General features: G+C 50.2%; 2 protein-coding genes across 5 annotated transcripts; one reads left to right on the plus strand and one right to left on the minus strand.

Annotated features, from left to right (window-relative positions):
• Nucleotides 1–1,801: 1,801 nt before the first annotated feature.
• Nucleotides 1,802–48,095, minus strand: RNFT2 (ring finger protein, transmembrane 2). 2 transcript variants are annotated; one of them, XM_079762816.1, is made up of 11 exons: nt 47,976–48,095; nt 45,985–46,163; nt 45,421–45,479; nt 40,995–41,473; nt 38,384–38,460; nt 35,134–35,234; nt 33,645–33,798; nt 10,808–10,957; nt 9,180–9,245; nt 8,953–9,054; nt 1,802–4,053 (listed from the first exon to the last, which is right to left on the minus strand). In XM_079762816.1, exons 2-11 carry the CDS (start codon nt 46,006–46,008, stop codon nt 3,760–3,762), a joined length of 1,506 nt encoding a protein of 501 aa, XP_079618942.1. In that variant the 5' UTR covers nt 46,009–46,163; nt 47,976–48,095; the 3' UTR covers nt 1,802–3,759. The 2 variants fall into 2 exon arrangements, with proteins under 2 accessions (XP_079618942.1, XP_079618943.1); XM_079762817.1 differs by lacking the exon at nt 47,976–48,095 and adding an exon at nt 47,756–47,964 and having other exon boundaries at nt 1,802–3,894.
• A 184-nt stretch (nt 48,096–48,279) lies between these two features.
• Nucleotides 48,280–62,971, plus strand: SPRING1 (SREBF pathway regulator in golgi 1). Of its 3 annotated transcripts, none has more exons than XM_079762238.1 (5): nt 48,280–48,491; nt 56,264–56,420; nt 59,965–60,116; nt 60,504–60,617; nt 62,458–62,971. In XM_079762238.1, the coding sequence occupies exons 1-5, from the start codon at nt 48,378–48,380 to the stop codon at nt 62,539–62,541; spliced, it is 621 nt and encodes a 206-aa protein (XP_079618364.1). In that variant the 5' UTR covers nt 48,280–48,377; the 3' UTR covers nt 62,542–62,971. The 3 variants fall into 3 exon arrangements, with proteins under 3 accessions (XP_079618364.1, XP_079618366.1, XP_079618365.1); XM_079762239.1 differs by having other exon boundaries at nt 48,298–48,555; XM_079762240.1 differs by lacking the exon at nt 56,264–56,420 and having other exon boundaries at nt 48,280–48,555.
• The last annotated feature ends 79,448 nt before the right edge of the window (nt 62,972–142,419 follow it).

Here is a 142,419-nt window from a genome sequence, read left to right on the forward strand (position 1 = left end):
GTGTTCCGTCCTGTACCTTTGTGGCACCTGGCACCTTCAGAGGGTTGGGGCCTCCTCAGTGAAGATGGAAAGGTTCCCCCTGCCCCCTGCCCCTAATCAACCCATTGCCAAGGATGGAGTGGGATCCCAAAGACCTCAGGGTGGGACGACTCTGAGATGCACCTGGTACTCTAAAGGCCCCGCCCCAAACCGGGAGCCGTGCCTTCTTGGAAAGGCGCCTTCTTGCTGGGCCTCTCCCCGTTCCCTCTCCTGTTCCCCTCATTCCCTTACTGCTTTCTCCGGAAGCGCTTCCTTAATAAACCATGTGTCACTCAATGGGGCTGCTCTGCAAAAACCAACGTCAGATGCTACCCACGGCACGAAGTGCTTCTTTGCATTTCTCCCAAAACAGTTAGTTCCACCTGGCTCAAGAGGCGACCGGAGACTCAAGACCAGGAAGGTAAGTGTGGTCGACAGATGTTGTTTATTGGCAGAAGGGAACGTAGGAGGACATTAAAAACACCAAAGGTGGCTCTGTTTGGCCCAGAGCAAAAGCACTGAAAGATTCCAGCATCGCTTTACATGTCCTGCTCCGACCGCGGCTCAGCAGCCTGGAGGTCTCCCGGTGCCTCCCACTCTCCTCTGCGGAAGGTGAGGAGTCTGGGACACCCGGCCCGAAGCGTGCCTTTTCGTCCCCTCATTCATTATGCCCCTCATTCATTATGCCCGAGAGAGTCTACCTCAAGAGGGCCGTCTCCAAGGACTTCCTGGGACTCCAGTCAGTAAGTCATCAAATATGAAGAGCACTCCGATCTGACTCGGGTGAATTCCGCTCAAAGGAGTAGCAGAGCCAAGACGGGGAAGGCAGAGAGGCACTGTCCTTCTCTTCCAAGAGCGACGCGTGGCCGCGTTTACTCCGGTGCTGGGGAACACACCTGGCCTGACATTGGGAAAACCCTGCACTGGCCACTCTTTCTCCCGAGAGCTGGAGTTAAATCCGCCCGCCCGAAAGGAAACCTCCAGACAGGATTTTCCCTGGAGGGTAGGGGATGAATAAATAAAATCCTACGTTCCATCATCCCACCTGCCCCTGAATGTCCCCCACATGTGTCTGACACTTAAAAATTTTTTTTTTTTAGTCAAAACCGGTTTGGCTCAGTGGATAGAGCGTCGGCCTGCGGACTGAAGGGTCCCAGGTTCGATTCCGGTCAAGGGCATGTACCTTGGTTGCGGGCACATCTGTGCAGGAGGCAGCTGATCGATGTTTCTCTCACATCGATGTATCTGACTCTCTATCTCTCTCCCTTCCTCTCTGTAAAAAATCAATAAAATATATATAAAAATATTTTTTAAATTGATTTTTAGAGAGAGAGGAAGGGAGAATGAAAAACACGGATGTGAGAGAGAAACATCGATCGGCTGCCTCTTACATGCCCACCCACCGGGGATCAAGCCTACAATCCCGGGCATGTGCCTTGGCTGGGAATCGAACCTCTCAGTGCACGGGTCGATGCCCAACCAACTGAGCCACACCGGCCAGGGCCACAGGTGACACTCTTTATAGCGTCAGGGGTATGGCTTGTTATTTGCAGACTGTCAGAGAAGTTTTGTGTGTGCGTGGCACGAGTGTAACTGACAAACCAGTGTTGTCTTCACCAGTTACCAGCATCATCAGTTTCCCTGGTTCCGGTAGATGATACACAAGGCTTCCTCACTCTGGAGACGGCTACAGGGAGATGAAGTGATTTCCCAAAGTCATGCAGAGCTTAGAAAGTAAACTAGCAAACAAAATAGAAACAGGCTCCAAAATAGAGAACAGACTGACAGCTGTTAGAGGGGAGGGGCTGGGGGGCTGGGTGAAAAAGGTGAAGGGATTAAGCAGACACAAAAACTTCAGCTCATAAACACAGACAACAGTATGGCGATTACCAGCGAGAAAGGGGGCAGGGAAGGTAGAAGAGGGTTCAGGGGAGCTAAACGGTGAAGGGAGGAGACGTGCCTTGGGGTGGTGAACACACAATACGATATACAGGTGATGTATTATAGGATGGTACACATGAAACCCATATCATTTTATTAACCAATTCGCCCAATAAATTAAAAATAAAATACAATAAAATAAAATGAATAGACAGCTCAGTCTGCTCTGTCACATGCTACCACTTTAACACCTTCTCCAGCTCCCGTTTCTCGAGCCTCTGTGATGGCACCTGCAGACAGGGACCTCTTTCCGATAAAAACCAGTTGCAGAAGATTGTGTTCCTTCCCCTTGGTTCCTCCTCAAGGCGGAGGGAACAGAGGAGCCGCCTCCACTGGGCTCTGCTTCCCTCCGCTTCCCTTTCTGACTTGATTATCCAGGCAAGTGGGACTGTAACAGCGCGGCCATCGCCATAGTAACAGAGCTTGAAAGATGCCATGCAGCCCTGGAAGGGATGTCTTGCTGGGTATCGGGAAAGAGCCAGGGACGTCAGGGAGCGCCCAGGGCCACGTGTCCGGAATCTGCTGGGGACGGGGTGGGCATGCTCACACTGGCCGAGGGCAGGGGGCAGCAAGGTTCCCACCATCTCCCCTCCGGCTTTCTTGCTAGCCGGCTCCCTAGCCACCCAGATGGCTTTCTCCGAAATGCCGCTGGCACCAGCCCGCTGTGCTGGGGTTGCCAGTGAGAGGATAGGGGTGGGAGAAGGGTGGGACAGGCAGGGTTCCAGTGGCATCTACATGACCTCCCATGCCACCTCCTCCCAGACCGCAAAGCAGGGAGGGAAGTGGCGCTGCTACACAGATTAGCAGCTCTCATCTAGAGATTACGGGAGCCCGGACGCCGCTGTGCTCTCCGCCACCACCCTGGCTGTGGACAAATCCATAACGTGGACTGTCCCTTTTGCTCTGAAGGCTACCAGGGGAGAGGGAATGTCCACAGGGGCTGTTGACAGGTCTGAGGCGTGAGGGAGGGAGGGGACAAGAATTGGAGGGAGAGGAGAGAAATACAGATGGGTGCAGAGACCCAGCTCGGGAAGAAAGCAATTTCAGGACCAAGTCTTTCCTTCTCAGTGCAGTCCAAGTTAAATGTGCTACGCACCTGGGCCACCCATGCGCATCAAAATCACCTGTGGTTTTAAGAAACCTTGTCTGCCGGGCCCCACGCCGCAGTGTCTGAGCAGCGGGTCACATGATGGGTAAGCGCAGGCTCTGACGCCAGGCGGGCCTGGGCTGGAAACTCAGTGCACACGGCTGGCTGGGTGAGCCGGTCCGGTGACCACACCGAGCTCGGTGCCACGGTTTCCTCCGCGGTACCATGGAAGTCATCCCGGCAGGATGCTTGATGCCGTGCCTGGCTCACTCGAGGCGGGGCCGGGCATTTGAGTTTGGAAAAGACGTCACAGTGACCCTAATCTAGGCCTGGGCCATTGTGGGCAGGCGGGGACCTCTAGGTCCCTCCCCAGTGTGCAGCATCAGGTATTGGTTCTCTTGAGAAAAATAACCCACAGGCGGGGCCTTGTCTAGTCCTGGTTCCTTGACGAGGAGGGGATGGGAGACCTACCTGGGCAGAGACCGAGTCTGAGTTAGGAGGCTTCCCCGTGTGCAGGGAAGGATGCACGCACTAAGCCAGGGGACAAAAGATGACGGTGAGGGTGGGGAGAACGGAAAGCTTCAGGGGAAGAGGTGGAGAAAGGCAGGAGGCAGGACACTAAGAGCTTGCGGCCTGTTTTCCAGGAAGTCCCAGAGCCGGACCCGACAACACGGACCCTCCGTCCTCTCCCTGGGCGTGCCGGAGCTTCGGGGCTAGTACACCTGGAAGTGTGCCGAAGTGGCCCCGTCCTTCCAGCAGCGCACGGTGTCCACGGCAACGGAGCGGCAGAGCGGGCAGGTGCGCTCGCGGTCCAGCCAGAGGCAGAGGCACTCCTCACAGAACACGTGCTGCGGGAACAGCAATCGGTGCCACCAGGACGCTTTCCTGGGCGCCCCCTCCGTGCCCACCTCGGTCCGAGGAGCTGGGGACTCAGCAGCCGACAAAACAGACAGTTCTGCCCTCCTGGAGTTTGCGCTCCAGTTGAGGAGACAACTGGCAAAATGAATCTTTAAAACGTAGAGGATGTCAGTTTCAAGTGCTGGGAGGGAAATGCAGGGAAGGGGGCACAGGGTATGCTTGTGGGGTGGGGGTGGCGGTGCCATGTTAAACAGGGTCGCCTGGGAGGACTGCACTGAGATACTGACATTTGGGTAAAACCTGAAGGAGGGTGAGGCGTCAGCCCTGATGGCATCTGGGGAAAGAGTGCACCAGGCAGAGGAAACAGCTCGTGCAAAGGCCCTGAGGCAGGAGGGCCCAGTGTGCTGGAGGACCAGCGAGGACAGTGTGGCTGAGCTTGGCGTGTGGGCAGTGGGAGGGGGAGACGAGATCAGAGAGTTGATGGGGGTGGTGCAGATTATATAGGGCCTTGTGAGCCATTTCGAGGACTTTGGCTTTTACTCTGAGAGAATTAGGGAGCCATGGCAGGGCTCTGAGCAGAGGAGTGACTTGATATGATTTGAATTTTTAAAAGATCCTTTTGGAAGCCAGTCGGAGGAAGATAAATATCACATGATGTCACTCATATGTGGGATATAATGATCAACATAATTTGATGAACAAAAATAGATCCAGAGACAAATGGCGGGGGGGGGGGGGGGGCAGGTTAGAGAGCAACCAAAGGACTTGCATGCATGCGTATTAACATTACCAATGGATACAGACACTGGGGCAGTGGGGGCTTGCCCGGGGTAGGAATGGTTAGGGGGGAGGGGTGGGTGTCAATTGGGGAAAAAAGAGACATATGTAAAACTTAAGATAATAAAAAATATAAAAAATAAAATAAAAGATCCTTTTGGCAGCTGGGTGGAGAACAGACCACAGGAGTGAAGAGAAACACAGGGATACTGGAAACATTAACAAGTTCCGCCACTTTCTGGCTTTAACTTGGACCAGTAATTTAACCTCCCTGTGCCTCAGTTTCCTCATCTGTAAGATGGGGATAATAGTGCTCCCACCTTAGGAAGATTGAAAGCACTTAGACGTGAGAATCAAATGCAGTATATGATTCTTGATTGGATCCTGGATGTGGGAAGGGGAACCCTAACTATGAAGGATGTTTTGAAGACAAATGGAGAAATTTGAATATTGGGATTTTATATCAATTTAAAATTTCTGGGATGTATGCTAGTGGAATTGTGGTTATGGGACAGAATGTCCTTGTTCTTAGGAGATGTATGCTGAAATATTTAGGGATGAAGAATCAAGATGTCAGCAACTTATTCTCAACAGGTTTAGGGGGATAAATTTATATCAAGAAAAGCAAACACAGTAAAATGTTAATGGTTAGTAAATCTAGGTGAAGGATAAAAGGGTGTTCATTGCACTAGCCTTCAACTTTTCTGGAGGTTTAAAATGTTCAAAATAAAGAGTGTAGGGGCAATAATATAAAAGTCTTAACAAAATGTTCTTTAAAAAAGAAAAAAAAAAACAAATAAAAAATAAGGCACTTAGAACAGTGCCTGGCCAATAATAAGTGTTTTGTAAGTGCTGGTGATTATTCAGTAATCGTTATGATTACGTCCAATTGTTTATTCTCTGTCACGCGATGCCAGACTGGAAGGGGAGACAGGATCTTCCTTTAGCCTAGTGTGCTCTTCATCCATCTGTCCCTTGATCCATCCATCCATCTATTCAACTATCCATCCTGCCACCCATCTAGTTCCCCATCTACCTACCTATTCCCCCATCTGTCTATCCATTTCCCCAACCACCCAGCTACCCACACACTTTTAACTCTATCCACCCATCTTTGCACACTCACTCACCCCCCTGCACCTGGCCACCATCCATCTGCATCCCAATCATCCATCCCATTTCATCTATCCCATCCATCCATCCATCCATCCATCCATCCATCCATCCACCCACCCATCCATCCATCCATCCATCCATCCATCCATCCATCCATCCAATATTATTAAGTCAGTACTGTGACTGCATTTACACAAGATAGGTATGGTCGCCACTCTCAAGTTGCTTATAATTTGACAAAGAGGAGACAGACCCTGCACAACCAGTAGCCTAATTAGCTATCTAGCTGACAACTGGGATAAGTGCCACGAAGGAAAAACATAGGGATCTATGAAGCCACAGATCCAGAGCACGAACTAGTCTAGGGAAGGGACGTCAGGGAAGCGTTTATTAAGAAAGAAACATTTCACTCAGACAGTCAATGCATTTGGGACTTAACAAGGCCCTTTCACCAGCAAAGCAAGCCTGAACCACGTGCTCAACCTGGCCGGCCATGCTGGTGGGCTCCAACCACCACTGGCTGTGGTGTGGCTCCCAGATCCGTGGCAATGGTGTCTTGTCCAACCCCTCCCGGGAATTCTCACCCAGCGCTGCCGGGAATTCTCACCCAGCTATGGGGAGACAGCAGGGTACCAGGAGAAGAATGGGAGGTTTGTACAGCCTAGGGCCTGGAGAGATTGCCAGAGCGGAAGAAGGAAGCCTTTCACCTTGACATCAGGCCCAAATACCCATCGCGGCTGCTGCGAAGGAAATGCAGATGGCTCAGCAGCATATGAAAAGATGCTCATAATTAGGGAAATGCAAATTAAACCTGCACCAGAGACAGTGTTTGTCACCTGTCAGATTGGCAAAGCTCAAAAAAGGCTTGATAACGCAGCGCATTGGCTGGGAGGGGAGTGAGAGGTCGAGTCACACTCGGCACTGGTATACACTCTTATGGAGGGCAATGCAGCAATAACCTCTGCCCTAGTGAGGCCACCACCAGGAACTTATCCCGCGAAGAGCTCGCACATGTGGGAAATGGAAGGCGTGCCAATAAGAGCTGATATATATTTTTCCCCATTGATTATTAGAGAGTGGAAGGGAGAGGGAGAGACACACAGAGAGAAACATGGATGTGAGAGAGACACATAAATTGGCTGCCTCCTGCACACACTCCAACCGGGGCCGGGGATTGAGTCTGCAACCAAGGTATGTGCCCTTGACCGGAATCGAACCCGGGACCCTTCAGTGTGGGCCGATGCTCTAACCACTGAGCAAACTGGCTAGGGCAGAGCTAATATTTATTGAACCCTGAGCACGTCCCCGGTGTGATTCTACATGCTTCACTTGAATTAATTCATTTAGCCAACACAATGGAAGGTGCTACAAGTCTCCCCATTTCTGAACTCCCACGGCAGCCACATTTGTAATAACAAAAGATTATCAGCTACTCAGTGCCCACCCAGAGGAGAACGGTTAAACAAATTGGGGTCTATCTGAAAAGCAGGGTGATAGGCAAATGAGTGGCAATTTCTTAAGACAGAGTATCAAGTCAAAAAGGGGAGATGCAGGATGCAGCTTGGGTAGAATATGCTGCAATTTAGGTCATTTTGAAAAAGACGTGTTCAGTGTGTCTATATGCACTTACAAAGCATCTCTGGAAAGACAGAAAGGAAACTGGTAACAATAATTGCCTGTGGGGTGTTCAGCGGACTGGGGAGCTGGGGACAAGGGCAGGAGCCTGCAACCACTTTCCTTTTTCCATCTTTAAAACATTTTTTAGGGCGGTTTTTGATTTGGGGATAATTTTACGCTAACAGACAAGTTGCAGCGAGTACAGAAAGTCCTCACGTACCCCTCACCCAGTTTCCGTTTCCCGTAATGTTACCCTGCATCTCCACCGTGCACTTGTCGAAGCTTAAGAAACCCATACGGATGCGTGACCATTGCCTACACGCCAGACCTGACCCGGAGTCCGTCAGACTGCCGTTCCCACCCATGCCCTTGCTCCGTGCCAGGATCCAGCCCGGGTCCCACATGGCATGCAGTTGTCAGGACTCCTCACTCATGCATTCCGTAGTCAGAATTTTGGATCATGCAAATATATTCTCAACTTTAAAATAAATACAATGAAAAAAACAAACAAAAACAAATCAGCTATAATCCCCAAAAATCAAAAGCAAAAACAATAAAAATTTCTGCTGATGCCAAAAAAGACACCTCCCCCCCCTCCTGTCTTCTCACCCCGGAAGGTGGTGGTGGGAGGAGCCATATGCTCTCGATTCCTTCTCGTCTGCAGACGATGCCTCCTCCCCAAGGCCTTTCCAACCTCGAGCTCATCGCTATCTGTCCTGGTCCCCGGGGACGCTGCATGAATCTCTCTTACACAGCACTTATCACCGCCTGCCTTGTTTCATAGTTATTTATGTATGTGTCTGTCTCCCCGAGGAGACCGCGAGCTTCCAGAGCAGGGGACAGGGTCTGTGTGCCCTCTGCCTCCCCTCCCTGGTGTCTGATAGGATGCTTGACTCATACACATTTGCTGAATTGACATCTTAGCCCCTGATGTCAGGGGGAGGAGAATGGAGGAGAAAGAGGAGGAGAGGGGATACATGTAGGAAATTAAAGGGACTAACCAGTACTTACTGCTATAGGTTGGTGACCCACAACTAATCATAATAAAAACAAATGGTAAATATAATTATATATATGAACAGCTTTTATGACTAAATAATTCAAATTTAGTTCTTTCCAGAGATGATGTCATTTAATCATAATATTAGCTCTACAAGGTAGGTATTGGTGTGATACCCATTTTGTAAATGAGAAAAATCAAGGTTCAGGGAGATGGAATGACCCATCGAGGGTCCAGAGTGCTGCTGGGTTTCACAATCACGATATTCTGACACTATGCCTTAGTGAATTTTTCATTTTCGACATTGAAACTGAGGTTCAGAGAGGTGAAGTAACCTGCTCCAGGTCCCCCAGCTAATGAGAGACAGAGCTGAGATCGGAACCCAGATCTGACTCCAGTCTGGACCACACTGTTCTCAAAGACCCATCCCAGAGCCTCAAGGTTTGGTCAAGGGAAAAGCACTTCAGACTTGTGCATGGGGCAGGGCCTGCCGGTCCCCCAGCCTCAGTCTCCGATGCCCCTGCCCGGCCCTGCTCACCTGGCACATAAGGATCAGAGGCTCCCGGAACTCGGCCTGGCAGATGGCGCAGATGTCACCAGCCTCTGTGCACTGCTGCCCAGTGGCCCGGACTCCGTAATTCTGTTTGTGGGAGGGAGGGAGAGAGAAACACAGCTGTGGACCCTGAGAAGCACACTGAGACCTGTTTCTGGCCCTTGGCTCCTAGTTCCTGTGACTTTGGCCAGGACCACATGAAGCCGACTCACCTGAGAGGTACAAAGAAGCTTCAGGGCTTTCCTGACTCCACCCACGCGGCCACAGATGTCGAAGGACTGAAAGGAGAGCAGGGTGATGGTTGAAAAGCATCCAAGGATTGTACAGGATCTCGCTTACCACTCCCGAGCCACCCCTGCTCCTCCACCCCTCGTCTTTGCCTCTGAGCATTTTCATGGCACTTCCTCCCATTTGAAACTCCCTCTTCCCACCAGTTCTGTTTGGCTTGCACTTCCTGCCTTCCATCAACAGCCTCCCCTGTACCTGGGCCAGGAGAGCAAATACATGGCATGCACACTGCCTTTTCCTCTCCCAAGCCCAGGGCAGGCATTGCTAATCGATCACAACACTCTGCATCTGAGCCCAGCCAGAGCCGATAATCCTTCTCCATCTAGCAGTCCAGTCAGCCACTTCCAGTCGATCAGGATCAGTAGGCTAGATAAGCCCCATTGGCTGACACTGCCTGCATTGCCTGACTAGACCTGCTGGGAAGAAGGACCGAGAAGAACACAAGCATTTCCCCAGGATCCTCTCAGGTCAAGGAGGATGTACTTATTGTGAGGGGGGAAAGTGATTTGCACTAACGATGGGAAGGAAGGACTGCACACTGACTGCAGAGCTGACGGTGTGCAATTCAGCAGGAACAGAAAGCGCGTGCAGAGGCAGTGAGGGCTGTGGGGTAAGAGTGGCATGGTTTGGAAGCAGGCTGCCTGGGTTGGACGCTCACGCTGTTATCTCTAGCTGAGTGACCCTGGCAAGTGACTTCTCTCTGAGCCCCAGCTTCCTCGCCCATCAAATGAGAGCAATGATGGTATGTGCTCTGAAGAGTTGTGAAGATTCTGTGTAAGGCTAGCATGTGGGGAGCTTTATGGACAAGAAATTAGGGTGGCGCTGGCCGGTTTGGCTCAGTGGTTGGAGCGCTGGCCCTTGGACTAAAGTGTCGCAGGTTCGATTCCCGGGCAGGGGCACATGCCTCGGTTTCAGGCTCAATCCTCAGCCCCAGTTGGAGCGTGAACAGGAGGCAACCAATCGATGTTTCTCAGGTTGATGTTTCTCTCTCTCTCTCTCTCTTTTTCTCCCTCCCTCCTTTCTCCCTTCCACTCTAAAATCAATGGAAAAAATACCCTTGGGTGAGGATTACAAAAGAGAAGAAAATAAACTAGGGTGGATGTAACCATGAAAAGAATGAAGTCCTGACAGGCCGCAGTGAGGAGGAACCATGGAAACATGCTGCTCAGTGAGAGAAGCCAGACACACAAGGTCGCACATTGTGTGACTCGCTTTATGTAAAGTGTCCGGAATAGGCAAATCCACACAGATAGAGAGACTGGTGATTTCCAGGGGCTGGGTCTGGGGGTGGGGAGGGTAGAGGAATGGGGAGCGACTGCTTCATGGGTACAGGGTTCCTTTTTGGGGATGAAAATGTCTTGGAACCAGACAGAGGTGGTGGTTGCACAACACTGCGAATCTGCTACATGTCACTGAATTCTGTGTTGTGTGAATTTTACCTCAATTTAAAGAGATTAGGGTATCATTCCAAGCTCCCCCTGGCCCTCAGGGGCAGCGAGTGAACGGGGCCTCCGTAGGCCCGCCCTCCAGCCCGCCAACCCTGCCACCTCACCTTGCAGAGACTGTAGAGGATCATCAGGACCCCTCCCAGAAAGTGGCTGTTGGAGGAGTCGTCACTCATGATGTATTTGTACCACAGCTGGATGGGGACCAGCGATCGGAACAGCTGGCTCAACTCCTCGATGACCAGATAGAACTTTCCCTGCAACCACACGAAAAGCATCAATTATTATTAGCAGTAAAGACCCAAAGGACCCAGTGGGGGCCCCCAGCCTGGGCAGTAATGACATTCCAGGTCACAGGCAGGCCATTAATCAGCTTTGGAAAGCACTCAGGCCCGCTCCTAATGGGCCTGAGATATGGCCGGGGAGACGTGGCCCCTGCCCGCTGCCCTCACCCGCTGCCCACCAGCCCAGAAGATCAGGGCTCCACGGATCACGTTTCAGGGAGGGAGAAACCAGACACCTCGGTAGAGAGCTGGAGTGTGGGTCCCTCCCTGGTGTCTGCTGTGGCTTGGAGGGCTCAAAGCCACACGTGGGGGCACAGTCCCTGCCCCGCACACAGATCACCCTCACCTCTCGAGGGCTGACCCAGGCATCACGGGACAGCCCTCAGAGGCATGGGCAGGATGGACCACAGGAGGCAGGTAAGGGCAGGCTAAGAGGTGGACGGGGGTAAGATATGTGCTCGCCTTCCCAGCTCATCAGCTGCTGTCACCAGGGTAATATCTGGGGAAAGAACATAGACTTGGGGACTCAGACAGGGCCAGGTTTGAATCTTATCCTGCTGAACGTTTGTGAGCCTCAGTTTCCACATCTACAGGATGGGAGTCCCATTCCCACCTTCTAAGGTTGCTCTGAGGATTAAAGGGGACACACACGGAATGCATGTAGCATTGTGCCGGGCACAGAGCGGTGCTCAACCATTCTATTTCCCTTCCGCCCTTTGCTCTTGGACAAGGCCCCCAAGCTTGCGGTGGCCTGTGCTCTAAAATGGAACTGAAAATAACCCCGCCCTGTCCTGTCTACTAAAGTTAAACTTACATCTACGTATGACCCAGCAATTCCACTCCTAGGTGTGCACCCGAGGGAAATGAAAACGTATGTCCATTTGTATGCTAATGGTCATAGCAGCTTTATTCATAATATCCCCAACCTGGAGACAGCCCAAATGTCCATCAGTGGGCGAGCAGATAAACAGATTGTGGCGCATTTATACAATAGGGTGCTACTCAGCAAGAAACATGAACAAATGGCTGATACATACAACATGGATGAATGTCACAGACATTAGGTTGAATCAAAGGAGACAGTTATAAAAGAGGACATACTGTATAATTCCGATTTATCGACCATCCTAGACTAGGTAACACTAACCTGCAGTGATAGAAATCAGGTCAGAGGTTGCCTGGGGTGCGTGGGGGGGGGGGAGGACTGACTGCAAGGGGCATCCAGGAACTTGGGGGAGTGACAGAAATCTTATATCTCGTGACTGGGGTGGTGGTTTCACGGGTGTATATATTTGTCAGAACTCATTGAAATACAGCTTCAAATCTGTGCACTTCACTGTATTTAAATTATACCTCAATAAAACGGATTGAAACAGAGGAACAAACAAATAGCCCTGCCCCAGGCATGCCTAGCCTTTACAAAAATGTCAATAATCTTTGCTCTAACAATTCTACTTCTAGGAATTTATCCTAAGGATAATTACAGATGTGTGCTAAGATGTACCAATAGGAATGGCCAGCGTATCATTCTTTGTAACGGTACAAACCAAAACCAGTTACACTCCAAATGAGGGCCTGATTACAGTAGAGAGCTACGATGCAAAGCCAACAGCCATTCAAATATTATCCTAAAAAACAGGTCTTTCACAGTGAAGAAACCCAGCACACAGCACATTCACCAAGTGATCAAGGTTAATGCCCCCAGTCATAAATCAAATGGACAACCTAAACCCCCTGATAGGATGCACTGGGAAGGAAACAGCATCACTTCTGGTAAAAAACAAATTCATAACCTCAACAGAATCAAGGAAACAAGGGAAACAAGGGACAAATCCAAATTGAGGGACATTCTACAGGGTAACTGTCCAGCCTCTTCAAAAGGGTCAAGGTCACAAAAGACAAAGAAAAGACCAAGGAGCTGTCAGATCGAAGAGGATGAAGGAGACATGACAAAATAAATGCAACGTGGGATCTTGGATTTGATCCTGGAGTTAGGAAAACGAGTGAGACCGTTGGTGAAATCCGAGTCAGGTCTGCAGTTTAGTTAACAGTAACGGTATCCATGTAAATTTCCTGGCGTTGCTAACTGTAACATGGATCTATTACATGTTACTGTTAGGGGAAGCTGGGTGAAGGATATAACAACTCTACTATTTCTGCAACTTTCAAGTCTAAAAGTATTTCAAAATAAAAAAGAGATCATCCTGGCCACAAATACCTGTTGACTCAGGGAAATGCTCATATAGTTCTAAGTAGAAAAAATACGGTATGCAGAAACACTCATTTTCCTTGTGTGTTTCTGTCTTCTCAATTTTTTTTTTTTTGTACCGAGCATGTGATATATAAATGAGACGGGGGAGAAAAGGTTATAAAAATACGTTGTGTATCCAACTAGTGGATGGTGTGCAGGATGTGAACAGAGACTTGATAGCCACCCTGTTATATTCTGTCTTGATGGGCCGGGCACTGGGCACACGCGGAAGGGGACCCCTTGAGATGGATGTGCCCCCCCCCCCGTCCGCTAAGGACCAAGGAAGGGCATCCCGTGGTCCACTCACCCCCAAGTCTGACCTCTGTGACCGCTTGGCTGCCCCCCCATAGTGAGGTCATTTCCTTGGGGGCCTTCTTTCCCCCTCTGGACTCCCACCAGCCCGGGACTCCCAGAAACACCCCCTGGAGGGGAATGCTGGCTTCCTTCTGGAGCCTGTGGGAGGGTGGTGGTGACCACGGAGCAGAGATGTGGGGCAGGGCCATCATGTTTGACACCCAAAGGTGCGATGGATGTTGGAGCAAAGGGACGCCTCGGGCTGCCCACACCCTGACAGCAGGCTCCAGGCTCTGCAGAATACCCAGGCTGTGAGCTCTATTTTCCTGCACCACCAACCTCAGCTGCCCCATGCCTCCCTCTGCTCTCAACTTCCGCATGTTCCATCTCATTCTGGACCAACAGCCCGGTCTCTCCCAACTTTCAACCCTAACTTGCTTTTATCACTCCTCCTTGAACCTCCGAAGAACTCTCCTTTCTTCCTACTTCTCTGCCTTCCATCCATTCATGCGTCCCTCCCTCCCTCCCTCTTTCCCTCCCTCTCCCCCTCCCTCCTTCCCTCCCTCTGTTCCTTCCATTACCAATGATGGGGACTCCAATACATGCCCAGAATTTCAGAGCAGGCTCAGGTACCAGCATCCTGGCTCTTCTGTCAGTGACTTCTCTATATAGACCCAGCTCTTCCTCTCCAGATGGCATACTGGTCCTCTGTTCTTTGCCGAGCCAACACCTGTTCCTCTTTTGGGTCTCAGCTATGAGAAAGCTTTCCCAACTCTTTAATTAAATTAGGTTCTCTTATGACACCCTTAAATCACTCCTTTAGAGTACTTTTCACAATATTTAAACATTTATTTTCCTATCTGCCTTTCCCACTGGGCCATGAGCCCCATCAGGGTAAAGATAACCTGGCTCCTGGTTGTGTACCCCCGGCATCTAACACATAGTAGGTGCTCATTTAGTAACTGGGGACCTCTGAAGCTGAAGATCCTACCCTCCTTACTCGCACCAGCCTCCGAGAGTTTGCTGATGAAGAAGGAGAGTTGGAACATCAAAGAGGGAATGTCTCCTTATACGCCAGCACCCACCAATGTCACGGGAAATAAAGGGAGTGACTGCCTGAGCAGCATCATGCTAAAGGTAGCAATTAGCTGCCGGGGGCGGGCCACTTGGAGAAGGAGCTAAAACCACCGGGGAAAACTGGGCATACCCCAGTGAAACCACCTCTCTCTAATTAAGCAGTTTTATAATTCCAGGTTTCTTAAGAATGTTATTTCTGATGACCACCAAATGGAATGTGTGGTTCTCCGGGGTGTCAGAGAGCAGGAAAGCAATCAGATTAGGAGCTGTCTGGCCTCCCAGCCACCCGTGAAGGGGGAGTGGGACTGGGGTACCCAGAGTTCTCTATATGCTGGGGCTCCGATGAAGGGGGCGGGAGCAGTCAAGGCAGAAGGCAGATCCTATTCTGACTTCCTCACTGCTAGCTTGGCGGGTGGGACAAAAAGTGAAATGGGAAACAGGGAAATAACAGAGGGCTGACTCGAAGGGGGTGGTAAATGAACCAGAGTGTGATGCTGAGAAATAGACAAAATGAACAGAGAAGGAGAACTTTCGAGGATGCACCTACATGGGAAAGATGATTTTTGAAGTATGGGGTGAGGAGCCAGGGAGGGGAGACATAATCAGATCGTTGTTAGCCATGTGAATGGATAAAGAATGGGAAGACCGGGATGGAATATTATTTCCGCATCAAGATTAACAATGAATATTTATATAGCTTTGCCTGCATCTAGATGCCATTTTAGTCTCTCTCTCTCTCTCCTCCTTGGCCCCATCTCTCAGCTCAGGTGGTCTCTGCTCCTTTTCCTGTCTAAGCTTCATTCGCTCCTGCCAAGGGCAGGCTCTCTCCCGGTCACAATCATGATGATGATACACTTTGAGGAAGTGGTATTAATGCTTCCATTTTACAGATGAGGAAACCGAGGCACACAGATGACAGGTAACCTGTCCCAGGTTAGAAAGTGCTGGATCCACCTATATGTGGTAGGAAAGATGACCACTGGCAAGTCTCAGGCCAACACCCTTATGGCTTGAACTCCAACCTAACAAGTTTGGTTAAAGGGCCCTGTTTCTCCTTGGGCCCTTTAACCAAACTAAATGGCAAGACAGGACTCGGATGGCCCTACTGGAGTCAAGCCTCCACGCCTGTAATCAAATTAAGAGGCCAAACGCAGCCATGGAGTTCTGTGGTTGGTCGGGCCTGGTCACATGGCCAAAGGGGTGGGCGGGGCACCGTGACTGACAGCCTCATCAGAATCCCTGGGAGAGGGTGAGGCAGTTCCCCCAAGAAAAGGAGGCCGGGAAGTTTCCTTGACCCAAAGTACCGCAACAAAGGGAGTTGTCATTGCAAAGCCCTAGGCTGAATGCGCAGGAACTGCCCCCCCCCCCCCCCGGGTGCGTTTTCCTCATTTGCTTTTCTCCCACCGCCACAGGGGTCAGGGCCACACTCCCAGCTCCGAAATGGCGGGCTGGGCTGGAGCGAGGGGCCGAAAACAAAGACTTGTTTTCCCGGGAAGGCGGCCTGCTGGTCTGTTATGATTGGAGCCTGCGGGGGGGGGGGGGGGGGGGGGGGCCTGCAGCTGACAGAGCCCTTCAGAACCAAACAGCTGGGCAGCGGCTCGCTAGTGCTGCGCCCATCCGCTGAGGGGCAGGCGGGCCAGGCTCGGGCTCCGAGTCGGGCAGGCTGGGGTTGGGGAGCTGGGTAACCGACTTCACCGCAGTGTGGCCAGGAGTGGTGGGAGGAAGTGTGGAGGGGTCTGGAAATAGGAGGCTAGAGGAGTTCAGGCAGGGAGGGAAAGAGCGAGACACAAGAAAGGGAAACAGGAAATGTAGGCAGAAGAGAGGAGAGAGATGACAGAGGTAAAAGCCAGAAGAAAAAGGGCACCCAGGAGTGAGACACCTGGCAAAGCGGGGGACCAGGAGGAGAGGAAAGAAGAAAGGCATCCCTTTATGGTCACTCACTAGGGCCAGGGACTGCATATCAAATGCTCCCCTGGTGGGGTAGGTGTGATCATTCCCATATTTCAGATGAGAAAGCTCAACAGAAGCATGGGAGAGAGGAACGGAGTGTGGGAGACGCGGGGAAAGAGAACTAGGGTGGGCTCACAGTTTGCTGATGAAAGTTCTCTGTGTAACACCTGCCTGCTGCCCCCCAGCTCCGACAGCCCTGGGAGATGGACAATGTTATGAGCTCCAGTGTACAGGCGAGAATAAGAGGCTCAAAGAGGCAAGGCAGGTGGTACAGGATTTAAGTCCAGGCTGACTTCCCATCTCGTGCTTTGAGCACGGTGGCAGATAAAGGGAGACTAGGAGATTAAGTGAGATGTGGGGAGAAAGAAAGTCAAGATACAGGCGTGTGTTGGGGGAGAGAAGTGAAGAGAGGTGAGAAAATTCAGAACAATGGGTACCCTTGGCAGAGGTACTGACCAGAATGGTACTGATCTTCTAGATATTAGAAGGTTCTATATCTGCACTGCCCAATACAATAGTCATTCATCACATGGCTACTGAACACTCGAAATGTGACTAAATCTCAATCGAGATGTACTGAAAGTATAAAATACACAGGGAATTTAAAAGTCTTAGAAAAACAATAACAAAAAGGTAAAACATCTCATTAAAATGCTTAATCTTGATTACATGTTGAAATGATAATACTTTGGACATACTGGGATAAATAAAACATATTCTTAAAATTAATGCCACCTGTTCCCTGTTACTTGTTTAATGTGGCTACTAGAACATTTTAAACTGCCTATGTGGCTCGCATTATATTTTATTGGAGGACACTTTTATCTTGGAACATATGGACATACATTGGTAAATATTCATCGATCTTATATATTTATAATTAGAACACTGTACAATATGCAATGTATACCTCAATATTAAAAAAAAAAAAAAAGCAAAGAGAAGAGCGAGCCAGGAAGGATAGCGGCTGACAGTACAGCAGGTGGGAGGCGGGGCAGGCGGGGGCGGGGCCAGAGGCAGGCGGCCGCTTGTTACCTGGCAACGGGCGCTGCCGGTGACGTCACCGATAGGCGGGGGCCATTAATCTCCCTCCGGGAGGTGCGGGCGGGCCGGGCTGCCTACCTCCTCCTCCCCCGGGCCTGGATGAGATCACCGTGGCGGGCGGCCGGCTGTCCCCGCGCTCCCAACAAATCGACTCCTCGGCGAGCGCCGGCATCTCATGATCTCATGGCCCCGCGGGACGGCGCCTGCCGATGAGGTCACAGTCCCGTCCCCCCGGCCGCTGGGGCTGCGGGCTGCGGGCTGCGGGCGGCCAGCTCCGGGCCAGGGCCTCCGGGAGACCCCCGTGCTGGTACCCAGCATAGGTCCCGCGGCCATTCGGCCTCCACGGACAAAGGAGGCCGCTGATTGTAAATGGCAAAGCTGCCTCTTCCATTCTTTGGACCCATCTTCATTCGCCCTCTTGTTTGAACATGTCCCCCTAAGGCCACGTGTCCAGCAGAGTGACCGCATCAGTTCCCCTGGACCCGAGGTCAGGAGCCGCGCGAGGTGACTTGCCTGCATGATTCCACAGGCGCGGTGGGGCAGTTCTCTTCTTAGCTGTGCTACAGACCAGGGAACTGAGGCTCAGAGGGACCTGCCCGGGCTGCCCAGGTAGGAAAGAACGGAGCAAGGACTTGAACCCAGATGGTGTGAATTGGCCCTGTGACCCCTTTCTTCGTCCCCCTAGCTGTACCCCACATCTTTGCACCTTTCTCCCAGTCTCCCCTGTTCTGATGGGAGCAGTGGGAGTGGCCCATGCTTGTTGGGTGCCCATGATGTGCTGAGCAATTTACATTAAAAGTTACTGTTCCACAAGACAAACCCACCGGAGAGGTATGACATGGATTCGTTTACAGGAGGTGCGGAGAGGGGAAATGATTTACTGGGATTTGATTGTATAGCACAGCCTTTCTAACCGCCTCCCTCCCCCCCCCCCCCCCTTCTCCAGAAAACTATGAAGGCTTCCTGTTGGCAGTAGACAATATACTGTCTCCCCTCTCCCTCCCTTAGGGTCAGCCATCAAAAGCCGTCAACGAGGGCCAGTGAGACCCTCTTAGAGGGCTTCACAGCCCACTTGCCAGCAGCAGGTTCTCCATCACTTACTAACTGCTCATTAACACAGCTCCTCCAGCAACACGCACGTCCAGGGTGGAGAGGGAGGAAGGGAAATGACATTACTGAGCGGCTGTGATGAGCCAGGCACTGAGTCAGGGCCTATTACCAAGGGCAAAGGGGTAATTTCCAGTTCCATGCTGTGGACTAGAAACCTGAATTTATTTTAACCAAAGTCAGGTGGCAAGGAAGCACACGTGTCAACTCAACTATTCCCACAGAGAAAGCCCTTCCCAATCCCTCAAATGAGCCCTCCATGAATTGTTTTACTTTCTTGCCTAGTGCTTACCACAGTTTGAAGTGGTATGTATGCTTATTTATTTAATGTGATCTACCCAACAACATGAAAGCAGGGACCCCGGCCGTTTCATTCACCACTGCGTCCCCACACCTATGCAGTGCTGGTCACATGCAGTAGACAATGAAATATTTTTGGAGTAAATGCAGAGAATTAGTGGCTTAGGCTGGTGGGCAGTGCTGATATTCAAACCCAAGTTTGTTTGAGCACGAAGCTTCGGCTTAGTCCATACTCTCTAGGAAGTCTAAGCCTGTTGGTACCTGTACCTTTCAGTAACATCCCTCTCGTGCTCACTCGCAGCCTACTAATTTATAAATAAATGTTTTTATAGACTTTAGAGAGAGAAGAAGGGAGAGGGAGAGAGAGAAACATTAATGAGAGAGAATCATTGACCGTCTGCCTCCTGCACACCCCCATGGGGGATTGAGCCTGCAACCCAGGCCTGTGCCTTGATCAGGGATCGAACCAGGAACCTCCTGGTGCATGGGATGACTCTCAACCAACTGAGCCATACTGGCCGGGCAGAGCCTGTTAATCTTAAGTTTACTGTAGTACTGACCAGCTTAATGTACTGGTTTCCCAAGCGGCAGTGTCTTTGCTTGGTAACCGAGAGGAGAGGGCAGAAGGAGGAACTAGGAAGTTAGGTGTGGAAGGGAGGAGGTTATACATGCTTATGCCTGCTCTGGTTTTTAATAACAGCTCAGCAAGGAAGGAAATGTAAAAACTACAAAAAGCAGACTCAAGGAAAATGAGGGACTGGAAACCACAAAAACTCCGTGGTTTCTTAGGAGCAAAGAGAGGAAGGGAGATGGCTGGAACTCAGACACTATTAATTTTCTACTTTTCAAGCTGGGTATATGAGTATTTGTTATTATAATTTTTTAAATACATCACTTGTGTTTTTTATTTTTGTGTGTGTGTGTGTTGTTTTAATCCTCACCCGAGGATATTTTCCCATTGATTTCTAGAGAGAGTGAAAGAGGGAAAGACAGAGAGAAACATCGATGTGAGAGAAACACATCAGTTGGTTGCCTCCTGCATGAGCCCTGACCAGGGTCTGGGCTGGGGAGGAGCCTGCAACCGAGGAATGTACCCTTGACCGGAATCGAACTCAGGACCCTTTGGTCTGCAGGCCGACACTTTATCCACTGAGCCAAACCAGCTAGGGCCATCACTTGTTACTAAAAAATAAACACAAGTTGAAAATTTGCTTGCCCACTTTTTCGTTGTTGCTGTTAATCCTCGCTCGAGGGTATTTTTTCCATTGATTTTTAGAGAGAGTGGAAGGGAGGAATAGAGACAGGCAGAAACATCATCAATTGGTTGCCTCCCATATATACCCCGACCTAGGCTGGGGATCGAGCCTGCAAATGAGGTACGTGCCCTTCACCAGAAACAACCCTGCAACCCTTCAGTCCTCGGGCCGTTGCTCTAACCACTGAGCAACTGGCTAGGGTTGCTTGCCCACTTTTAAAAAATATATATATTTTATTGATTTTTTTACAGAGAGGAAGGGAGAGGGATAGAGAGTTAGAAACTTCGATGAGAGAGGAACATTGATCAGCTGCCTCCTGCACACCTCCCACTGGGGATGTGCCCGCAACCAAGGCACATGCCCTTGACCGGAATCAAACCTGGGATCCTTCAGTCTGCAGGCCGACGCTCTATCCACTGAGCAAAACAGGCCAGGGTGCTTGCCCACTTTTAAAAATGATTATAACAACTCCAAGAGCCAGGGGCCAATTAGTACCCCCAATTTGTCTATGAGGTTCAGTTTCAGAGAATTTCATCATTCCATCGAGCCCATGACATGGGCATGTGGCCTGATTGGGAATTGAAACGTGATCTCCTGGTTCATAGACTGACGCTCAACCACTGACCCACCACAGCTGGGCTGGATACTCAATTTTAAAGACCAGAGTCAGTGAAAAACCTGCCATCCTCTCCCTCCCACCCCCAATTTCCTGTAAAGGTCCTCTCTCTGCTCTTCTAGCTTCCATGCCCAGGATCAGGAGGGGACCAGAGCGCACGCCATTAGCTGGGATTGGCCTCTGGTGCTGAGGTCCCAGGGACCTGCTGACCGAGTTCTTGGGGCCAGGTGGGGCCCCACAGGAGTCATCACCTGTGAGAAATCTGCCCCTCAACAGCAGCAGTCTGGCGCCCAGTTTCAATGGCTGTGGTTCCCTGGATTTAAGGGCCTCGGCCCGATGCACGAGAGGGCCCAGGCCACGTGTCCCAGCAACAGGTACATCAGGAGCTTCCTTACAAACAGGGCCCTGCTCCCCCGGACCCAGGAGAGGCCTAATTATTAGGTGTTGATGATTAAGCCCGAAGTGGCCTGGGACCCTGTTAGCTGCAGGAAGGTGGCCTCCTCCCTCTGTCCCAGTCCCAGGTGAATAGACGTGCTTATCTGTCCCCATGCCAGCTCCAACCTTAGGCACAAATGCTCGGCCACAACCGTCCAATCCTGTCTGTCTCCTCAAGCACTGGGGCTTGGGTGCCAGGGAGAGGGGCAGAAGGCGCCTCCTTTCCTAGCGGTCTAAGAGCTAGACAGCCAGGGCCCCCACTTACAAGTCTGCCCTTTTCCTGCGAGGAGGACTTTGCCCAAGGATATGACTTTTTGGGCCTCAGTTTCCTCATCTGTGAAGTGGGCAATGTGGTAGGCTGAATAATGACCTCCCAAAGATGTCTACATCCTCATCCCCAGAACCTGTGAATATGTTACGTGGCACAAGTTGAATCTTGTGCTCGTGCAGGTGTGAGTGTGACAAGGACTTTGAGGAGACTATCTTGGATTATGTGGGTGGGGCTAAGGTCATCACAAGGATCCTGGGCAGAGGGAGGCAGGAGGGCTGGAGTGAAGGGAGCAGAGGTCGGGGACATGTGCTTTTGTGTGTCTCTCCCCCACCTCTCTGTCAGTCGCTTGAAGGCAGGAAAGGGCTTATCCTTACAGCAAAGATTTAGCTGGCGCCGAACACCCTGTGCTAGCCTTCTACATCCATGACCTCGTTCCCTCTCACTGGCCTCCTCCTCGACACGGTAATGTGACCTATAGTTCCACACACAGACGTGGCAATGGAAGCTCGGTGCTTTGAACTCACTTACCTGAGGACACACAGCTATGGCAAAGCCGGATTCAAACCTAGACCGCTCGGGACCCAGCCCAGGGCCGGGCACATGCAGGTAATTAGGTCTGACCTTGGCACTTCGGGGCCCCGAAAAGAAGAGCCAGAAGTCTGCCGAGCCTTAATGAGTTCTCAGCCGCTGAGCAACATGGCTGGTTTTATCGCCGACACCCAATCTGCAACCTCCAGCAGAGTCCTGACCCGTGAGGGTCATGAGAAGGCACAAAAAGAAAAACACCTACGGTAGTTTCCCACCCCTCGGATGGGGCATCCGTTCCCAGACCCCCAGCAGATGCCTGAAACAGTGGACAGCACCAAACCCTCTGTACACGATGTCTTCTCCTAACATGTATACGTATGATGAAGTTTAATTTAAAAACGAATCACCGTTTCTTACTGCGAATGGGGTCTCTCTCTGTCTGGATCTGATAACCAAGACAACTACTGACTAACGGAGGGGAGTGTCTACAACATGGACACGCTGGACAGGGACGATTCACGTCCCAGTTGGTCAGAGCAGGATGGCTTAAGATTTCATCATGCTACTCAGAACAGCACACGATTTAAAACTTATGAATGGTTTATTTCTGGAATTTTCCATTTAATATTTTTGGGCCACACCAACTGCGAAAAGGGAAACCGTGGATAAGGGGGGCTACTGTATGCACACATCACGCCTCTGCTGCGTGTCGGGAATTGCTGAAAGCACCTCCATCTGCACTGTCCGAATTTATTTTTTAGCTCACCTCAAATCTCCCCTACAACCCTGAGAGGCAGACAACATCACCGCCTTTACAGACGAGGAAACCGAGGCACAGAGCGGGGAGGTGACTGGCCAGAGACAATCCCGATGGAAAGAGCAGAACGAGGGTTCAAACTGGGATGGGCCTGCCTCCGGAGCCCACACTCTTTCTAATCCACTCCGGAACCCTATGGACCAGCGGAGAGTTTGGAAATGTGAGCGGTGGGCTCCCTGGGGCCTAACCTCAGTTCCAAGGCCCTTCCTTCCCCCCAGGGACAGAGGAACACCTGGGGGAAAGGTGAGCCGGGACAGCCCCACCCACAGCAGTGAAAGAGGAAACCTGCAGAGTGGCCACCCCAGCACAACTCCAGCCGCCTCCGCCTCCGAGGCCGCCTCAGGGAGCCTGGCTGCCTCCCTAATCATTCAGCTGGAGAAGAGCAAACAATCACCGCTTAGCTGGCTAATGACTCCCCACAGCACCCAGGGGAGGGGTGGCCACCGCGCTCCCCCAATGTGGTGGGAACGGTCCAGCTGGGTGGGTCTGAGAGCCTGGAACTGGGTCTGCCTGCCTTGCCCCGTATGCAAATTCGCACCAATCATCTGTTCATTTGAGAATAACCACACACCTACCAGGTGCCACGGTGCCTAAGCATGAGCATAGCAGATGTTGGAGATGTTCAACAGTTGTCTGGAAAAACGCACACGCCGAACTGTTTCCCACTTCTGTGCTCTGGGCCCGACTGTCCTCTCTCCCTGGTATGCCCGTTTGGCTTCGTTTTGCCTGACTAACTCCCACCCATCCTTTAAAACTCAGTCTCGAGGTTGCCCTATCTAGGAAGACTTTGCTGGGGGCTGGGTTACGTGCTCCTTCTGTTTTCCAAGAGGGCCCTGGAGTGCCTGCTTCTCTACTGCAGCCCCACTGGACTTGAGCTCTGAGCTGGGAAGCCCTGGGTCTGGGTAGCTCCCATGCCTGGCAGGATGCCTGGCACTCTATTGTTGCCCAATAAATATTTGTAGAATGAACACATGACTGGATTCAATCATGAGACCCGAAACCAGTAACTCTGGGGCTTGACTCTTCATCGGTAGACTAGGAAGGTCTTGCCGGGTCTAACAGTCTGTGAACAAGAGGGCAGGGGTGTAGCCCCGCCTCTGAGGGATGGAGAGGCCTCTAGAATGTCCAAAGTGGGCATTAATCACCATGGTTCGGCCCCCATCAAAGCCAGGCCAAAGCCTTGCGAATTTCTCCAGCCTCTGCCCAGGGGGCCGGTGTACACATTCAAGTTCTCTTGACCTGCAGGGAACGTGAGCTGACTCTGGCCGCCCCGAGCCCAAAGTGGACTTTGGAAGAATGCTGGCCTATTTGAGGCGTCCAAGGCGCTCTGGACCGCCAGGCACCTCAGCCCGAGTGGGAGACCTCTCCTCTTGTTGGAGCTTCTCCAGCTTTCACATGCACTTGAGCCTGGTTACAATGCAGACTGACCCGGATGCTGCTCCCAGGTGCCGAATGAATGAATGAACGAATGAATGAATGCTCTCAACCTCCGTGTTCCTGGGAGAGGTTCCAGGTGTCTTCCCAGGATTTTCAATGATGGGCAGGGAAGTAGGGGCACCGAGAACAACTATGGATCCCTGCGCCTGGTGGGTCCTGGTCCTTCCTTCCTATCCATTTATTCCCAGAGAAGGGCGGGTCTTGGGATGGGCGGCCACCCTAAGAGGGGTTGAGGGGGCTGGGTGGGGGGGCAGCTCTCTCCACTGTGACCATCTGAGCTGGTGAAAGGTATCATCTTTCAACCTGGAAAGTGATTTGCAAAGGCCCAGTGCTGGGGAGAGGGGGGTGGCCGGAGAGTCTAAATAGCAGCTGTGTTCCTAATTTCCCCAGGAGGAGGCCTGGCCGCCCCTCCTCCGTGCTGAGTGTTTGCCATTAAAAACAAACAGTATCATTTGGTTCAATATAAAATGAATTAAAGGAAATTAAACTGAGGGGGCCATGTGGCAAACCTTGTCTTCCATTGTCTGAAGCCGTTTTTCATCTTCCCCAGTGGGGAGCAACAGCTTGGGGGGTGTGGAACTGAGCAGAACTCGATAAATAAATAAATAAATAATGCAAAGTCTCCCCGACCCCCAACCAGGCAGAAGCTGGGGTTTGGGAAATCCCAGGTGCCCGCTCAGGCCCTGTCCCTTCTGTATCCCTGGAGGCAGAATGTAGCCTTTGAGAGTCTCCCAGGGAACGCAGTGAAAGGAAAAACAAAACAAAACAAAACAAAACAAGATCAACAACAAAAAATGATGTACGGCTCTGCGACAGACAGGGGCAGAGTAGCGAAGATTCTGGACCAGAGGGCCTGGGAGGTGAGGGCATGTGGCGCCTGGATTGGTGAGGAGTGATTCTGACCACACAGGGAGTAGTGCTGCTGCTATCTGAGTTGGTATAAATGAGCCAGAGGACAGGGGTGGGCAGACAGGACTGCATAGCAGTCCAGAGTAAGGGTTCTGGAACTAGACCGCTGGAGTTCAAATCCCAGCCCAGCCACTTCCCTGATGTGTGTCCTTGGCAAGTCACTTACCCTCTCTGTTCCTCATCTGAAAACTGAAGATAATGAGAATATCTACTTCATAGGGCTCTTGTGAGGATTAAATTAGTTCACGTCTATGAAGCACTTAGAATGGTACTAGGCACATTAGCTATTTGTTATTCTATTACTAGTGACCCGGTGCACAAATTCGTGCACATTGAAAGGAAATTAACTAAAAGAAATATTTTAATATCGCTATTTGCTCTTTCTCTATAATAGAAGTGTCAACTAAATTCACTATCAACAATGACAGATGGAAACACACGAGTGCGATTGGTGCCAGTGAGAGCTTTATATGATCACGCATGCACGAGTCAACTTAGCCTTTTATGTATATAGAATAAACTTGCTTAATTAGACCTGCTTTCTGATTTAGCTAAACCTTTTCCAGCCCAGTGAAACACCCCAACTTCTCTTTCAGGTAATTGTCAGCAACACAGCAGTAAATATCAACACAAAGCAGATTATTATTGTAGATCACACAGGGAGAACAAAGGGTAAAATATTTAACTGCAGCAGTGTTTGACTATGTTCTGTGCAGTGAGAAAACCTGAAGTCATTTTCAAGGTCCACCATTTCTTACTTCTTTTCAGTCGGGTCAAGTTTCTAAGTTTTCTAAATCTCCGTTTTCTGGCTAATGAAAAGAAAATAGAATTCCACCGAGTGTCCTATCTACCTACTCCAGAACTTCTGTCAGGATCAAATGAGATGAGGCATGGGAAAATGCTTCACAGACATTTGGTTACAGTGTAAAATGTTTCCATCTGGATATAAAGCAAGTCGTGTTCCCGGACTGAAGAAACTCCAAGGAGGCTAGTCGCTAGGGAAAAAAAGCCGGGAGTTGCTATGTGACGTCATTACCCGGCACCCACAGCCACCATTTCCTGGCTGGGCTGGGCTGTGGGCCGCATTTTGCGCCATGGGGTCTGGGCATCGTTGGCTGCGATTTGGTGGGGTGTTGCTCTGGGGTGGTGGTGGGGCCTGTATCCCACCTGGGGGAAGCCGAGTGTTGCTTTGTGGGCGCCAAATCTGCGGTGCCGTTTCTCTGTAAATGGCCAGTGCGTGTCACGGCAGCTCCTGTGTTGAGCGTCTGCCCCCTGGTGGTCAGTGCATGTCATAGCGACCAGTCAAACAGACACTTAGCATATTGGCCTTTTATATGTATAGATATTATCATAGAATATTTTTTATATTATTACTATGGGTCCCTCGGCAATCTGGAAGACCTAACTTAAGTGAGAGCTCTGGCACAGACTTGCTGTGTGACCCTGAGTGAGTGAATGAACCTTCCTGGGTCTCCGGTCCCTCATCTACAATCGTCCCGGGATAGAAACTCTTGGTGCTTCCCAACGTCCATTCTCCCCTTCCTCCTCCAAAAGAAGCATCCTGATTTTTGCTCAGGTCCCCTGGCACCCAGCTATAAGAAGCTGCTCCCCACCTCTCCATGCAGCAACTGTGACTAAGTGGTGGCCAATGAGATGTAAGTGAAAGTGATGGGAAGCCACGTACCAAGGGAGAGGAGCACTTATAACAGCTGATGCAAAAGTCCTCAGTAAAATCGTAGCTCAGAATCCAGAAGCATATCAAAAGGATAATACACCATGATCAAGTGGGGTTTGTTCCAAGAATGCCAAGCTTAATAGGAAATCTAATAATGCAGGTCTTCATATGAACAGCTCTAAGGAGGGGAAAAATCAAATGATTTTTGTCAAATTCAACAACCAGTTTTTTCTTTTAAAATTTTCAATAAATTGGACTAAATGAGTATTTCCTTGGTCTAGATCCTCAAATCGGCATCTTGTTTAATGGGGGATTGTGATGGTTAGTTTCTATGTTTCAGTTTAGGCCGTGGTATCCAGTTTTGCAATTTAGGTGTTGCTTCAAAGTTATTTTGTGAATGTGATTAACATCTATAATCTATTGACTTGAAGGAGATTATCCTTGATAATCTGGGTGAGCTTCATCCAATCCACTGAGAGGCCACAGAGCTCTGCAGACGCCAGAACAGTCCCTTTTCTCCACAAGGAAGAACTGAAGTTAAGGCTTAGGCTTCATCTTACACTCTGACACTGACTGGTAGAGGCTGCCTGGATTGCTGCACCGAGAGAGGTGAATTTGGGAGAAGCAGGGCCATGATAGACTAGTGATGCCTGACACAGGCACAGGCTGATAAATGGCAGCTCCTAGACTGTTTGCCATTTCAGACTTCAGCACTTCTCTAGGGATCAGTTTATATCACCTGGCTACAAACTTCAAACTACAAACAGAAAACAGAAAAAAAAATCCTAGGGATGAATGTGATCAAAAGAGGCCTTGCAGGCTGCCTTGTTACTTTAGGGCAGGGTGGGGAACCTTTTTTCTGCCAAGGGCAATCCATTTGGACATATAAGATCATTCACGAGCCACTCAAAATTATCAACTTAAAAATTAGTCTACATTTGGTCAAACATTTAATTAACTTACCCCTAATGCCTTGGCAGGGCCAGACCAAATGATTTCCCTGGCCTAATATGGCCCACCGGACGGATGTTCCCCATACCTGCCTTAAGGGGACCTGAAGGAGGAAACATCTAAGCTGAGCGCTCCAAAGAGGGAGGTCACTTGTCCAAGGTGACACAGGAAATAAGGCCAGGAGCCAGGATTTGAACCTAGTTTTGCTGACTCAAGGTGAGGATTTTTCTACTCTGCAGTGCCGTCTCCATTTACTAGGGATCCACCCGAAAGTTCTTAGAGAAGTGCCTGCTTTTATTTTTCTCTGTCGGAGAAATGCACAGAATGACAGATGCCTGCTACCCACACTCTGGGAGGCTGAAACAACCTTGCCCTGAGAATGTTCTAGAACAGTGCTGTCCAATGGAATGTTCTATGATGATGTTAATGTTCTCTCTCTGTGTTGCCCAGCAGGGTAGCCACTAGCCATGTGTGGCTGTTGAGCATGTGAAATGTGGCTGATATAACTGAGGAACTGAAAAAAAAATTTTTTTTTTGGTTAATCCTCACCTGAGGATATTTTCCCATTGATCTTTTAGAGAGAGTGGAAGAGAGAGAAACATAGAGAGAAACAATCGATGTGAGAGAAACATGGTTGCCTCCTGCACGCGCCCCGACCAGGGCCAGGAGCCTACAACCAAGGTACGTGCCCTTGAGTGGAATCAAGCCCAGGACCCTTTGGTCCACAGGCCGATGCTCTATCCAGAGCCAAACAGGCTAGGGCCTGAGGAACTGAATTTTTAATTTAATTAATTTAGATTTAAACAGCCACATGTGACTGGTGGCTGTTGTATTGAACAGTGCAGCTCTAGAACCCTGCTCCAAGAGTAATTTTAACAAAGGAAGGAGCAATGTGGACAAGTTAAATTTTTAATTACTACTACCATTTAAAGTAGGAGTTGGAATATATGATTCTGGGACAAGAGATTTACCTTCTTAACTAGGTTTGGGATAGGTCAGTGGTTGGCAAACTGCGGCTCGCGAGCCACCTGAGGCTCTTTGGCCCCTTGAGTGTGGCTCTTCCACAAAATACCACGTGCGGGCGCGCACGTACAGTGCGACTGAATCTTTGTGGCCCATGCGCAGAAGTTGGTTTTCGGCTCTCAAAAGAAATTTCAACCGTTGTACTGTTGATATTTGGCTCTGTTGACTAGTGAGTTTGCCGACCACTGGGTTAGGTTAATATAAAAACAAGCTTTACTCGCAAAGAGTAAAGGGAGAGGATGAAAATTAGGATGGCATCTTTCTCATTTTTACACTCTCAGGGTCTAGCATTGCCCCGTAAGCAAACAGGTCCTCAGTAACATCAGTGGCATTGGTGAGCGAGAGGAGGCCAAGGAGAACTCTACATGGTGGGAAGCAGCAGGCCTGGTTTTTACCCATTGATCACTTAACACGAGGCTCTCCATTCAGCCCATCATAACTATTGTGCATTTCCTGGGAGTCCAGACAGACCTAATGGTCCTTATTCTCAGGAGTCCACATCCTAGCTGGGAGACAGAAAATAAACACAAAACGATCTGATCATTTCAGATACTGGTACATGCTAATCAAATGGCAGTGTGACAATGCAGCTTGGCAACAACCACTTTCCACAGGGTGGTCTGGGAAGGGACAGGGTCGCAGAGGACATGACACTGGAATGAGGCTTGACTGATGGGCAGGAGATGGCCATGGAGCACAGGGAAGACCTCCCCAGGCAGAGGGAGCAGTAAGTGCAAAGGGTCTGAGAAGGAAGGCGATCTGGGGGGACCAGAAAGCCACCAGTGGCTGGTCCAGAGTAAGCCAGGGAGAGAGTCACGGGTTGATGAGGTCGGAGAAGTGGGTAGAAGCCAGATCAGGCAGGGCCAAGACGTATGGGTTATATAAGTTTTCTGGATTTATAATGACAAGTGGCTGTCCTAGATACCTAGCCAGTGTGATGGTTTGGGGCTGAGGTTGAAGATGAGTGGTCACCATCGTTAACCCCATCCCCATTTTGGCTGGCCAATGGCCATGGCTCTCCTGGGAGGCCCAGGTGTGAGAGGACTCGGTGTCACAAGGCACGTGGGAATTGGGGGCTCGCTCAGCCTTACACATCAGGGACCCTGGGACCATCAAGCAAACCCAAATACCAGAAGCCCTTCCAGTATAATAATTATGTTAAAAACCAACCCACCCTCTCAGTGGATGGCGTGGAGGCGCAGCAAAGAGCATCTGTGCTGTGAGCCATTAGGCGTCCCTGACAGATGTGTTCTTCTCCCCCTCGCCCCCCAGCTGCAAATGAAGACCCGTCCTTTTCTTCTGCCCAGACAAGGATTGATGAGGATTCGGGAGAGCACTCAGACAGGCAAGGAGAGGCTGTGAACCTTTTCCAAGCCTGCAATTTATCTTGAGAAGACTATTCACATCACTTTCTACAGGCTGGATTATGCTCTGACCTGGCACATTAATCTCGCCGAATAAAATAATAATAATCAGAAAAAGGGAGCTGGACAGTTGCCAAGGGGACATTAATAACTGTCGCCTACACCTCGGTGGAGCAGGGAAAAGGTGTCAGGCCCCATCCCCGCCCCTCGCCCCCAGAAGTATCCATTCGAAGGAGAAGGAAGTGAGGTAGCCACGGCGTGAACTCTGCGGAACTCCCCTAACAAATCCAGGCAACTGAGATGGGAGGGAGTACTGCCTAGTAACTCAGAGCAGGGGTTCTGGAGTCGGACCGCCTGAGTTCAAATCCTCGCTTGGCCACTTACAAGCTGTGTGGCCTTGGGCTGCCTTCTTAATCTCTCACTGTGTTTGTTGTCTCCTCTGAAAAATGGGCATAAAAACAGCATTTGCCAGGAAAGCAAAATGGCGCAGATGCTGTGGAAAGCAGATGGGTGGTTCCTAAAAAAAAAATGAAACCCTGCATTTCCACAACCCAGAACCATCTTGTTCCAACAGATACTTGTCCACAAATGTTCAAAGTGGCATTATTCACAACAGCCCCAGAATGGAAACAATGTAAAAGTTGATTGAGAGATCAATGAATGAACAATGAAAAGTTGATTGAGAGATCAATGAATGAACAAGTGGTGGTCTAGCCACATAATGGAATATTATTCAGCCCCAAAAAGCTACATGCGAGTGAACCTTGAAAACATGATGTTAAGGGGAGGAAGCCAGATACAGAAGATCATATAATATCTGATTCCATTTATATAAAACTAGAGGCCCGGTGCACGAAATTAGTGCACGGTGGCAGGGGAAGGGGGGGGTCCCCTCAGCCCAGCCTGCACCCTCTCCAATCCAGGACCCCTTGGGGGATGTCCGACTGCTGGTTTAGGCCTGATCCAGGACTGCTGGCTCCTAATCACTCACCTGCCTGCCTGCCTGGTTGCCCCTAACTGCCCCTCCCCCTGCCAGCCTGATTGCCCCCAACTGCCCCCCTCTGCCAGGGTGGTCGCCCCCAACTGCCCCCCTCTGCCGGCCTGGTTGCCCCCAACTGCCCCCCCTGTCGGCCTGGTTGTAGGCAGCCATCTTGTGAGGGTGTGAGGGTTAATTTGCATATTACCTCTTTATTATATAGGATGTCCAGAGCAGGTATATCCATAGAGTCAGGAAGGAGATTGAGGGTTTCCAGGGGTCGTGGGGAGGGCGAGTGACTGTTAATGGGTGCAGGGTTTCCTTTTGGGGTGATGAAAATGCCTTGGAACCAGACAGTGGTGATGGCTCCACGACACTGTGAGTTCGTGAATGCCACTGCATGGTAACTTTAAAATGATTGCTGGTCCATTTTATGAGAATTTTGCCTCAATAAAGAAACCCACAAAATGGCAGCACTTGCCTTGTGAGACAGCTGTCAGGAGGAAATGAGTTCGAGCCTTTCTGGCCCATACTCAGGGCTGACTCCATGTTAGCGGCTCCCAGTGCTCTCAATATTGTTACTATGAGGTTTGCAATCTTTGGCAAGTTATTTAACTCAGTTTCTGCTCTCTCAAAAGCAATATTCCCAGCATCTTCTCTCCCAGGTGTGTGAAGATTAAACAACAAATTCCATGAGTACATGGATTTTTGTCTACCTGGTTCGCTGATGCATCCCCAGTTCCCAGAACACTGCCTGGCATATAGATGGCATCCAGCAAATATTTCTCAAACAAATGGCATTGCCTAACACTGCCTGGCTCAGGTCATTGCTCAGCAATGTTTAGCTGTATTTATTATTATTAGTTTGGCTGCCAGATTTCTTTGGTCCTTTCTAGCACAGAGAAATTAGTACTAGTTTGCCTTGTGGATTTCTGCATCTTTGTGACAGAGGCGTTTGAACACCTACCAAATACAAGAGATTTGAGCTGAGCTGAGAGTAGATATAAGCTTTCCCTGCTACTAAAAGAGGCAATGGTAAGAGTTAGTATAGCTGACTAGACGATCAATGCATCCATCCATCCATCCATCCATCCATCCATCCATCCATCCATCCCTCCATCCATCCAATCACTTGCCCACCCATCTATCTTATCCACCAACCTTCCTATTCAGCCACCTACTTCATCCATCCACCCACCCACCCAACTATAATGCATACATACAATGAACACTTCCGAGTACATACCAGATACTGGTGATCCATCAACAAACAAGCTAGATGCATTCATTTCCTGCTGTCACAGAGGTTACACTCAAGCAGAGAAGGCAGACAACTAAACAAGCAATTACAGTCAGGGTGGTGAGTACCGGAATAGGGGGAGGATAGGGTGCCGAGTGTCCTCAGTAGGGGCACCATTCCTAGCCTGAAGGGAAGATTTCTAAGGGGCTGTGATCTGCAGGAGCAGGAGTTAGTCAAGACACGTGTAAGGAAAAGGGTCTTTAAGGCAGAAGGATCAGAGGTGTAGTGGGTAGGAGACAGGGCAGCATGCAGCCCACTATGGAAGCTGTACAGAGTGTGGTTTCCCTATACACCTGGCCAATGGGTTTGGTCAGATGTCACTCAAGATGGACGGCCAATTCCAAACCTCCTCTTCCACCAACCAAATTCTAAGCTTTCTGAAGTTGAAAAGATGGCATGAAAAGCAGGAGTCTTCAGGGATTGTTGAGTCCCATCTGCCTCCGCTTGGGGTCTTCTTGCAGAGGCATTGACAATAATTATATCCTAAAGGTGCTGCTTTGTCCTAGTCCTGCTCAGTCCTCTGAATTATGATGGTGATGCCTGTGTAAGACCTCTTCCACCCAACATTCATCTACAGGCCTTCCCCAACAGTACTCTGCAAAATATCACTGCCATCATTTCCCATCCTATGTCCACAGCAGACATCGCTAATCAATCACAGAGTTCTTTCCTCATGAGCCTTGGTTCCCCCTTTACAAATCATGCTCCTGACGCCAGAGAGCGTCAAAACTTCTGTGAGCCATCCTTTCCCGGGAGAAACACAACCAGGGCATGCCAACATGCTGTCTTTCCTTTCTCGGGTGACGCTCAGATGAAAACTGCACCAAGGGCAGCTTTGAACAATGAAACTTAGGAAATGCACTTGGAGTAGAGGCGGCACAGGCAGGTGCTGACACCAAAGCACCATGCTCAGCTTCAAGGAGCTGTGAGAGCTGAGTGACAGGACCTACTAGCTCAGGCTCTGTCCATCTGATATGACGACATCAGCTCTGCCCATGGCCATTCTTTCCTCCTCCAAATGGCGCCGAGTCCCCTGCATGTGTGATTGGGGCTGCCTGGTGGCCGCAGCCAGTGCCTACCTTGGACTTGACAGCCAGGATGATCTTGGGCAGGGCCACGATGAGGCACTTGAGGGCGATAGTGATGTACTTCAGTACAAAGTCTGCGATCCCCACGATCCACAGCAGGTCGAAGAAGTCCAGGGTCTCCAGGTTGGGCTTCAGAAATATGAGGCTGTGGGGAGGATTCAGAGTCAGGATGCTCACGTATGCTCACGGGCCCTCAGCGGCTCCTTCTACTCACTCTGGGACCTTATAAACATGACCAGTAGGAAGGGCACTGAACTGGGAATCAGACATCTGTGTCCTGTTCCTGCATCTGCTAGTAACTTGCTGTGTGACCTTAGGTGGGTAACTTAACCTCTCTGAGCCTCAGTTCCTTTTGAGGGTTAAAAGATGATATTGGCCCAGAGTATCATTAGTTAAAGTCTCCTCCAGTTTTATGAGTCCATAACAGGCTTCACAGAGGAAGCAGAAGAAAGGAAGGAACAAAGGCCAACACTATAAAGGAGGGAGGAAGAGAAGGAAGAGGAAAACGGATGTGCCAGACACTGGGCTAAGCTCTTTACTCCCTGCATCTCATTGTCCTGTGCAGTGAGCATGGCTCATCCCCACCTTATAAATGAGGCACTGATGTTTGGAGAGGTAAGATGCCCAAGGTCACACTGCATGCTAACGGGCATTAGTATCAGACAGACTTGAATTTGAATCCAGGCTTCTTCATTTATTGAACCCTGGGCAAATCATGTTCTCTTTGTAAGGCTCAGTGTTCTCATCAATACAATGGGAATTGTACCCTCCCTCATCATGTTATTGGTGGGATTCAATGAGATTATGGACATACTACAGATGTGTCCTGCAACTGTGACGATGATAACAACAGCAACTCTATGGGGCAGGCACTATTCCCTACACCATTTTGCAGACGAGGAAACTGAGGCACAGAAGGGCCTCAGCTCTGTTGCTCTTCTGCTAAGCCTCTCTCTGTCTTTCTCTTTCTCTCTGTGCTGCAGGTCTGACTCAGCCCTGGTCTGATGGGGGCACAGAGGACTGGGCCTATGCCTGTGATCATGCCCAGAGAAAGACATGAGCTGGAAATTCACCCATGTTTCTGGGAAACTCCACCTCCTAGAGCCTCCACCAGGATCTTGATATTCCGGGCCAGACAACTAATGCAGTGTGTGAGATGTGAGCTGATGCCTTGGCACTAACTCTCCAAAATGCTTTTATGGGGTGGCCCCAGAATGTGGCAAAACGACTCACTCCTCACAGTCAATGTTCAAAAGAAATGGACATGAATGATCGGAAAGCTTGGCTCAAGTTTCAATCTCATCCTAGAAGCCCTCACTGCCAGCCCTCCCGGACTATGTGGCTACTAGAAAATTACACATGGGGCTTGCATTCTATTTCTACTAGAGGGCTCTGCTCCAGGCATGCGTGTTTATAACAATGCGACACAGAAGGGTTGTGCATCCTAACCCCAACAAAGTCCCCCATGTCCCCTGCTCACCTGTTGTACAGCTGCTGGGAACTGAACGTATAGAGCACATATAGGGTGTTCCCCGCCAGAAAGGCCAAGATCCACAAGATGACCAGCACTGACCTCTTCTCCTGCAGATAAAAAGCAAATCTATGAGGATGCTGCAATGCCCAAGGTGCACCTGGCAGAACATTCCAGAACATTTGATGACAAGTGACAACTTTTCCCTTTCTCAAGGGTTTGGAGGAGCAGGGCAATGGTGAAAGAAGGGCACTGGCCTCTTTCCTTCCCACTGGGATCCAAGGGACAGTTACAGAGAAGGTGACAGAAATGTGGAACCTGCTCGGAGAACTACCTGGAAAGGCAGGATAGCAAAGTGTTTAGCAGCAGATTCAGGAGCTAGAAGCCGGAGTTCAAGTCCCAGATCCGCTACCTGGCGACTATCCAACCCGGGGAAAGCTACTTAAACTCTTCGTTTCCCTTTCCTCATCTGAATATGGGTCTATATTGTAACTGTCTTGTAGGGTTGTGAGAATTAATGTACATAAATGCTTAGAACAGTGCCTGGCATGTAGTAAATGTTAGTTCACATTTACTGTTAGGCACTAAGGTAAAGAGAGGTTAAGTAACTCTTTAAATGTTTTTTTAATTGATTTTTTTTTAATAGAGAGAGGAAGGGAGGAGAAACATCGATGAGAGAGAACCATCAATCAGCTGCCTCCTGCACGCCCCCTACTGGGGATTGAGCCCTCAACCCGGGCTTGTGCCCTGACCAGGAATTGAACCTTCAACCTAGTTAAGTAACTCTTACTCATTTAAAAATGGGGGTTTTGTTAAGGATGAAGTAAAATTCACAAATGTCAACGTTCAGTCTGGTACGGGCTCAGATTTCAGGCTGGCTGAATGGCGGACCGAGTATTCAGACTTTACAACCAGTAGGCAATTAACAGCTATAAACTGGAATCTCCTGTTCTCACTTCTGCTCGCACGGCCCTCAGGGCTACTGCCCAGACTGACCGACTGTTCAATGTAGGGCCACATTTAGAGGACTAAATTCAAACCCGTACCCTTGGCCGTCAAGCCCGTCACCGTCCATCCCGCTTCCCTTTCTGCAGCCTCATTTCTGTTTAGTCCCCAGGAAGACAAGCTGGAAGGCGCTCTCGGTTTGCGGTTTCCCAGCAGCTTCTCGGCCTGAGAACAATCCCAGGAAATTTCTGGAGGAGGCGCCGGGCTGGCGTGTCTCCGCCTGTGTACCCCGGGAGACAAACGTAGACCCCGGTGCTGCTGATTCTCAAAAGCTCGTCTTTTCCTGGACCAGGGAGGCTGCCTTGCTGGAACAGGATGAGGTCATAGCTTTCCCAGTGTAACCTTCCCTGCGGTTTCGGTAAATGCTCCACTGTCTCCAGACACAGCTCAGCGCCCCACACACCCTTACGAGGCATATTTCCAGAGGAGACAAAATAAATGCATCTCCATCCACCCATTATTCCAGGAGCGGTCAAGGTTAACGACCCTAGAAACCGCCTCCAACCAACCAACGGCTCTTATCAATGTGATTAACCCACTCGGCAGCCCTTTTACCCCAATAAATAATGGATTCCAGTTGAGTCCTCTGTAAATCTAAACCGAAGGTGGAAGAGAAAGAGGGAATTAGCAATGCCCCGAGAAGCCACACTCGGAAGGACAAAGCAGGTAGTTCTCTAATAGTTAAGCTGAGATTCCTAAACTTACGAAGGGTTATGGAGCTTCTCTTTCACAGAAAATATGTCACCTGTGTCTTCACCTCATAGGTTTCAGGGCCCCTAGAAGCGTGTCCACGGATACAGGTGTTCTTTTACCCCCTAAAAGTCAGGCCAAGACACCCTTTGGAGGTTAACGCCTTTGAAAGACAGCAAGCCCCCAAAGCCTGCCATTATGGTGTCAGTCAACCTGTTGTTCTAATAGCAGCAGAAAGGGGTCTGCCTGAAGAAGATGAGACTCAGGGTCAGAAAGACCCTCTGGCTCCATGCCCAACTCTGGACCTCAACGACTCGTGTCCAATGGAGACTGACTGCCCTTCATGCCTCATGGCGGCCCAGGAGCTTTTTGAGAAAGCAGATGGCCCCAAAGAAGGACCAGAGAGGACGGTGGCTGTCATGGGGTCACATGCCCAGGACAGAGCACGGGCTTGTTAAAATAGCTCGGTTTAACGTTACCTGTATGCCAGGCCCCGCGCCAAACACCTTCTCGGCGCTATCTCACTCAATCCTCTCTCTGGGTGTAAGAAGTTCCTTTTCCAGAGGTGGCACCTGAGGCTGAGGTTACCACGGTAACCTATCTAAGGGCTTCTTGTGGGTGAAGCTGGAATTTGAACCAAGGGTGAGCACAGCCTGTGGGCCCAATGCCTGGGCTCCTGTCTTGATGCCACCAGTGGCACTGGCTATGTGACCTCAGGCAAGGAACTTAGTGTCTCTGAGCCGCTGTTTCCTATTGGAAAAATGAGATACGAATGACTCTGTGTGCCCTCCTCCCGCTGGGACAGATTTGCAAGATGAGCTGTGCAATGGGCCTAGTTGTGCTGGGCATGGTGAGTGCTCAGCAAATCTTAGAGGGCATTTAGGATGGTGGTGGTGAAGCTGTATGGCACCCGGCAGAGCCAGTGGAATGGCCTTAACCATAAGAGTGGGTTGGAAGTGAGCTAACTGGTTGAATGCCAGGAAGGTAAAGAGACTGGGCTGGGAAGGCACTGCAGATGGATGGGCTTGGGAGAAGGATGGCACATCAAGGGCTCTCCCCCAAAGATGCCCCCATCCTAATCCCTGCAGGCTGTGAATATGTCAGGTCACATGGCAAAGGGGAATTAAGCCTGCAGGTGGAATTATGGTTGCATATCAGTTGATCTTGAGATAGGGAGAGACTGGATTATCCAGGTGGACCCGATGTCATCACGAGGGTCCCCAAAAGTGGAAGGGGAGACAGAAGAGGAGAGTCAGAGGGGACGTGACTATGGGAAGATGGTCACAGAGATGCAATGGTGCCTGCCGGCTCAAAGAGGAGGAAGGGGCCCGGAGCCAAAGAATGTGGGTGACCCCCAGAAGCTGGAAAAGGCAAGGAAACCTTCTCCCCCAGACCCGCCAGCAGGAACACAGCCCTGTTACGCCTGGATCTTAGCGAAGAGAGACTCACTTCAGACTTCTGATCGACAGAACTGTAAAATAATCAATGGATGTTGTTTTAAGCCACTAAGTTAGTGGTCATTTGTTACAGCTGCCATAGAAGACTAATTCACCAGGGGACTCACCTTCAGAGAGACCTGTTCTCGGAGGGTGGAGTTGGCGTAGGCGAAGGTGGTGGCCATCCCGATGCACACAGCAATGCCTGCGGGACAGAGGAGGACCCAACACCGCCACTTAGACTCATCAGGCCTGGCACTGGCTCACTGGGGACGGTGAGCAACATTAAAAAGACACATCCCTGGCCCTTTGAGTTTACAGACTAACCTTAGAAGAGAGAAAATCCCACTTCTGGGGGATTTGGGTCTAGTCCCACTTTAGAGGCCCTTGAGCCACTCTCAGTCGAGGCCTCTGCCATAGGAATGTGATGGATGCCTCTCTGGGGCATTTCATAGAACAGGGTTAGGAGCACGGGCTGTGCAGCCTGGTAAGACCTGGGTTCAAATCCTGGCTCCACTACCTCCTCTCTGTGTGAGCTATGGCTAGTCACTGGACCTCTCTGAGCCCCCTTTCCTCATCTACAAAATGGGCAGAATAATAACAGCACTTACCCCAGGGAGGCATAATGCTTATAGAGCACCATCTCTAGCAGTCAGGCAATGGTACCTATTATTATTTCTACTTCCAAAAAGAATCTGAGGTGTGTTACTTGTAATAAAAGCATACATAGAAAAAGACCGTGACACCATCTATAATAATAAAAGCATAATATGCTAATTAGACCAGATGTCCTTCTAGATGACCTTCCGGACGAAGCAGGGGCTGCAGCCGTGGAATCGAGGCAGCTGCCGGCTGCGAAGGCCTACTCTTGCATGAATTTCGCGCATCGGGCCTCTAGTAAGGAATAAAAGTTTAATGTTAAGCCCAGCCAGTGTGGCTCAGTAGTTGAGTGTCGACCCATGAACCAAAAGGTTACCAGTTCAATTCCCAGTCAGGGCACATGCCCGGGATGTGTGCTGGATCCCCAGTAGGGGGTCGTGCAGGAGGCAGCCGATCAATGTTTCTATCTCTCTATCCCTCTCCCTTCCTCTCTCTCTAGAATCAATAAAAACATATTTTTCAAAAAGTTTAATGTTAAAGGGGAAAAAACTCCTGCTGACAGATAAACAAGACCCTGGCAGATGGGGGAATAGAACTGAATTTTACTCCACTTCATTCAATTGCCACTGTTTGCCAAGCTGCCATCTTGGAGTTCTCCCGGAACAGGGATTTGCAAATCCTACTTTTCCTAACCTGTAGACAGGTTTCTGCTTTCACACCAAGTGCACAGCTTCTCCGGCTCCGAGTTCACTTTCACTTTTTTAATAGTTCGTGCAATCCAGGTCCTTTTCTGGCTCTACTTTGTCAAAGATGTATTTCTTTTCTTTTTTTCTTTTTAAATATATTTTATTGATTTTTTACAAAGAGGAAGAGAGAGGGATAGAGAGCCAGAAACATCGATGAGAGAGAAACATAGATCAGCCGCCTCCTGCACACTCCCCACTGGGTATGTGCCCGCAACCAAGGCACATGCCCTTGACCGGAATTGAACCTGGGATCCTTCAGTCTGCAGGCCGACGCTCTATCCACTGAGCAAAACCGGCCAGGGCTCAAAGATGTATTTCTTCACTGGAAATATATAAAATAAAAACTAGTAATCCTACAGTCCCTTCTGTTTTCCTCTTTGAGTAATAAACAAACCTGCCAAATGAAAAAGACATTGGCCATACTTGAGAATAAAATTTATCCATACTCAGGATAAAAGGGAAACATACTGGCTTTCATTTCCAGGAATGAAAAGGGAGGCAGCCATGATAGCACCCCAACAAGGAAGGTGGGGTGATGTGAGTCAGCTAGAGCCTCCAGAAAGGGGCAAATAGGACACATAGAATGGTCTAATCTCCTCCAGATATTGTCTATGGGACGCAGCAGGGCATGAGATCATTGGTACCATCATTCCTGCTATAGGACTAAAACAAGAGCCCAAAACTCTCCCGGGCACAGCAACACCATGATGTAGTAACAATAAGTAATAATAATAATGATGATGACAGTGTACTAGAGACCACTTATTGAATGTGAAGTACGTGTCTGGTTCAAGGCTAATCACTTTACGAATCATTATCTTACTTCCTAATACTACTAACAATAGGGAGAATTTATTGAGCACTTGCTCTGTGTCAGATTCTATGTGAAGTATCTTACGTATATTAATAAGAAACATAATGAAAATAATAACCTATCCTTGCATAGTGCTGTCCTAAGTGCTTTAAACATATTAATTCATTTAACCTCACCACAATCTCATGAAGTAAGTTGTACTGTACCCCTCATTTTATGGATGAGGCACAGAGAAGTTAACTAACGAATCCAGCGTCACACAGCTAGGAAGGGGCAGAGCCTGAGTTCGGACCCAAGTAGTCTGAACTCTTTATTACTACACTCTATTCCTTCACACCAACCAACCAGCGAGGGAGCTCCTATCACAACCCCCCACTGGACAGATGAGGAAGCAGAGGCTCAGAGAAGGTGAGTGACTTGCCTGAAGACACACAGCGAGTCTGCCAGGATTCGAACCCAGGTCTGACTCAGAATCCCATACTCTTACTGCATGGTGAGGGCCTCCGCCGCCCTTCCCTGGCATTTGGGATGGAGAGCCCCCTACCCGCAGCTGAAATCCCCCGTGTCCCGGGGACTCACCGAGCTTATGCTGGAAGCACAGTTTGGTCAGGAGGATCAGGATGAAGGGCAGGCCCTTCTGGAGCCAGCAGACCACGGCCTTCAGCTCGGACAGGGCAGGGGCGGGAGTGCCCGGGTGCTCATCCCCCGCTTCATCGGCGTGCGCGCGGTGGTCCCCGCCCACGTGCTGCAGCAGCGAGCTCCCGCGGTGTCCTCCGTGGTGAAAGTGGTGGTGGGGCGGGCGGTGGTGGTAGGTGCCCCCCTCGCCCCGGCCTCCACCCTCCTCTCTGGATGCTGGCATCTGGATGAACACGTCCCCGCCACTGGCCGAGGCCCCCAGCACCAGGCTGGATGGGAACGGGGCGGCCGGAAGGCTGCCTGCCGGGAGGCCGGAGAGGCCGGAGAAGAGCGCGGGCGGGGAGGCGGCTTCTGCCTTCAGGCTCTCAAAGACGCCCCCTTCATCCACGCTCACCTCGGGGCTGAGTGCTTGGCTGCGATTTCTAGGCCGGAAGGGAAGAGAAAGCCCCACCAAGTCAGACAGTCACCCAGGGGGACTGGGGGACTAATAACAGTACCAATAATGTCCTAAGCTGAATTATGTCTCCCCCAAACTCCTATGGTGAAGCCCTGACCCCCAGGACCGCAGAGTGTGACTGTCCTTTGGAGGCAGGACCTTTGCAGAAGTGAGGAAATGAAAATGAGGTCATTAGGGCAGGCCCTCATCCAATATGAATGGTGTCCTTGCACGGACACACACAGGAGGGAAAATGATGTGAGGACATCTACAGGCGAAGGAGAGAGGCCTCAGAAGAAACCAACACTGACAATGTCTTCATCTCCTGATCTCGAACTTCCAGCCTCCAGAACCAGGAGAAAATACATTGCTGTTGTTTAAGGCCCCCAGTGTGCGGTACCTTGCCACGGCAGGCCTAGCAAACTCATCCACATAATAACAGCAACAGGGCCATAATCTTCACTGAAAATTTACTATGTACCAGACAGTTTTCTAAGTGCTTTCCACTGATTAACTCACTAAATCTTCTTACCAACCCTGAGAATTAAGGTCCTAATAATACCCCCAGTTGACAGATCAAGAAACTGAGACACAGAGAGAGAAAGAGAGAGAGAGAGAATAACTTGTCCAAAGTTGCACAGATGGTCAGATAAAGAAAACGAGGCTCAGAGAGATGAGCATGTCAGACACCCTGGATCCATGGTCGGCAAACTGCGGCTCGCGAGCCACATGCGGCTCTTTGGCCCCTTGAGTGTGGCTCTTCCACAAAATACCACGGCCTGGGCGAGTCTATTTTGAAGAAGTGGCGTTAGAAGTTGTTTAAGTTTAAAAAATTTGGCTCTCAAAAGAAATTTCAATCGTTGTACTGTTGATATTTGGCTCTGCTGACTAATGAGTTGGCCGACCACTGCCCTGGATTATCTCGCTCCAAACTCCAATCTCACCGTGTGCCCTTCCCTCCCTACCCAAGGCTTCCTACTCTAGGGCCTTTGCACAGGCTGTCCCCTGCACTAGATGTCACCCTCGCCCTGACCCACCTTGGTACCTATGCTCATCTTCCTTGGTGGAGCCTGCCCTACCTACTCCCAGAAAATGGCATCTCCTTACTCCTAGTTCTCACTGCATCCTGACCTCAGCTGCACGGGGCTGATCACAAATCATCATTCACTGCTTACCTGTGGCTCTCAACCCTAGCTGCACGTTATAGTCACTCAGGGGAGCTTTTGAAAAATACCTGGTACAGGTGCCTGGGACCCAGTGTTGACCTACTGAACCAAAATCTTTGAGGATGGGGCCTGGCCTCTCCTAGGTCTTCAGAGCCCCCTGGTGACTCTCATGTGTAGTAAGCACTGAGAGGAGCACTTTACACTGGGCCCTGTGCCGTGAAGTCAAAGATCATGATTGTTTGCCCCCATTGTACATCTCTCCTACCCAGCACAATGCACCTGGTACATAAATCATGCTCAAGAAATAGTGTTTGAAAGAATGAATGAATGAGCACACTAAAGGCTCTAACAAGGCCTGCAATTGGAAAAATTAATTATGACTAAACTTAGTGTTTTCCAAACTTATTTCACTGTGGAATGTGTGTGTGTGTGTGTGTGTGTGTGTGTGTGTGTGTGTGTGTGTGTAAAACCTATGAATGTCTTAGAGCAGCGGTCACCAACCTTTCGGACCTCATGGACCATCAGTGGTCCACGGACCACCGGTTGGCAACCGCTGCTCACAAGTTTCCTTAAACCAGCGGTCGCCAACCTTTCGGACCTCACGGACCACCAGTTGGCGACTGCTGTTTTAGAGAACACCTTGGAAACCCAGCAGGGGTGATGCTGGTCTGGAGAAATCTCAGGGTTGATTACGCTGGCTTCACAAACTTGACCCGGGGGTACGTTATCACAAACCTGGTGCAAGGGAGGGGAGCTTAAAGATGGCTACTCACTCCCCCACCACCTGGCGCATCCCTGCTGCCTCCAAAATCCCAGGAAATGTGTGGTCCCACCCCCTTGGGTCTGGCATGACAATAAAGATAATATTAATAATGACAACAACAACGGACACCATGGCTATGATCCTCAAGGGGCCTCGAGCTTTTTCTGCACTTTAAGAAGCTAAGAAAGACCGAGTCCTGGCAGGTGCCCACAGTGGCCCACATGGGGGCCACTCTCTCTCCCCCGCCGCCCCATGGGGACCTGGAAAGTCTTCCTGGCCTCCTTAAGCTCACCAACACTCTGAGTTCACTGGGCTCATGGGACCTCCAGTACAACCAGTGAAGACTCAATCCACCAAGCGGCTTTTTATAGCTGGGCCCTAGCATCCAGCCGAGATTTCAGCCTAAATGGGAAAGAATATTCCTTGGGGAGGCAGAGCCTGTACTTCTAGCTTAACCACTTAAGGGCTAGCGTGGGAAGCAACCCAGGAGAGGAGTGGATCTGCCCAGAGAGGAGACGCCAAAATGTGCTGGCTCGATGCACAGACTCAGGGTGGGGGTGGGGGAGACAGCTGGCAAGTGGACTGGGATCCCAATCTCAGCCCTGCCGCTTCCTGGCCGTGTGACTTTAGGTAACTCACTTCGACTCTCTGAGCCTCAGTTTCCTCATCTGTAAGAATGGTGATAAAAACAGTCCTGACCTCACCAATGGCACAGAGTGAGTGCAATACAGGGGGGCCATTCTCCTTCTGCCCCCAAAGATCTCTTGGTTCACTAGAGAGCAGACAGCCATTCTGTCTTCAGAGGCTGGAAAAGCTCCAACGGGCACGCTTATTATTTGGATGCTGTGTTTGTGCCTTGTCCTATCCATTCACTCCTTCACAAGAAACCTGAGTGTCACTATCTGCCATTTATGGGTGGAGACACTTTCCAAAGGCATCATAGGGGGGAGGTGGCTGAGCTGGGATTTAGCCAAGAGTCGTCTGATTTAAGGCCAGAGCTCTTCCCTGCAGAACAGGCAGGCTTGATGCAAAACTCAGTCCCAGTGCTGGGACTGGTGGGTACTCTGATCTTGCAGCCAATCTCCGAATTGCAAGGGAACTGGAATGTGATCCGAGGGAGGAAAAGCTTAGTTTGCCTGCTCATTGCATGCATGTACTAGCATGTTGGGGGTAGAGGGGGCAGAGGGGCAGGAGTCTGGGGCTGAGATACTGTCACAACCTGAGAGCAGGTCCCATGGTGTGTTCTCTCTTGGGCTTAACTAGAGAAACCCTAGCTCAGCATGTTTTAACTGTGTTTTATTAGATTCTGTGTTTGTCTATCTGGCATCCACTCATTACAGGGGCAAACTAATAGCCAAAGCTGTTGACAACTTCCTTGCAATCCAGAGCCCATATCCCCAGCCATATCCAGCCAATATTTCTCCTGCCCTGAATCACCCAGGACCAGGTACCAGACAACCAGAGACCACCCTAGAGACCAGAGCCCGCTGACATTGCTCAAAGCAGGCAACGCTAAGCTGTTTCCTCTGCCCTGGCCTGATTTGTGTGGAAAACACAACCAAAGCTGTGGCCTAAGCTTTCCCTTTGCTCCTTTCTGCCTCCTGAGTGACCCTGGTGCCTCCCCATGTGGCCCTACGTGGTGTAACATGTCCCCTTCTCTCGGGAAAGGTAAGTAATAAAGATCTTCTCTCAACGGCATTAGCCTCTCCATGTTGTCACTCAGTCACCTCCATAAATTAAAATCTCATGGGCACAATCATTGATACAATGAGTCAAGTGCATCACCGGTCACACAGGCTTTGGGAATTAGCGTAAGAGCAACAGCCAGCAGTTGTGCATGGAGTAGTATATGCCATCACTGTGCAAAGCAGTTTCTAATCAGGTCTCCTCTGCTCCCCAAACATGGAACCCTGAGATGCAGGTATTACTCAATACAGTTTGGAGCGGCCCCTGACCACTCGAAGCCCAGAGCCCCCAGATGGGATGAAACCAAAAGATGCCTACCTTTCAGGTGGAATGTTATCCGTGTTACTGCTGTGGCGTCTCTGCATTTTCCTTAAGACCTGAAAGCCAACACATGGCATAAGCCAGAGTCTCCCAACATCCCCACTGCCTGTCAGATTGCCATGGTAATTATAAATAAGGACTACTCATATCTCATGTCCCTAGAGCGCTCTGACATTTTCCAAACCTTGTTTCCATCTGCTATGCCATTCAACACTCAGTCCTACTGAGGAAAGTGTTATCACCCCATTTCACAGATGAGGTTGTTGAGACCCAGACGTGGAGGAAGTCCTCACGGGAGAGAGGAAAGCATTGAACTGTGCAGCAAAGAGGTGATGGATGAGGTGAAGTGAGCAGCAGACTGGCAGTAGAAGACGTGGATTCTAGACTGATGCTGCCCCTAATTTGATGTCTGACTCTGGACAAATCAGTCACCTCTCTGTGGACCAGATTCCTCATCTGTTAAACGGGAGGGGGTGGAGTGGCTGAACCCAAAGCTTCTTCCCAGGGCTCACAATGAATAAAGTGGTAATGAATATATGAATTCTCATGGAAACACGTCACCTTGTTTACTGTGAGGAGCCACATGGACTTCAGAATTCCATGTTCACGACACCTGAAGTGGGCATGCAGGGATCCAGATGGGGATGTGATCACTGGATTGCAGAGAAGGCAGGCCTCCCCTGCCTCGTCCTCTCCAGACAGATGCACAGGTCAGGGGGGTTTATGAGAGTCTCCAAACCCTGGGTGGAACAGAACACTTACATGAATAGTCCATGGGTGCCCCGAACCTCTGAATAATCTTGGAGCATCATGGGCTATAGCATATGATTCCATCTGCTCCAAATCTCTGATTAGCTTCTCACTGATCCCTCTTTAGGGCTCCTGAGAATGGTCATGATCTCAATGCATTTTGTCCTGTTGTGAAACTGAGTCCTAATTGGGGAACACAGAACATAGGTTTTAGAACCCCCAATGGCTTTCCATTGTAATCAGAATAAAACCCAACTTCAGTTCACAGCCTTCAGGTTCTATCTGATGGAGCTTACCTGTTTCCAGCCACATTTCCCTCCACTCTCCGTTTAACCACTCCCCTCCAGCCACAGTAGCCTTTCTGTTCCTCTAACACGCCAGCTGTCCCTGCCTCAGGCCCTTTGCATTGCTGTTCCTTCTCCCTGGAATGATTTTCCTTGCGGCTAATTTCTTCAGGTTAAATGTCACCTCCTCCCAGAGGCCTTCTCCTCTAGACCTCCTGACCCACCAAACATTGTCCTGTTTAACCTTCTTCATAGCACTTATTTATTTACATGTTTGCTTACTTATTGATGATGTATCCCCTAGTAGAAGGTAAGTGCCACAAAAGTAGGGAGCCTGTCTACCTGGCTTGCCCCTCTACCTCAGCATCTAGAACACTGCCTGGCACAGAGTAGCACTCAGCAAGACTTATTCAATGAGTAAAACATCCATGGGTTTCTCGGTACCTTTTCCTACATCCTTTGCTCCCTCCCAGACTTTTCACCCTAGATGAGAAATAAAGGCGCTAGACTTCCCATGCCTCCTTCAATGTTTTTTGTATAACCAAATATGCTATCTGATTCTTTTAGTTCAGGACACCATAATTGGCTGTTGAGTGGCTTCCTCATCCTGGCCAGCTTTTTCAGAGGTCAGCATTGGTATTACTAGGACCAATGATTAAAGAGTAAACCCACTAGCTTTTGGAAACTCAGTTAAGAAATGGGTCAGTAGTTCCATTTTCATATATGAAGGAAAGCTCATTATGTAAATATTTCTTAACTTTCGCCCTAGCCAGTTTGGCTCAGTGGGTCCTGGGTTTGATTCTGGTCAAAGGCACGTACCTTGGTTGCAGGTTGCCTGGCTCTGGTTGGGGTGCATGCAGGAGGCAACCAATCGATGTGTCTCTCTCTGAATCTCCCTCTCCCTTCCATTATCTCTAAAAATCAATGGAAAAATATCCTTGGGTGAGGATTAACAAAAACAAAACAAAATAAACCTCAATTTTCAGAACTTGCAATGTCAGCTTAATGTCCTCATCTGAAGATACCCCATCACCTGCAAATCCTTGGGGTAAAATAAAATATCCTAAAGCGTCCATCCATAAATCTGACCCACCCTCCTAAATGAAATGCCCAAGATTCTACTTTCATATGCTTGCTTTTGCAGGGGCTCCAAATACTCTGTTGGTAGCAGACCTTAATTATTCCAATATTGAATTCTGGAATAAATTTTTGCACGTGGGATGCATCGGAATCGTACTACTGCCCTATGAAGAATTACAATACATGTCATTTTTTAAGTTGGGCCCCCAGACCTTTACCTGACTGCAGCGAAATGCATGCAAGAGAGCATCTCCTGCATTAGTTGCACTGGAAGCTGGCAGGTGCACTGGGTACAATGCCGGGAGCGTTTTTCATTCCTGCAGCCAACGTTCAACGCAAAACGCCTTAGGGACTGCAAGGGCAGGAGTCTACACGGACCGCAGGGGGAAAAAACAACACCAAAAAGCAAAAAACAAAAGCAACGTTTTCTCTCTTTACCTGCCCAGACGATTCAGCAATCACAGCGGCGTCATTCATGTCCTTCCAAGCCAATCATTCTTGCAGCCCTGGGAGCACGTGACTTGCGAGGGCTTCCGGCCTCTGACAGGATTCTCTCAGGGGTTGACTGGCTGGGCGCTGGAGCCCGGCACAGCACTCCCGCCGCACGCACAGGATTGCCCGCCCCCTCTCCGGGATTCAGCCAATAGGAATCCGCATATCCGCAGGGACCAATGGCAATGAGGCCGAACGAGGCCGGGTGAAATCGCAAGGCTCGTGAAGGCGTGACTTAGGACGTGGTCACGTGAGGCGGCGCGGGGTGGCTGTCGGGAGCTGGCTGGGCTGAGGGCCGCGGGGCCGGCGCCCGGCGGGAGGAATGGGGCTGCCCGCCGCGTAGGGGCCATGCCGCCCGGGTTCCGGGCCTGCCCCGTTCCGCGCCCCGGCCGCCGCGCCCCGCGTCCGCGCCGGCATGGTGAACCTGGCGGCCATGGTGTGGCGCCGGCTCCTGCGGAAGAGGTGGGTGCTCGCCCTGGTCTTCGGGCTCTCGCTCGTCTACTTCCTCACCAGCACCTTCAAGCAGGTGAGTGGCCTTTCGCGGTCGGTCCCGCGTTTGCTCCGGGCGCCGCGGGCCGCTCTCCCGGCCGCCCGGCTTCCTCCCCAGGCGGGGGAGCGAGCTGCCTTGCCGCCGCGCTGCTCCTGTGCCCGGGGAGGTGGGCATTCCTGCCCGGGACCGAGGACGGGCGGAGGGACCTGCTCACTCGTGGGTACCTGGGTGAGAAGGCGCTGCTCGGCCAGCTCCTGGGACCCGAACCCGGGGCTGTGGCCCTGGCGCTGGTGGTGATTACCCTTATTGCCCCCTCCTGCTTCCTACCTGCCCCGCCGGCGTGCGTTTCTCACGGCATCTTCGCGGCTGTCCTGGGGGTGGAGGGTGGCCCGTAGGACAGCCGCGAAACCGAGCCTCCGGGAGCGGTGGGCTGGGCCAGGAACTAGCCGAGCTACGAGGCCAGCGCTGCGAGTCTGCCCTTCGATTGCTTCGGGGGCTCAGTGGTCCACCTGGGAGACTCCCCAGGAGGTGTCCTTTCTATGCGTAGCTTGAGCGCAGTGTTCTTCCCACCTCCCCACCTCCTTAGATTTAAGTCCATGTGCGAATTTATGGGAGAAAAGACAGGGTGCTTTGGTAGGAAATGTTACCCAAAGCAGTAGTTGGTTTGTTTAAAAGTCCAACTTGAGCGTTAGGGTTTTTAGAAAGGATGAACCTACCCCCAAGGTGTTCTAGTTACCAAAAGAACCCCCTTTTCACTCTCAAGGGTCAAGTTCATACATAAAACATAGCAACGAGCAGAAAATAAATAAACGTTGTGGGCAGGGGAGACAGGGAAGTGTAGGCAAACAGGCTGAGAGTTGTAAGCGTCTTTTATTGACGGAGATGTGTGGGTGACGTTCGCGTGAACTTAACGTGTTTTCTGCCACCTCCCAGGCAACTTCTCATGGTCAGGTTATCCGAATGATATAACCTGATCTCTGGCATCATTGTTTAAGTACAGGCTGTATGCTCTCTCAAGTTCATCCCAGTTCATAACTCCAGTCTGGACCTGTCCAGAAAACCCCAAATTCTATTCTGCCTCCACAGTGTCTCCTGAGTTTGTTTGTTTCTCCTAATTGTCACTGCTGCCACCTTAAGCCAAGCTACCTTCATCCCTGTCTGGACCATGCTGTAGCCACCAACAGGTCTCTATGCCTCCTTTCGTGTCCTGCAGTCAGTTCTCTACCCAGCAATAGGGTGATAAGTTCTTTGGGTTCTTACTGCACTCCACAAACCCCAGACTGTTCCAGGATAATAGTGAATCTTTTATGTCACTTGAGGTCAGACTAAATATTACTGCCTCAGGCCACACGGGGTGACACAATCTAAATTTCTTCCCCGTTGCCCATAGTCCTGCTTTATTTCCTTTGGTAGGAACTGAACATTTCTTGTTCATTTACTTGCTGATCTGTCCCTTTTAGAGTGTAATTTTCTTGAGAACAGAGAATTGTGTTCTTCATAGAATCCCAGCCCATAGAATTCTGCCAGGCACTTCATGGGGACTCAGATATTGGAACAAATGAGTCTTTTTAAAAAATATATTTTTATTGATTTCAGAGAGGAAGGGAGAGGGAGAGAGAGAGAGAGAAACATCAGTGATGAGAGAGAGTAATTGATCAACTGCCTCCTGCCAGCCCCATGCTGGGGATGGAGCCTGCAACCCCCGCTTATGCCCTGACCGGGAATCGAACCATGACCTCTTGGTTCATAGGTTGACACTCATCCACTGAGCCATGCTGGCCGGGCTGAGTCTTTTTAATTGGGATGACTTTTCCTTTCCTTTCAATCTGGCACATTCCTACTAGTCAGATGCTGTCCACTCTGACCTTCTTTACAACCTCCTTTTAAGTACTTACACCTTGTTCATTTTTGTAAAAATATGTTTTTATTGATTTTAAAGAGAGAGTGAGAGAGAGAGAAAGAGAGACATCGATGTGAGAAACATCAATCAGCTATCTCCTACATGCCCACTACGGGGATCAAGCCCACAACCCTTGCATGTGCTCTGACCAGGAATTGAACCCCGGGACCTTTCAGTTCATGGGACGACTCTCAACAGAGTCATTCTGGGCTGGAGCCTTGTTCATTTTTTAAAAAATTACAATGTCTCTTTTTAAAACCTGTAAATTATGACAAGCTGGGTTAAAAAAATTTTTTTGATGGGGGTGATGATTGTGATTTCTTTAAAACTATTGGCAAAATTTTTGTTTTGCAGATTCCCCCCCCCCCCCCCGCAGCCTAACAAAAACTAAGTAAAACAAACACTTTTTAAAAAATGTATTTTATTGATTTTTTACAGAGAGGAAGGGAGAGGGATAGAGAGCTAGAAACATCGATGAGAGAGAAACATCGACTAGCTGCCTCCTGCATACCTCCCACTGGGGATGTGCCCACAACCAATGTACATGCCCTTGACGAACCAAACCTGGGACCCTTCAGTCCGCAGACCAATGCTCCATCCACTGAGCCAAACCGGTTTCGGCCAAACACTTTGTGTGTGTGTGTGTGTGTGTATGTTTTTTTTTTTTTTTTTTTTACTGATTTCAGAGAGGAAGGGAGAGGGAGAGAGAGAAACATCAATGATGAGAGAGAAGCATCGATCATCTGCCTCCTGCACGCCCCCTCCTGGGGATCTGCAACCCTGGCATGTGCCCTTGACTGGAATCGAACCTGGGACCTTTCAATCTGCAGGCCAATGCTCTATCCACGGAGCCAAACCAGCCAGGGCTAAAACAAACACTTGAGCTGTAACCTTCTATGCCTGCCAGTCAGCCCCTGGCAACCACTCAGTCAACTTTCTGTCTCTATGAATTTGCCTATTCTGGACATTTCACATAAATGGACTCTTACAGTCTGTGGTCTTCTGTGTCCGGTTTCTTTCGGTTAGAAGCCTGTGTTTTCAGGATTCATCCATGTTGTAGCATGTGTTACTACTTCATTTTTGTGTCCGAATAATATTCCCTGGTATGCATCTACCATATTTTGATTTTTTCCATTTATCAGTTGATGGACACTTCGGTTGTTCCCACCTTTTGGCTATTATAAATAATGCTATTATGTGTATTGGTGTACACGGTTTTGTTAGGAAATACATTGTTAGTTCTCTTGGATTTGGTCCTAGGAATGGGATTGCGGTCATATGGTGACTTTGTTTAACTTTTTGAAGAACTGCCAGACTGTTTTCTAAAGTGGTTGTACCATTTGCAGTGAACTTTTAAGAAGCTACTATGCTTGTCAAGTTCTGATGTAGCATCAAAGAAATTGTCCATAATTATCTGGAAAAGCCATTAAAATGCTCCTCCCATTTCCAACTGCACATCTGTGTGAGGTAGGTTTTCTTCAGGTGCTTCAACCTGAACATCCTGCACAGATTGAATGCAGGGGGACATATGAGAATCCAGCTGTCTTCCATTAAGCCAGACACTGAAAAGATCTGCAGAAATGTAAAAACATTTTCTCTTTTCACTAAATTTCTTTACACAACAAAAATGGTTGACATGTAATAGTAATGGGTTCATTGTTATTGTTAAATGAGTAAAAAAATAATGTATTGAAAACACGTATTTTAGGAATTTGTTTTAATTTCCAATATGGTAAATATCAATGGCCATACCCCTTATAAACCCACATATTGGGGGTCCTCAGTAATTTTTGAGTATGAACGGTCCTTGGGACCAAAAACTTGGCTGACGTTCTCCCAATATGCGATTTGTGTGTGCTGCTCCTGCTTCGCTCTCCGCTGCCGCTTTGGTGTCTGCCACTCAGAACTAGGTGACTGGAGGGGGTTCTGCTTCGTTTGGCCTAGCCTCAGTGTCTTCGTCTGGAACATGGAGGAGGTGATGGAATGAGCGGGGTGGGGAGAGGTTCGGATACATTGAGAAGAGGCCGTGGAAAACTTCCGAGCTCCTTGGGATCCGAGCTCTGCTTCAGTGAGACCAGGAACTCCTGGAGCAGAGGTGGTGCTTGTGCCTAGAGAATCGTTGGTTATCCTCTACTGCTTTGAATTCCTCATTTCTTTGGTTTTCATGTTAATTAATGCTTTGGGGGATAGTTTAAATTATAGAGATGGGAGCGCAGGAGAAATTGGTGACAATGGCAGGGGTGCCACTGGGGGAGAGGATTGGGAATTGTGAGTGGTGCCAGGTGACTTGGGCACATTTATTTAACAGATGTTCAGTGAACACCAGCTGTGTTGCTAAGGCACTGCCTGCTGGATGATGGAGATACAGTGAGGGGCAAAGCAGAAAAGCCTTCCTCTCCAAGAGCCTCTGTTCTGGGTGGGTCAGGGGGAGAAGTGGCAAGAAAGCAAAGTTATTTCAGACAGTGATGTGTGATACGAAGGAAACAAAACAAGATGCCGTGATAGAGCGGCAAGGTGGGCCTAATGCTCTGTGGGGCGTGAGCTGAGATGACAGAAATCCCAATCTTGGAGTCAGAAGGGTCCTTTCTTGTAAGGAAATGGTCTCAGACTTGTTCACGTGGTACAGTTTCTGAATATCTCAGCTATTTGCGTAACTCCTTGAAAACATATTCATGCCTTCAGCTCGAAAGTAATTAACTATGTAAATTGGTGCCAAGTTAGACACTTTCTAAAGTAAAGTGGAATAAATCATAAGAGAGAGTTGCTGATCTGTTTTTTTGTTTTCCACTGATCACCAGTGTATATACATTTTCAGAAAGTTTGTGAAGTACTGTACAGGGTAGAGGAGGAAAACTACTCACAGTCTCACCAACCGGAGGGAGTCGCTGATGATATCTGGGCATATTTTCTCCCTTCATTTTTCATATTTTTAAAAGATAATTGGGCATACTGTTTCTTCACTTTACATATATGCATTGTATCCATCTTTAAAAGGTCTTTGTAAGGACAGTTTTTTATAACTAAAATTTTCCTTGATTAGGCCATATTGAGGCATTCATTCCCCAAATATTAGACATGTGGGATGCCTCCTGGCCTTTACTCCCCCCCCCCCCCCCCGCCTTCTTTTCATTTAAGAATCATAAACAAATCTTTTAATGGCAATGCCTTCTGTTTAAGTGCTTCACTACTTAAATGGAACATTTATCTCATTTGACCCTATGATGACCCCTGAAAAATAGGACAGTTATTAATATACCCCCTTTAAAATCAGAGGTTAAGTAACATACATGAGTAATGAAAACATTTCTATAGCTCCTTAACAGTTTATGAAGAAAGTTCTTGTGTGTGCATGTTGGTCCCTTTTTGTTCCGCTCTTTCCTTTGTACCCCAGTGTAGTCCCTGTGGACCTTGGTGGTGGTCGATTGCACTGATTTCTAAAACCTCTTTATCAACTGCTCTGGAGGCTCTTTGGGAATAGAGAACCTGGCCACCTTTGTCTCTGTTTCCTTAATGCATTGTACGATCTTGAAACCTTTGAATGAATCAAAAAAATGTGTGTGTGTGTGTGTGTGTGTGTGTGTGTATGCATAAAATTGAGACAACCTAATAGAGTAGGTGGAACACTTGGAGAAAGGTCTAAAAGTACTTATCCAATAAAGGAATCCCATCAGTGCCCCTTCACCACACCCTTTGCATGACTAGACTTTCACACATGTGAACATGTACTAATTCATTACCATTGCTATCTTACACAATCTCTGTACAATCTTTTTGATTGTACAGCTCTTATCTAATCCTTTTGGCAAGGTCTTGAATATTCATGTTTGAAAACAATTTCAAGTGCTGGGAGAATTGCCTTCCTGTTTACCAGGAATGTAGTTATGTGGAAGAGGTCCTTCTGGGATGCACTTGTCCATGAACTCTTGTGTATTTTTTTTCCCTTAGGAAGAATAACAGGATAGTTTGAGAGTAATGTTAAGAGCACTTTTAACCTTGTGAGAGCCAGTTTACTGTACTTTGACCAGCCTCTTAACAGTCCTTATGGCTGTTAATTTATCTAGGGCAGCATTTGACGCTCAGTTTAGTTTGCACGTAGCTTGATTATGCAGTTAACTGATAGGTCCCAGCAGAGCAGAGGAGTATGAATTCACAGGTAGTTAAGCAGTGTGCACCTAAGTGATTTGCCCTAATTCCCAAGGCTTCTGCACTTAGCTCCTCTACTTGCACCCGAAGAATGCAGATGTTGTTTTTGCATAACCCATCCTGTTCCTGCTGGTGCCAGTTCTTTCCTTTAAAAGAAGCAAGAGGGAGGGGCAGAGCAGAAATGAAAACCACCTTGAAGGATTGTTTCACACTAGTAATTTAAAGAACACAATCCAGTCCTGGTGAAGTGGTGGTAAGTTGTGAACACTATTTTATGTAAATGCATACTAACGGTGTATGTATAACTTCAGGGAAGTTATTTGGCACTGTATGACATGACTACTTATAATAATTACTGCTACAAATTATTCAAGAGAATAAAAACTACATTTTTATTACATTGCTATCTGATAACAAAAGTCTAGAATGGGCTAAATGTTGATCTGTAGAGGATATGTTTACAAATTATGGCACATCAACATGATGGATTATTATGTAGCCTTAAAATGTGATTCTCGAGATAATGTACATGCTTGACTGGTTTACCATCTAATTAGTGTCAAGAAGCGCTGAATGCCAAGCATCCTCATTTGTAAGTGTAAATGTCAGGGTCAAAAGGCTAGAAGTTAATATGCAGAAATAGATAGCACTTTATGTAAGTGATGGGATTGTGGGCAATTTTTGTCTTTAATATTGGTAATTATGATTTTTGGTTATTTTTGTTGTTGTTAATCCTCACCTGAGGATATTTTTCCATTGATTTTTAGAGAGAGTGGAAGGGAGCGAGAAAGACACAGAGAGAGAAATATTGATGTGAGAGAGATACATTGATTGGTTGCCTCCGACCCAGGCTGGAGATCAAGCCTGCAACTGAGCAACATGCCCTTGACCGCAATCGAACCCAGGACCCTTCAGTCCACAGGCTGACACTCTATCCACTGAGCCAAATCAGCTAGGGCAATTATGGTTTTTTTTTAAAATAAACTTTTTATTTTGGAATAATTACAGATTTATAGGAAACTTTCAAGGCTAGTATAGTGTTTCTGTAGATCCCTTAGTGTCTCCTATTGTTAATGGTAATTATGTTTTTAAATAATGTTTTTATCATTTTAAAAACAAAAATATTCCAAAAATGCTAAAAGCTGTTAATAATCACTTATGTCCCTTCCATGTTAATAGCTTGTAGTATACCTTGCCATACTGTTATCTCAGCTCTAACACTTTTATACCTATTTATAATGTGCATGTAATCAAGGGGCATTCATGTAAGAATTCCAGTTCTGAAGCATAGCATAGCCTTAATTTATTTTTCTGCATTTGATTTTGTGACTTTGGCTCAGATTTTGCTCATACCAGGGTAATGCAGATTCCTGTGCAAACTTTTTAAAAATTGTGTCTGTCCTGTTGCTGTTTCCATGAAAAAACTGGTGAAACTATAAGAAACGATACTATAACCTTTTTAAAAAAAAAAAAATATTTTATTGGTTTTTTACAGAGAGGAATAGAGAGTTAGAAACATCGATGAGAGAGAATCATCGATCAGCTGCCTCCTGCACACCCCCTACTGGGGATGTGCCCGCAACCAAGGTACATGCCCCTGACCGGAATCGAACCCGGGACCTTTCAGTCCACAGGCCGACGCTCTATCCACTGAGCCAAACCGGTCCTGGCTTAACCTTTTCTTTTATTGTCTCTTTGTAGGAGGAGCGGGCAGTGAGAGATCGGAATCTCCTCCAGATTCAAGACCATGATCAGCCCATTCTGTGGAAAGTGCAGTTTAACTTGGGCAATAGCAGTCGGCCCAGCAACCAGTGCCGGAACTCCATCCAAGGGAAGCACCTCATCACCGATGAACTAGGTAAGGCGGCTTCCTTCTCCTCCTGCAGTCAGTGAAGTGCTCTGGGGCCACCATTCCTAGGGTTTTTAAATAGGGATTTTATACAGTGCCTTTTCCCTTCGCGCTCATTCCCAACATTTCTCACGTCTTCTTTGTCTTTCAGACCTAACTCATTGTTCAAGGTTCCCCTCAGCATCAGAGAAGCTTGGTTTGGTAATTCTAACCGAAACGCCTGTGCCTATAACTTAGAGTTTTAGCATTTTATCACACATCAGTGCCTCTGCTACTTCCTGCTCACCCGTCTTTTCTTCTCATCTTGGTCAGTTCTATAGGATAGGAGCTCACTTTCTTTGGTAACCTGAATAATAATCGGTACTTAGGAAATGCATTTGTTAATGACTGATTGGGCAATCTCAAGTGAATTATAAGCACATTCAAAATGTGTTACTCTTACAGTTAAAATAGTAGTCTATCTGTTTTGGTACTTTCTCCCAGAGTTTTCTGTTTCCTTTTAGAGTCTAAAAGGAATTTAGACAGAAAGGTGATTCCTGTGCTGGTGAGGTAGTTGGATTAGACAGCTGCTCAAGTTCTTACAAGGAGTTAAGCAAATAGCTGAGATATTCAGTCTTCCCAAAGCGAGACTCCCACTAATCCTCAGCCTGCCTTAATTGAGCTCTTACTATGTGCTGGGCACTGGGTTAAAGCTTTCCTTGAATATCCCATTTGATTTTGGCAACAGTCCTATGAGGTCTAGCTATAAAGGTATTGTCACTTTGGAGGTGAAGACACAGGCACTGAGAGGTTAAGGAACTCAAGGAAAAAGCAAATAACATTGCAAATAACCTGTGTTTTATTTTTAACAGAATAAGGCTACTTCCACAAGATGACACAGCTAGCCAGCAGGCAGACATGGGACTAGGACCAAACTTGGAGTTCAGTGTTCTCTCTCTCTCTCTCTCTCTCTCTCTCTCTCTCTCTCTCTCTCTTTCTCTCTTTTTGTGACACTCATAGTGAGAAAACATGACATCTATGCCTTGGCTTTAATATTTAATATTAGGTTATGAGTGACAATTTGTCATTTTGTAGCTAGCCAAAGAAAAATTTTCCTCTGATTATTTTGAGTGAGATAAAGACTCTCAGACTTATTAAGTAAAAAGTTCTACGAATCAAGCAATTAAAAATTCAAGAGCCATAGATTATATTTTACCTCCATGAGTGTGGGAGAAGGGAGAAACAGTTTAATGAAGAAAACTTGCAGGAATTTATGCCTTTTGGGAAGCAGTTGTCACAATGAATATTGCCAGGGTAACACCTTATTAAATAAGACAACCAATTAGAATTTCAGACTTCCAGAGGTTAGAAGTTAATTTCTCAGTCAATAGCAACACACTCTGTGGTTGTGACCTTACAGAATTCCTTGTTGGAAATGACGTTTGCATGCTTAGATTTATGATGCAAAAGGTGAAATCTTGGTGAGCTTTCTTTCACCAGAAATCAGAAGGACCTGTGGTTTCAAGGCTGCTGGCAGTTAGCACTGGGGAGAGAAAGAAGGCCTGATGTTGACACTGAGAATGTGAAAAAAAGAAAAGGGCAGAAAGATAATTTCAACAAGTGGAGTGTAGGTCACATTATATTTTACAACTTCCTGACCCAGAAGTGGTAAGATTGCTGTGTATTTATTATTTGGGGCAGAATTTCAAGAAACATTTTGGCTTACTTGGGTTTTTTTGTTTGTTTGTGTATTTATAATCCTTGTAATCCCAGAAACATTTGTGATGGCATTGGAATCATCCTCTCTCTCTCTCTTTGTTTTGTTTTTTTTGTTGTGTTTTTTTTTGTTTTTTGTTTTTTTGATTACTCCTCACCCGAGGATATTTTTCCATTGATTTTTTTTTTAGGGAGAGTGGAAGAGAGAGGGAAAGACAGAGAAAAACATTGAGTGAGAGAAACACATTGATTGGTTGCCTCCTGCACATGCCCCAACCAGGGCCTGGGCCAGGGAGGAACCTGCAACCGAGGTACATGCTCTTGACCGGAATTAAACCCAGGACCCTTTGGTCCTCAGGCCAATGCTCTATCCACTGATCCACACTGGCCAGGGCTGGGATCATCCTCTCTTAATTAAGAAGACAGAATGGCACAGTTAAAGTAACAAAAAGCACCAGTTCCCAGGTAAGCCCCAGTTTTCCAAGGGGGAAGGAAGACTCTTTTAGTTTCTTCCATTGTGTTCCTGGTGCCTCCTACTTTTGCATGACTTGTTTTCCAGAGTAATTTCTGAAAACAACAGTATACTTCACCAAGTCTCATTCTCTGAGGATTAAGAAGCTGGGGTATTTGGATGGACAGCTGCTGTGCACCTGTGGGCCTGGGCATATATCCCTGTGGGCTTGTGCGTGCACCTGTGAGCTGTGTGTACACCTGGGAGATTCCCAAGGGCCAAGTGGTGTCCCTCAGGCACTTATTCTCACATATTTCTTTCCCACTCCCAGAAAGATGTAGAGAAATGTCTTGTTTAGCAGCTCTGAACAATAAATTAACTTTTGCAAGGCGATTCATTCCTTAAAGTTGAGCATGGATTGGCTGGGTTGGAGGGAGTGTGTGTACAGAGATGATGGGATTTATTTATTATTTATTATTTTTAAAATATATTTTAATTGCTTTCAGAGAAGAAGGGAGAGGGAGGGGGAGAGAGAGATAGAGAGAGAGAGAGAGAGAGAAGCATCAGTAATGAGAGAGAGTAATTGATTGGCTGCCTCCTGCACACCTCCACACTGGGGATCGAGCCCACAACCCAGGCATGTGCCCTGACGGGGAATCGAACCATGATCTCCTGGTTCATAGGTCGACACTCAACCACTCAGCCACGCTGGCTGGGCGAGATGATGGGATTTATGAGGAGTGGAGGGAATTAGGAGGATTTTTCTTTTTGGGGTATTAGAGGGTTTCCTTTTCCTAATGTGGAGGGGTAATTGAATACTTGACATGTATACTCGAAAATAGCCTAAATCAATTTGTAAAGGTGAGGTGTGACTACTTCAATTAAAAAAAATCTTCCAAACCATTAAATAAATGGCAAGCATTTAAAAGATACTTGCAAAATGGAGGGGACGGGTGTTTGTTTTTTATCTAGAAGGATTTCACTTTTGGGAATTAATGTCTTGGCTTTTTCTATTTTCAGATTTTTGTATTGAAAAAAAAAATGGCATTTTTCTGCAGGTGTAGATGAAAAAATGGCTTTCTTTCCTAGGTTAGAATAGGAAAACACAGGCGTGACTTAACATGGAGATTAAATCAAACACGCAGCAGCAGACTAACAGGTTGTTTTAGGTAGGTAAGGCTGGAGCCTACTTCTAATGTGGGAATTCGTGTTTTTTAAAGGACGGCACGTACGAAGCAAGCCCTCATCACATAGTGTCGATTCTCCTACCTCTTTGGTGCTTAGGATTCTCCAGACTCCAGATTCTGTCTCTGTTCTTTGCATACAGTGCATACATTGCTGAGTCCAGATCACTAGTGAGTTGGGATCCCTGCTGGTTTAATACTCAGGGTAGTCTCTGACTTGCAGGATACGTTTGTGAAAGGAAGGACTTGCTGGTGAATGGCTGCTGTAATGTCAACGTCCCGGGCACCAAGCAGTACTGCTGTGATGGCTGCTTGTCCAACGGCTGCTGCAGCGCTTACGAGCACTGCGTTTCCTGCTGCCTGCAGCCCAACAAGGTATGGAGAGCTGCTCCTTGTTCTGCATCTGCTCCTGTCTTTCTGCCTTTATTGTATGATGAGCATTGGATTCTTCTGAAAATAGAACTTAGAAGGGAACTTTGTAGGTGTCAGAAATTGCGGCTGTGAAGTGGCCTTTGTCTACAAGGAAGGAGGTGGTTCCCAGTTATTTGAATGGTTCTTTTGCAGAATGGGCCATTGTTTTGCTAATCAGATATCTAATGAATAAGATACCAGTGCTCTTTCCCCTTTGAGCTGGCTGCCTCCCTCACTCTTACCCCCACCCTACCCCCCATCAGCAGTCTCCTAGTTTAGGAGAAATATCCAAGGTTACCTTGTGCTGCTGAGTCTGGAATTTATTATAGGCACTAACTTTTGTTTCCATAGCAACTTCTCCTGGAGCGCTTTCTCAACCGGGCAGCTGTGGCATTCCAGAACCTCTTCATGGCAGTGGAGGATCACTTTGAATTGTGTTTGGCTAAATGCAGGACCTCATCCCAGGTCAGAAGCTCTGATGTTTCTAGCTGGGGGATGGGTGGGTGGGAGTAAGGGTGGGTGGGAAAATATGATAATGGAGGTTTGATTATCATATGTCATATGATATGAGTGATAATGGAGAAGAGATTCAAATGAAGCTTTGGTGGGATGAGTGTTTAGAATGTCAGCATGAGATTTATACAAGTTAGAGAAGTAAAATGTGTATATTAAATCAAGGTCTAATCAACTTGCATCTCCCCATCTGATTGGCATGTCTGTACTTTTAAGTGGGAGCCTAAAATTACTTTTAAATCTGGGTGGAATCCTAATAGTCCAGTTTCTGAGAGAAGTTCTTTTGTCAGAACTGAGGCTTTTCAGCAACCACTCATTGAGAATAAATAGTAATTTGTTCTGGGACAGAGTTACGGTTTATTTTAGGATTCAAGGGGAAGGGGCAGGTGGTGTTTAAAAATACATGCGTAATATGTAGGTCGTCAAGCTCTCAATACTCATCAGCATGCTGTCATTACATGCTTTGCTCTTTGGGCACTGAACGTCGCACCTGCTGCTGAAAGCGTCTGAAAGTCCATCACTGTGTCCTTGGCTCTCAGCTTTTGTGGTTGGGCTGTTGCGGGGGCTGCCTTTTTAAAATCACCAGACGTGTTTGTTATACAAGCACGCTTCTTCTGGCCTCTATTCATGGTGTCTCCAAGATTGTACTGGCTTCGTCTGAGATAACTGACTCATTTGTCATTTTCTGGAACTCTGTGCTCTTTGCCAGATGTCTGTCTGTAGTCCACCTTTTGATTTTACGCCACTTTTTATGTCTCTGGTCTGCTCTTAGAGCACTCAGCATCATTGGGTAAATGTTTCAGGGATTATAATGAGCATTTGAAAACATGAAGAAATTCCTGGTGGGCTTGTTTTGTTGGAAGAGCTTTCCACTTGAATGGGCCTTAAAGGAAACGTGGAGGAAGGCTGAACAAGTGACTTACTTTGATTCAGATTCTCTTTCATTCCGAGGGTTGCCAGAAAAGTCGAAATATTTTCTTTCTTTAACTGATAAAACCCAGAAGTTATTTCCAGTTGTGAGTGAAGATGCTAAGCTTTCTGACTTAGTCTTTTTATTGTAAAGAGATATTTCCCAGTTGTCAATTTGTTTATATAGCAGTATCCCAAGAAAGAGAAGCTTTTGGCTACACGTCTGTAAATTGGATTAATACTTACAGTGTAGATGTTTAGTATTGGTCTTGGGCTAATTAATGAACTCTAGACTAGCCAAAACTTAAGTTGCCTGTATGAAAACAAATTGCTGAAAAATTAGCCATTGGGATGTTTGTCTGTTTTAAATCACACTTCATATTTCTCAGCCAAATAAGGCTTGTCTGGTATTGTGGGATTTGGCCCGAGTGCCAAACCCAGAGATACCTAAAACTTTATGAAAATGATTTGAAATGTATCTCCTCCATATTTTCAGGGTTCAGTACCAGCTACTGAATTTCTCTGAAGCACAGGATCAGGTGCAAAACACCCTTTGGGCTTTAATCTAATATAAAATAATTTGAGAAAAACTAGTTGTCCTGAGTTGCAGTGAGGTTGTTAAAAACTCACTTGTGTACATAAAAAGAAACAGTCATGCAGTGATGTTATGTCCATTTTCATGCTCTTCATTGGCATTCTGCGTTGAGCATTCGCCTTTGTTCCAAAAAGTGCCCGGGAGCCTGATAGTGACATTTGGAGATGGATGTGGCCAGGCTCCTGCAGGGAGTGCCTGACAGCAGCCCCGCTTGGACTTCAGCAGCTCTGAAGGGAGGTGTGTGCGACTGCTCTCTCACGGAGCTCTTGTCTTCCCTTTTGCCAACAGAGCGTGCAGCACGAGAACACCTATAGGGATCCCATAGCCAAGTATTGCTATGGAGAGAGCCCTCCCGAGCTCTTCCCAGCGTGATGGGCACAGAAGACTTTCCAAGCGCATGCGGCTAAAGCACTTAGTCTGAAGCCGGGCCTCAGCGGTCACTAGTCCCTTGGAAGAAGAGAGTTGTCGTGCGGAAACCTTGGCTTTGACCCCTTCTTGGGCTGTACTCTGGCTGCACTCCCCGCCGGGCTCTACCAGATGGGACTCATCTATAAAGCAGCTTGGAAACACCAGCGGGTCACGTTTGAAAAAGACCAAACTGCAGGCGACCTTGCGGAGGGGTTGGTGATGTGGGCACCTCCACCATTGCAGCTGCTCGGGGACCCAGGGTCACTCACAGTGCTCATCGGGGCCCTTCACTGTACAGTTATTTATTGGATTTCTTTGTAGTAGCGGGAAAACTATACTGTTTTATATTGAAGAATGCCTTGCCTTGATAGTTGAATATATTCAAGGAAACGGTTGTGGTTGTTGTTTTCTTATGTTCTTTAGTTTCATGAGTTAAATAATTCCTTCACCCAGATAAAATGGCCTCTTAGAACATGCCTGTTCTCTCAAGGTAGTTATTTTGGTTTTGTTTTAACAGCATCTTCAGGAGTGGGCCCTGAACACCGTATGCTGACATCTAAAACTGTCTGAGATCTCAAAGATACTGTTCCATTCTAATCTAGCGCCAGGTTTCCAGCAGCTGCCACCATGTGCTCGCAGATTTTTTTCTAGGTGTATCTGGGATACGTGTATGCCTGTGGCAAGCATCGTTTTAACCTGAGAGTCTGACTAACTGTTCCGGAGGAGTTTGTTCTCATTTCCTATGAAGTGACTGGTCGTCTTGGCTGTGGTCCAGCAGGAGCCTCAGGAAAATCACCGCAGCCTCCTCTCCTCCCCGGTCATGGAAACCCTGTGTTAAGGCGATTCCTCAGTGGAGATACATCTACAACTAGCCATAGCGGTCATCCTTTATTGCTTTCAGCTTCATGAGATGTAACAGGTACAGACATCCAGTTTCCCCGTGACTCGCAAAGAAGGAGAAGAAAACCCAAGTTGCTAGGAAGGAGCTGTAAGAGACTTAGCATCTGCCCTCAGTGGGACGAGTGAATGAATGCAGGGCATGCGGTTGCAGGGCCACACGCTCCAGGTGTGCCCCGTGTCTCTAGAACAACACTAGACCTCTCTGGTCAAGGCTAGGAGTGTTTGGTCCTCAGATCACGACAGGCCCCTTGAGTAGTATCCCTCTTTGCTCTCAGGAGTTCCATTAATGCACAGCTCTTTCCTGGAGTCACATACTGACCCCAGGATTGGGCAGGGTTTTTTCATTTTATTGGTTCAAGTTGTTGACCTTGGAGCAGAGTGCTAATTTTATAACCTGCTTTTGACTTTTTTTCTTTTTCTTTGGGCCATGTTTGCCTTCAGTATGTTTCTGCAATATGTAGTGGCCATTTCCCTTCACTCCCTCCTATTGCTGCTTCTACTTACCTTCCCAAAGTGGTTTGTCCTGACAAATAAGTTTTCTTTGAGGGTAAACTGTGTGTCTGGCATTTGTTTTTAAATGTTAGATCCCAAGAAATGTAATCAATGTACAGTGGACTTTCTGCGTTCTCTGTGTATTCATTGGTGCTAAATCAAACTGTACATGAAAGAAATGTGCATGTCTGGGTGTTTTACCATCTTGGGGTATTTTTCTGTAACTCAGTGTGAGATTTGAGTTTGTTTTCTGTGGTCACTGGTACCAGCCTCTCCTTGAGTTTATTTTAACTCATGAGAAATATAACATAGATTTAATGTGAAAAGAGTTTCCTCACAGGTTCACCCATGGATGTTGACTTTGTACTTGAATATTGACTTGGCATGCTTTGCATTTTCCATGCTTCCGCAAACAGTATCTATAGCCTTGTGATAGAGAATTAAGCTCACTTGTGTTTGCACCTCCTGGATGAGGCAATAGTCAGCGGTGAAGCGACTTCCCAGAGTCCCCGCTGAGATTTAATGAGGAAACCAAAACAAGAACTTCATCTGGGGCCCGGGTCCACTGTCCTTCCCACCAGCTCTCACCAGCTCCAACGCTGACTCATCTGTAAACACCCCCCCGAGAGCATATAGATTTCAGTCGTCCAGGCCAAAAAAGGGGAGAGGGGGCATAAGTAGCCAAATTGGGCCGATAATCCAAAGGTCATTTCACTTGGCCCTGGAATATGTTTGTTGTACTTAAGTCAATTAGGGGTGTGTTCACTGTTTTGGCAACTCCCAGTGCTGTAGAGGACATAATGAGGTCACCCAAAGGACCTGGACTGGCCTTCTAACCCAGGACCTTTCACCTCTCTCCAATCCCTGGTTGGTTTTTGGTTCCCCTGACTGAGGGTTTCTAGAATTAGAGGCCTCGTCTTGGCAAAGTGCATGATACATAATGGAATTTTAGGAAAAGATCAAAGAAGGGACAAAAACACCTCTCGTTTAGAAAAAATATTAAATACGGAGTGCTTGGGGCTAAAGGTAATTCGATAATTTAAAGCTTTCCCCCCAATTCTGAATCTTAATTACTATGCTCCTTGCTGAGGCCATAAAGATGAGATGTGTCAGCTGGCAAAGAAACAAACAGTAAAGTGAGGAAAGGGCGCTGAGATAGGCATGTGTAGAGGAGAGGATGACCTGCCTCCACGACGCCAGGGACTCTGGGTGGCCCCGGACCCGGCCGGGCTGGGGCTGGCATTGCAGGGGAGCTCAGTAGCTCTTAGGAAGCAGAGGACAGGGCTTTAGAGCAGGGAATGTGGCCTTCAGACTGCTGCTCCCAGAAACTGACGTGGAGGGCCTTGGCTGGTGTAGCTGCAGAGAAACTCTGGGGAGGATTACATAATATACTTTTTCCATCGTTGAGATTTATAGATAGACTAGAGGTCTGGTGCATGACATTCGTGCACTCTGGGAAGCGAAGGGGCGGGGGGGGGGGGGGGTCCCTCAGCCCGGCCTGTGCCCTCTCTCAGCCTGGCTTCTTTCTGGCTGAGCGGTGCTCCCCCTGTGGGAGCGCACTGACCACCAGGGGGCAGCTCCTGCATTGAACATCTGCCCCCTGGTGGTCAGTGCACATCATAGCAACTGGTCATTCCACCATTGAGTCGATTTGCATGTTACCCTTTTATCATAGGATTGTAGATGTATGGAGATGCTGCCAGTGTGGTGTCCTCACAGGCAGAATTCTGCCTTGCCGTTAGTAACTGCCTCTTACTGATGGCATGACCTTGGGCACTCAGGCCCTTCCTCTGTAAAATGGGGTCACATCTGCCTCTCCCAGGGTCACGAGGTGGCAGGAATTCTGTCTGCACCCAGCAGGGAGGGATGTCACACAGTCTGCACAATGGGGATTAATTTGCCCCCCAGGGAGGAGGGTGGTAATGACAGAGCTCTAAGTATTGATTTTATTTCTATTTTTAAAAGAACTCATGCTAAAGATTAAAAATTTCAGATAATTCAGATATATGTAAAGATGAAAGTAATCCAAAATCATGCTTACTAGAGTTCATGGATATACAGTGATGTTATGAATCCCCTGCTGAGCATGTTTAGCTTATCTTGTTTCCGCTACTGCAAGTAATGCATTGATAAGCTTTTACAGATACGTGTTTAGATTTATCTGATAACACCTGCACTGCCATATCCTTGAGAACCCTGTGTTACCATTTTTTAACTCTTTGCTAATGGATCTCAGTGTTCTAAATTGTATTTATTTAGTTTCTAGTGAGGTGAGCCCTTTCCCATGTTTTGGTTGGTCATTTATCATTCCACGTGAAGTGCCTGTTGGTGACCCTTACAGAGCATCCTATATAATAAAAGGCTAATGTGCAAATCGACCTGACAGTGGAATGACCTGTCGCTATGACACACACTGACCACCAGGGGCAGACATTCAATGTAGGAGCCAGAAGCTGGGCTCATGGCTGGTAAGCGTAGCACAGTGGTGGGAGCCTCTCTTGCCTCCGTGGCAGCGCTAAGGATGTCCGACTGCTGGTGGGGAGTGGGCCTAAGCTGTCAGTCAGACATCCTCTGAGGGCTCCCGGACTGTGAGAGGGCACAGGCCGGGCTGAGGGGACCCCCCCGCCAGTGCATGAATTTCGTGCACCAGACCTCTAGTTTTTACATAAAAGAAGCCTACACCCCTTTCCTCTCTCAGCCCTATGCTAACCTCCCTACTGCGTGTACAGAAACAAGTGGCTCATGTGTCAACAAACTAACTTTTCCAGTTGATGTAGGGCAGTGAACGGGGCAGTTTTGTCTGGAGATATTTTTGTCACAACTGAGGGAGTGTGGCGCCCCGAGTGGTGGAGGCTACGGATGCTGTCAGACACCCTGCTGTGCCCAAGCGGGCCCCCATGACGCACAGTTACCCGGTTCCAAATGGCAGCAGTGCGAGGTGGAGAGGCCTGCTCCGGTCGGTCGTATTTCCCCCTCAGGTTGAGCAGAAGAGCTGCAGGAGCTGCGTGCTGACTTTATTATGTCTCTGCCCTTGCTTTCTGCGGTGCTGAAGTGCTGCTGATTAAATTACCCCGAAGTCCCACGGGACCGCTGCTTCCTTGCCGGTCTCTCGCAGCCCAGTGCTGCCTCCAGGAACGAGGTTATTACTCTGCCGCGGTGTCCTTCGCACACTGACATAACCCAGGTGCAGACACCCTCCCCTCTGCTCAGTGACCTGGAGGGGTATACACAGCGCCCTCCCCTCTACAGCAGAGCTGTTCTCCCCAGGACACTGCAGCAGCTCTTTCCATGGAGGGACTGTGGGGTGTGTGTATGTGTGTGTGGGAGGGGCGGGAGGGGAAAACACCACGACAGATTCTGTTTGGAAAACTAGTCATTCTATAAAAAGGTGCCACATAGTAAATAGTGATCATTATTTTAAAAAGCCAGTGGGCTTATGAGAGTTCTTTCTACACAATCCCTTTTCCTGACTCCGGCATGTCAATAATGCAGTGCCTCCCAGGCCTTTTCCCGGGGCATCTTTCTTACGTAGTCTGTTCATGGTGGGAGTACAGTTTGGGTACCAGTATCCCTGTTTTCACTCAGTCAAGTGTCTGTGACGTTCCTTGTCCAGTCTTGCGTTCACACGAAGGGAACAGGTGGCAACAGCTGTCTGCTGTGAGTGGGAGAACGTGTGTGGCGACTCCGTGTCCCAGCAGCAACTTGTCACTCACCTGTGTGTGTGTACACCTTTATTCCTGTCTGACGATAAAGTCTGATGCCAATACAGCCTTTAACACTATCATAAGCAAAACAGTATGACCAGTTACAGCCAAAGGGCAAAGCAGTGAATTCAGGTATTTGAACAGGAGTCCTGTTTCATTATGTCTCGGGACTACATGATCTGTGGACCCCCAGGGACCAAAACACATTGCTGCTAGAAATGCATTTTTTGTAAGTGGATGCCTTCGGAATTTTTTAATAGTGTGAATAGTTTTTGCAATCTTTTTCATTCATGAATTTTTTATGTAAAGTAGGCTAGCTCTGGTCAGCTTGCATTCAGGTTATCACAGAATCGAAGTGGTATTGGCTAAATGAGTTTCAGTGAAATTCAAGATTTCAGACTATTGCCCACACCTCACTATCACTAAGGAGGGTGTGTGTGTGACAACAGCAATATGAACTATGTGAGTAGCATTCTAGTATTGTTGACAAGAACACAGGCATTAACCTTGAGCAAATGAACCTCTTCTGGTGTTGGTTTCCTCTCGCTAAGGTATCTTGCAGAGCCCAAATTCTGATATTTTTGTGACCAGCCAAAGACCCCACGTGTTAAGGGAAGACCAGGGCCCGTGTCTCTTGGCGGCTGGTCTTTGGCTTTCACTCTCACAGGGTGCACGGAGACCAGCCATCTGGAGCCCATTTTCCTCAAACCAGAGCTTCCCCTTCTCTCAAAGATTACAACTGGGGCTAGCCATTTTCTGCCTCTTCCTCCTCTGATTTTAAATAGACACCATATTCTTCTCTGCTGGGACCAACTTATCATGTATTGCTGCTCTGCACCTGTGCAAACAGCTGCTGTGTTTTCCATCATGAAAACAGCTGCCTTTTGGCAGGAAAGCGCAGAACTGTACTCGGTAGCTGTACCTTCATCCAGTGCTCAGTCATTTAGACGTGCTTAACCTGAGATACCGGAGCGTCTTGGAATTCCTTTTTTTTTTTTTTTGTTTTTTTTGTTAATCCTCACCTGAGGATATTTTTCCATTTATTTTTGGGGATAGTGGAAGAGAAAGGGAAAGAGAGAGAAGCATTGATTGGTTGCCTCCTGCACCAGACCCGACTAGGGCCTGGACCGGGCAGGAGCCTGCCACCAAGGTACATGCCTTTGACCAGAATCGAATCCGGGGCCCTTTGGTCCACAGACTGATGCTCTAGTCACCGAGCCAAATCGGCCAGGGCTGGAATTCCTAATAAGGGCTTCTTCCGTCATTGCTCAGTAAAAGGTCTTCCTTTCATTTCTTTTGTGATTACAGGTCAAAAACCTTTAAATGTAGCAGATTACATTTTAAAATGTATGACATTACAAAAGAAAGTAAATTTGTGCCAAAATAGATTCCTAGCCCCCACAGATAACCAACCACTAATTAAAGTTTTGATGTCAAGTTTTGCCCATATTTTGTAGATCAACGTGTACTTTGTGTTAGTGCGTAAATCAAGGTAGAATCCTGTGTGGTATTTTTAAATCGACAGTTCCTACTAAATGGACTTAATCCAGTTATAGCTAATGAGTTGACAAAGCAGGGAAGTGCACATACTTATGTCCTCCTGCCTCTAAAATTAAGTCAGGTGAGAGGTGAAGGCCCTTTCATAGTTGCACGCAATCTCAGCTTTGCACTTCTGCACCTCGTCCTTGTCTGGTTTTTGCTCAGTAGGGAAAGAAGTCCTTTTCTTCACAAATAAATTACAGGCATTCCACCTCGGCCAGAGTTGATGTGCGTGAAGCACGCTGAGGATAAAGCCGGTCACAGCCGACTTCCACTGTGTTGCAGGAGCTGAGAGAAAATGGGGAAACCCTGCTCCAAATATAAGCATGCCGTTCACGTTAGTGAGCCCCTGAACGCAGAAATTTATTTTTAAAAATACATGAAAAGGTTGGGAAGGACAGTGGACCATCTTGCTGGATGGCTGCTGCGGGGAAAGGACCGGAGCTCAGGTCAGCCAGTTTTCCCGCAAAGCAGATCGTCTGCCAGGTGTCCAGTTACAAGATAGTTTTTGAGGTTTCGAAAGATGTCCCCAAGTGCTCCGTGGGTCCCACCAGTGGGCACTCTTTAGAAACTGGTGTGCTGTCTCCCTGGAGGCTCAGAGGCCTGGAGTCACCCTCATGGGCTGGACTCAGTTTCCCCTGGAAGGTTTTCATCTGGGCAGCCGTTCAGGGCGTGCTCCTGGAGCTTGGGCCCTGACACCCTGAGCGTCGCCTGCAGCCTCCCAAGTGCCAACGTGGAAGCCCGAGATAAATAATAGTCTTGCAGCAGCTTAGCAGTCAGCTGAGCTACACATAAGCTTACTGACCTGATTTAGCTCGGGGAGGAACGACAAAGTGGAGTCAGATGTGATTCTTAAAGCCTGTCCTTTCCCTGTAGCCTTTTCAGACCTGCAAGGACAGCCGCCTGGTTACGTGATGCTTGTGGGCACTGTTTCAGGGGGAGGAGGGGGGGAGGATGGAGCGATAGAAGAATGAGGTGCTGGTGGCACGGGCACCAACAATTGCTTTCTGTGCCACTTGGTGGCACCAATTCCATAGGTTTTCTGTCCTCCGCATAGTCCTTGTCAAGAGATTGTGGGACCCCTGCCTGCATGGATTCTCTCTGCCTAAAACAAGGAAGCTGTTCTATAGATGGGCGACCATCTGATAGTGATGACAAGCCGGGACTCTCCGGGAACCTGTCAAGTTTATGCACAGGGACTCCTGGAAGTAGCCTGTGGCCCTCTGCTGGTGCTCTTAGACACCCAGGGCGTACCAGGTGTCCACGACCCCCCTTCCTTCTGCCTCCCATTCACCAGATGAAGGGAAGGGTGGGTCCCTTGGCCATTCTTGCCCAGATGAAGAAAAGCTCTTGTGCCGTGCTTACAATGTGCCACGCTGCAACGCATGGTCACTCAAACCGCACCCTCTCCTGAGGCAGGTGTCCTTTCGCATTTTCACTTCAGAGGAAGGCTCCGACGCATGGGTTAAATCTTGCTCGAGGTTGCACCGAGAGATGGGGACCCACAGGCAAACTTCAGAGCTCTTGAGGTACGTGTAGGCAGGCCCAGTGGGCGGTTGCCTCTTCACACTGTGATTGACAGTGACCATCTGCCAATCATTTCCTGTGGGCAGGTACTGAGCCAAAGACTTCTTATTTCATCCCACTAGCCATTCTTAGGAGGTAGGTAGGTCTTTTTATCCTCATTTCAAGGAAACAAACTCATCCGTATATTGCATTGTGTGTTTACCTCCCAAAGTCAAGTCGTCTTCTGTCACCATATATTTGACACCTGAAGACATTCTTGATTGTCACCAGTGTGCTATTGGCATCCTGTGGATAGATGGCAGTCATGCTACTCAGTATCCTATGGTGCACAGGACGCCCTTCAAAATGAATTATGTAGCCCCAAATGTCCCTAGTGCTGAGTTGGAGAAACCCTGGGTTAAACTCCCTTACCCTTGTATAGCAGTGACACTGAATTAGTAGCCCAGCATTCATTCAGCAAGTTTTTACTTAGCACTTGCTGGGTGCTGGGAGATAACGAACTGAAAGGTGGCCTTCTGGAATTTAAATGGCATCTACTCAGTGGCTGTACCACTAGACGTTCCCACCAGCAATGTATGAGGATTCCAGTTTCTCCACATCCTCACCAACACTTGGTATTGTCTGTCTTTTTTATTGTAGCCATCCTAGTGGTCATGAAGTGGTATGTCATTGTGGCTTTGACTTGCATATTTCTGATGGCTAGTGCTCTTGAGCATTCGCATATTCATTGGCTGTTTGTATGTTTTCTTTGGAGAGATGTCTAAATCCTTTGCCATTTTTAAATTGCGTTGCCTTTTTTGTTGAATTGTTAGGCTTCTTTATGTATCTTGGATAGAAGCACCTTATTAGATATATGGTTTGCAAATGTGTTCTTCCATTCTGTGGGTTGTTATTTCCCTTTCTTGATAGTGTTCTTTGAATCATAAAAGTTAAATTTTTATGAAGGTCAGCTTATCTAATTTTTCTTTGGTTTCTGTGCTTTTGGTGTCATATCGAATGCCACTTGGAATGGCTATAATATAGGGAGATAATTATTTGGTTGTACATTGCTTAGAGCTCTTTGTTTCAGAGGCCTTTGGCAGCTTCCTCCCCACCACCACTGATATCTTTATTCTGGGAACATCTGGATTTAGACCAGGAGTCATTTGCAGATTTTGTCAGATCCCTGTAGCCTTTAGAACCACGCCATGTGGATGCCTCTGTTTCTCCCCCACGGATGTGTTTAAAAGTGCTCACACCTCTGCGCATAATTGACAAGGTGCACAGGTGTCCCAGAACCACAGCTTCAGGTGCCTTCTGTCCTTGTCATTTCACTGTCAACAGTTGCACTAATGCAACCTTGCAGGACCACGTCGCCATCTGCTGGCAACGATGGGAAAGTGCAGTGCCAGGAACGAAGATTCTGCAGGTATTCTTTTCCTTTTTTTACTTTTCATGACAGATGGTCAAGTCCCGCTAATTCTTTCCATTCTGGCCTACTCTTGTTGCTTCGAAAAGTCTTTCCCCTTTGGAGCCAGTGTTTAAATATTAAGCCACTTACTAAAACTGAATCTCTTTCTACAAGGCAAGGAAACGTGTGGTTCTTGTTCCACGGGCAACTCCTGGTCCATGAAAACGGTCATCCTGGAGAGGAAAGGAAAATGGATACAGGTCGTTTCATGTGTCGTGTTGGTATTATATGGCCTCTGGTCTCCGGAACCTCCTCTGGGGTATCATTACACCTGCACCTCCCAGCCCGCCCAGGGAAATGTATTGTGATGAGGAGAATGCGGCCCCCCAGAAAGATAAGTGACGGACCTTTGTTTTCTAGAACTGCATGCACAACAGCTATATATTTTTTTAATGAGTGATAGAACAGTCAGGGTGTAACATCATTAGTACCTAGCATAATGTCTTACACTCTGTCTTAATAAGTATTAAGTGGCCTTGGCTCCATAGCTCAGTTGGTTAGAGTGTCGTCCTGCTATGCCAAGGTTGTGAGTTCGATCCCTGGTCAGGGCACATAAAGAATCAACCAATGAATCCATGAATAAGTGGAACAACAAATCGATGTTTCTCTCTCTCTCAAATTTTTAAAAAAAGAAATAAAGTATATATTGAATGAATGAAAAAAGTAAGTTACTTCTGTGTCCTGATGACTCCTAACCCTCCTTTCTTTATACCACACTCGGATGCTTCTCCTGTCCTAAATAAATATTTTTTAATATTTATAATGTGCCGTGAGAGAACATGTCTTTATAACTTTTCGTCTTTAATAAAATGAGTCAAAATGTGATTTTAAAATAATGTGCGGAAAAACATGGACAGGAATGTTCACAGCAGCATCATTCACAACAGCCAAAAAGTGGAAACAAACCAGATGCCCATCGAAAGATGATGGATCAACAAAATGTGGCCCATCACACAATGGGATATAATTCGGCCATGAAAAGGAATGAAGTACTAGTGTATGGTACAACATGGATGCCCTGAAAACATGATGCCCAGTGAAAGAAGCCAGGCACAGAGGCCACATCCTAGATAATAGAAGGCTAATATGCAAATAGACCGAACAGTGGAATGACTGGTTGCTATGACGTGCACTGACCACCAGGGGGCAGACACTCAATGCAGGAGCTGCCCCCTGGTGGTCAGTGTGTTCCCACAGGGGGAGCACTGCTGAGCCAGAAGCTGGGCTGACGGCTGGTGAGCGTAGCGGTGGTGGCGGGAGCCTCTCCCACCTCTGCAGCAGCACTAAGGATGTCCGACCGCAGTCAGTCAGACATCCCCCGAGAGCTCCCGGACTGCGAGAGGGCTCAGGCTGGGCTGAGGGACCCCCCCACCCCCCCAGTGCACGAGTCTCATGCACCGAGCTTCTAGTATTATTCTATTTTTATGAAATGTCCAGAATAGGCAAATCTATAAAGACAGAAGGCAGATTAATAGTTTTACTGCTTACTAGTAACTCTGTTGTCCTAGCTCAGAAATAGCCACAGACAATATGTACACAAATGGGCATGGCCATGTTATAATAAAACTTTATTTACACAAACACATCGAGGACTGGGTTCAACTGTGGGCCTTAATTGCTCATACTTTTTTTTTTTTGTTAGTGTGGCCCCTTTTTTAGAGATGTAAGTGCTAGAAAAACTGGAGTCTTTTCCTCAGTGGTCCTGGGAAGCTTGCAGAAAACAATGAAACGCCACCTTCAGAGAAGGACTGCAACCAAGTGGCAGCAACAGGAATCTGGAGTTTTAATCCTGCAGCAGATGCTGAGAGATGAAAATTATGCTCTCTTCCCATTGCCCCTCGATGGAAGGCTGGGTGTTTTAATTAGCTAATGTTGGCAAATTGCTTTGAAGAAAATTGTAAAATGTTTCGTGCTACAAGTGCCAAGAATCCTAATTAGCTTTCCTTAAAGATACCACCTGGAAGTGTGATATTTTGTTGCTTGAGGTCCAAGCCAGCCAGAATAACCTGCAGATCGAAAACTGGTTTTTAAGCAAACATAACAATATAAACGGATCTCGGCAATCGACGTCACATTTTCTTCCTTCTGTCTAATCTGATTCCTAGCAGCTTGGATATTAAACCCCGCAAATGGAGGTTGTTTTTCTGTTTTTTGTGTTTTTTCTTTTTTTTTTCTGCAAGAGCCTGATGGCAACAGGGCCGTGAAACAAATTAACCCGTCCATTTGTTGCCGCTGCTGCTGCCTTTCGGATTGTTAGCTTGTGTACGGGAGGCCCTGCCCTGGCGTGTCAAGGTTACAGGGAGGAGGCGGCTGGCAGCCACTCAATCATCCAGCCGGCTGGCTCTCAGGTAGCGCCGTCCGCCGTCCGGGAGAGCGGTGTGCATGCTCTGTCGCGCTGAACAGCTGGATAATGAATTTGCTCTCCGACATTCTTGTTTCATGTGGTGGCAGCGGCGACAGCAGCAGCATCTGATCTGTGTCACTGGCAGAAGCAAGTGAGATGTAGTTAATACGGACCTTAGCTGCCGACGTGCACTGGTTTGGAATCTCCAGGCTCTGGTGAAGTCCCTGCTTAAATTGGCGAGCCAGGCCCTGGGGGAGAGGAGGCCGCAGGGGTTAGGGGTGGGCCAGGATCCCTCAGCCTCCGCATTGGTGACATTTGGGGCCAGATGATTATTTGTGACAGGAGTCGGGGGCACGGGGAAGGGGGCGGAGGCTGTTCTGTGCACGGTGGGATGTTGAGCAGCGTCCCTGGCCTCTGCCCACTAGAGCAGCACTCTCCCCGGGGGTCAGTGTTTTTTGGGAGGCACTTGGAGCAGGGACCGAGCTGCATTCTTGATTCCTCTCTGTGTCCCACATCCACATCTAATCCATTAGCAAATCCCAAAGGCTTGCCCTGACGGCACGTTCTAACCAGACCACTTCTTGCCACCCTACCGCTCCTGCTCTCGTTCAAGCCCCTATCCACATATGGTGGATAAAATGTGGCCCATCACACAATGGGATATGATTCGGCCATGAAAGGAATAGAAGTACTAGTGCATGGTACAACATGGATGCCCCTGAAAACGTGATGCTCAGTGAAAGAAGCCAGGCACAGAGGCCACATATCATATGATTCCATTTATGTGAAATGTCCGGAATAGGCAAATCTGTAGAGACAGAAGACCGATTAATAGTTGCCACTGCTTAACTCTTTGTTGTAGCTCAGGAGCAGTCACAGACAATATGTACACCAAACATGTCAAACTCAAAGGCTAACAAATGAGGCATACGGCCCATGGGCCACGAGTTTGACATGCTTGCTGTACACAAATGGGATGGCTGTTACAATAAAACTTTATTTGCACAAACAGGTTGAGGACTGGATTCAGTTGTGGGCCATAGTTTGCTGACCTCTGGCTTAGTGGACCAGCCTTAATTGCTCAGATTAAGCATCTGTCTAGATCAAGCATGTCAACCTCAAAGGCTAACACAGGCCAAATAAACAAGGCATGCGGCCCGTGGGTTTGACATGCTTGATCTAGATGATGCCAGCAGCCTCCCCCTGGTCCCCTGGCCCCCTGGGGTTCCCACAGGCCCACGGAGCCTCCAGAGGGACCCGTGGGAAGGGGAAGTGAGAGCATCGCATGTCCAGGGCACTCAGGCTGAAACCCCCAGGTCTGCCAGGTGCCCCTCCCCCGGCCTCTGTGCCTGCCCCCTCTGCCACACGTCCTTCCCTCCCCTTGGCTCTCTGCTCACGCGTCCCTCTCCAGAGGCCTTTCCTGAGCCCTACATTGAAGAGCACACATCTGTCTTCTCTGGCTCAGGGGCCTCAGCCTCGGCATGTAGTCACATTTAGGGACAGATGATTCCATGTGGTGGGGCTGTCCTGTGCATTGAGCAGCATCCCCGGCCTGTCCCTACCAGATAACAGTGGTGCCCTCCCACCCAATGGCTGACACCCACAGCTTCCTCAGGGCACTCTGACAGCACAGACGTCTTACCCGTTTGTCTCCTTCACTGGGATATCACTGTTATGAAAGCAGGGACTTGGATTTGTCCCCTAATGCATTTTCAGGGCAAGAAATAGAGCTTGGTGCATAGTAGATGCTCAATAAATGCACCGATTGTTATGAACTACATGCTTCTAAACAACCTGTGGGGCAATGGGTCATGGAATTGGGGCAGGACTGGCTGGCAGATTGTTTTATGCTTCTAGACAAATTGAAATGCTGGGCCTTAGACTCCTGCAAGTTCTTTTTTTTTTTTTTTTAATCCTCACCTGAGGATATTTTCCTACTGATTTTTAGAGAGAGTGGAAGGGAGAGAGACAGAGAGAAACATTGATGTGAGAGAGACACATCGATTGGTTGCCTTTGCACACACCTCAACCAGGGCTGGGAATCCAGCCTGCAACTGAGGTACATGCCCTTGACCGGAATTGAACCCGGGCCCCTTCAGTCCGCAGGCCGATGATCTTTCCATGGAGCCAAACTGGCGAGGGCACCTGCATGTTCTTTAGAGCAGCGGTCGCCACTGGTGGTCCGTGAGGTCCGAAAGGTTGGCGACCGCTGCTTTAGAGCACAGAGAGGCCTTCAGGAAACCGAGGCCAGGCGTTAAAGGGCAGCCCAGGCCCCTCCCGGAAGTGCTCATTGGGCAGGGCAGGGCAGGGCAGGGCAGGGCAGGGGCAGAGCCCAGGACGCTGCCTCTCCCGCAGACACCCGAGGTTCCTGCAGAGCACACTTGGAGAGACCCTCGGCGCTGGTAAGAGGAAACTGCCAGCCTGCAGGCCTGTGCAGACGGGAGGGTTTGGGTGGTCTGGGTGTTCGTGGGCGCCTTGAGGATTTTCGCCCTGGCTGCACGTGGTCCCAGAGGTTGGTTGATGCGGGTGATGTCTCCCTCTCCTTCATCCCCCCAGCATCACTGAGACGTCGCACGGACGCTGCGGTGTAGTGTGGTGAGTCCCTGGGACAGCCGCGCACTGTTGTGGGCCCATGAGCAGAGCGCTTCCTACTGCTTCCCGTGCTGCTGCTCAGTTCCTGGTGTTTGCACGTGATTTCTCCACCCTCTGCCCTAGCCGAGGCGGAGACCGGGAAAGTGTAGCGATTCGGAGAAAACTGTCTTCAAGCCGAGGCTCTTCCACTCGATGAGTGACTCTGGGCAAATTACTTGGCTAAAACTCAGTTTGCTGATCTATGCAATGGGGATAACACAGAGCTCTCCTTTTCGCCGCGAGGGTGAGAGGAAATGAGCAGCGTTCTTCACCCAGCCTGGCAGTTATTCCCTCCTTATCGGCTCTCACTTAACCCGTGGCAAGGTTCACCTGCCTCCTCTCTTTTCCTGGAGAGTTTTGCTCCTGCTGCCTCTTCTGTGACTTCTGTCCCCAGGCGAGTGGCTTCCCCCACCTGACTCTCCCCCCTCCCACCCCGGCAGCATTTCATCTCTCATCACTGTGATTACACCATATTAGCCACCGTGATTGTTCTATGCCTGGGCACCTCATTACTGAAATAAAGTTCACATTAATGGGAGTCCTGCAGCTAATCCCTCTGCTCACCTCTCCTGAAAATGCATTCCAGTGATTAGCAGGAGAGACATATGCATATATTCATTTGAAAACTGTCCCCCGCAGCCCCCCTCCTCCTTTCCCATCTACCCACAGTCACGCGGAGAGGGCGGCCAGGGGGCCTTTTAGCCGCTGGCAGGGGGAGGAGGCACCGCGAAGAGTCTCAGCTGGGGCCGGGCAGGGCTTTGGGAGCAGCCAGCTTTTCCCCTGGAAGAAAGAAACATATCCGTTTCCGTTGGGCGGGTGCAATAAAAAAACAAACCAGCCCCCAAAACAAAGGCCGGAGGTGTGTCTCCCTGTGAGTGTCACTCCCACTTTCTGGCAGTGACACCTTGGCGGAATTGCTTTAACCTTGAAGTGCAGTTTCCTTCTCTGCTGGAGAGGGATGCTAGCCAGCACCGGGACCGCGGCAGAGGGACGTGGAGGAGCCCGCGCTGTGCCTCTAACACCTGGGCGGCTCCCTCCCCTCCCCTGGAACCAGAGGCCAGGTGTGTCCAGGGAGCTCCTTGAGGCCTCTCCCCCCTCCCCCCCCCCCCCCCCCCCCCGTGTCAGGCTGGCCTGTTCCTTTTCCACTCAAGAGCCTTCGGCACCGAGCACAATGAAGACTAATTGCTCAGCGGAGTGTTATCATTTATAAGAACTTGGGAGAAAGTCACTCCACGGGGCCCCGGGGGAATCCGCAGGCCAGCCAGCTTCCGACCTGCAGACAAATGATCCTCCTCCTTATGACTCGGGAGCGGGGCTCCCAGGGCCACTCAGGTGACCGCAGCTCCTGCCCTGCAGTCCTGTCCTGATTAAAACGGGGCGGGATGGCCCCCCTGCAGCGACCACTGGGCAGCAGCCCAGACCAGGGGCCGGGGAGCAGCAGAGGCAGGCGTAGGGCTGTACTGACAGTCACGGGCGCCCTTCCTCACCCTCAGTGTCAAGGAGACATTTTCAAAAAGGTTTGACACAGCATCCTCGCCGAGCCCTTTGCCAAAACGCAAGGTGGAGGCCCCCGGAGTCCTTTAAGCCGGCTTCTGTTAACAGAGCAGCCCCTATGCATATTATAATCACGCCGCTCCAATCCCCCGTTAAGCAGCTGTTCCCACAAAGAGGGACAATAGCCCAGCCCCACCCCTCCGAGGGCTGGTTTCAGTCTTGTCTTTGCCAGTGCCAATTCTTTGATCAGTTTTCACTCAGGATCTGGAGGGCATGTTACAAAGTGCTTTGGGCTGGCTGCCAGCAGGCGCCTCACTGGAGCATGACAGGGGCCCGAGTGTCAGTGTTGGGAGAGAGACAGAGCTCACAGGATGCCTTTTAAAAAGTAATTATATTTGAATTTTAAAAGCAATCTTCATATAAGTTAGTGGATTCATTTATATGGAAAACTATGCTGGGTCCTCCATCCTTTTAATATTTGATGTTGCGTCAGCTTCCCTCACAGTTGGGATGAGCGTTCTGTGGCTTCTTGGGGACTCTCTGGACTCGCGGGTTCAGGGCAAACAATAAGAGGGCTCGATGCTGTCATTTCTTCCCCAGCCCTCATCTGGCCCCTTCCTCGGGCACCTCAGCCATGTATGTGCTTTGTTGCTAAGTTGATTGTAGAGGATTTGAGGGGCAAGGTGGGACATCGGGGCGGGGGAGACAAAATAAATTTGGTTTGTTGTTGGTGGTAGCGGTAACAATATCATTTATTTCATTTTTTTTATTGTGCAATGAAATATACAAAACACAATTTACCATTTTAACCGTTTTTGATGTACAGTTCAGTGTCATTAAGTACACTCCCATTGTTGTGCAGCCCTCACCATTACCCATCCACAAACCCTTACCCATTACCCATCCACAGAACGGAAACTGTCCCATTAAATACGAACTGCCCACTCCCTCCCCCCACCCTCAGCCCTTGATAACCAGCCTTCTAGTCTCTGTCTCTATGGGTTTAATTACTCTAGGGGCCTCATATACTGTGGGATCCTACAGTATTTCTCCCTTGGTGTCTGATTTCTTTCACTTAGCATAATGTTCTCCAGGTTCCTTCATGTTGCAGCACGAATGTCCGAACTCCCTCCCTGTTTATGGCTGAGTAATATTCTATTTATGGATAGAACACGTTGGTTTACGCATTCACCTGTTGATGGACATTTGGATTATCTACCATTTACTGAATCTTACCGCTTGCAGCCCGCCATGCTGGGCGTTTACCCACATACAAACATCTCATTCAGTTCTCGCCAACGCCGTTATATGTTTGAGGAAAGGGAGCCTGGGGAAATGAGGGCCATGCTTGGGCTCACCTGCTATTAATTAGCGGAGGTGAAATTTGGTTTTAGTGCTGTCGGACTCTAAAACGACCCTTCTCAGATGTTCCAGGATTGCTTAGGGCCATGGTCGGCAAACTGCGGCTCGCGAGCCACATGCGGCTCTTTGGCCCCTTGAGTGTGGCTCTGCCACAAAATACCACGGCCTGGGCGAGTCTATTTTGAAGAAGTGGCGTTAGAAGAAGTTTAAGTTTAAAAAATTTGGCTCTCAAAAGAAGTTTCAATCGTTGTACTGTTGATATTTGGCTCTGTTGACTAATGAGTTTGTCTACCACTGGCTTAGGGGAATCTGTTAAAAATAAAGACTCCTGGGCCTTGTCCTGAGCTACTGCGGTTCGGAAAGTCAGGAGTGGGGTCCGGGGGGGTTGTAGCTTAACAAGTACCCACTCCAACGGAGGCTATCGGAACCTGAGCTTGCTCAACGTGCTGCCAAGTCTAGGGTTTTGACTCCTGTCCTGTGTGACCTTGTTCCTCAGGGCACTGGAGGCAGCTTCCCGGAAAACATTTTAAGATTTAAAAGAACTTTCCCGGTAAAGAGAGTTCGTACACAGGAGCGGGTGGAGGGCCTGCAGTTTGGGCTGCCTGCTCGCCACCGAGCTTCTTAGCAGCCCAAGCAAAGAGTGAAACCGGATCAGCCGCAGATGTGTCCAGCTCGTGATGTAAACCATACCGCCGGAAGCACAGCTATTGGGCGCACTTTGCTCTGGAGGCTCCTCATTGACAAGACCCCGCGCTCTCACGGGAAATGGTCCGAAACGCCCCCAAGTCAATAGTCAGGACCATCGTAGGCTGTGTCTTTACCACGAGCCCAGGTGCCTTGCCAACGCACAGTTGGGTAGAAACAGAGCGGGAGGAGCCTGCCCGGAGCTGGCTTCTGGTTTTCTGCAGTTCAGTGTCACACTGGGTGTGACCGAGTTCCGAGACAGGTCCCCTCGCTCCTTGTTAGCTGGCCGGCCTTCGTCAGCCGCTCCATTCTCTCCAGTCCCTCTCCCGTGCCCGCAAGCCCCCTGCCCCGGAGAGAAGAGCCGGGCGGGGGCCTCTGCTTTAATGACGAGATGCTTGTCTTTAAACTCTGCAAAGCCCTCGGCCTCCAACCAGTGGCCACTTTGGCCCTTCTTCCTCCGGCATGCAAGAAAAGCTGCTGTCTGGTTGAGTGAGCTCTGCTATAAATCAAAGTGTCACCACTTAGCCAGTAGAAGTGATTTAATTAATCCGCTGTGTTGTCCCCAGAGCATCACTCCACCTGACTGCTAATCAACTCCCATCAGCGGGAGGAAAATGCAGGCCCCCTCTTTCTGAGCCGCGTTGCACGAGATGAAGGAGGAGAGGGAGGGGGAGAAAAAGTTAATTGCGGCAGGGAGCTCGAACTGTCACGAGAAGAAAGTCTCCTGTCTGGCATCTGCCTCTTTACACACTGTCGTCCCCGTCTCGGGTGAGCTGCGGGAGAGGGCCACGTTCTAGTGATATTAATATAGACATTATCTATTGTCCATATCTATTTATCAGAAATAATATCTTGCGTGGAAACCCATGACAGCTGGCATATTGCAAAAAAGGAACCGTTCTTTTATCATGCACCCAAGTATTCAGACCTTAAAAAGGACAAACAAAAGCCCCCACCAACCCTTCTTTGGTGATCAGATTAGACGGCGAGTTTGCGTGTCGGTGTCTCGGGTGCCGGACGTTGTTGACAGATGACCACGCCAATTTCTGTCACATTTCGGCAAAATGAATGCAGGCCATTTCTCTGCAGTGTGATCAGGCGGATCTGGTTAATGCTATGCTGCGCTGAAGGTGAAACAAGCTCTTGTCATGAGAATTCCTGGCCCAGGTTACTCAAGAGCTTCTTTAAGAGCCTCAGTTTTCCTCGAGTCTCATCATGAATCGCACCTAGTGCGGCTCCATCTTATAGATAGGAGAAACTGAGGCAAGCAGGGTCAGGGAAATTTCCAGAAAGTTACAGAAAATGTTCTGAAACTGAGATCCATCCCTTGTGGGGGGGAGGGGGCCCCAAAATTCCGTTTTAAAAGCATGGGCTTATCTGGAATTGTGTTCTTTTCTGGTGACTGAGTATTTCTATTATAAAAAGAAACTTATTAAAGTCTCTTTAGTGGGATGAAGACCAGAAAATCTTTTATCTGATCCAGAAAAATGACATCTTGCATCGATTATACATGAACTTCGTTTCCCCCCACTGGAGGTAGCCCCACCAGACCCCCAAGCAGAGTGGAGCTCCTGCCCTAGGCGTGAGTCATCCGGCTCTAAAGAAGGGGTGGGGGCCGCGTGCGCCTGCCCAGAGCATGGTCTCGGCGCAGACGAGCCTGGGAGCAGCGCCTCTGTTCCCTGCAAGGTGACGGACGTGCCTGTACAGGGAGGATTGCCCCGAATCTAATCCCACTAATTCCCAGACCCACAGCGTGCAAGGACTTGCGGGCACTTCCACTCATGGCCTCTTTCGTGCATAATGACTGCTGGGCCGGGGCCCCCTCCAGAATTCTGGATGGACGACAGGGTGAATGACAGCGTGCTTCTCCATTATTAAGTCGAAATCTGGTTAAAATGGATATGCAGGGCAGCCTTAAAGGGAAAGCGCCATCCGAAGAGAGCCTAGGCCCCCTGAAACTCCTGTGCAGATCCGGTGAGCTGCAGAGGTGCGTGTGGTTTGTCCAGCACTAGGGGGCAGTACCACCTCCTCCCCCGCCTTAGGTGGCTGCTCTCCTCTGGAGCAGCTTTCCTCAGGCCTGGAGGTAGTACAGGGGCTGCCTGTGCAAAGGCAGACGGAGAGCAGCTGGCCTTCCCCAAACGGAAGCTCACAGGCACCCACAGGGAGAGAGCCCCTCCTTGCAGGGTGAAGTCCTGCCCCTGTCTGTTGCTGGGGGTAGTATAAAAAGGGCAGGGATTGCAGCCACATGGAACTGGGGGGAATTCTGCCTGCGCTACTGCCTGCCTGTCTGTGTCTCTCTCTGGACTCAGTTTGCTTATCTACAAAGTGGGAATACCCATCTTGCAGAATGAACCAGGACGAAATAAGGTCATCTATACAAAAGCCCCCTTTCTGCCTCCCCCCGCACAATACCAGACACCACATTCTTTCATGCCTGTCACCAGCCCTATCATCTATGCCAAAAAAATACTTCATTTGGCCCAGCCGGTGTAGCTCAGTGGTTGAGCATCAGGAGATTGGGGTTTGATTCTCAGTCAGGGCACATGCCTGGGTTACAGGCTCAATCTCCAGTGTGGGATGTGCAGGAGGCAGCTGATCAATGATTCTTTCTTATCACTGATGTTTCTGTCTCTCTCCCTCTCCCTTCCTCTCTGAAATCAATAAAAATATATTTATTAAAAAAATATTTGATTTGATAGTAGAGACCTGTGTCGCACAGTTATGCAAAACCCCCAAACCTGCCATACCTCCCTCCCACCAAGGCAGGCCGTAGAGAATGCCCGACCCCGAGCTCAGGGCTCTCGGACCCACTCTCCCCACCACCCCCAACTGGGTTCTTACAGACACAGCAAAGCACTGTTCCACGCCAACCTCCCCTGTCAAGGGTTTCCGCTACGGCCGTGGAACCGCACTCCGGGCTGCCCTTGGGCATGTCGGGGCGGCCAGGGAGCCCTTTATTGTTTAGGTTCAGACACAGTTTAGAAACATCTGTTCTGACATCTGCTGGGGTCGCAGACAGGAAGAGAGGGGAGTTGATATTTCTCAGGTGCTGCTGCCTTAGTGCATCTGTAATTGGAAAGCTAAGCGGCCCCTCCTCTCCGTGTCGTCATCAAGTCATCAACATTTCACTGAAAGAGAAGGCAGCAATGTTGTTCCCAGCGGTTACACTGTACGCAAACAGGTAAGCTAAAGGGAAGTCTCATAAGTGAGGAATGGCCAAGGGTTATGAAACCTAAGGCAAAGATCTGGGTGACGTACTCTTAGACAACAAACCAGCCACTGGGACTGGACGGCAGCGCTTTTCTGCTTCCTTGAATTGGAAGCATCGATTCTTTTCTTTTTTTCAATTAATGCCCGTCCCAAGATGAAGGTGATAAAGTTGGTGCCCAAAGGTTCACTGAGGGGGCATTTGCTCAAGAAACATTTGCTGAGCACCTACCACCTGCATCTCTTGTATCTGCACTAAGTGGTAACTAAGACACGGTCCAGGCCCTGTCACATGATTGTCACAGAGTGGCGAGTGTCACCCCGGGAAAGGGAATTAATGGCAGGGGAATGCCGAGGGAGTCAGGAGGGGCTTCCAGAGAAGCCTGCCAGGTGGAGAGGGAGGAAGATCCGGGAGCAGAAGGAGGAGCTTCTACCAAGACCAGGAGAGGTAGCGCGTGCTGGAGCCGTGGAACGGCACCATGTGATTACAATGTGCCAACCCCTGTACCAAACGGTGCTCACTGCTCGGAGGTACCCCGTCTCACTGAAGTGTCCAACGTCCTGCAGGAAGTGGGGGGTGTTATCCCTGTTATTCAGGTGATTGCTGGGCGAGACTGCATTGCTCGGCCAAGGTCAGGGCTAAGGAGTGGAGAACTGAGATTTCCCCCCAGGCCTCCTACCATCCCCCGCCCTCCTGTGCACCACCCTGCTTGGTATGGCTGGGATGTAGAAGGTGGAGTTGGAGAGGTGGAGGAGAGAGATTGCAAAGGACTTCTCACACTGTGCTACGGAGTTTGGACTTTTTCCTGTAGGCGGTGGGGAGCCAGCGGAGGTTTTTAAGTGGATATTGATTCCGTTACCGATGGGAGATGGATGGGAGGGATGCTGTGTCGGACCGCAGCCTGGAACCGTGCTGAGTGCTGCCCACCCAGCCAGCCTGGCTCCCTGGAGGGCCCACTGTGCAGGGAGGGCGGCCTGTCCAGTCAGGTGGAAAGGAAATCTTTTTCTTTTCTTTATTTTATTTTTGGGGGCTTGGACGTGCTTTGTTTGTTTGTTTTGCTATAAAGCTCATATAAGCATAAAAGTTAAAAAAATTAAATGGCATGCAAAGAGAAATGAAAGTAAAAGTCTCCTTCCAACTCATGTCACTCCCCCGATGTAACCACTGTTAGCAATTTCCTGTATAGCAGTTTTCTGTTCATATATGAGGATGTATGTGGACAACCTTCTTTATTAATTTTATCTGTTTTTGACTGGTGAATTCATGCACATGGTTCAGCATTCCAAAGGGTTTTACAGGGAAAAATCTCTGTCCCACTGCTGCCCCCACTGCTCCGTTCCCTCCCAGTGTCACCATTTGCTTGTGTTTATACAGAGAAACGCACATGCAGACTAATACCTGCACGTGTTCTTTCTCTTTTTCTTTTAAATGCAAAGCTATATACTAGTAGCATGTTATCTGCACTGTTGAATTTCTTGCTCTTTTGTTTCATAATAATAATTTTAAAAATTTTATTGATTAATTTTTAGAGAGAGAATGGGAGACAGAGGGAGAGAGAAACATCAACTTGTTGTCCTACTTATTTTATGCATTCATTGGTTGCTTCTTGTATGTGCCCTGATCTTGGCTCAAACTCATAAGCTTGGTGTATCAGAAAGATGCTCTAACCAACTGAGCTACCCGGCCAGGGCTCATAGTAATAATTTTAAAAACTCAGTTATTTAGATAGTGCTTGCAGGTACCATGAACTCTTCTAAACGTTACCTATGCATTAACCTATTTAATCCTATAATGGGGGCGCTGTGTTTAGTCTCCATTCACCAGAGAGGAAACCGAGGCACAGAGAGATTGAGTGACGTTCCCAAGGTCATTCAGTTCCTGACATTGGGCTGGAACTGAGGGGGGCAGGAGAGGAGGTGCCACCGCCCGTCAAGGCCAGCCTGATGACCTTCCTGCCTTGCCTTTCCTTTTCCTTTCACATCCGGTATCTTGGAGGTCTTTTCAGATTAGCATATGCTGCTGTCTACTTAATTCTAGTCACTTGGTCATTTGCCTGCTGATGGATCTTTGGGCTGTGTCTAACGCCTTCTTACCAATAGTGACGCTGCTGAGGCATCCACGCATGTATGTCTTGGAGTGCTTGAGCAAACGTATTTGTAGAAGGAATTCCTAGAAGTAGACTCGCTAGTCACGGGGCATGCATACTTTAAATTTAGTAGATGCCGTTAAATTGCACTCCGAACAGCTGCACCAATTTCCCCTCCCCCAGGACTGCACGGAAGTGCTGGCCTGACATCCTCACCGCCCTGGGCCCGATCCACCTGTTTAAGCTTCGCCAATCCGACTGCTGAAAAATTGGCTCATTTTAATCCGCCTGCATTATGAGTGCATTTTCTCGTGTGTTTATTGGCCATTTATTTTTCTTTTATGAGCTGTTTCTTTGTGTCCCTTGTACATTTTGTATTTTGGCTTTGTCTTTTTCACAGAGGTAATAGAAGAGCTCTCTGAATACTAAAGAAATGTGTTACAAATATTTTCCAGTTTCTTGTTTGCATTTGTAATTGTTTCCACCATAGAGAAGATTTTAATTTTTATGTAGTTGGATCTCTCCGTTTTTTCTCATGGCTTTTGTTTTGCCTTTTCCTCGCCACAATGATATATATTTTTAATGACCAATATTTTTCTCCTTAGTCTTTTTATGGTTTTAATTTTGAAATTGAATGCTAGTCCATTTGGAATTTATTTTGGTGTAAGGAGTGACGTAGTGGTCCAGCTAATCTCTATCAAAATCCCAGCTGGAATTTTTTGCAAAAATTGACAGGCTGATCCTAAAATGCACATGGAAATGCCAGGGACCCAGCTAGCCAAAACAATCTTGCAAAAGAACAAAATTTGAGGACTTCTGATTTCAAAACTTACTACAAAACTACCATAGTCAACACAGTGTGGGTCTGGCCTAAGGATACACATGTAGGTCAGTGGGAAGAGTGGAATGTCCAGAAATACACCCTTAAATTTATGTCAATTTTAAAAAATATATATTTTATTGATTTTTTATATTTTATTGATTTTTTACAGAGAGGAAGGGAGAGGGATAGAGAGCCAGAAACATTGATGAGAGAGAAACATCGATCAGCTGCCTCCTGCACACCTCCTACTGGGGATGTGCCCGCAACCAATGCACGTGCCCTTGACCGGAATCGAACCTGGGACCTTTCAGTCCACAGGCTGACACTCTATCCACTGAGCCAAACCGGTTTCGGCTTATGTCAATTTTTTACGATGGTGCCAAAACAGTTCAATTGGGGAAAATAATTTTTTCAACAAATGGTGATGGGGCAACTGAATAGCCAGCCATATGCAAAAAAAAAGTTGAATTTGTGTTCCTACCTCACACCAGATATAAAAATTAACTCAGAATGGATCAAAGGCCTAAATGTAAGAGCTAAAGCTGTGAAAACACTTAGAGGAAAATAGAGGTGTAAATCTCTGTGACCTCGAGTTAGTCAGTGGTTTCTCAGATATGGTACCAAAGAAGAAATAAATTGGGCTACATCAAAATAAGAATCTTTGCGTTGCAAATGATACTATCAAGAAAGTGAAAGAAAACTCATAGAATGGGAGGAAATACTTGTGCATCATATATCCGATAAGGGATTTGTATCCCGAATACATGAAAAACCTTCACAACTCTGTCATCAAAAGGCAGCCCAATTGAAAATCTGCGAAATAGTTGAGTAGACATTTTCCAAAAAAAGATATACACGTGTCCAATAAGCACACGAAAAGATGTTCAGCATCCCTCACCATGAGGAATATGCAAATGAAGTCCGCAGTGAGAACACACCCGCTGGGACGGCTGTGCTGGCGATGGGCAGTCACTGGTGCTGGGGAGGACATGGAGCAACTGGAACCCTCCCGCGTCGCTGGTGGGAATGTGAAATGATGTAGCTGCTGCGGAGGCGCCTGGCATTTCCTCAAAAAGTTAAACATAGAGTCCCCCTAAGACCCAGTAATCTCCACTCCTCAGCTATTCCAAGAGAAATCATAACGTGTGTCCCCACAAAAACGTGTCCGTGGATGTTAACAGCAGTGCTATTCACAACAACCCCAAAGTGCACACAGCCCGCATGTCCACCAGCTGACAGAGAAACAAAATGCAGCACAGCCAGCCCGGCTGGCCCGGCTCAGTGGTTGACCTATGAACCAGGAGGTCACGGTTCACTTCAGGTCAGGGCACATGCCCGGGTTGCAGGCTTGATCCAGTGTGGGGCGTGCAGGAGGCAGCCGATCCATGGTTCTCTCTCATCATTGATGCTGCTATCTCTCCCTCTCTCTTCCCCTCTGAGACCAATGAAAATGTATTTTTAAAAATGTAGCATATTCATACAGTGGAATAATGCTTGGAAGTGAAGACGAGTGGGGTGGCATTGAGAGATGCGACAACCTGGAGGAACCTGGGAAACATGCTGGGTGAAAGAGGCCCGTCCTGAAGGTCCACGCTGTGCCGTTCTATTTATATGAAATACATAGAACAAGCAAAGCCGGAGAGACAGAGAGGAGATTAGTGGTTTCCAGGGGATGGAGGGAAGGGGAACTTGGGACTAACTGTTATTGGTTCAGGGTTTTTTATAGGGAAGACGGAAACATTCTAAAATTAGGTTGTGGTAAGGGTTGCACAACCCTGCGAACATACCAAAAGCCATTGAATTATATGGTGTGTGAGTGCTCTCTCAAAAGCCTATTTAAAGGAAAGATTGTATGGTTCATTCTTTGGTGATCTTGGCCATTTGCAGGGACAGCATCAGTGCTCTCCCTCCTTCAATACGAGGGACAGTGACAGAGTTGCCGATAATTGGGACCTGTTAAATGCAGTAGCCACGGGTAGCCACAGGCAAACATAACTGCAATTCAGACACGGGGGTCACGGATTTTTATTATATTATTCACCGCTATGATATTCCCGATCCATATCCCACTCTATAAACAGTCGTGTTAATTTTAGGCCAGCGAGGGGAATTTTAAGAATGCTGGCGCGTCTTCCCATAATCTGCCTGGTTCCGGCGGAGGGAAGCCCTGGCTGCTGTGCCATCGAGCCGAGGCCGAATGTGAGCCCGAAGCCACCTGTCCATCCTGTTTGCTACCAGTTGGAGGCTTTGTGTTCGTGGTTAGGTTTTCTTTTTTGGCTGTCAGCCAGGCCTCCCCTTTACCCTCATGGCCCTCCGGCGCACTGCAGCCCCAGCGACGGGAACCAACCGAAAAGCCACCTTCACAGAGCGAAAACGACCGAGGGCGGCCAGGTGAACACCCGGCCCGCACCTGGGAACAGCCCCCTCTGCTTCCTCCTCTCGGTCTCCTGCTGGCCTCTCTCTAAGGGGCCGTGTCCTGGGAGAGGGAGACCTGGCCTCTCTCTAAGGGCCGTGTCCTGGGAGAGGGAGACCTGGCCTCTCTCTAAGGGCCGTGTCCTGGGAGAGGGAGACCTGGCCTCTCTCTAAGGGGCCGTGTCCTGGGAGGGTGAGACCTGGCCTCTCTCTAAGGGGCCGTGTCCTGGGAGAGGGAGGCCTGGCCTCTCTCTAAGGGCCGTGTCCTGGGAGGGTGAGACCTGGCCTCTCTCTAAGGGCCGTGTCCTGGGAGAGGGAGGCCTGGCCTCTCTCTAAGGGCCGTGTCCTGGGAGAGGGAGGCCTGGCCTCTCTCTAAGGGCCGTGTCCTGGGAGGGTGAGACCTGGCCTCTCTCTAAGGGGCCGTGTCCTGGGAGAGGGAGACCTGGCCTCTCTCTAAGGGGCCGTGTCCTGGGAGGGTGAGACCTGGCCTCTCTCTAAGGGGCCGTGTCCTGGGAGGGTGAGACCTGGCCTCTCTCTAAGGGGCCGTGTCCTGGGAGGGTGAGACCTGGCCTCTCTCTAAGCGGCCGTGTCCTGGGAGGGTGAGACCTGGCCTCTCTCTAAGGGGCCGTGTCCTGGGAGAGGGAGACCTGGCCTCTCTCTAAGGGGCCGTGTCCTGGGAGGGTGAGACCTGGCCTCTCTCTAAGGGGCCGTGTCCTGGGAGGGTGAGACCTGGCCTCTCTCTAAGGGGCCGTGTCCTGGGAGGGTGAGACCTGGCCTCTCTCTAAGGGGCCGTGTCCTGGGAGGGTGAGACCTGGCCCCTCTCTAAGGGGCCGTGTCCTGGGAGGGTGAGACCTGGCCTCTCTCTAAGGGGCCGTGTCCTGGGAGGGTGAGACCTGGCCTCTCTCTAAGGGGCCGTGTCCTGGGAGAGGGAGACCTGGCCTCTCTCTAAGGGGCCGTGTCCTGGGAGGGTGAGACCTGGCCTCTCTCTAAGGGGCCGTGTCCTGGGAGAGGGAGACCTGGCCTCTCTCTAAGGGGCCGTGTCCTGGGAGGGTGAGACCTGGCCTCTCTCTAAGGGGCCGTGTCCTGGGAGGGTGAGACCTGGCCTCTCTCTAAGGGGCCGTGTCCTGGGAGGGTGAGACCTGGCCTCTCTCTAAGGGGCCGTGTCCTGGGAGGGTGAGACCTGGCCTCTCTCTAAGGGGCCGTGTCCTGGGAGAGGGAGACCTGGCCCCTCTCTAAGGGGCCGTGTCCTGGGAGAGGGAGGCCTGGCCTCTCTCTAAGGGGCCGTGTCCTGGGAGAGGGAGGCCTGGCCTCTCTCTAAGGGGCCGTGTCCTGGGAGGGTGAGACCTGGCCTCTCTCTAAGGGGCCGTGTCCTGGGAGGGTGAGACCTGGCCTCTCTCTAAGGGGCCGTGTCCTGGGAGAGGGAGACCTGGCCTCTCTCTAAGGGGCCGTGTCCTGGGAGGGTGAGACCTGGCCTCTCTCTAAGGGGCCGTGTCCTGGGAGAGGGAGACCTGGCCTCTCTCTAAGCGGCCGTGTCCTGGGAGGGTGAGACCTGGCCTCTCTCTAAGCGGCCGTGTCCTGGGAGAGTCCCAGAGGCGGTGCAGCACGTCCTGTGGCGGAGGCACCAGCCCTCACTCCTCTTGTCACCTCCCTCCAGAGCATCCGTCAGCCACTCTCCCCTCTCTGCTCTCCCCCCAGAGCGCCTCGCCCAGGGCGGCTCCTGTATTTGTTTTGCTCCCCTGCCCGTCTCCACACTCTGAGGTTGCGCTCCTTCCTATGGCGTTTTGCTGGCTCCGGGTTTGTTGGACTGTCACTTGGCACGCTTCCTGCCTGCACAGGACAAGACCCAGGGCAAGTCCCCTTCCCTCCGGGCCCTCCAGCGTCAATGGCCTCTGGAAGCAGATACTGTCTGACTTCCGGGAGTCGAAAGCACTTGACCTGCACATAATTACAGAATGACCTGCCAGACGCGGAAATGTTTGTTTATGCTCCCTCTCCGTGCCCCTGGCCTCTGCTCCCCGAGGGGACGAGTTTGGCACCGTCCATTCTCCTGTGTCCATTGTGGGTCTTTCCTCTCGGCTTCCGTCCTGTCCCCTCCGCGCAGACCTGCAGGCGAGGCGGGGGAAAAGTAGTCGCTGTGCGTGCTCTTGCTTAGAAAGCGGGGTCACTGGGGCAGGTGGACTGCCTTCACGTAGCCACGCCTGCAGCGAGCATTGACTGAGCCTGTGCTACGAGCCAGGCCCTGCGTGAGTCACGATGGTGTATGGACAGTAAGTCTGGCTCGGTCCCTGCGCTCATCGAGGTTGTGGTTTAAGGGACCAGTGCAAAATGACACCTGTGATGAGGGCTCCCACGGAAGAGTTCAGGGCAAGTGAGAGCCTCTCATGGGAGGAGGGCGGGGGAGGGCGGGGTCGCATTATTCATGACTCCTGAGCCCTGTCCGTATTTTTTAAAAATTACATTGACAACTGCATTAGGATAAATCCAGAGTGGATTCATCAGTGTATAGTCATTGTTATAGACTCTTCGGTTTTTTTGTTTTTCTGATTTTACAAGAAATTAGACTTTTTTTCATGGACCCCTAAGGGTACTGTGGGCCCTGGGCACTGTACTTGCTGTGTCTACGAGGAAGTCAGTCCTGAAAAGGCTGCCCTGAGGAAGAGACGGCTGAGTTGAGATCCGAAGACTAAACAAGAGTCAATTCAGCGAGCCAGGGCGAAGTGGGGTCTCAGCAGTGAAAGAAGCACGTGCAGAGCCTGCGGTCGAGGGAGCGGACCCGGAGAGAGTGTCAGTGCGGTGTAGTTCAGAGGACACGGGGACACACGGACAAAGTGAAGCTGGAGAGAAAGCAGGACCATCCGGGCTATGAAGATCGCTCTGACCTTTACCCCAGAGCAGAGGGAAGTTTTTGATGATTCAAAAAGGGGCATCAAATGACTTCTGAAGGTATCAATAGGAGAAGCTGATCAGAAAACCAGAGTGCACCCAGATTCTCCTTATGAAGTCTAATCAACAGAAGGAGGACCTGTCTGGACTTGGTCAGGTGTCAATGATATCCCCATAAGGAGAAATGAGACGTGGCTGCTTGGTCTGTGGTTAGTGGAGCAGAAAAGACAATATTTCCCCTAAATTCATTGTGTGCCCCATCCTAGACCAGGTCCTCAGGAAGTAGATGCTGAGACAGATTTCAGGTAGCTTTATGGGGTTGTGTGCTTGGGAGAAGCACCCTTAAGGGAGTGAGGACACGATTGGGCAGATGCAAGGCCTCCCTGGGGCTGGGATGGCCTTTCAGAAACATCACATGGAGCCAGGGAGCCGGGCCTCTGCACCTCCTTGGGTGAGGTTGCTCAGGGAGGGCGAAGCATCTTGGGTGAGCAGCCCTCTGAGACCAGTTCCTGTGGGGGGTTTCCAACTCCGGCGGCCAACACCGCAGGCCACTGGGAACGCCTTCTCCCTGAGGGCCAGCTAGTAAACATTTCCGGCTTTCTTTCGGGCCATACAACGATCTCTATTGCAACCACTGATCTCCACTATCCAGGCCCAAAGCAGCCATAGGTGTACTTAATGAGTCGGCATGGTTATTGCCCAAAACATTCTTTATGAACAGAAATTTTAATTTCATGCCACTTTCAGGTGTTGTGAAATAGTTTCTTCTTTTGCTCCTTCCTTCCTTCCTTCCTTCCTTCCTTCCTTCCTTCCTTCCTTCCTTTCTTCCTTCCTTCCTTCCTTCCTCCCTCCCGCCCTCCCTCCCTCCCTCCCGCCCCTCCCTCTCTCTCTGCCTTTCTTTCTTTCTTTCTTTCTTTCTTTCTTTCTTTCTTTCTTTCTTTCTTTCTTTCTTTCTTTCTTTCTCTTTCCTTTCTTTCTTTCTTTCTTTCTTTCTTTCTTTCTTTCTTTCTTTCTCTTTCATTTCTTTCTTTCCTTTCTTTCTCTTTCTTTCTTTCTTTCTTTCTTTCTTTCTTTCTTTCTTTCTTTCTTTCTTTCTTCCTTCCTTCCTTCCTTCCTTCCTTCCTTCCTTCCTTCCTTCCTTCCTTCCTTTCTTCCTTTCTTCCTTCCTTCCTCCCTCCTTCCCTCCCTCCCGCCCTCTTTCTTCTTTCTTTCTTTCTTTCTTTCTTTCTTTCTTTCCTTTCTTTCTTTCTTTCTTTCTTTCTTTTCTTATCCTGAGCCATTTAAATATGTAAAAACCATTCTTAGCTTGCAGAGGTTGGACCTGGTTTGGCCTGCGGGCTGCGGTATGACAACTCTTGGCCTAACGGGATTCAGGAAATATGGAAGCTGGAATCTTTGGCCGTGGAGTTGTCAGCTGTTGGCTGGTTGACAAGGGACATTCCCCTTCTGCCTTCAGCTTCCTGGTCCGTAAAATGGGAATGAGCGAAAACAGAGCTCCCAGGGGCGGTGAGGGGGTTGGGAGGGGCAGGTTAGGAGCCGTGAACCACATTGTAGAATATTACGCATCATGGATGCCTGTCACCATTAGTACCATCCCTCATGCCCAAGTCCAAAGAAGATACGCGTGTCTGATAAGGAGCCTGTTGACTTCCTGAAAACACACGAGGGGGGATGGAGTCAGGCTGGTCCAGGATCTTCGGGCGCTTCCCCAATGTGAGAGTTACTTGGAACCCAAGCCCAAACCAAAGGATTTCCTTTCTGCTTTTCTTTATGGAGGAACCAACAACCCCCTGCCCCACTCCCTCGCTCCCTTCCCCGCCTCCCTTCCCACCCTTTCCTGCTGTGCGTGTACTAAGCAGCCATGCCCAGCTCTGCCTTGCAAGGTGTCCTAACGACAGGTGGCATCCACAGGCTGGGTGTCCCAAGCTGCCCGGAAGCAGCCTCCAAGTTCTCGCAAACGAAAGGACACGCTCCAGCCATCCTCTCCCCAGGCCCCCGGGGATGCAAATAACCGCACAGCCCAGAATGCGCAAAGGGGGACTTGTGGTCTCAGTTCGCCCACCTGAAGACCTGCAAATACCAGGAAGAAACTAATAAAACATAACACATCCACCTTGAATTCCACCTGACTCCGACCTCCTTCCTCTGCAAGTACGTGTCCCCCTGACCTGTGCACGAGGCTCACACCTTTGTGGGCTGCTGTTTAATCGGAGGCACGAGGACGTGATCGGGGCGCGCGTGGGAGTCCTTCATCCTTCCCAGGGCTGCGGTCACACCTGACCTCGGAGGCCGGCTCTGGCCCTCGGCACAGCGCAGCTTGGCCACGGCCGCGCATCTTCTCATTTGTGGTGCTGTTTAGCGCATGTACTCCACGCCGCCCTGGTTCGTGTTTTGTTCACTTTCCTTCCTCGCTTACACTGGAATCGTTCCGTTATCGTGGGAGCAAAAAGGTGTAGCGTTTCAATCTGTCCCCCAAGGGGCTGCCTGGGTCCCCAATGTCAGGACATCTGGTGACACTGGCACAGAAAGAGCTGGCCAGTCTTGCCCGTTTCCAGGGCCTTTGTAATAATTCCTTCTCCTTCCACCTTCCCACCCAACCCCTGGACTTTTCAGATATTTGAGCTCACGACTTCCACTTGTTGACTAAGCCAGTTTGGAGGGGCTTCTGGCGCTCGCAGCAGGGAGCCCTGGTGGTGAGAGCTTCCCGGGCCGTGTGACAGGGTGGGCACGGCAGCCACTTCTCATCCATCTTCCTCTCCTCAGTGTCTTCCCCGCCTGGCTCTCACGCACTCTTAGCCGTGTGCGCTGAGTGAGGGAGGGAGGGCGGGAGTGAATGAATGGAGGAACCTCTCTCACTCTGCATGCCTCGGCCTGCCTCCAGCTCTCTCTAATCCCAGCCACAGTGAATTCTTGCTCCAAGCAGAATTCTTCTAGCTCAGCATTTGCCTGCATTTACTGCAAAATCCTCCTCAAGGACGGGATCCAGAGGGTCCCAGCATCACATGAGTTGGAGGAGTGCTTCACATTCTCTCCTCATTTTGACTTCCAGACCCTCCCCATTCAGAGACGCTCCCCATTCAGAGACCTTTTTAGCTCTGTTTAACCCCAGACTTCTCACTCATTTGACCTTGGAACTCTTTTTCCCAGAGCATCGCTCAGAACCAGCCTTCCATGATTTGAGAGGTTACTATGTACTCCTTGTGTCCTTAGTTATAAAACAGAATAATATAACTTCTGGTACTGGAATAGAATTATCTTAGCTGGCAGCCCCTGAGCGCCTATTTAGGTCATCTCCAAGAATAAATGGTCAGTCTACAAAAACAGGCAAGCGTGATGCAGACATGCACAAAAGGGGACATGTTTGAATGACACAGATATAGGGGTTCATTCTCACAGATCCCCATGATGCAACACTCACCGGGAGGTCCTTTCACAAGCTCATTCATTCATTCATTCATTCAGCAAACGTTTCCCGAGGGCCCACTTCAGGCCAGGATATAACAGTGAGCAAAGCAGACAGTCCCTGAGTGGGAGGGTCCTGTACTCTCCAGGCGGATACAGAGAAATGAACTGATGGAACTGTGCCTCCCAACACGCACTGGAGGGGCAGGCCGATTCCCGGAGTCCTCGTCCTTATTGAAGGAGACTGTAGGAATTGCTAAAGGTCCCTGCCTACTCACAAATAGATTCCTCTATGAAATAAAATTATAACTGTGGAGGCAGGAGCATGCCTTAGGTGCTTATTGTATTTTTTAATATTTTTATTGGTTTCAGAGAGGAAGGGAGAGGGAGAGAGAGACAGAAACATCAATGATGAGAGAGAATCATTGATTGGCTGCCTCCTGCACGCTCCCTACTGGGAATGGAGCCCGCAACCCGGGCATGTGCCCTTGACCAGAATCAAACCCGGGACCTTTCAGTCCATAGGCTGACGCTCTATCCACTGAGCCAAACCAGCTAGGGCAGCTTTGAATTCTTTTGGACGTATGCCCAGCAGTCGGATTACCGGATCATCTGGTAGCTCTACTTTAATCTTTGGAGGAGCCTCCGAAGATTCCACAATGGCTGCAGCATTATACGTTCCCACCAACAGTGCCCAGGAATTCCACCTTCTCTGCATCCTTGCCAGCACTCACTTTCTATCCTGTTGAAAGTAGCATCCTCATGTGTGTGAGGTGACATCTCGCTGTGATTTTGGTTTGCATTCTTTATGATGTTGAGCATCTTTTCATGTGCTTATTGGCCATTTGTATGTCTTCTTTGGAGGAGTGTTTATTCAAGTCGTTTGCCCATTTTTAAATCAGGTTATTTGTTTGTTTGTTGTTGAGTTGTAGGAGTTCCTTACCTGTTCTGGATATTAACCCCTCATTAGATATGTGGTTTGTCAATTTTTCTCTCTTTCTGTAGGTTGCCTTTTAACTCCGTCGATGGTTTCCCTTGATGTGTAGAAGTTTTTTTATAAAATATATATTTCCATTTATTTCAGAGAGGAAGAGAGAAGGAGAGAGAGAGACAGGAAACGTCAATGATGAGAGAGAATCATTGATCGGCTGCCTCCTGCACACCCCCCCCCCCCCACTGGATCGAGCCAGCAACCCTGGCATGTGCCTTGACCGAGAATTGAACTGTAACCTCCTGGTTCATAGGTTGATGCTCAACCACTGAGCCACGCCAGCCGGGCGATGCACAGAAGTTTTTAAGTTTTAAGTTGGATGTAGTGCCATTTGTCTGTTTTTGCTTTTGGTGTCAAATCCATGAAAGCATTGCCAAGTGCAGTGTCCTGAGCTTGTCCCCTATGTTTTCTTCTAGGAGTTCTATAGTTTAAGGACTTGTTTAGGTCTTTACTTCATTTTGAGTTCATTTTTGTACATGGTGTAAGGTAAGGGTCCAGCTTCATTCTTCTGCACGTGGCCATCCCAGTGCCACTTGCTGAAGAGACAGTCCTTACGGAGATGCACAAGGATAGCAGTGGCCGTGGTGGATGAGGGGATCCGCCAGCACCCCCTGGGCTCTCCAGACATCTTTCAGTAATTCCACATCTGCTTTGCCTGGGCTTGGGAAGCATGGCGACTGGACAGGTGAATGTCGGAGAAGGTCCCGGCAACCCAAACACGCGCCCCTCTTCCGGTTAAGAACCTAGAACCGCGGAGGAAAGGAGCCGTTCAGCTGGTTCGAATGGTCACTGAGCGGTGCAGACACGTTGCTCACAGGCGTCTGCTTTGCGGCTGTGGACTTTGTTCATTGGGTTTGCCCAGAGCAGGGCCCACCTGCGAGCTCTCAGGCGGCTTGCAGATCTGGCTGCCCAGGGACCGATGAAGTGCTGGCTGCCCTGTACCTGGACAGGCCAGGAAGCCTCTTGAACATCTGCCTGCAGTCTGCACACCCCTCTTAATGACCTTGTCGGGGGCGGGGGGAGGAGCAGCTGCAGGGAAGAGGGGAGGAAGGACAGACAGTTCGTCTGCATGGCAGGCAGCAGGCCCAGAGGTTTGCAGCAGCAGATGGCAGGCTGAGCAGAGCCCTCCCCAGTCCCCTGGCCCCACGAGGGGAAATGAAGGGGCGGCCAGGCTCCTGTGAGCGCAGCCTCCAGCGGCAGCGGCAGCCTCTGTGGACATGGGGTGCGCATCTGCCCCTCCCCTCCCGGTATTGATCCAAGGCCGAGTCCGCGGGCATCGGGGAGAGCCTCGTCTCGCTGCAGGCTCCCTCGAGCTCCGAAATGAAGGTTGCCAGGGCCTGTGCTTGCAGTTTTCAATACGGGAGGAGCCGTCAGGCCTTCCTGCGGCCAAGGGACGAGGGAGCGGCCCGGGCACCCAGTCTTCCTGCGGGTGGAGACCGTTCACCGGCTGGTCAGTCCGTCCAAACCCCACACCCAGGCCCCTCTGAGCAGGTGGAGGAGGAGGCCCAGAAAGGCAGCCTAAGCGGCCTGGGGACGTGGAGGCTCCATTCCTCACGCTCAGTGAGGGGGGGCTTTCCCGGTAGGCACAGCGGCGGGGGTGGGGGGCCGAGGCGGTGGGGGGTGAGTGGGGAGCAGGAGGATGGCAGGCACCAGCACCTCCGTGTGTTCACAGCCGAGCACCGCAGCCCTATCAGCGTCTCTCTCCCAGCGAGCTCTGTGCTTGAGAACCCTCCTCCACCCAGCTCCTCCTCCAGTGGGAGAGGGGGAGGGGGAGGGAGAGGGAGAGGGAGAGGGAGAGGGAGAGGGAGAGGGAGAGGGAGAGGGAGAGGGAGAGGGAGAGGGAGAGGGAGAGGGAGAGGGAGAGGGAGAGGGAGAGGTGCCTTGTTGGTGCAGGTCCTGGCTCGGCCTCTGTGGTCTCTGTGCCTCCAGGGCGTCCTCTGGCCTCGGGACCTTCGCCGTCCGGCCACAGCGCCCTGAGAGGTCCTTCTCTTCCTCTGCGGCCGAACCTCGAAGAGGCGGGTGAGGAGCCGCAGGGCCGTGTGGCCGCTGGGTCAGAAGCCCAGAATCCACTGCTCCAAGCCCCCTCCCAGCATTAGCGTGGAACCTGGGGAATACGGGAAACCGTCTACACGGAATTGGAGTGGGAAGGTGTGGGCGGGGGTTGGGGGCTTTGCACTCAGCACCACGAGTGACCGGAGAATCACAGATGATGGTAAAAACCAGCCCTCGGAGCCCTCACAGGAGCAGCTGATCGATGATTCTCTCTCATCACTGATGCTTCTGTCTCTCTCTCCCTCTCCCTTCCTCTCTGAAAGCAATAAAATTGTATTTTTAAAAAAGAGAGAGAGAAAGGGAAGATGGTCAGGGGAAGAGAGGTGGAGGGTTTTCAGGGTCCAGACTGCCTTTGAGCACGACCTCTTGGCTGCAGGAGCTCCGGCAGCTTCCAGCCGGGAGGCGTTCCCTCACCTGGCAGAGCCCTTCACCGCGGACCCCAGGCCAGGCGCGCGGGGCTCTGTCTCTGCTGTGCGCACCCAGGGCGTGTCCTCGTGGCTCTGCTCACCCTGTCCCCGGCCTGAGCCCTGCGGCGATGAAGTCATGGCTCCCTCCAGGGAGGAGCCGGCTCCCCTCAGCTCCTTCTGTGATGGCTGTTCCCCCAGAGCAGCTGCTGCAACAACATTTACTTTGTACAGCGGCCAAGTGAGAGCGAGCGCGAGAGACTGAGAGCAGGCGCACACGAGCCTACCCCCTTCCAAGCGTTCCTGCGGAATCTGGCTCTCCTGCTTCTCATCAAAATACTGAACTTTGGAACAAATTAACATTCCCCAGCCGCGCGGGGAAGGCGAGCTCAGCCGGGACAACTTCAGTTCACAACCACAACAAAAATAGCTTCTCCCGGAGAAGGCGCGCTCTGCTAACAAGGTCACTTTTGTTTTGCTTCCCCTGCCATCTGGCCCAGTGGCACCAGGGGCTGGATCCGGTGCCGGCGTCTTCTGCCGAGAGTGGATGGGAGCCGGGTGGCACTGCAGAAGGCTTCTCGGGCTCCTGGCAGAGGTGCCGCACGACGTTACCTTCAGACGCCCCCCAGGAAGCAGGCGGGCAGATGGAGCCCCGGTCCCCGGCCGGCTCTGCTCCAAGCCCCCCGAGGGTGCGGAGGGTGCGACACCAGCAGACAGCAACAAGCAGGTGGGAGGCCGAGGACAGCAGAAACCACGACAGCATGCGAGAGCTCGCTTCCTCTCAAAGAACATTCCAGAACTCAGCGTAGTGCTCGCCTGAGAGCTAGCTGGGAAGCTGGGTTCCAGAAGGAGAACACAGAAGCATGATTTGGATTTTTTTTCCTCTTCCCGTCTACTTCCGAGGTTCAGCCTCTTTCAGTAGTTGATCAGGGACTTCAGTCACTCAGTCACCCCCCTTGGCCTCGGTTTCCTTCTCTGTAGGATGGGAACCGCCTGTACAGATGGCATGCAGTGATCCGAGGGGGAGAGGGCGGGGCCCGGCTGGGGTTCTCAGAGGACACGCGTGCACTCTGACCTCTATAGCAGGAGGGCTCTCACGGGGATGAGCTAGAGAGACCCCTCTCTAGCCCTGTGTGGGACTCTCACGTGGCGGAAACGGCCTGCAAGGGGTAGAGCTGGGGTTTGGACACGAGCGTTCGGTGACAAGGATGCTGCTGCTCCTGCTAGACAGAAGGTCTCCAATCTTCCACCATCAAACCCATGAATGTGCAGAAGGGGTTCATGACTTCCCAGAGCCCTGCACCTCCTCCTCGGAGTCCAGGGGACCCAGTTAGTTACCACAGTGGACCTGCTGGGAAAACAAATCCACAGGACCTTCAGTAGAGTGAAGAAGGATCCTTATAAGTGACCCGAATCTTTCCTGCCTTTAAATCAAGGGAAACAATGTCCCTAGAGCCGTGGTCGGCAAACTGCGGTTCGTGAGCCACATGCAGCTCTTTGGCCCCTTGAATGTGGCTCTTCCACAAAATACCACGGCCTGGGCGAGTCTATTTTGAAGAAGTGGTGTTAGAAGAAGTTTAAGTTTAAAAAATTTGGCTCTCAAAAGAAATTTCAATCGTTGTCCTGTTGGTATTTGGCTCTGTTGACTAATGAGTTTGCCGACCACTGGACTAGAGCATCTCCTTCCGCCTATTTCCCCCAGAAAGATACGTAAGGCAGCTGGTTTCCAGGCGAGTCGAACCTGGTTTCCAAGGGCTGTGAGTTCAGGTGAGGAAGGTTCCTGGGCCCCATGGTTAGGTCTCTGCCCCTGGAGAGTGGAGTGAGCACGGGGGGAGCACAAGGGTCCTCTGTCACAGGTACTTCCTGAAGCAAAACCGAGCGATGACATCCTGTGATAGGATTTAAAAGGCCCACAGTGTTAAGTGGTATCAGGACTGAGCCCCTCGCTCCGGCCCCCGTCACAGGGGGAAGCCTTTGCATTGCTTCCCAACGGAGAACATGGGGGCAGGCCGCTGCTCCCCTCCGGCCGAGGACCTACCCATCTGGCTCACTTTTCTTAACCTGCCTTTTCCCTTCTGCCCTGGCGGCCTCCCAGACCTCGGGCTAACGTTGTTAACTCGAATGGGACAGGGTGGCATTGGCCAGAGATGGATGTTCTAGGTAGAGAAATACAGGCCATCGGAACATCTTGAAACAGGAAAGAACAATGGTAGCTCCAGAATTTTCTATCTCAAAGACGCATGTTGATACCTAGACGTGACGCTGTGTTTAAAAGAGCACTTCCCCTGACTCTGAGGACATGAGAGTTGTCTAAATCAGTGCACGCGGGAGGAGCTGGCGGAGATCGGGCTGGTGGCTAACGCCCAGGCGAGGCCTTCCTGGGCCCGCCGTTGGGAAAGGACTTTGTGCTTCAAAGGAAAGGGGACGCGTGCAGGTGGAGACCATGGGCCGCGGAGCGCGAGCAGCCCAGGAGGAGAGGAGAGGCCGGGGAGGCCGACCTGAAGGACAGACCTGAACCAGGACTCATGGTCACGTGCATCAGGACCATCTCAGGGGCTGTGGCAAATGCAGCTGCTTGGGTCCACCTCAGGCCCCCGGAACCAGCATCTCTGGACAAAGAGCCCGAATCTGCTGAATGAGCAAGCGCCCCGGGAGTTCTCTATGCAGGGCCTCATAGTCCGCGTTTTATCCTAAATGCAAAGGGAGGCCGTTGAAGGGTATGGGAAAGAGAGACGACGCAGTCCATTCTAAGAGCATTCTGCCTCTTGGGTAGGAATCGAGTGGAGTGGGATAAGGAGGGAGGTGGACAGATGTCCACGCTGCCTCCCTTGTCCCTCTGCCTCTCTGCCTTCCTGCCAGTAGCATGCGCAGACCAGCTCCTGCCTTCATTAACCAATCCCGGGCTGCCTGCGGGTCCTCCCTGGCTATCTAGACCCTCAGGCAGGGGCTGCCTGAACCCAAAGTGACAGGTGGATTGACACTGGGTCTTGGATTGTCCACATCTTTTTTTATAAAATCTATTTTTATTGATTTCAGAGAGGAAGGGAGAGGGAGAGAGAGATGAAAATATTAACAATGAAAGAGAATCATGGATCAGCTGCCTCCCGTATGCCCCACCCTGGGGATCGAGCCCACAACCCGGGCAGGTGCCCTGACGGGGGAATCAAACCGTGACCTCCTGGTTCATAGGTAACTGCTCAGCCACGCCAGATGGGCTGGATTGTCCACACCTGGGACCTTAGATTGTCTTTTGCTCCTTTAACATCTGACACAGTCAGTCACTGTCAACACAGCAGTTGGTTGACCAAGGACTCCTCCTCCCCAAAAGTGTAGGACAAAAACTGCCACCTCACCTGTCCAGGCCGGTTTAGGCCTGAGAACGGGGGAGCCTTTCAGTGGTTCTCATGATTCCATCTGGTCCTGTGATTCCGTGACATACGCTTACGTGGTAGTCAATCAATGGACTGTCACTTCCTAATGGGTCCAGCTGACCCCACCAGCGCTCCTGGTTTGAAGATCACCAGGGAGGAGCCACGCCTCTCAGCTCTCCCCAATCGGAGGCTGTGCTAAGTGGCTCTTGATTCAGGCTGGTGCTTAGCCAAACTGGCCCCCCTCTTTCAGTTAAACAGCACGTTTTTCATTCTGTCTCCGTTTGCAAAGAGAGGCTGACACAGAGAGAACGGCGCAACGCACAATCCGAGAGTTTCCTGCCGCAGAGCACACAGATGAGAATTGATCTTAAACCTTTTACTGTCATCGTTTACCGAGTGCTGGAGAGACATCCACGCAAGTCAGCAGAGAAAACCCCCAGCCTGGCCTCTCGCTGCACAGCCGTCAGATGCCCGAATAATGTCGCTCGCTGGCATGCGGAGCAGAATCAAACCACAGCCCAGCGAAACGTCCTCAGGCTCCAAAAATGTCAAGGAGATCTTGGCCTCTGCCTTCATTATTTTTTTTTTAATCCACTTTATTGAGGAACAATTTACATAGGATAAACGACACCCATCTTAAGTATGCAGGTTGATGGTTTGACAAATGTATACACCCAAGTAACCATCACTTCAATTAAAGTATAGAATATTTATACCACCTCCCCAAATTCCTCTGAGTCTCTTTGAAGTCAATCCCGTTTCATGTCTGGCCTCAGGCAGCCACTGATCTGGTCTCTGTCACTCTGAATGTACAATTTGCATAATTTCATATAATGGAAGCTGACAATGTGTACTCCTGAGATTCAGCCACATTGTCGCATCTATCAGTAATTTATTTCCTTTTGTTATGAGTAGCATTCCATGTTTGTTTATCTATTCACCTGTTGTTGGACATTTGGGTTGTTTCCGGGTTTGGATATTATGAATAAAGCTGCTATAAACACTTTTGTGCACGTCTTTTTATGGACATATGTTTTCGTTTCTCTTGGTAAGTCCTTAAGAGCAGCTGGGGTATCTTTACTTTCTGAGAAATTGCCACATCTTTTTCCAAAATAGATGTGCCATCCTTACATTCCCACCAACAATGTATAAGCATTCCAGTTACTTCACACCCTGGCTAACACTTGTTATTATCAGTCTTCTGATTTTAGCCATTCTAATGGGGGTGTGGGGCTATCTCATTGTGGTTGTTATTTACATTTCCTTGATGACTAGAGTTGAGCAGTTTTCCATGTTCTTATTGGCCACTCATATACCTTCTTTTAGTATTGTCTTTTCTAATTTTTTACCCATTAAAAAGCGAGGCTGTTTGTCTATGATAAGTTGTAAGGGTTCATTTTAGATTGTAGCTACAAGCCCTTTGTCAAGTAAGTGGTGTGTGTGTGTGTGTATGTGTGTGTGTGTGTGTGTGTGTTCTTTCAGTCTATTGCTTGGGGCTTTTTTAAAAAAATTTCTTAACTGTGTCTTTCACATAGCAAAATTTTAAACTTTGATAAAGTCTAGTTTATGAATTCTTTTCTGGTCTGTGTTCTTTTTTTTTTTTTTTTTTGTCTTACCTTAGAAATATTTGCCTGTCCCAAGATCACAAAGATTTCCTCCTATATTTTATTCTACTTTTATAATTTTAGCTTTTACACTTATGATGTTTACTTTTTCCATGTAGGCATTCAGTTGTCCCATCACCGTTTGTTGCAAAAGTTTTATTTCTTAATTTGATTACCTTCATGCTTTTAAAAAAAATTAATTGGCCATATACCCATGGGCTTATTTCTGAACTCTCTCTTCTATTCCACTGATCTTTATGTCTATCTTTTCAATCAATGCCACATGGTCAGGTAATTCCTTCACCCTTGTTTTTCTTTTTAAAAATGGTTTTGTCTATTCTCGGACATCTGCATTTCCACATAAATTTTAGAATCAGCTTGTCAATTTTTATTGAACTCTGCTGGAGTTTTGGTAAGGGTCATGTTGAATCTATTGATCTATTTGGGGAGAATCAGTATCTTAACAATTTGTTTTTTTCCATCCACGAACATGGTATATAATTTAATTTATTTTAGCCCTTTAAAATTTCTTTCAGCAGCCTTTCATAGTTTTTACTGTGAAGATTTAATACACACTTTGCTAAATTTATTTTATTTTTTTTGTTATTGTAAATGGAATTGTATTTTTATTTACTTTCAATTGTGTATTACCTCCTTCTTCTCCTCTCCTCCTTTTTTCAGTTATCTCTTCCTAACTGTAACCTGCCATTAACACCTTAAATAAATCTTCTTGTCAAGGATGATATTGAGGGTTTGAAAAGGTCCCAGTTGATGGTTTAGTCAAGAATTGGCATTGATGCTACTTTACATCTTGTCTCTTGTCTCAGAATTTATAGCTATTCTTGGCATAAGTCTCAGCTCATCAAACCATCTTCCTCCTATCACTTTGCCCCCTTTTCACAGCTCCCACAATCACACCTCCTCCATGTAGCCTTCAAAGATGGCAGCTTCTCTGGTATCTTTTCAACATTGAATCCTCATTTATTCACCAAGACACATTGATTGAAACAATTATCCAGTCGTTTGTTCAAAGAGAAAGAATTTTGTGTTGCTTAGCTCTTGTGTGACTATATTCGCTTCCTAGGACTGCAGTAGCAAGGTACCACAAACGGAGTGGCTTAAAACAACAGAAATGTGTTTTCTCACAATCCTTGGCATTCCTTGGCTTGCAATTGCATACTTCAATTTCTCCTTCCATCTTCACATTCTCCCTGTGTGTGTCTGTGTTTCTTCTCTTCTTATAAAGACACTAGACATATTAGATTAAAGGACCACATATTTCAGTATGACCTCATCTTAACTAATTATATCTGCAATGACCCTGTTTTCAAATAAGGTTACATTCTCAGGGACTGGAAATTAGGACTTCAATATATCTGTGTGTGTGTGTGTGTGTGTGTGTGTGTGTGTGTGTGTGTGTGGTGATGGTGGACAGAATTCAACAAATAGCTTTTTCTCTTTCTCTAATGTTTCCCCTTATTCTGTTCTCCTTAAGCGTTACCAGAGGACCCAATTCACAAGTCACCTTCTTGGCTGTTTTTCCTGAAGAGGTGAATCACCTCTTTGCCCGTCTTGACCGCGCTTTTGCATTTCTGTTAGACAGTCTACCACATCGTGTGCCACCTGAGGGCAGAAGCCACCCTGCTCCTCTGGGAGTAGAGCTCAGAGCTAGACTTCCTCCGGGGAGTAGCTCTTCCCTTTGGGCATTTCAGGTACATATCCCACAACCCCTGGTCTGTCCATGTGTAGGCTCATGAAAAGGATGAGGAAGCTTTCAGGAATCGGTGTCATTTCATTTTCTGTTTTAGGAATTTAATCAGTAGAAAATGCTCTGGATAAACATTTGGGGTTCTAGCTAAAGGTCTTCCTGATGAACTAAAATATGTTCAAAATCCTATATAATAAAAGAGTAATATGTAAATTGACCATCACTCCAACACACAAGATGGCCACCCCCATGTGGTCAAAGATGGTTGCCCCCATGTGGACACAAGATGGCCACCACAAGATGGCCTGCAGGGGAGGGCAGTTGGGGGTGATCAGGCCAGCAGAGGAGGGCAGTTGGGGGAGACCAGGCCTGCAGGGGAGGACAGTTGGGGGAGACCAGGCCAGCAGGGGAGGGCAGTTGCGGGGGGACCAGGACTGCAGGGGAGGGCAGTTGGGGGGGCGACCAGGACTGCAGGGGAAGGAAGTTGGGGGTGACCAGGCCTGCAGGGGAGGGCAGTTAGGGGCAACCAGGCTGGCAAGGGGGGCAGTTAGGGGTTACTGGGCCAGCAGGGAGGGCAGTTGGGGGCAATCAAGCCTGCAGGGGAGGGCAGTTAGGGGTGACCAGGCTGGCAGGGGAGGGAAGTTAGGGGCGACGAGACTGGCAGGGGAGGGCAGTTAGGGCAATAGGGATGGCCGGGGAGCAGTTAGTCGGACATCCTGCTCACAATCCTGGACTACTGGCTCCTAATCGCTCACCTGCCTGCCTGCCTGGTCGCCCCTAACTCCCCCCCCCCTGCTGGCCTGGTCACCCCTAACTGCCCCCTCCCTGCCGGCCTGGTCGCTCCTAACTGACCCCCCCCCATCGGCCTGGTCGCCCCCAACTGCCCCCCTCTGCTGGCCTGGTCGCCCCTAACTGCCCCCCCTGCCGGCCTAGTTGCCCCTCACTGCCCCCCCCCCCCGCGCCAGTCTAATTGCTCCCAACAGCCCCCCCTGCTGGCATGGTTGCCCCACACAGCCTAATATTCAGTTGTTTGGTCATCCCTCATTAACCCCCTGCTGGCCTGGTCACCCCACACAGCCTGCTGTTCAGTCATTGGTTGTCCCTCATTAACCCCCCTGCTGGCCTGGGCATAAGCAGCCATCTTGTGAGGGTGTGATGGTCAATTTGCATATTACCTCTTTATTATATAGGATAATATTCCATTGCACTGATAGACTGCAGTGTGTTTATCCATTCATCTGTTGATGGACATTTGGGTTGCTTCCACATGTTGACTATTATGAATAAAGCTGCTATGAACATTTGTTTCTCATACTTAAAATGTTTTAAAAAATATATTTTTATTGATTTCAGAGAGGAAGGGAGAGGGAGAGAGAGATAGAAACATCAATGATGAGAGAGAATCATCGATCAGCTGCCTCCTGCACACCCCACCCTAGGGATCGAGCCAGCAACCCGGGCATGTGCCCTGACTGGGAATCGAACAGTGACCACCTACCTGGTTTATAGGTTGACACTCAACCACTGAACCACACTGGCTGGACCTGAAAATAATTTTTTTAATGTGGCAAAAAATACATACATAAAATATGCCATTTTTAAGTGTGCAGTTCAGTGGCACTAATTACATTCTCAATGTTGAACAACTGTCACTACAATCTGCTTCCAAATCTTCCCCATCACCCCCATAGGAGCCCTGGTACCCAGGAAGCAACAGCTTACTTATTAAATTGCTAGGATTTATTTATACTACAATAAAGATGCAGCCTTTTGGATAACCAAGAAAACAGGCCCACGTCCTCAGGAAATCTGGCCTTTTCTTACTTATTGAGCCTATTGGACTGAGTCTTTTTTTAAAAGAGCTTTATTGAACTATAATTTACGCACTTAAAGTGGTGTTTAATATATTCACAAAGGTGTGCAATCATCACCCAAAAGTGTCAGCCCCGTTAGCAGTCACTTTCCATTCTTGTGCCCACCTGGTCCAGCCCTAGGAAGCCACTTCACTCCTTTTAGACGGAGCCGTACATACTCTGGGCTTTAGACCCGCCCCCGCTCTGGATGTGATGGTGAACATCTGTTAGTGAGGCTTTTCTAAGGCAGAGGATGAGAGAGAGGAAGGAAGGAGGGGCAGGCGCTGCGGGACAGAGAGGCAGCAGATACGTAAGAAACTGGGACTGTCTGTCTTAGGAGATTCTTAGAAGAAAAGAAAGTAGACGACGAAGAGGAATAAGTTGGGCTCGAGCCAAACATCTTCCTTTGGGAAAGTTTGCCGAGTTCTTTTCTATCAAAAGAAATGATGATGTCGTGGAAATTAGATGGTCGGGATGAATGTGCCACTGATTGCATGAGCTGCCGACGAGCAGCAGCAGCAATGTTGTTGGGTGATAATTCTCCTGGCGTTTTAAAGAAAGCAAGGGGCATTGTTTAAGGTTCTCTGGCGCTCCCCATTGTTATGTGTGTGAGGTAAGTGACTTGCCTGTGGGATTCTGAGTCTCTGAATTTTTTTGTTTTGCTAATCCTCACCTGAGGATATTTTTCCCATTAATTTTTTTCTTTAGAGAGAGTGGGATAGATGGAGGGAGGGAGGGAGAGAGAGAGAGAGAGAGAGAGAGAGAGAGAGAGAGAGAGAGAGAAAGAAACATTGATGTGAGAGAGACCACATTGATCATCGATTGGTTGCCTCACACATGCTCCACATGAGCCCCAACCAGGGCTGGGGATGGAACCTGTAACCCAGGTACATGCCCTTGACCAGAAATCGAACCCAAGACCCTTCCATGGGTAGGCTGATGCTCTAACCACTGAGCAATGCCGGCCAGTGCTAAGTCTCCTAATTTAATAGGCCCCTGAACATGTAAAAGTGTCTGCTGGGTATAAATGTTGTACTTAAATGCACATTTCATCTTTTTCCACGATATTCAATAACAACAACAACAAAAAAAACAACTAAAAAAACCCCACCAGGTCCATTTGGAGGACTTCTCTCCCCTCTGATGGGTGAGGCCGAGCATGAAGGGTGTCTGTGTAGGCAGCATCATGGCCCCTGAAATGCCCATGTGCTAATCCTGGGACCTGGGACCATGTGCCCTCCCGTGGCGAAAGGGACTGTGCAGATACGATTACGTTCAGGATCTCGAGGTGGGGCGATCCTGGGTTAAGCAGGCGAGTCAATGGAATGACAAAGGCACTTACAAGAGGGAGGCAGGAGGGTCGGAGTCCGAGAAGAGGCACGCGGAAGTAGAGGTGGGGAGATGCAGGGCCAGGAGCCAAGGGGCACGAGGGACTCTGGAAGCGGGGCCGCCTGGGAAGTGGGCCCCCCTGGCCGCCAAGAACACGGCCTGCCACCCCTTCCAGCCTTCGGGCCTGCAGGCCATGAGGAGTGATTTTGTGGGGTTCTTTGTTTTAATCCTTACCCGAGGGTATATTTTCTTAATAATTTTAGAGAGGGAGGAAGGAGGTGTGTGTGTGTGGGGAGAGAGAGAGAGAGAGAGAAAGAGAGAGAGAGAGAGAGAGAGAGAGAGAGAGAGAGAGAAACATCGATCAGCTGCCTCCCATAGGCCCCCCCTACTGGGGACTGAACCCACAACCTAGATATGCGCGTTGACTGGGTGTCGAACCCACAACCCTTTGGTGTCCGGGACGGCGCTCCAACCGAGTCCTCGTTCTCTGAGTCTCTGACTTGACTGTCTCTGGCGTCGAGACATCATGCAGGGCTCAGGTTAGGGGGGTCCCCCGGGAACCTCTGTCCCTTCAGGTCCGTTGACCTGGGACCTTCATGGCTCGGCAGCATCCCTCCTCAGCGGCCCTAGATTAGTGTCTGATTGACTCGCTGGGGAAAGGTGTACGTTCAGCCGGAGCTGGGAGCCTTGAGGGGCCTTCTCAGACCTGTGCTTCCCACAGGCATTTGCACAAACACTCAACTGGGACTTCTGCTGACCACGGCGTCGAACTGTTTTAACGCACCAGCCACGCAAGAAACCCCCGCGTTATGGCAGACGTTGGTCAGCCGTGTTTAAGGTGTGACCGTGTTCCACACAGTTGTTGGTACTGTCTCCGTGACTCTTGTCGCCAGTTATGGAATGAATGGCTCCTATTGGCTTCGGGGCTCTGAGCATGTGGACCGGGACCGTGCGGAGCTTAGACAGAGGGATAAATGGCACTTTTATGTCCTGTTTGATGCTGTGGCTCTCTTGAAAGGAATATCCTTCTGATGTGCCCAGTACAATCCTCTTTGATGTGCCAAATACGGACAGTGGAACTTGTAAGGAATTTTAAGCACAATCAGCATCTGCCCATATTGGCACAAGCACAGTCTTTCCGTTGGTTTCTCGTGGTGGACACTAGGTTTAGGAAGCACTTCTTCTCGGCGGTGTCATTTCCCTCCGCGGTGTCATAGTCCAGCTCTCACGTTCTGAAACAGGAAGAAACTGCCCTTTGTTATAGTAAGTAAACGGAAGTGAGTACATGTAAAAGCTGAAATGCCTTTGAAAGAGCAAGCCAGTGGGAGCTGATTCCCATTGCAGAGGTCAAGCTAGAAGTGACTAGGAATGTATATTTCTTTCTTTTAATACTGTTGAAATGCAGGAGGTTTATTGTTCTTTTTTAAAAAAATACATTTTTATTGATTTCAGAGAGGAAGGGAGAGGGAGAGAGAGAGATAGAAACATCAATGATGAGAGAGAATCATTGATTGGCTTCCTCCTGCACGCCCCACACTGGGGATGGAGCCCACAACCTGGACATGTGCCCTGACCGGGAATCGAACCATGACCTCCCGGTTCATCGGTTGACGCTCAACCACTGAGCCACAACAGTCTGGCTGAAATGCAGGAGGTTTCCAGCATGTGTTATTGGGATACTAATTTCATAAGATGAATAATAGGTGTTAAGTGGGAAAGGGTTCCATGGTCAAATAAGTTTGCTATTAAAGTATATTAAAATGTCCCAGGCAGAGATGATACAGTATGTTGTGATTTCCAAACTTAAGGCTCATTGAGTTTTCCATTTGGGAAATATTTGCGATTTTAGAGCGTTAAGAAACACACTTTGGGAAGGACTGGGTTGAATGACTTCTTCAACTGGAGAAAGTAGGCCTGTGTCTCCTGACACATGTGTGGCACCGATCCAGAGATGGACACATCTCCACATTTGGGTCACACGTGCCTAACCACAGGTCACAGATGCACATATTTGGGTCGTAAAGATAGATCATTTTTCTGCCTCGAATAAATTTCCCAGTGGGATTATTTTCTAATCTCCTCATGGTCTATTACTACCATTTTCAATCTAGCCTTACAAGTAGCCACAGTCACTTCAGTAACAACTTTATATCTAGTGAATGGGGCGGGAAGGAAATGAATATTTATTAATCATCCCCAATGAGATGGGTGCTTGGTGCACTTTATCCTGCTTACACGTCACACTAACCCTGCTGAAGTGAGTATTATGAACATTCATTTCATAAAGGAGAACACTGAATCTCAGAGAGGGTAAGCATTTTGCCTGAGCCCACACAGCTTAGAAGTAGCAGGGGGGCATCCGGATCCCAAGTCACTGACCCCAAAGTCCATCGTCTTCCTAATGCACTCCCTGCTGCTCTGCACTTGTGACCTATTTCAATGGGTGCTGTCCACGAGTTTACTAAGTGGCGGGCGTAGATCAGACATTTCACATGGAGTTGTATCTTCCCACTGATCACACTGATTTCAGCAACGCTTCATCATCGGATACCTGAGTTCTCAGTTTCCCCATCCCTTCCCTGTTCTCCATCACGTGATTAACAATCTGAAAAACCGGCTCGTATTAACACGCTAATAAATGAAATCAGAGTTAGTTTTCCAAAACTAACTCTGATTTCATTTATTTTCCATATTTCTATGCTCCACAAAAAAAGTGTATCTTTACATTCATGTGCTTACTTATGGAGAACTTTAGAGCTCCAGTCATGTGACCTTGGGTAAGGGACTTCATTTCCGTGCCCGTTCCTCAGATCTGTGTAACGGGGATGACAGTTCTCTCTCAGAGGCTAGTGGAGGCCGAAGACGGGGCGAAATGGGACGTGAACTGAAAGCACTTACGTGGGAGGGCTGTTTCTTCTCCTTCAATACCGGGGCTCACTATTGGTGGTGAAGACGAAAAACGGGGAGAAGAACCACCGGGACACCACTTAAAGGCTCTGAAAACAGTTCCGAAGGAACTAGCGCCCGGCCCACCACTGCTCTTCGCAGCTCTGCGGCCAGCTCACTTGCGGCCAGTCAGTGCCAATTCAGAGTGTACTTGAAAACCCGAGTAAACACGGACAAACATTAATATTAACCGAGGAGCAAATATTTGCGAAGCTCCCCTGGCCTTCATGTTTATCTTCACTCTGAGAAACGTAGTTAGCAGAAGTGACATCAAACAGAAAACCCGTCCCTGCCGCCTGTGGAAAGCGATGGCCTTGCTTGCGCACGGGCCTTTATCTGCGCTCTGTCCTAAAGTGGGGACGATAGGCTGGTGTTTAAACACAAGGTCTTTTTGCTTAAACATATGTCATTTTAAAGCTCTTATCTTGCCATCCACAGAGCTACCCAGCACAGTGCCTTGCCCATGCTCGGGCCGTTTTGTTGAATTAATGACTATTTACAGAGACATGCTCAACTCCCTGGCCCTCCGTATTTAACTCCCAAGATGAGCGGGTTTCGTTTTATGCCTGGAAATAGTTGGGCTCCCAGAACGCGGCGAGAGGTGAAATAGCCTGACTTGGCTGGAAATAAAAGCTGTGCCATTATCTGTTACCCAGACTCACCAGCTCTGACCTTCAGCTGTCCGAGGCAGGCGCTCCTGGCTCAGCAGAGAGAGTGAGCAGGGCCTCTCACTTCTGCCTGAAATCTTAAGTTGACTCAACTCTTACACACTCTCACACACACACTCACACACACTCACATGCACACACACACACTCACATGCACACATACACACACACACTCACACATACTCACTACACACACACTCACACACACACTCACACACTCACATGCACACACTCACATTCACTCACACACACTCACACACTCACATGCACACACTCACATTCACTCACACATACACACACACACACACACACACTCACACACACTCACATTCACACACACACACAAACACACACACACACACTCACACAGTTGTCCCTGGCAGAATCCTCGGCCACCCAGTTCATTCATACCTGCTGGCGGGTGAAGAAAGAGCGCTGAAGCGTCTGCTAAACGGGCACCTCTCACTGTTCATTGACCCCGTGCCACCGGGCCCACTTCATGACCCGTTACCCGCTGCCCAGCCTGTCCTCTCGCCGCCGGGACCAGCTGCGCTCTGCCTGGCCGAGCGGCGAGGTTCTCCAGCCTTGCACTCGGTTGCTTTTACAAGCCCTTGTGTTCCCTCTGGATCACACGGATTAACCCGTCCACGCGGGCTCCACTCGGAGCCCCGCCAAGCGCGCCCGGCCACTCGGAGGGAGCGCTCTGCACAGAGCCCGTGGAGGCGCCGCTGAGCCTCCTCAGTAACCCCGGCGGCAGATCCGAACACAGTTCCGGTTCTCATATTGGAAGGAGCCATGGGTCGGGCTGGGCGGAGGGGCTGCTGCCAGCCGTGGAGGGTGCAGGCTCCCTTTGTGCTAAGAGGGGATTTAAAAATAGCGTCTCAAGAAAATCGTTGCAAACAAGAGACCGCAGGGACGCCACTCAGAGACACCGGGAGGATGTTGCTATTTCTGTGAGCTGCTTGGGTTAGACGGTGACTGCTTTTTTAAAAATGGGGTTGGGGAGCAGCCGGATTGAAGAGCTAGAGAAAGCTCTCCAAGGCTCCTGCTGATAACCGGGGTGTGTCTGGCCGAGGAGAGCACAACTCTCTTAGGACAAGTGCCGCGCCTCCCCCTGTGCCTGCCGGGCAGGCGCCGATATAATCAGAGACCAGCATCCAGACACCCAGCCCAGCGCTATGGACACATCCCTGGCCCTTCTCTTTTGAACAGGGGTCTCGTTCCCTTTATTTATTTATTTTTGAATCATTTTTATTATTTTTGGCTGTGGTAAATATGCATGCACACAATTTACCATCTTAGCCATTTTTAGATGCACATTGAGGGGTGTTCAATACATCCACGTTGTTGGGCAACCATCACCACCACCCCACCACATAACTCTTTTCATCTTGCAACACTGAAACCCCATCCCCTTAGACACTCACTCCCCTCCCCCGCCCTCCAGCCCTGCACCTTCCATCCTGCTTCTGTCTCTGTGACGTGACCACTCTAGGTACCTCACGGTGCTCTTGTGTCTGGCTTATTTCACTTTGCATAATGTCCTCAAGGTTCATCCATGTTGTAGCAGCATCAGAATGTTCTCCCGTCTTTTCTTTCTTTTAAATATATTTTTATTAATTTCAGAGAGGAAGGGAGAGGGAGAGAGAGATAGAAACATCCATGATGAGATAAAGTCACTGATTGGCTGCCTCCTGCACACACCCTACGGGGGATCAAGCTCACACCCTGGGCATGTGCCCTTGACCGGAATCGAACCTGGGACCCTTCAGTCCGCAGGCTGACACTCTAACCACTGAGCACACCAGCTAGGGCTTTCCTTCCTTCTTGACGCCTAAACAACATTCCATTGCATGTATGTGCAGCATTTTGTCTTTCTGTCCATCCATCCATGGACATTTGCGTTGTTGTTGATTTTGGTGGTTATGAATAGTGCTGCTATGAACATGGGTGAGTCCTGTTCCTTTATTAAAATTCTAGCCCTCGCCCCGGCCCCTGTGGCTCAGTTGGAGCATCGTCTTTTACCCAAAAGGTGGAAGGTTTGATCCCCGGTTGGCCTGCATGCGGGAGACAACCGATCCATATTTCTCTCTCACACCGATGCTTCTCTCTCTCCCCCTCCCTTCCTCTAAGATCATTTTTTAAAATAAGTTCTAGTCCTCATCTATTTCCTGTACCTCCCTCAGTGAGCTATTCCTTATAACAGTGGTTGGCAAACTCATTAGTCAACAGAGCCAAATATCAACAGTACAATGTTTGAAATTTCTTTTGAGAGCCAAATTTTTTAAACTTCTTCTAACGCCACTTCTTCAAAATAGACTTGCCCAGGCCGTGGTATTTTGTGAAGAGCCACACTCAAGGGGCCAAAGAGCCGCACGTGGCTCGCGAGCCGCAGTTTGCCGACCACGGCCTTATAACAATAATCAGGTGAGCCCAGTCCAGGTGTGCAATGCCAGAGACTTAGAAGTGAGACGTGACATTGGCAAGTCCCTGTGTCAGGCTTTGGACACACAAAGTGCCTCCTTCCCTTATGAGAAGAGGCTTATGTGATGGTTACCACATGTCCCGCCTGCCCAGGACTGTCTTGGTTTACACCTGCCGCCCCAGGTCTCTCTTCATGCCACGCCCCTTCGCGCCCAGGAGGCTCCTGGTTTGGACCAGGAGTTCTGTGGCCACCATGGTCACGGAGGAAGGTGTACACTGGGGTCACCGGAGGAGAAGGTGAAACCGGAGAATGAGGTGGCACATTCTGGAGAGGCTCTGGAGGAGGATGTGAGATCCAGAAATGACAGCTGGTGCGCAGCCCTCGGGGGATGAGGAGAGCCAGGGGAGGAAGAGCAGGACGTAGGCCCGAGTGGGCCCAGGATGCTGGTCCATCTGAGATAGTGGTTCTCATCACGGGGGCTTTGTCCCCCAGGGGGCACGTGCAGTGTCTGGAGACATTGGTCAGAGCTGGGTTTGGGGGTGTCACTAGCATCTAATGGACAGAGACCAGGGATGCTGCTAAACATCCTACAAGGGATGCTGAACATCCTCAGGACAGCCGCTTATGCAGGACAAACGGTTACGGGGCCTGCATGTCAACAGGGCCGTTGTTGAGAAACCCCAGGTTAAAAGATGCGAGGAACTAAAGGAAATGGACTTTGACGCGGAGAAGGGAGGACTGAGGACGGAGAGAAAGGAACAGCAGAAGATTACACCATCAGGGGCCACAGACGGAACTGCAGCCCGGGAGGCGGGAAACGAACGTGGCTTTTCTTCTCTCCAACCAGCCCCGTCCGCCTCCCAAATCACTAAGCCCCCCTTTTCCCTCTGCCTCAGGACCCCCCTCGGCTCACTGTGTCTGCCACAGGGGCTGAGAGCAACTTCGTAAGGTGCTTTGAGACGCTGAACACGGCCTGTGCCGGTCCCACGTCACTCCAGCACTGGTGTGTGGGTTCTAGCCTTCGGGGCCTGACTGCGAGGGGCCGGTCAGAGAGGGGAGCCGCGTGGCCGTGTTTATGGGGCAGCTCCCAGATGCACCAGCGACGATCAGCCACACTCACTCCCAGGAGACGTGCTCGTTCCAAACCATCAGTCGATGTTCCCAGAACACGCACGTGATGTGAGGCTTTGGCGGGTCCCGTTCTCTGCATCGGCCGGCATCCTGGGTTGGTGACAGCATGCAGGGGAGAGCCGGCCCCTGTCTTGTACTTGAGAACGTTAGAGCTAAATGCTTGCAATTTGGCGGACTTCAATGTGCGTGCACGTCCTAACGCCCGGTGACGTCATTGTCCTGGTTGCCAGCGCTCACCTGTCTGGGCTGAACTCAGTTTGCAAATGCTCCCTGTCGACTCTCTATATTCATCAGCGCTGAGGTCAGACGAAGCCGTGGAATTCAGCCAAGGACCATCCACACAAACCCCAGCCTTCTGCCCTCCTTCCCGCAGGAGCCAGGGAGCCGCAGGATCCCATTCCAGCAGCTGAGGGAAAACAGACGGAGCTGCAGTGCAGCTGGACGGACGGACGGGGCGGGAGAAGACGAGCGCGATGTTAACGACGGGGACCACGCGCCCGGTGACGAATGTGCTGCTCCCGCGGGCCGCGCCACTCTCATTTACTCTATCAGGGCAATTTCCCTAAGTGCCGCGGGGACCGGTGACGAATCTTCCTGCCAATAAAAATATTTGCAAGACACTTAAAAAAAATCTGGTAAGCCCACCTAGAAGGCTAGGCTGGTTTACATACTGATGAACTGGAAACTCAAAACGACCGCAGAAATCACCTTGGGAGGGGGGGAGGGGGGCGGGAATCACGTAAACACCAAGAATTATTGTCATTAGCCCCCGGGTCACACGTGAGCAGCCTCCACTGCTGGGTTCAGTGGCCCTGGCGTGGGTCTTCGGGTTCTGGCGGAGGGGGGAAGGGGTGGGCTGCCTCAGTTACAGACAAAATAGATGACTAGCCTGGTGCCAATTAACCTCCCTTTAATTGATAATTAATTTTAAAACCTATTTACTCTCCGTGGCGCAGCTGCGACTTCCAAGAGACCACTGCGAAAACACACGGAGGAGCCAGTCCTCTCTCAGGAAATGAAGGGCCCTCTCGGGGATGAGAAAGCCCAGGCCTCTCGGACGAGCCATTTTATCAAAGGGTCCTGAACGTTCGTGAAGGTGACAGATCAAAGCCATCGGGTGGTCGCAGCCGCCTTCGACGTTCTGTTCGCTGTCTCTTTGCAGCACCGCCCCCACACCCTGGTAGGGGGACCAGCTGTCCCCGTGCGCCCGGGACCCAGGGTTTCCCGGGACATGGGGTTCCCAGTGGGAAAAAGAGGGAGCCGCACACCCTGCCTGGGCCCCAAACCCTCTCGGTTGATTCTTTCCGTTCCCTGGGTTCTCTGGTCTCCCCTCAACTCCATTCAGCAATGCTCTGCCCCCCTGCCCCCCACCTTTTAGCCTCAGGGCTCTGGAGAGCTTGCTGAATGGCCACGTTGATGGATGCCCAGAATCACTTATCAAACCCCTTCCTCGGGTTACTTGTCCAAAAATAGGTTTATTACTATTTTTTTCTCAGTATAAAAGCAACTGGAACCTGCTCACCAACAAAGAATAGCAACACATTCAGAAAATGCAGAGAAACATGAAGAGACGATAACCATACAGACTATAAATTCTGAGAGCAAAGCGGAGGGCAGTGTGAGTCTCAGCTCTGGTGGAAAACGCTGCCAATATGTTTGTGTTGACCCCTTCGTTAACCTTTAAAACAATGAAGTCACACATCTTCCGGCCAACGTTAGGTTTCATTCACTTACTCTTTAACAGCCAGCATGATTATTCTAGACTAGAGGCCCGATGCACAAAATTCGTGCAAGAGTAGGCCTTCCTTCCCCTGGCTGCCGGCACCGGCTTCCCTCTGGCATCCAGGACCCAGGCTTCCCTCGCAGCCCCGGTTTGGTCTGGAAGGTCGTCCCGAAGGACTCTGGTCTAATTAGCATATTACACTTTTATTATTATAGATACTCGGAAGAGACCCAAACATGGAGATTCTACTACTCCCAATGTAATCTTTTGATGTTTTGGTCTTTTTCTACTACTGCTGATGAAAAAAGGCACTTTGGCTGGTTCAGAATTCAGTCCAAAAAATGTGTAGGGGGCGCTAAGAGAATCATTAACCAGTGCGTGGATTTGACGGTGCTCCAGAGTGACATGAAGAGTCTTGGAGCGCTCTTGTGTCTGAGCCTGTTGACCAGCCTGTTACTCCTGGAGGGTTTAAATTGGTTAAACTCGAACTTGCCTACCCCGGGGGAGTGTCTGAGTTTCACAGGAGGTTCTGCGATTCAGCACACAGCAAGCAATCGGGGACTCTGAGTTTGAAACCCCAATTCCCTGGTGAGATGCGGATGTAATAATATTTACCGGTGTCTGGTGAGGGGGTCGGTAAAATACCCAAGTGCTCCATGAGTGGAACTCTCATTATGTACAGCACAGTCAGCTTCTGCCCAATTAACTGAGAAAGTGCTAGGACTCGAAGGAATCTCTGTAGATGGCCCTGCTTCTGGAAATGCTGGACTTACCTAGTGCTTTTTATTCATGCGCTCGCTCATTACTGTATTCCCTCCTCCCCGCCCACCCGCCCTTTCTTCCTATGAGGCAGCTGGGCTGTCTAGGTACAAACTCCACTCTCTCATGGACTAGCTGTGTGCCCTTGGGCAAATTGCTTAACCTTTCTGTGCTCAATTTTCTCATCTGTAAAACAGGGAGAATAATAGTGCCTGCTTCATAGGGTTAGTGCGAAGTTGCAATTTAATATGCATGTATAGTGCTTAAAACAGTTTCAGCACGTAGTTGCTCAATACACGCTAACGTCATTGGGATTCATGCAGCTAAGATCTACCGAATTACTATAAGGAGCAGGGATTGAACCAGGTCTGGGGATCCTGAGTAAATGAGAAAACATGATCTCTGCCCTCAGAGAGTCTATAGTGCATTGAAGGAGATGGTCAATAAACAGTGCAATTTGGAAACAGCCCAAGTGCCCATCAGCAAATGAGTGGATAAAGAAGCTGTGGTACATCTACACCAGTGATGGTGAACCTATGACACGCGTGTTAGCACTGACACGCGTAGCCATTTCTGATGACACGTGGCCGCATGCCGAGGATGAAACATTTGCTGCTCCTGAGGATGAAACATTTGCGACTAGAGTCTTGGAGTTAGTTTTTTCCTCAAAGTGACACACTACCCGAGTTATGCTCAGTTTTTTGGTGAAGTTTGACACACCGAGCTCAAAAGGTTGCCCATCACTGACTACACAATGGAATACTACGCAGCTGTAAAAAAGAAAGAACTCTTACCTTTTGCAACAGCATGCATGGACCTGGAGAGCATTATGCTGAGTGAAATAAGCCAGACAGACAAAGATAAGTATCACATGATCTCACTCATAGGTGGAATCTAATGAACAAAATAAACTGATGAACACAATAGACCCAGAGACATAGAAGCACGGGGCAGACTGACGGATTTCAGAGGGGAAAGGGTGAGAGGGTGGGGGGCTGGGCACAGACAACAGAGTGGCGAAGGCCTTGGAGGGCGGGTGTGGGGTGGAGGGGTCAATGGGAAAAAGTAACAACAAACAAACAAAGGGGACATCTGTAATGTTTTAAATTTATTAAAGATCGCCGAAACTGGTTTGGCTCAGTGGATAGAGCATCGGCCTGCGGACTGAAAGGTCCCAGGTTCGATTCCGGTCAAGGGCATGTACCTTGGTTGCGGGCACATCCCCAGTGGGGGGTGTGCAGGAGGCAGCTGGTTGATGTTTCTCTCTCATCGATGTTTCTAACTCTCTATCCCTCTCTCTTCCTCTCTGTAAAAAATCAATAAAATATATTTAAAAAAATATATTTAAAAAAAAATTTATTAAAGATAAATTTAAAACAGCAGCAGCAGTGCAACAGATAGTGCAACAAACAACAACACAACAATAAGCAAGTGGGCAAGTGAGATAATTACCGATGGGGAGCACGTCCTCGGAAGGAAGTAAACAGTGTTGTCAGACGGAAAGCAATCCGGGAGGCTTGCTCTTTGGCTACAGGGTGGTCCAGGCAAGCCTTTCTGAAGAGGCGACAGGGAAGCTGCCGTCGAGGGGGCAAGCGTGGGAAGGCCCGCGGGGGAAGCGCGTCCGGCAGGGGAGTGGCGGGTGCGGAAGCCGGAGGCGGGAGAGAACGCGTGTCTGAGCCAGCGTGGCTGCGGCAGGGGGAGCGGGCAGGGTGAGGTCAGACGAGGTCGCGGAGCTGAGCGGGACCCTCAGCCTCCGGGGCCTTTCGAGGAGACAAGTGATTTGATTTCCGTTTTTAAAAGATCATTTTGACTGCCGACTGGAGAGCAGATTGAAGAGGGGTCTATTAGTCAGTTCTTAGGGTAAACAACAGAATCCGCTCTGTCTAGTTTCAGCAGGAAAGAGATTTGTATTAAGACGATGAGGTCACTCACAGTTGTTGGGAGGACTGGGGAGAACCAGATTGGGAAGGAAGCTTCCAGGAGCAGCTCCCAAAAGCAATGGCTGCGCAGGGCCTGGTGCTTCCATCTCTGAGCTGCCGCCCGCCAGACGCCGGGAGCCCAGCCTGGCACACGGCTCCTGCCCGGCTCCGGGTCACATCCTAACACGACGGCCTTTGTGCTCCGCCGCCGCTGCTCTGGCCACCTGCACCCAAGCAAATGGACCTTCCCGGCCCCTGCAGGGGGGCTGCCAGTGGTGGGTTCCGGGGCCCGTGTCCACAAGGAACTTGCATTCTGATGTCTAAATCATGGAGGAGGTGGGAGCCGAGAACATCGACATTGAACAATTCCTGGGAACCCGAGGCTCTGATCTACCTGTTCCTTAGCGGCTTATCCGTTATCCAGAATATTCTTCTGCACCTGCGTTCCTTGTGTATCTCAATTATTCCCAGGTGCGTGGAATGGATCACCGAGAGGAACTGGTAACCTGAGTCATCATTTCAGATCCAGATCTCCCACCCCCCCTCCATCCTTTCTCTCGAAACGGGTGTCCAGGTGGTGGATGAGCTATGTTGAGTGTCCCCCTCTCTGACAGACGTGCTGGCAGGCTGTGAAGGGCTGAGAGGCAGCTGAAGGAGGTGCAGGAGGGCCCGTCAGGGCTGGGGCCTGCAGGAGCAGGATTCAGGGCTGCACTAGCCTGCCCCGCACGCTGAGTCTTCTCTATGCCCCGGTAACGCGGACGGTGGGTGGATTCAGGGAGGGAGATGCAGAGCCATCCGCTCAAGGGCTTATGAGTCCGCCTTTGGCTCCTGTAGAAACACAGTCCAGAAACTTCCTCGATCCTACAGGCCCCGGGCGGAGTCTGCTTTGCTGTATTGGAGGGTTGAGTCAGTCAAGCGTGAGAAAACAAATTAGATGCAAGGAAAGGGCCAGAACCCCCCGAGACTGTGGTCTGCGTCTTCATGACTTCTTTTTCTTCTTCAGGAAGACTGAAGGAGTGGTCAGTGTTATCCCAGAGCCTGGGGCTCCACGGTTGTTCTAGAAACATCTTTTCTACCACCCCTTCATGCCTGCCATGGAGATTGGTGCCCCTCCCCTCCCCCTCCACCGTTACCATTAGGGTTGGCCTTGCTCTGGTGTTGGCTTCTCACGTTCCCATAACAGCTACCATCTGTCAAGGGCACAGTCCGTGCCACGTGCTTGCCATACGTGATCTCTACAGCTTACAAGCCACAGGTTGGTATTATTAGCTCCATTTTACAGATGGAAAAACGGAGGCTTATAAAGCCACATGCTTTGGGCACAGAGCCATATAAGTTAGCGTAACTGGCAGAGCAGGGATTCGAACCCAGGCCTCTCTGGCTCCAAAGTCCACGCTGGGCCCTCACCTCAGTCTAAGCGCCTTCAGTGTCAGGGGACACCTCTGTGTCCCTGGTGCAAGGTGAGCACCCCTGCCCCTTACATTTGTTGAATTCACCTCCGGCCCTACCATCCCCATTTTCTTATCTGGTCCCTTTTCTCTCAGGGGACAGGGAGGCTGGCGGGGAGGGGGGAGGAGGAGAGTGAGGGGGAGAGAAGGTGTCCCTTGCTTGGTCCTGCTTCGGGCAGATCGCTGGGTGTTTTGAGCAGCCCGGGGAGACTCTGAGTAAAACGGCTCAGGATTTGAACTTGCCTTGTCAGCCCTGCCTCCTGCGCCCCCCGCCAAAGGTTTACAGGGGATGCTGAGAGCTCTGCTGAGGTAGCCGGTCCTGCTGATAACCGTAATCAAGCGCTCGAGAGCGCAGCCCTGATTTCTTGCCCATCTCTATCCTGTAACAGAAGGTTTTTCAATTTGAGGAGGTTTGCCTCACGCACAACATTGGTTTTAGAAGAGCTCTCGCCCAGCTCCGAGGACCGGGAGGCCTCGCCAGGGACTGGTGCTGGGAGCCATGGAAAGGCATGTATCTTACCTTTTGCTTTCTCCCTCTTGGAGGAGTTCTAACGCCTCACACAGGAGTGTCTCTCGCACGTCAGGAGAAAGGCTTGCTCTGCACAGAACGAAGACCAAGAACCGCGGCCGGTGTTTGTAGATGGAGACGCACTCCCCTGGGGCTCACAGGTGCGGGGTTCCCAGGGACAGGTCATCAGGGGGCTCCTTAGCGCTTGACCCTGGGGTGCCGCTGGGAGCTGGCTGTGGGGCGGTGGCTTCCTGTCATTTAAATGCGGGGTGTGGACAGGCGGAGGGAGGGCGCCTTGGGGAGGCGTCACCTCTAGTCTCAGTGGGGGAGGAATCGCAGATGCCTGGGCCTGGGAGGGCTCGAGCCCTCAGACCACACGAAGTCACCGCCGGAGCCTGGCTGTCTGCAGGACACATCAGTGCAGAACCCGCACACAATCACCTCGGGCCTGTTCCGCTGTATCTGCAGGATGAACTCCTAGAAAAATAAAACAACCCGCTATTTTACCAGCAAAACGGGTTTATTCGGGAATAGCAGATACTGTAATTCGGGACAAGCCGGCTATAGTAAAACCCATTCCAAGTCCGGCAAACAAACCAGAGGCATGTTACTTTATAGAGAAAAAGGGGGAAGTTGGGAGGGGGTGCTTTGAATGAAAGGTCATGGAGGACAGTGGGAGTTCCGCGATGAGGGCTTCTCATTGGCTGAGCTGAGATGGTTTCCATTGGCCGGGCTTGTTGATGGGCAGGAGGAACTCTCCCTCCCTCCAGCTGGGCGGGTAGAAACCCCTCCTGTTGACACAAGGCAGGAGGCTCCCTGTCCTGGGTCTGTAACTGGCGCTTCTTCCTGTTGGGGGATGTAACTGACTGAGTGGTCGTGTGTGTGTGTGTGTGTGTGTGTGTGTGTGTGTGTGTGTGTGTAAGAGAGAGAGAGAGAGAGAGAGAGAGAGAGAGAGCCTCCCCTTTAGACCTCTTGACTGCATTTAAAAAAACTTCTCCTTTATTCATTGTTATAAAGCAGAACTGCTGAACGGAAGGGTGTGTATTCATTTCCAGTGTCTGCTTTGTCACAAACTCGTGGTTTAAGGCAATATAAGTCTACTCCCTCACAGTTCTGGAGATCAGGCGTTCACAGTCAGTTTCTTTGGGTTAAAACTCCAGGTGTGGCCAGGCCCAGAGCCTTCTGCGGGTCCTAGAAGCATCCGTTTCCTTGCCTTTTCCAGCTTCTGTGGTTACCTCTACTCCTTGGCTTGTGGCCTCTTCCTCCATTTTCCGAGGACACGACTCTAATTTCTGCTTGTCAACCCAGAGACTTCTCTCTGATCTTCTGCCGCCCTCTTCTTAGGACCCCTGTGATTACATCAGGCCCAAAGGATAGCCTCCCGTAATTGCCCCATCTCGAGATCCTTACCTTGATCACACCTGCAGCGCTCGTTTTGCCGTGTGAGGTCACATTCACACATCCCAGAGATTAGGGTGTGAACCCCAGCATCCCACCGACCTCAACGCATCTGCACGTTTATACTCTGGGTCAGTTGTAAATTGCCCTCCCTAGGATTTGTAACAATCTACCTCTCCTCGTCAATATGAAGGAAGACACATTTCCCACACCTTACCAAGGCAGCTTTATCAAACTGATCTTTGCAGATTTGATGATAAAAAAAAAATCATACTCGCCCTAGCCAGTTTGGCTCCGTGGATAGAGCGTCGGCCTGTGGACGGAAGGGTCCCAGGTTCAATTCTGGCCAAGGGCACATGTTCAGGTTGCGGGCTTGATCCCCAGTGGGTGGTGTGCAGGAGGCAGCCGATCAATGATTCTCTCTCATCATTGATGTTTCTATCTTTCTCTCTGAAATGAATAAAAATATTTTTTAAAAAATCATACTCAGTGTAGTGTTCATTAGCATATCTTAAGGAGTGAGAGAGAGAGAATGTCTCTTTGTTGAAGAGCCATTTGTACTGAATTTTTGGTACAAAATGCCTCGCCACACCCCTCACCTGCTTTTCTGTGGGTTATTGGCTTTTGGGCCCTTTGCGTTGAGTTGCAAATCGCATTGTTATCATTAGCCCTGTTTTCCAGCGGAAGAGATGGGAGCTGAGCCCTTCAATAACTTGCTGGAGGCTGCGGGTTCGGAAAGGCAGGGTGGGGACTGGAACCGCCCTTGGTGTTGAACTTCACCCGCTACAGGGTCCTCAGCGGGTGGCTACGTGTAGATAGTCCCCGTCAAACCACACGTGAGGGTTAACAAATCAACCTCTCCGCTGGACAGTGCGTTTGCAGCTTTCCGGGAGCTTCCATCTCCATTACCTCGTGTTACCTTCCTCCTTATTGTTATCCCAGGTGATGCACGGGAAACGGGGGCTCAGAAGCGTTCCGGAGCCTGACCACAGCCCCCGACGACTGCGTGTGGTCAGGCACTTGTGGTCTGGTGCCGTCCATCAGCCACTTGTGGGCGAACCCTTTCAGACACACCTTCCAACTGCTTTACGCCACCTGCGTCCACCTGCGCAATATTTGGTTACTGTCATTTTTAAATGGACTCACTTTCTGAAAATGTAGCCCCATTCTAATAGCAGTCCAAATCACAAGTTGGATGTGGCCCTTCTCTTTGTCCCCAACCCCACACATTTGAGAATACCCACGTACCCCCCAACGTCCTCTCCTTGCTTCCCGACGGTGGTACAGGTGCCGCCCACTTTGGAAATGGCACTGAGCTTGGAAGACCTGACGGGAAATGGCAGGCCCTCGTCACAGCTGTCCTCCCTCACGCGCCGGCTCATCCTTACAGCGACCCTGGCTGAGACAGGCTCAGAGAGGTCAGGCCACCTCCCTCAGGCCAGCCAGCCAGCAGGGGGCAGAGCCGGGATCAGAGTCCAGGTCGTTCTTACTCTGATGCCCTTGCATTTACCTGCACTGCCCGGATCCCCCCAAACTCCCCCCAACCCCCACCTGGCCACTAGTTTGCTGATTGCCTAGTGGATCCCCAGCGGTGACTGCTCTCCGGGGCCATGGACATCCCTCCACAGTGGACACTTAGCTCTTGTACTGTGTGCAGCTGGGATGTCAGAGGCGGCCACCAGATGACGAAAGGGTCTTTCCGTCCCACCATTCACTGTCTGGGCAACACAGCACCTCCATGAGGCGGGCAAGTACAGGGAACCCATTTACAAGGGCGAGGCTACATGGTTTCCTGAAGTCCCCCAGCACCGGAGCCTCGTGGCCAAGAATAATAAACGCTATTATTTCAGTAAACGCGACCTCCGTGAGCCTCAGAGCTTCCCGGGGCCCGTGGTCCTCAAGTCATGAGAAGGTGCTTCCCGGCCCTGACCCCTCCAAAGCGACACGCCCCGCCCCGCAGAGGTCTGGGAGTTAGCCACGCCGTCCACGTGTGCTTGGACCACCCCAGCAGTCTCTCCCCATGATTCTTTCCAGATCACAGCCCAGTTACTTCTTCCATCAAGAGCAGGCACTGCGCATGTTATAGCGGTAAAAACAACACCGACTTTGCCTGACGGGAGGCTTCCAGGGTTACTGTGAAGACGAATGGATTCGCATTCGAAAAGCACTTTGAATACTAGACTTGAATCCTAGACAGGTGAACAGGAGGTTGCTCTTTCCCCTCGGCAGAAAGACAGTTCCTACCCCGGTCCCACGTCAGCCATTGCCCTGGTGGTCTCCACCGTGTGCTTCCAGATTCCGGTGACTCGTGTGACCTCCCCACTAGAGCAGATTCCCTCGGGCTCACCTACACACTGCTCACTGCTCCAAGGCTGCTGCACGGCCGGGACACAGCTGGCTTGGTTTTAAAACTTGGAGAGTTGCCCGGTCAGCATGGCTCAGGGGTTGAGTGCCGACCTATGAACCAGGAGGTCACGGTTCAATTCCCGGTCAGGGCACATGAACAGTTGCGGGCTCGATCTCCAGTGGGACATGCCGGAGGCAGCCAATCAATGATTCTCCCTCATCATTGTTGTTTCCATCACTCTCTCCCTCTCCCTTCCTCTCTAAAATTAATTTAAAAAAATATTAAAAAAAACCCACAAGCAAACCCCAAGAACTTGGAGTGTTAAAAACGTATGTCCACACAAAAACCTGCATGTGGATGATGTTTATAGCAGTTTTATTCATAATTGCCAAAACTTGGAAGCAAACAAGATGTTCTTCCGTAGGCAAGTGGGTGAATAAACTGTGGGACATGCAGACGGTGGAACATTATTCAGCGCTCAAAAGAAATGAGCTATCCAGTCGTGACGAGGCATGGAGGAAACGTACATGCATATCGCTAAGTGAAAGAAGCCCCGCTGAAAAGGCTGCATACTGTATGATTCCAACCATACAGCATTCTGGAAAAGGCAAAAATGTGGGGACAGAAGAAAGACCAGTGGTTGCCAGTGGTTGGGGAGGGGAGAGGAATGAACAGTCGGAGCACAGAGGACTTTTAGGGCAAGGCAACTTCTGCATGATGCTGTAACGGCAGATACAGGTCATACATTGTTAAAGCCCATAGCGCGTACAACACCAAGCGTGAGCCCTAATGTAAACTATGGACTTTGGATGGTAATGTCAATGTAAAAACATTCAAACCCGTAAAGAATTTTTGTGAGTTTATTTGAGCCAAACTGTCGACAATTGCCGGGAAGCTGAATTTCAATGGATTGGGATGATGCTCCAGAGAATGGCGGTTTTTCATCTATTTTTATACATGGCAATCAAAGGAGGAGCTGTAGGTGGGTTACATGAAATCCATTGGTGACCGATTAGGGAGGCGGGAGAAAGCAAAGTGGGGAAACCCCTGGGATTGGATAAAGAGTAAAATGATAGACTCATACTTCTGTTAAGTAGGTGGGTGCAGGGTAGTTAACAATCAACAACTAACACTGATAACAATAACAATGAAGGAATTTGTGGTGTCTGTCCTGGCGCCCAGGGCATTTGGTTATGCCCTGAGGGGTCCTGGAAAAAGGGAAGTCACACGTTATCATGACATTTCAAGGGTCAAAGACAATAGGCTCAGTTAAGGTAAAGATTGACCTTGTCAGGGAAGATACAGGCCTGGGAGGTGACTACCCACCATCACTGCTTTTAGTTCAAGTTTAATTTTCAGACCATCCTTTGTGGTTATTTCAGGTCATTGAGCTTGTAAGACTGCCATGCAGGCCTCCCCTGAGCTTGTCAGGTTAGCATGTGGCCCTTTTCATCCACAATAATAATGTGTTATTATAGGTTCATCAATTATAACAAAGGTACCGCTCTGGTGGGAGATGGTGATAATGGGGAGGCTGTGTGTGTGGTATCGGGAGGAGGTCTATGGGAAATATTTACTTTCTGCTCAATATTGCTATGAACCTAAAACTGCTCTGAAAATTAAAGTCTATTAAAAAACAAAACAAAAACTTGGTGGGCAGGCTCCTGGAGATTCCCATTTTACAGATGGGGAAACTGAGGGGAGGCTTGAGCTGCAGCTGGAATCTGACCCCAGGTCTCCTGACCCTGAGGTCCTTGTTCTTTCCACTGTGTCCCATCTGCCAAGGAAAATGTCGGTATCAACCCATGTGACCTGGTCACCCACACCCAGAAGGGGAGCCGGACGACACTGATGTCTGTGGCCCCGAGGAGCGACGCTCCCCAGAACCTCCTCCTTGAGCGTTCTTGTTGTTACAGCAGGTTGTTGACAATCATCTTTTACTAGTAATTGCAATCGTGCCTGTTGGCCTGAATAATAGTTGGAATCGGGTGGGCCCACTGGCTGGGCATTAGGGGGTGTCTGTTTTGCCTGGAGCAAAGGAAGACTTATTCATACCAGCATCTGTGCCAGAGAGGCCCGAGGAGCTCCGCTGTGCAGCAGAGCAAGATGGGGAAATAAAACCCCGAGTGCCTGTGGCCAAGGTCACCCTCCCACTCCCTGGGAGGTGGAGCCAGGAGCCCGCACCCTTCCTGTTCGCTGACCTCACCTGTTGCCTTAACGTTAGTTCTATAAATAACCTCCAGCTTAAAAAAAAAAGCATAACTAACTTTTTTTTTTTTTTTTTTTTTTAGTAGAAAGCTTTGTGCCAAGAAAATAGTTTGCCTCCTATCTTTGAATCGGTGAGGTCTCACTTACCGAAGTGCGATGGAAATGGGGAGCCAAATTCCGATTCGCACGGGGTGTTTACTCGGCTCCTGGAGGCCCCGGGAGGAGTCCTGGCCCCCTCGCTGCTTCCTCGGACCAGCAGCTGACTCCTGTGCTGTCCCATCTTGTGTCCTGTCCAAAATAAATGATGAGAGCGGTGCAGGCTCCAGTAGCATGGAGAGACCGTCTGCTGGTGCCATCTGATTCCTCAGCAGGCAGAGCTGCTGGCCCTGGGACGCAGGGCCACCGGGGCGGGCCGTAGGCTGCGGGAGGGGGATGCCACCGTGCCCTTCACACAGGAAGACAGCCCACGCAGGGGGAGGGCTTTGCACCGTCTCAGGTTTCGGTCCCTGGAACTTGTGCCAGGCACTCTCCCCGACCTCTGATCCTACAGGAAGCTGCTGCCTGTGGGATGGATGGCCGCCAGCTTGCTGTGTGACCTTGGGCAGGGCACTTCCCCTCTCTGAGCCTAGCTTTCCCCATATGTAAATGAAAGAGCAGAATAACAACAATAATATGATGATGATGGCAATAATACCGAGCTTACCCTAGGCATTCTTAGTATCCTTCCCCCCAAAGGACCTCTGTGGTTGGCCTTATCATTCTCATTTCACAGATGAGGAATTAAGACTGAGAGAGGTCCTGTGACTTCCCACAGTCACACAGCCAGTCACGGACACAGGCAGAACCTGGGTCCAATCTGTCCGACTTGGGAGCCTGAGCTATTATCTCCTACAATATAACAGCGGCCACCTGCTGTACGGCCTCTCTGTGAACCCGCAGAGCAGCCATAGGAGGTCGCTGCCATCGTCCCCCCACTTTCAGACAAGCCAAGGTCTCGCAGCAGCTCTTGCACCCGTGAGAAGTCGGGAGGACGGTGGCAGAAACCAGAGCTTGGGAAATGCTCAGACTTCCCGCGGCCCAGGCACAGGGACAGCGAGCCTGGAGGAGAAGGCAGGTGGGAAGAGAGAAAACGCGGCTCCAGAATCCGGACTCCACGGTCAAGGCTGCACGCCCTTTCCAGGGGCCTCCGACGCCTCTCACAGACCTCAGAGCCTTTCGTTGCTGTGATCCTGACAGGCGATCGCTGTCCACTTCTTCTGACGGCGAAGGAGAGAGGATGAGCGAGGCCCCTCCACAGAGCTCTGGTGTCGCTGCAGCACTTGACCAGGCCTGATTGCAAAGACCTAGGTCCCGAACTCTCCGCCATCTCTCTGCCTCCTGGCACCGACCCTCCTGATTCTACCAACACCTAGGGCTTTCCTGTCAGGTCCCTCTGTCCAGAACGCCCCCGTTCCCCAGGTCTGTTGGTCAGATTCCTTCTGACATCTGATCAGGGCCAGGTCAAGGGTCACCTCTTCTGAAAAGTCTTTCCTGACACCCCAGGCAGATACCGCTCCGTCTGTGCCCCCCCCGCCCCGCCCCCGCTCTGTTATGGAAATGAGAGTGTTGGATGATGACGACAGCCGTAATAGCGATCTTTGCTGTTATAAAATCGCAGCCTTTGTTGAGTCCTTACAGTGCTCAGCATCTCCACAAGCCTCATGTGATGTGTTCCCATCACCCCCATCGTTCTGATGAGGAAACTGGGGCTCAGAGGTGTTGAGTACCTTTCCCATTGTCCCTCAGCTGGCGCGTGCCTGCCCCTGTGCTGTCGCCAGTCAGTAGGAGACGTGAGGAAGGGGCCACGAGCCAAGGAAGGCAGGCGGCCTGCAGGAGTGGAAAAAGGCAAGGAAACCGATCGGTACTCACCTTGAAGCCTCCACCGGAACGGGCCCTGCGGACACCGGGATTTTAGACTTCTGGCTTCCAGACGGTGAAACAATTCCTTTGTGTTGTTTTAAGCCAGTAGATTTGTGGCCATTTGTCCCAGCAGCAGGAGGAAACGCACGCAGGCAGAAATGCTTTCGAGGGAGGGCCGGCGTTGTGTGGACAGCACCGTAGCCAGGGCCTGGCGTGTGGAAGGGTCCAGCGCAGGTCTGTTCGGTGCAGCCGCACAGGCCGGGCGCCGATGTCCAGGACTGACGGGAGATTCCAGGCCCCCTTCTGGAACTTCCAGGTCCGAGCCTGGCCTCTCTGTCCACGCTCCCCAAGAACAGGCACGTCACCCCCACGCCCGCTCCACGTCCTGTTCGAATGAATGGTTCTTTTCTGCCTGCATAAAGGAGTACTGTTCCCAGTTATTTGTGCATCTCTATGGAAACATTCCTTGAAAATACTATATGCCTCCCTTGAATTTTCCACCAGCAACGTTTTGGAACGTCTGTTTGTGACCGTGGACTTGGCGGACAGTGACGGAGGAGGAGCTCCCTCCGTCCACTCGCCTGTGATAGGGGCGGCGATGGGAGGCAGCCTCTGGCGTCAGGGAGCCTGAGCCAGGCCCGCACCTGCCCCTGACATTCTCTGTGACCTCGGATAAGTCATATCACCTGCATCTGCAGACTTTGGCTTTACACTCTTACTTGTAAAGTGAGCCAAATCATCGCGACTATTTCTCTCTACTCTCAGATTTTACGCTTCTATGTCCTCTTTGTCAGAAATGGTATTGTTTTACCTACCAACCACCTTGTCGGCCCACCACTGTCCCTTTGCACTCTGCGTCCAAGGATGACAGAGCTCTTTAATTTTTCCTGAATGTAGGATAATAATAATGTGGATAATAATACTGGTATCTACTTCCCATTTGATGCTACTCTGCTAAGCACTTTACATGTATTTTCTGGTTTAATCATCACAGGCCCAGAGGTAGGCATTCTTTAGCTCTGCTTTACATATGAGCAAACAGGCTCAGAGAGATTAAGTAAGTTTTCCAAGGTCACACAGCGAGTACGTAGCAGAGCTGGCATTTAAGCGAGCTGTGTGCTTTCAGGGCCGGCGGCGCCCTTAACCGCTCAGCCGTGTACCACCAGGACCCTCGCAAGGGCCCCATCAGCACGTGAAGTGTGTGTGAATGAACGAACCTGAAAATCATTCCCGGAAGCAAAATAGCGACCCCATTTCCCTACTGGGGCCTGCATGGACTTCCGAGAGCAGTGGGCCCCAGCCAAGGGCTGGTGCAGGGGCTTCCTGGTTGGCTTATGGCCTTGGAGTCATCGCTGTGGAAGAATGACGGGGCCTGAAGCACACACTTGGATGGGCCCCTCGAGACCGGAACCCCCAAGGAGAGGGTGTCCCAGGTGAATGCATTTGGTTGCTCGTGGCTCGACTGGCACCACTTACAGCAGGAGTTTCTTTGCGAGCTCCGTGCACTTGCCCGCTCAGCCGCAGTATTGGGCGAGTTATAGCGACAGAGGCAGCTCCACTCTGGCTCCCTGGTCTGGGGGAGCCCCAGCAGGAGCTGTCCGCCAGCCGGGGGCCGCCTCTCCGCCCAGCGCTCTGGCAGCAGCTCCACCTGGTTTCTGAGTAAGCACCTCAGGCAGGAATTCCGAGGCTGCCGTGCAAAGTGGCCGTCCCTCCCCTTATCCACTTCCCCTCTGTGGCTGGTGAGGAAGCGAAGGAAACCCGAGCTTTCCCCCTGTGAGCCCCAATAGTCCGTTTCACAGGGAACCGCGGCTCAGACGGCCCATTCTGCTCCCAGCCCAGCCCTGGGTTCCTGGGAGCTGCCAGGGAAGGCGGTCTGGGTGGTTCCCAGAGGGCACAGCAAATGCGTCCTTAGAGGGAGGGCCCCGGGGCTGCTCCACATCCATCACACGGGGACACCCCCGCCACAGGATCGGCTGGCCCGTGTCACCAGTACCAAGGCCGAGGACCCCTGGGGCCAGGAGAGGGACGCGTGAGCGGAGAGCCAAGGGGAGGGAAGGACGTGTGGCAGAGGGGGCAGGCACAGAGGCTGGGGGAGGGGCACCTGGCAGACCTGGGGGTTTCAGCCTGAGTGCCCTGGACATGCGATGCTCTCACTTCCCCTTCCAACGGGCCCCTCTGGCCGCTGCGTGGGCCTGTGGGAAGCCCAGGGGGCCGGGGGACCAGGGGGAGGCTGCTGGCATCACCTGGACAGGATGTGTGGGGAGGCCTGACTTAGAGAACTGGGTACTGAATACTTACTGTGCATCTGCAACTCTGCCAGGCTGTGTGTGTGGGTGGCGGTCAGAGGTGCAGAGTAGGACACACGAGATTTAGGTCCTTAGCATGAGGTACCATTTCACACCTGTCAGAATGGCTACCATCAACAAATCAACAAACAACAAGTGCTGGCGAGGTTGTGGAGAAAAGGGAACCCTAGTACCTTGCTGGTGGGAATGCAGACTAGTGCAGCCATTGTGGAAAACAGTACGGAGTTTCCTAAAAAAAAAATTAAAAACGAAACTCCCATTTGGCCCAATCATCCCACTTCTAGGATTATATCCTACGAAACCTGAAACACTCATCAGAAAGGATATATGCACCTCTATGTTCATAGCAGCCCAATTTACAATAGCTAAGATCTGGAATCAGCTAAGTGCCCATCAGCAGATGAATGGATAAAAAAGCTGTGGTACATTTATACCATGGAATACTACTCGGTAATAAAAAAGAAAGAACTCTTACCATTTGCAACAGCATGGATGGACCTGGAGAGTATTATGCTGAGCGAAATAAGCCAGACAGACAAAGATAAATATCACATGATCTCACTCATATGTGGAATCTAATGAACCAAATACACTGATGTTCAATAATAGACCCAGAGTCATAGAAGCATGAACAGACTGTTGAACCTCAGAGGGAAGGCAGGGGAGGGTGCGTGGGAAGAGATCAATTAATGAACTTGTGGGCATATATGCATAACCCACGGACACAGACAATAGGGTGGTGAGGGCCTTGGGGGGAGGGGGGACAGGAGCGGCTGGAAGAGGTTAATGGGGAAAAGGAGGACCTATGTAACACTTTCAACAATACAGATTAAAAAAAAAGATTTAAGTCCTTAGGAACTTGCAATATCACCCGAGGACAAAAACAAGTTGTCTAGGCATCTGATGATCGGCGCTGGCAGTAAGTATGATAGCTGCTTACGCTTTATTGTTTCCACTTGGTCTAATGCAGGGGTCCTCAAACTTTTTAAACAGGGGGCCAGTTCCCTGTCCCTCAGACCGTTGGAGGGCCGGACTATAGTTTAAAAAAAACTACGAACAAATTCCTATGCACACTGCACATATCTTATTTTGAAGTAAAAAAACAAAACGACAAAAACACCCGCATGTGGCCCGCAGGCCGTAGTTTGAGGACGCCTGGTCTAATGCATAGCAGAGGGCTCCAGGGTGGTTAAAAGATACCGAGTGGTTTTGGGGAAAGGCTCAGGCAAAAGCCAGGCCCAGGGGGTGGGGGGTGGGGGCTGGGGGGAGCAGCGGGGCCCCTCAAAGGTCTGAGGGCTCCGAAGGCTCCTGGTCACGCTTGAGAGTGAGCCTGCGGAGCTGAGCCAGGGTGCCGCCATCTTGGTGCGCTTCACCTGCTCACCCCGGAAGTGGTTCTGCAGGAAGTCACAGAGGTCAAGGACCGCGTGGGCAGGACGCAGGCCGCGGTCAGCTTCCTCTCCAAGGACGCGGCGGCGTCCGGGGCGTCCCGAGTGTCGCCCCACTCGCCTGGGGAGGCTGCAGCACGGCCTGGAGGAGAATGCGGCCACCGCGCTGGGTCCGCACCTTGAAAGGCCGCGGGCAGCTCCCGGAAGTGGCCACCGCTCCAGGGCCGCCGCGCGGGCACCGCGGGAGAAGCCAGAGCGAGGTAGGTGCGGGAGGTCCGCAGAGGCCGGCGCCAGGCGGGGCCACCGCGGTGGATAATGCTGCCGGATGGGGGAGCTCATGGTTGCTCGGCCATACGGTGTTAGGCTCTGAAAACGGCGTCGGCGGGTCTCGGAGGCCGAGGATGGCTGAGCTGGTTCCGGAGGTGGCGGCTGGAAAAGAGGTTGGAGGTTGGAGGTGGTCGGAGGCTGGAAGAAGGGGCGTCCCTGGGTCTGTTCCGTCCAAACACCTGATGCAACAGACAGACCAGGGGCCGCCGAGGGCCCTGCCCCAGTCAGCCTCAGGGCGCCTGTCAGCTGTGTGTGCAGTAAAGATGACTCAGAGCCTCTGATGGCCCGAGCGCCGGGGCTGGGCGCCGAGGCTTTGAAAATGCTCCCCAGGCCAAAGGAGGAGGAACCCAGGCTTTGGAGTCCAGCTGATGGCCTCCTGCCCTGACTAGCTGGGACCTTGGACGGTCCGTGCCTTCAGCTCTCAGAGCTGCAGGTACCTCGTCTGAATCCTGGAGAGAGGAGGTCATGGCCTGGACCTCAGAGCGTTGTTGGCAGCGGGGCAGGTCACTCAGCACCTCGCAGGGAAACAGGAAATCCCCATGCACGCGCCGGGGATGCGCCCAGGACGCCCAGCCAGAGCGGAGGGCACCCACGGGCACGGGCTAATGCCGCCGTTTTGCTGTGAATTCACGTTTTCACTCCTCCCTGTCGGGATGGGCGTCCAGGATGCACTGTCCAGTGAAAGGGTGAAGCGCAGGAGTGCGTGCAAAGCGTGGCCGAGTTTCTGTGGAAGAAGGAGGGTGATGTGTTGCGTGTGGACAGGCGGGAGAGGAGGCCTGAGCCCTAACTGCGCATCTGTTGGAGGATGGGCCCGGGGACACCGGCCTGCTGGTAACGGCCCGTTCCCTCTGCGGGGTGGCATCGGGGGTGGAGGTCACTTCCAGTTTGTGGCAGAGACGGTCACGCTCACTTCCTTTTCCTCCGTCTCCAGGTCGCCAGACTGGGCTGAGTGACTGGTCTGGCCTCGGAGGGAGCGTGTCTGTGTGTCTGTTCCCAGCAGAGGTATTTGAGGCAGGTGGGCGTTTTCTGCTCTCTCTACCCCTTTGCGGCAGTGGCTGTGGAAGCCGTGTGCCGAGCTGGGGGGACGAGCCGGGGGGAGTCCCTGTCATCCTGCCCCAGATGAGACATGAACTCATTGGGAGTGCCAGGGCTTTTTTGTTACTGCAGCACAGCATGGCCAAGCAGGCTAGCTCACAATGGAAACTGGATCTATTGCCATGCTGTCGGCTCTTTCTGCATTAAGCGTGCCTTTTGTTTTAGATGGAAAATTTACTGACAATGACACTTTGCTCTGAAAAGGCTACAATCTGTATGAGTCCAACTGTATGACATTCAGGGAAAGACAAAACTGTGGAGACAGTAAAAAGACCGGTGGAGGCTGGGGTTGGGCTGGGGGAGGGAGGCGGAGCACAGAGGATTTTTAGGGCAGTGACACTACCCTATGTGATGCTATAATGGGCGCGTGTCACCGTACACTTCTCCAGACCCGTGGAGCGAACCCTACGGTAAACTGTGGACTTTGGGTGCTAATGTGTCTATGTAGGTCTGTTGACAGGCCCATCTGGTGGGGGGTGTACACAGTGGGGGAGGCATCAGGAATATATACGTGGGAACTCTCAGTTTTGCTGTGAACCTAAAATTGCTCTAAAAAACGAAGTTTACTTTTTAAAATTAGAATATTGCCGTGGTACGGACCATCCCTATGACTTTAGAAACAAAAGTGCCTGAAAACACAGGTTATCAGACTCAGGAATCGACCAGTCATGGAAAGGCTAGGTGTCCGGTGCCAATGGAGGGGACGATCCACTCCTTGGGTACAAGGCCAGGAGTTGGGGGCTTCCCGGCGTTTGGGGGCTCTGGGGCTGTGGCTTAGGAAGGAAAGGGGAGCGGAGCCATTCGGGAAGGTGACATGGAGAAGTCGAGGCGAGTTCCTTTTCGTGAGGCCAGGTCCGCGTGGACAGTGAGCTGCCTTTGTGTCTTTATCAGAAGGAGACCCCCAGCCCAGCCACTGCCTGTCCGTAGCCAGCCCACGTGACCGGTCCTCCTGGTTGCAACCGTGCACACGAGGGGAAGCAGCCATCCCGATCGGAGCCCCTGACCACCCCGAAGCCTCGGCAGCAGCTGCACCCCCAGAAAGAGATTTTAGCGGTTGCTGCACAAGAACCCTCAAAGGCGTTTTCAGCCCTGGTCCCCAGCCACAATTTAAGGACGGAGCCGACCAACCGCTTGGGAGGCTAAGTGCAGGAGAAAAGTCAGCAGGAGGAAGGCATTGCTCAGGGCCCAGGGGACCCCAGTGAGAAGCAGTGTGTAGGCGGTTTGATTAAAAAAACCCCATCACTTTCGTTGTGACCACAAACTTGCCCTCAGATCTTGGCCATGGAAGAATCTCTTGGGACAAGCAGGCCAGGCTGCTCTGCCGCTGCCCCCCCCCCCCCCCAAGTCCCCTGTGAATACAGTTGGCCTGGGCTCCTCCACCCCGAGCAACTGGGCTCTGGGCTCCCACGGCCACGGCCAGCAGCGGGGTCCAGCTCCACAAACAGAGGGCGCCCTCACCCCTGTGCTTCTAACCCTTCTAACCTCTCCCTGGCCTCCTGCCCTCCAGGGGCTCTGCCGTCTTCCTGTAGCTTGTGCTGCTTGCTGGCTGCTCCTGGGGGGTCTCTTTGCTGGTTGCACCGAGCGTGCCCTCCGCCCAGGCCTGCCCTCAGCGCTCCTCTGAGCTCCCCTCTCCTCCGTCTTCCTTCGTGCCTCCCTTTGATGGAGCCCCTGCAGCAGGGCCGTTCGTGGGCCTGGGATCTCAGGACCCTGGTCTCAGAAGGACCGACTCCATGCTTGGCTCGATGTTCGGCTGCCACCGTCTTGGCATTCTTCATAGATTTGGAACAAGGTGGGGACGTCTCATTTTCATTTTGCAGTGAGCCCTGGAAATTGTCCAGCTCGTCCTTCCTGCAGGCACCTTGGACTTTATGACTTACCCCCCAAAAAAGCAAGTGGACAAGTGACTTCATTTCTCCGAGTCACTGTTTTCTCGGGTTAGCACGTGAATGCCATGATGTGCTTGGGCAGTGCTGAGCACAGCGCCTGTCACGCATGCAGCAGGCACTCAGCAAGTGTGGGACGGGGTTATGATTGTGTCTCAACTCTCCCCCCACTGAGCTGGCTCCCTCTGGTCATCTCAGGTAAAGGGATAATTTGCTCCCTGTTGGCTCCACCCGTCTCCCGGCTCCACATCCTCCCTCATCAGCTGTCTTTATTCCGCCTGCGAAATGTTCCTTAGACCTTTCTGTCCCTGCCCGTCTGCTGCCCTGTGCAGACTGAGCTCACGCGGGCCGTTGCTACAGCTTCCGAGTGCATCTCGCTGCCTCCCGTCTTGTCTACTAGTATTTCTTCCCGAAGTGATTCAGCGGCAGAGCTTGAGTCAAACTGGCCCAACAGGAACGTGCACAAATGCCCGTTTGCCCTTGAGGATGGAGCCGGGTCCTTTGAAAGGGGGGGGGGCAGTACAGCCGGCATCACCGCCCGCTTGTGTGCCAGACTGGATGCACGTGTCGTCACCGCAGGGAGCCGAGTAGTAGGCGAGGGTGTCTCCCGGTTTACAGGACAGAAGTCGGAGCTCAGAGGTGGTTCGGCGTGGACAGTCTCACAGCGACAGTGGGACGTGCGCCCAGCTCCCTCTGACCTGGATGTGCCTGTTCTGGGAAACGGACGTTAGTGGAGAGACTGGGGACATCGGGCCCGGACCTGTAGTTTAGCTCAGGGCCGTGTACCAATGTTCGCTCCCTGGTGTTGGTCATTGTACCATAGTGATGTAAGACGTTAACGTTAGAGAAAGCTGGGGGAGGCGTACCCGGACTATCGCTGTACTCTTTCTGCACCTTTCTTATAACCCTGAAATGATTTCAACATAAAGATGTTTAAAAGAAAAACGATTTGCTCTTTCTATATACTCTGTACCTCTCCCTGAACTTCTTGGTCTTATTATCCAGAACAGTCCCCACTTCTTGCCACTGTCCCCCTCCAACACACACACATGCACGTATACACATGCATACGCACACGTGCATGTATATGTACATGTGCACCCACACATGCAGTGCACATATGCACACACACATGTTCACGCAGACCCACACATGCACACGCACGCACACATGCACGCTCACACAGACTCCACAGTGTCTTTGCACAGGACTGTGGCCCAGATTGCTGCTCCCATCAGCTCATACAGCTCCGGCTCTGACCCACCCCGAGGCACCAGCAGGAATTATGAAAGGAGACAGTGGTGTGGCGGTCCATGTGAATCACATTATAGCCGCGTTCCTCCCCCCTCCCCCTTTCCTGGCTACAAAAATGCAGCGGTGTTACTTGCACCTTAGACATTGCAGACGCCTCTCCTCCCCCTCCCCACTCCCTGCCTCGCCTCCACCCCTCTCCCTCTGAGTTGGCGGGTAACCTTGATGATCCAGCCAAATGAGTTATTTGAGATGGAAACGTTAATTTATTTGAGCAGATGGGTGTCAGCGCTGCTCTGTAAAAAGGTGGCGGTATGCCGTGCTGGCCCGGAGTGCTGCCGATGAAGTCCTGGCTGCGTCGCCGCGTCGCCGCGTCGCCGAGTGTGAACGGAATCATATGTTAGCGGCACTGAGGGAAATGCCTACTTAAGCTGAGCCCATCCAGAAAACAAGTCATTACCCCCCGATTTTTTTTTGTTTCAAATCTGGCTTTTCGCGTCTCTGATTTGCCCAGGGTCTGAAAAACCTGAAACTCATTATTTCTCAAAGTGTGGTCCAGTGACCGCCCACATCAGTCACCCCAGGGCTTTATTAACAACGCAGATCCGGGGGACCCGCCCCCGACCTCCAGGTTCCTCCTCCCAGGGGTGCAGGCCTGGGATCCTGCAGTTTTAACAAGCTCCACGGTGGCTGGCGGCTGGTGGACCCCGTGGCTGAACCGGGGCCGTCCAACTGCCCAGGAAAATTCAAAACAAAACAAAGCCGAGCAAGGGGTTTTGGGTTGTTCTCTTCTGTTTCTTTCTACCCGTTCAGATTTTGCACCAAAAAAAAAAAAAAAAAAAGAAGGATCACTTTTGTGTTCGGGAATAAGTACATAAAAAGAGTGAAAAGACAGCACAAAGAGATTATTTGTGCACCAGAAGTGAAAGACAGTTCGGAAATGTCAGGAATTTCCAGGACAAGGGGCGTCCCTGTCCTTGGCACTGAACTTTCAGTCCCACTTCTCAGACGCCCCCCCACCCCACGCCGCCCCCTGCCTGACCGCCGCCTCCCCTAAGTGTTACATCCAATTTTCTCTCGAATACGTGTGGTGAGGAGACACAGTGACTTCCCCGGGGACCTCGCTGATGGGGAGGAAGCCATCGGGGAGATTTATGGAACGTCTGTAAAATACGTGTGTGGAAACTCGCGACATTTTGATCGCTACCAAGGAGAAAAATGGACAGTTTCTCACCAGTCAGTTTCATGAGCGTTTTTTATGGGTTTTTAAAATTAATTAATTTCCCCCCTTTGTTAGGAATTCTTGGCACCGGCGCAAGCCCCGGAGAAGGGAAACATTGCCCACGGGCTGTATGTCCAAACTGTCATGTTCTCAGTCGTGACTCTCCGGGGGCACAGCCGGGCTCCCCCTGCTCCCCCTGCAGCGGGCGGCCTGTCAGTGTTCTGGGGAGGGGAGCATGAGCAGTGGTATCGTGACGCTTCTCTAACAGCCTGGCAGGCATCGTGTGGTCCCAGACAGCCTTTTCCCTGGGCTGTCTCCGCACCCAGAGCCACGTTCTGGGTGGGAAGGAGCCCGGGATGTTTGCCGCGCTGCACCGGGCCGTCCACCTCCAGCGCCTTTGTCAAACGCAGGACATCGATGAGGCATCTGGTTTTTCTCAGCCTCCCAGGTCCCAGAGTTTGCAGCCAAAGACAATGAGCTGAACGGAATTTCCCGCTGGAGGAGGAAGGGCGCGGGAGGGGAATGTTGGCCCTGCATCCTGCTTTTGTCGCTCACGTGTCCCCGGCTCCTTCTCAGCCTCCGTCTCGGGTCTCTTCGTCCATAAAATAAAAACCCACGGCGTCTGCTTTAGGGACGTGTGATGAAGATGAGAGAAAATACACAAATAAATAGGGACATTTGGCAACGCCTGGAGACATTTCTGGTTGTCACAACTTGGTGTGTGTGTGGGCGGGGTGGGGGGGCTCTGGTGTCTAGTGGGTAGAGGCCAGGGATGCTGCCAAACACCCTACAGTGCCCAGCACAGCCCCCCTCCACTAAAAATAAATTGTCTGGCCCAAGTGTCAGTGGTGCCAAGGTGGAGAAACCCTGAATCCAAGGGCCTGGGGATGGAGGTGGTAGTAAGGAGAAAGGGTGTGGGGACAGGACTACAGCACGTGTGTTCAGCACACCTTCGCTGGTCGTAGGAGAGCCGACCATCGGCAGCTGCTTCCTGGAATGCCTGGAAAGACTCTCAGGCTACCCGCCAGCTCAGCCAGCCGGTCGTGATTGATTAGTGATGTCTGCCACGGGCAGGGCAGGGGGAAGTGTCAGCGGGCGCGCAGTGTGTTTCCTGACCCCGCACTCTGTGACGCCTCGCAGCTGTTTCTGCCCTGACATTCTGTGATTCTGTTGCTATGATTCTGTGAGTCTACGGATAAAGCCCGGAGTCAGCATTATTTACAGAATATTTAAGCAGCCCAGGCTCCTGCCAGCTCGCGCGGCAGGGCAGGCTGGCGAGCCGAGCGCCCGGGAGACGGAGCCTGCTCTGTGCAAGGTGAAACAGATAACTGCTGACAGGATGGGATATGGCCATTCCCCATCACCCCCCGCATGCTCCCCGTCTCTCCTGGGCTGAAAATGTTTATGCGATTAGTCCCCCCACTGGATCGAAGCACGGTCTCCAGGAGGCCTTTGTGGAAGTGCAGGTACTGCCGGAAGGGATGAGCGCGCAGCCCCTGCTGACGTGTTAACCTGCTGGATTAGGTGTTGCTCTGCAGGGTAGACTCGGCAGGGAATGGGCAGGAGAGAGGTTCTTTTTGAGAGAGATGAGGAGGCTCGGGAAAGTGGGGTTTGCAGAGCGGGGGTCCGAATTACCACATTGCCTGCTCCAGGAAGCGATCTGACACTGAATCAGGGCAGCCAGCTTGTCCCAGGACTTTCCCACTTTTAACCTGAAGATCCCATGTTCCAGGAACTCCCTGTATCCCGGGCAAACGAGGCTCGTTGGTCACCTAACTCCCATAACATGGAAGGAACTGTGTAGTCCTTGCTGTAATCAACCCTCACGTGGCTTCCCGAATTCTCTTCCCGGACCTGTTCCTCCCTTGCTTATGAACCCTCTGTGGCTCCCTAGCACCCACCACACTAGGTTGAAACTAACCTCTCACGGCGTTGGAGGTGGCCCCACCCTGGCTTCCTATCATCATCTGATCCACCGGTCACCTGCCAGGAATCACTTTCAACAGTGGCCACAGGGGAGACCCCTTGTGCATTCCTCTCTCTCCCTGAGTTAGAGAAAGAGCTTTCCTAGAGGGGGACCCGCCTGTTGGAGTGTCTTCAACTTGTATCAGTAACAAAAGAGTTTATTAGCCCAGCCTCTTTATCAGAAGTAGGACTCATCTGACACCCCCAGTGAGCTGGGGCTCAGGATGTAGCTACCACTTTGTGGCATGAGGGTCCCAGAGAGCCCCAGGCACCCTCAGAGGATGAGGGCTAAGCCACCAGGCACATGGAATGAAAACAAGGACTCCCTTCCTTGGTTCTGTAAGCTTTTCAAAGCGGTTTCACATTCCTCCCTAGACAGATGCCTTCCATTATCTCTGAGCAGTAGGGAAGATGGATGTCATGCCCATCTGACAGGTGGAAAAACTGAGGTCCCAGGCAGAGGGCCCTATACTCAATAAAGGAGTGTTTCTGGATGAGGGGAAGCAGCTACAGGCGGTGGCTGGACTGTAACTAATCAAAGTGTCCGAGATGTATTCATTCATTCATTCACTCATTCATTCATTCATTCCTAGGACAGTTATTGAACGCTTGCTGTGTGTCAGGCACCATGTTCATCTCACAATAACCGTTAGAGCTGGGATCATTGAGGACTTGACTCCCCGCAGGCCCCTTTACTGCATCCTCTATGTGCCCCAGTCCCTGCTCCCAGCCACCCTTTGTGGTCTGGTTACTATTACTGTCCCCGCATATGAGTG

The sequence above is a fragment of the Cnephaeus nilssonii genome (assembly GCF_951640355.1).
Source record: "Cnephaeus nilssonii genome assembly, chromosome: 22".
NCBI lineage: Eukaryota > Metazoa > Chordata > Mammalia > Chiroptera > Vespertilionidae > Cnephaeus > Cnephaeus nilssonii.

What these genes read in the sequence shown, in the direction of transcription:
- RNFT2 (XM_079762816.1), bottom strand. Translation starts at nt 46,008, where the DNA reads ATGTGGCTCCTCACAGTAAACAAG. An exon ending in GGCTCCTCACAGTAAACAAG is followed by an intron (nt 45,480 to 45,984) that starts GTGACGTGTTTC and finishes GTTGGCTTTCAG; the next exon opens with GTCTTAAGGAAAATGCAGAG. An exon ending in AGCTTCTTTGTACCTCTCAG is followed by an intron (nt 9,055 to 9,179) that starts GTGAGTCGGCTT and finishes TCCCACAAACAG; the next exon opens with AATTACGGAGTCCGGGCCAC.
- SPRING1 (XM_079762238.1), top strand. Translation starts at nt 48,378, where the DNA reads ATGCCGCCCGGGTTCCGGGCCTGCCCCGTTCCGCGCCCCGGCCGCCGC. An exon ending in GCTGCCTGCAGCCCAACAAG is followed by an intron (nt 60,117 to 60,503) that starts GTATGGAGAGCT and finishes TTGTTTCCATAG; the next exon opens with CAACTTCTCCTGGAGCGCTT. An exon ending in AATGCAGGACCTCATCCCAG is followed by an intron (nt 60,618 to 62,457) that starts GTCAGAAGCTCT and finishes TTTTGCCAACAG; the next exon opens with AGCGTGCAGCACGAGAACAC.